At 31.9% G+C, this 133999-nt stretch overlaps 10 protein-coding genes, 1 long non-coding RNA gene and 1 pseudogene across 16 annotated transcripts; 5 read left to right on the top strand and 7 right to left on the bottom strand.

Annotated features, from left to right (window-relative positions):
- Positions 1-3521: 3521 nt before the first annotated feature.
- On the bottom strand, positions 3522-6300 carry LOC106423214 (NAC domain-containing protein 69). Of its 2 annotated transcripts, none has more exons than XM_013864005.3 (6): positions 6069-6300; positions 5731-6002; positions 4680-4814; positions 4285-4608; positions 4040-4195; positions 3522-3948 (listed from the first exon to the last, which is right to left on the bottom strand). In XM_013864005.3, exons 1-6 carry the CDS (start codon positions 6220-6222, stop codon positions 3706-3708), a joined length of 1284 nt encoding a protein of 427 aa, XP_013719459.1. In that variant the 5' UTR covers positions 6223-6300; the 3' UTR covers positions 3522-3705. The 2 variants fall into 2 exon arrangements, with proteins under 2 accessions (XP_013719459.1, XP_048612357.1); XM_048756400.1 differs by having other exon boundaries at positions 6141-6237.
- A 10770-nt stretch (positions 6301-17070) lies between these two features.
- On the bottom strand, positions 17071-18572 carry LOC106423224 (DNA-directed RNA polymerase III subunit rpc31-like). Its single transcript, XM_013864013.3, has 8 exons — positions 18349-18572; positions 18142-18265; positions 17909-18040; positions 17780-17830; positions 17653-17699; positions 17498-17590; positions 17341-17395; positions 17071-17241 (listed from the first exon to the last, which is right to left on the bottom strand). The coding sequence occupies exons 1-8, from the start codon at positions 18439-18441 to the stop codon at positions 17222-17224; spliced, it is 615 nt and encodes a 204-aa protein (XP_013719467.1). The 5' UTR covers positions 18442-18572; the 3' UTR covers positions 17071-17221.
- A 2129-nt stretch (positions 18573-20701) lies between these two features.
- Positions 20702-23127, top strand: LOC125586365 (protein S-acyltransferase 18). The gene is made up of 9 exons (XM_048756402.1): positions 20702-20895; positions 20966-21079; positions 21154-21489; positions 21564-21632; positions 21713-21784; positions 21863-21991; positions 22081-22161; positions 22249-22419; positions 22513-23127. Exons 1-9 carry the CDS (start codon positions 20848-20850, stop codon positions 23020-23022), a joined length of 1530 nt encoding a protein of 509 aa, XP_048612359.1. The 5' UTR covers positions 20702-20847; the 3' UTR covers positions 23023-23127.
- Positions 23128-32136: 9009 nt separating this feature from the next.
- LOC106423230 lies at positions 32137-34336 on the bottom strand. Its single transcript, XR_007322875.1, has 3 exons — positions 34217-34336; positions 32551-32594; positions 32137-32385 (listed from the first exon to the last, which is right to left on the bottom strand). It is a non-coding gene; the product is annotated as an uncharacterized LOC106423230 (long non-coding RNA).
- LOC106412810 (CTP synthase-like) lies at positions 34176-37984 on the top strand. Its single transcript, XM_022719188.2, has 22 exons — positions 34176-34436; positions 34517-34596; positions 34667-34753; positions 34826-34876; positions 34953-35070; positions 35144-35200; positions 35285-35349; positions 35427-35510; positions 35634-35684; positions 35770-35832; positions 35940-35986; positions 36068-36137; positions 36205-36267; positions 36348-36437; positions 36536-36574; positions 36660-36809; positions 36894-36971; positions 37050-37135; positions 37215-37263; positions 37348-37428; positions 37549-37642; positions 37734-37984. The coding sequence occupies exons 1-22, from the start codon at positions 34319-34321 to the stop codon at positions 37781-37783; spliced, it is 1671 nt and encodes a 556-aa protein (XP_022574909.2). The 5' UTR covers positions 34176-34318; the 3' UTR covers positions 37784-37984.
- A 1441-nt stretch (positions 37985-39425) lies between these two features.
- On the bottom strand, positions 39426-42216 carry LOC125586377 (probable galacturonosyltransferase-like 6). Of its 4 annotated transcripts, none has more exons than XM_048756439.1 (2): positions 40770-42216; positions 39426-39482 (listed from the first exon to the last, which is right to left on the bottom strand). In XM_048756439.1, the coding sequence occupies exon 1, from the start codon at positions 41836-41838 to the stop codon at positions 40786-40788; it is 1053 nt and encodes a 350-aa protein (XP_048612396.1). In that variant the 5' UTR covers positions 41839-42216; the 3' UTR covers positions 39426-39482; positions 40770-40785. The 4 variants fall into 4 exon arrangements, with proteins under 4 accessions (XP_048612396.1, XP_048612386.1, XP_048612391.1 ...); XM_048756429.1 differs by having other exon boundaries at positions 39426-39770; XM_048756434.1 differs by having other exon boundaries at positions 39426-39773.
- Positions 42217-47237: 5021 nt separating this feature from the next.
- On the top strand, positions 47238-47780 carry LOC125584299. Its single transcript, XM_048752608.1, has 2 exons — positions 47238-47431; positions 47483-47780. Exons 1-2 carry the CDS (start codon positions 47238-47240, stop codon positions 47778-47780), a joined length of 492 nt encoding a protein of 163 aa, XP_048608565.1.
- A 5140-nt stretch (positions 47781-52920) lies between these two features.
- LOC106398972 (importin subunit alpha-3-like) lies at positions 52921-55589 on the bottom strand. The gene is made up of 10 exons (XM_013839464.3): positions 55329-55589; positions 55040-55139; positions 54861-54952; positions 54661-54792; positions 54400-54585; positions 54162-54325; positions 53996-54074; positions 53792-53920; positions 53590-53717; positions 52921-53507 (listed from the first exon to the last, which is right to left on the bottom strand). The coding sequence occupies exons 1-10, from the start codon at positions 55533-55535 to the stop codon at positions 53129-53131; spliced, it is 1596 nt and encodes a 531-aa protein (XP_013694918.1). The 5' UTR covers positions 55536-55589; the 3' UTR covers positions 52921-53128.
- Positions 55590-115519: 59930 nt separating this feature from the next.
- On the top strand, positions 115520-117372 carry LOC125584300 (annotated as a pseudogene).
- A 1823-nt stretch (positions 117373-119195) lies between these two features.
- On the bottom strand, positions 119196-120216 carry LOC106398979 (uncharacterized protein At2g29880). The gene is made up of 2 exons (XM_048756461.1): positions 119801-120216; positions 119196-119713 (listed from the first exon to the last, which is right to left on the bottom strand). The coding sequence occupies exons 1-2, from the start codon at positions 120182-120184 to the stop codon at positions 119258-119260; spliced, it is 840 nt and encodes a 279-aa protein (XP_048612418.1). The 5' UTR covers positions 120185-120216; the 3' UTR covers positions 119196-119257.
- A 4249-nt stretch (positions 120217-124465) lies between these two features.
- LOC106412831 (L10-interacting MYB domain-containing protein) lies at positions 124466-126261 on the bottom strand. 2 transcript variants are annotated; one of them, XM_048756451.1, is made up of 5 exons: positions 126121-126261; positions 125675-126023; positions 125506-125599; positions 125071-125441; positions 124466-124983 (listed from the first exon to the last, which is right to left on the bottom strand). In XM_048756451.1, the coding sequence occupies exons 2-5, from the start codon at positions 126008-126010 to the stop codon at positions 124528-124530; spliced, it is 1257 nt and encodes a 418-aa protein (XP_048612408.1). In that variant the 5' UTR covers positions 126011-126023; positions 126121-126261; the 3' UTR covers positions 124466-124527. The 2 variants fall into 2 exon arrangements, with proteins under 2 accessions (XP_048612408.1, XP_048612412.1); XM_048756455.1 differs by having other exon boundaries at positions 125675-126018; positions 126121-126257.
- A 2620-nt stretch (positions 126262-128881) lies between these two features.
- On the top strand, positions 128882-129690 carry LOC106423264 (putative pectinesterase/pectinesterase inhibitor 26). Its single transcript, XM_013864049.3, has one exon. It carries the CDS (start codon positions 129047-129049, stop codon positions 129599-129601), a length of 555 nt encoding a protein of 184 aa, XP_013719503.1. The 5' UTR covers positions 128882-129046; the 3' UTR covers positions 129602-129690.
- The last annotated feature ends 4309 nt before the right edge of the window (positions 129691-133999 follow it).

The following is a 133999-nucleotide window of genomic DNA, read 5'->3' on the forward strand; positions in this document are numbered from 1 at the left end:
AGAGAGAGAGAGAGAGAGAGAGAGAGAGAGAGAGAGAGAGAGAGAGAGAGAGAGAGAGAGAGAGAGAGAGAGAGTGTTTCAGAGTTATGTCTGAAAGCTGGAGGTTGTGGATCTAATTCAACCAAACTCCGGATGGGCTTGCGCCTGCCCAAATATTCCTTGCTTGCCAAGGCTCCAACCTGAAAGAAAAGGAAACCCCCAAGTCTCTGCCCAGGTTACGGATGATGATTTAAAGATACATTTTATCCAATGAGAAAAATTGATAAGTTTGTTATAACAGCATCATCAACTTGACAAGAAAAACCAACGAACTGATCAAGCACATAAAGAGAAAAAGAAAAAGACTTAGCTCAAGATCGGGAGAGTGAAACTCGACGGAATTACTATGGTGGAGATCAGTCAGAGATGACAACTCCGGGAGTGATTTACTGTCTTCATCTTTTAGATCTGAAGTTGAGTCATCTATTTTATGTTCTTGTGATAACTTACTCTGTTTTGGGAATCACCATTGTTATGACATTGAAGCTTTATCAAGCAATCGTGGAGTGATGTAGCGGAACCTTTTAAGGTTTGGGAATACTCTTCTCAGTGCTTTTTGTTAGAAGCTCTTTAGGGTTTTGAAATACTATTTCCCGTGCTATAAAGCTCGTTTATAAATCTTTTTCTTATTAAATCATCAAAAACTTAATACAACTCTAAGCAAAAGAAGCCTATTTTTATATGAAAACCAAATAATTTATAAACTATTAAAAATCTAATTAAGATAAATATCGAAATAATAATAAATTAGATAAACATGATATTTAGAATATATCCAAATATTTTCCCTGCAACATTCTATTTAGCCCTCAAATCTAAACCGTGGTCTTCAACTCAAAAACCTTCAATACTTAAAATCTCTACATGAAATCTTATTCTTTTGGGACTCTTCCACATGTAATATTGCTCAAATAAAAGAATATAAATCATACAACCTTTATTTCAGTAAACCATCTTTAGTGTAGTGGTTTACTTAGCAGTGTATTGAGTTAGGGGTTTAGGTTCGATTCATGGTGGCAGCCTATTTTTTCTTATTTTGCTTCTAGCCTTGTGAAAGTCAAGACCGGTGCTGTCTACACGTCTATGTAGCAGTTCTTGTACACTAGATCTAGATTACAAATGCTAATTTCACTTTTAACTTTAGTCACAAGAAAAGACCTGTTAGATATACACAGGTAAAGAAAAATTGAGTTTCACATATAGAAGTTCATACATACACACACACACAAGTATCTTACTATATATTAATTGAGAAGTCAATTTATTGACTTTTGTTTACATGTCAATCATATGTGAACTCTTACAAAATTGTTATAATTTGATTGGTCGATGATTTTTAATTTTTATTTATTTTATTTAGATCTAAAAAGAAAGGTAAGTCTATAACCAATTAATATCACTTGCCAAATAATTTACATACTATTACTAATAATGATTTATGGTAACTAATTGTTTAAATTGTTGAAAGAGAAATAAATTGATCATTTTTTATATTTATAAAATACATAAAATAATAACTAACAAACAGTTTATATAAATCAATATAATGATTTTGTATTCTTATTTAAAAGCATTATATTTTGTATAAATTATCATAATAATTATTAACATCTTCTAAAGTTCAATATTATATGCTTTAATAAATCATTTATAAAAAAAAATTATCAAATTATTTATCCTCGCTTATTGTATATTTTAAATTATTCTAAGAGTTTGTAAGTCATCTATAAGAGCTTATAAATTAATATATAAAATCTTTTTTAAATCTCATCGTACTACCCTACTATATATTAATTGAGAAGTCACTTATGAGATTTTTGTTTATGTGCCGGTCATTTATGAAATCTTAAAAAATTGTTATAAATTGAATGGTCAATAATTTTTAATTTTAATTTTTAATTATTTTAATTAGATTTAAAAGAAAAATATAAGTCTATAAACAGTTGATATCCCTTGGCAAAAATCTACATAATATTACAAATAATTATTTATGGTAACTATTTGTTGAAACTATAGAAAGAATAATAATTTTTGATCAATTTTTTATATATTTGTAAACTACATAAAATAAGAAACAATATTTTTTATTAAAATTGATATAATGATATTATATTCTTATATAAAGCCTTATATTTGTATATTTAATTAGATTTAAAAGACAAAAAATAAGTCTATAAAGAGTTAATATCACTTGGCAAAAATTTACATGATATTACAAATAATTATTTATAGTAACTATTTGTTGAAACTATAGAAAGAATAATAATGTTTGATCAATTTTTATATTTTAAAACTACAGAAAATAAGAAACAATTTTTTATTAAAATTGATATAATTATTTTATATTCTTATATAGAGCCTTATATTTGTATGTAATGTATTATAATAACTACTAATGTCTAATAAAATTCATACAAGCTTTATAAATCATTTATAAAAATTATAAATACATTTATAAAGGGGAAATTGTCAATAATAGCACCTTTTGAGTTTTTGTCTCAAAAATGACACTAGAAGGTGAAAGTGACAAAAATGACATTCATTAAAGGGTAAAATATCTCAAATTCTCTTGGTTTAAAATTAAATAAACAAACAAAAATAAATAAAAACAAATAAAATAAAAATAAAAAAATGAAACAAAGAATTTTTTTTCATAGTTTCAGATTATATGTTTTCAAATTCAAAATTTTTTATAATTTTTTTTTGAAACTTTTTTTTTCGAATTTGTTTTTTATTTTTTTTTTGAAATTTTATTTTTATAATTAAAAAATACTTTTTGAAACTGTTTTTAAGTTTTTATTTTTAATTTTTTAGTATTTATTTTTTAATTCATAAAATTTTAAACCCTAATTCCAAAATCCCACCCCTTAACTCTAAACCCTAAGGTTTAGATTAATTAACTCAAGGGGTATAAATGTATATTTACCTCTTTAATGAAACCTATTTTTGTGACTTTGAGCCTTAAGTGCTAGTTTGAGACAAAAACTTGGTTTGGTGCTATCCTAGTTTTTTTCTCTTTATAAAATTATTTATCTTAGCTTATCATATTTTTTAAATTATGATATGAGGTTATAAAATCTATTTTGAAATTTTATTTTATATTTAATGAAAAATCACTTAATTAATTTTTTTTGTTAATGATTTTCAAATGTCTTTATTTTATGAGTAAGAAAATCAGTTCAAAAACCAGTTTTATCATTATTCAAATGACCTAAATATATTGCACAAAATAATTTATGGTAATTAAATATGTTATTTAGATAATATATATAATGCTTCATAAAGTAATTTTTAGGAATCAAGTATTTCTAAACTATATAAAATATTTCAAAAGTTACAGTATTATATACCGTCAAAACTTAAGTAATTTTATTAAAAACTGAATCATGAATATTATATATAACTAATTTTAGTACAATTATCAAAAAGTATTTATCCTTTTAAAAAAATCATTCTTAGAATAATATTTAACAAAAAACACATAATGACAAAAAACATTTTAATTTGAAAAATAATAATAAATATACTATTACAAAACATTCAAACCCGCAAAATTGCGTGCATCCACCTAGTATATATTATTACACATTCAAAATAAAATAAAATTTCAGAAAAATCCAATTAAAAACGAGTGCTTCGATCCATTTGCTTTGCCTCTCCTTGCAATCAAACTTCATCAGCTGGTTCATTTTCTGAGGCTTCATAAAACCATATGATGTTGCCAATGACAGCCACCAAGAGGATGAGTCCTATGATCATGTTCATGAAATAGATATACGGTGCATTCTTGTGGTTTCTCTGTATTGCTTCCTCTGTAATAAACCAGCCCTTCTTCTCTGTCTTCATTATAGGTGATAATGTCTTGTCCATGGATGCATCATCATTGGCTTTAGACTTACCTTCTTTCACCTGAAAAGTATACAACAACATCATTACCTTTAAAAATTCATCAAATGTTAAAGAAAATAGCCCAAAAATCAACAAATGAGCAGCTCAAGACCTCTTGTTTTGATGGTATGGTGCGTCGTGTGAAACGAGACTCCCGGGCATTTCTATTAATAGAAGTTATTATATCTTTGGAAGAGCCTTTCCTCAACGACAGAATCTCGTCTACACTACCATCGCTATCACCTGGACTTGATGTTCCTCGGTAACTCTGGTCATATTAGAACATAAAGCAGTGAATACAGATTACTCCTATCAATGCTACAATATTGATTAAGAAAAAAAGTCAAATAATTTTACTGTTGCAGATATGGATTCAGCATCGCTATCACTGCAGCTATCATCAACAATGATCCCTGTCAAAGGTCTCTTTGGCCTGTGATTGCTTTGGTTCTCTCGCATTGTGAGTTCTTGATTGCGAAACACATCTTCGAAATTCCCTCCGTTATAATCCAGCAACCCATTCCAATAATCATCACCGTAAGGAGTTTGTGGGTAGTAATTGTTGTCTGTGAAACTCTTATTTGGATTGAACACATCATAAGGAGAGAGATCCACTTGTTGGTTCAGTGGGATTAATAAGTCATACATAGACATACCATCTTCTTGACCTTGCTGCTCAACCTGAACATGTCAAGAAACGGGTTAATGATAGTAATGAATAAATAAAAATCATTGTGAGAAGCTAGATGCACCTCAGGTGATGTGTTAATGAATTTGACAGGATTGGAATCAGACACCATAGAGCTACTTGGTTCATTCGAGCTATTACCATACAAACTGTCTCCGTCATCACCCTTGTACATTACTTGGCATATAACATAGGTCCTCTGACGCAAATAACAAAGTTACACACATATAAGTTCTTTGGAAGCAAGACAAAATTGAATACAAATCACTCAAGACAACTGGGCACAACTTCTGTAACCCTTTAACCATCAAATTGAGCTAAAGATAGCATCCAAAACAAGGGAAATCAGTGTCAAACAAGTAGTCCAGAGACTATAACCAAACTCCATATTTTGTGAAAGAAGGAAAATCCTAGATCACTAGTTGGAAACAATGAAGTAGTTGACAAAAAAGGAAAATAATAAAGTAATATATAAAAATTATAGGTTAATCCACTTATTGTCAATGATAAGTGATAACTCCAAAATTCATATTTACATATATCTATACATATATATATTAAGAAGATCATAACTAGAAGAAAATCAAAGAAAAATGAACCACAATCCCAATTCAACTAATACATAATTAAATCCCAAATTGAGCTTAAGGTGGCATCCAATACAAGAGAAATCACAGCCAAAAACTAGCTTAGAGACAGATGAATCAAATCCCATATTTCATTTTTTTTTTGGATCTGAAACCCATATTTTACTAGTGAAATATTTTTGGACTTGCACAAATAACGAAGTGACATATAAAAAACAATAAATTTAGTTTTTGTCAATTAGTTTTGAGTTGAAAAAACCTCAAATTTAATATATTCATATTAGAAGATCATGACTAAATTAGAAATTCAACTAATACATATAATCTTAAATTGAGGTAGTAGTAACATCACAGGGGAATTAAAGCCTCATCAAAAAGATGAGACAAAAATTGAATCAAAACCGATTTCCACAAAAGAAAGACTACATAAAAATAAAAACTGAAATAAAACAAACGAAAAAATAGTTGAGATAGCAAATCCAACTTTTGGGAGAAACAAATAAATAAAAACTCTTGAGGAAGTGTTACCTGATTAAGAGGCAAGGAAGTGATGTGATACTCGTGCAAGACCCAAGGAGTCCAAACTCCATTAGGAACCCTACCTTCATAGTACACAAGCGTCTTCTTAATACCAATCTCAACACCATTTCCTCTCCTATCCTTGATTTTTCTATCAACACCAGTAGCTTTCCAATACCCAGAAGGTGTAGTTCTCTTCGTTACATTCTTCTTCGCAGACGTGTACTCCTTGGGAGAGAAGAAGTACCATACAAGATCCTTCGATTCGAGCTTCGATAATGCTGCAACCAATGAAGAAATTAATAAATGATCGATGATGAAAGAGGGACTGAGAGAAATGAACTTACAAGGCAAAAACCATGGTTCGTAACGACAGATGTTAACCTCGCTAATGGCATGGTCGACGAGCCATGACTTACCAAGAATCTTGTTCTTGAGGTAATGGTTGATCAGTTCCTCCCCCGTAGGACTAAATCTATATCCCACCAGATTATTCTCCATTTTATGCAACTTGAACTAGTAGTTAAGTGAAGAGAAGAAATAAAGTTTATTTGCTTATTTATACACACATTAAATAATATTTTTGTTAAAATAATAAAATGACACGTTCTTTGTTATACTTATATGTGGGTCTAAACACTTGAAGCAGACAACACAAAGCGCACCAAACTAACAAACGATTCGAGGATAATGTTTTGTATTTTCCTCAACGTTGACAAAAGGAGTATTCCCACATGGATAGACTTGTTTATTGTTTGTTGGTGGAAACTGTAGCAACTTAGAAACTAAGGCGGTCTCTTTTTTTTTCTTTTGCAGCTTAGGAACTAAGGCGGGGTTTCTTTCTTGATCTTTTTTGGAAATATTCATTATGGTGTTATAGTCACCACCATTGACCATGACATAAATACATCTTTACTTTCTTTATGATTTTTGTAAACACTTCATCTTTACTTTCTATTATACGAATTTCTTATAATCGGAACATTCGTATTATTGAAAAAATTCAGTGAATTTAAATTATATTTACTTAATTAAAACTGATTAAAAAATATCTCAAAGATTTTGATATAAATCTTTCAAAATGTTTAGATTTACTAATTAATTATTAATATATTTTGTGATTGATTTATGTGAAAAAGATTTGATATTGATGGTCGTACTCCTAGCTAGATTATGTAATTACAAGCTTATAATAAAGTTGTACTAATCTGGGGTTTTTAATTCACTTTTTAATAAAATTATATTCTAGGCTTATAATAATTTGCTCTTTCCTCTGCAAAAAAATATAATTGATGAGAGATTACATATTTTTTTAAACATAATATTGTAATAATATTTTTTTAGTAAATTATACGCTTATCTAATAAATATGTGTTTATTGAATCTCTTTTTAAGATTATAGAAGAGTTTTCTCATTAAAAATCATTTTTTTCTATGAGAGATTTTTCTAAAGTCTGGCAATGATGATGGTTTAAGGTCAACTCCAACCGCATAGTAAAACGTGAAAATAGTGTGAGATGTGATGTTTCTTTTCTCGAGCCCAAGGGCATGATGTTTCTTCTCTCTAGCCCAAGGGCATATGAAATTGCGTTATGGTATGATTCTCTCAGTGAGTGCCATGTACTCAGCCTCAGTAGTTGAAAGACCCACAACATGCTGAAGAGTATACCTCCAACTAAAAGTGTTATCACCAACCTTGAAGACATAACCAGATATTGACCTTTTTCTGTCAAGATCTGCAGAGTAATCTGAGTCACAAAATTCCTCAATCTCAAACTTCTCAGATTTTGTAAAAGTGAGACAAACATCTGAAGATCCCTTCAGATATCTCAAGATCCATCTAACCGCAACCCAATGACATCTCCCTGGATTTTCCATGAACCTACTGACTAAACCGACCGCATACGCTAAATCCTCATCTTCCTCTTCCTCTTCTGATTCAATTTCTGATTCTGAACTTTTTGAAGCATTTCCACCTTGACCAGTAGAATCCCCACTTCCTTAAGCTTCTCCACCTTGACCGGTAGACTCATGAACTGAAGCACTTGTAGTTGGTCCTTGAATCAGATCAATGCTAAAAGTGACTTTCTTCTTTTTCTTAGAATTAGTCTCTTCCATCTGACCTTGATCTTTATACAGTTTTTCTTCATAAAAGACTACATTCTTGTTTATAGTACATCTTTCCTCTTCCGATAACCACACCCTGTAACCTTTAGTACCATGTGGGTAACCAACGAAGAATCCCTTAACAGCTCTTAGACCTAACTTGTCCTATGTTCTGTGTACATAAGCAACACAACCAAACCGCCTGAGATGACTGTAATCAACCTTTGACCATTGCCACACTTCCTCTGGAATCTGAAATCCCAAAGATGCACTAGGAGACCTGTTTATCAGATAAATCACAGTCGACGCTGCCTCAGCTCAGAACTTCTTCTCCATTCATGTTTTTGCCAACATACGCCTGACCTTATCCAATATTGTCATATTCATCCTCTCAGACACCCCATTCTGTTGCGGAGTATAAACGCAAGTCCTATGTCGTTTAATCCCTAAGTCTTGAAAAAGCTTATCCATCAGATTGTTGCAGAACTCTAATCAATTATCTGTCCTTGGACACTTTATCTTCTTTTTTGTTTCATTTTCCACAAGTACCTTCCACTCGGAAAAATTCCCAAACACTTCATCTTTACTCAATAAGAATATGATCCAGACCTTCCTTGAGTAATCATCAATGAATGTAAGAAAGTATCCACATCCATACAGACTTGGCTCGTTTGAAACCGAGCCCCATAGATCACTGTGAATGTATTCAAGAATACCCTTTGTAATGTGATTGCCCTCTGGAAAGCTTTGCTTGTGGGACTTTCCAAATACACATTCCTCACAGAAATCTAGTGTGTGGACTTTCTTTGAATCTAGATAACCTTCTTTGACCAGAAGATTCATGTTCTTAAGACTCATGTGTCTTAACCTTGAGTGCCATATGTTTGTCAAGTTCACATCAGCTCTGACTACAGATGTTTCTCCCTTCACCACCGATCCCTGTAAATAATACAACCCATTTTGATATTTCCCAGAAATCACCTTCTGACCATTCTTGTAGAAAGTACCTATGAAGTCTTTCTCCTTCATACTTGCAACCACTCTTTTCTAACTGGCCATAAGAGATGAGATTCCTGCTCATGGTTGGCATGTATCTCACATCGGTCAAGATCACCGTAGCTCCTTCTGAGTTTATGATCTTCAGCTTGCCCATACCTTTCACTTCACTGAAGGTATTGTTTCTCATCAATACTTTTCCACCTTCAAACTCCTTGAAATCAAATAAAGCATCTCTATCTAGTGTAATGTAGAATTTACAACCAGAATCCATGACCCACTCACTCTTGTGGTCTTTTTCACTTGTTGTCAAGATCATAGGAAACTCCTTTTCCTAAGCAACATTTGCAGTCTAGATTTAGACCTTGAATCTCTACTCTTTGATCTTCCACTCCACTGACCAAAACTCTTTTTCTCAGGTCTACCCCTGGCCACAACCAAACCTTCTGCGCTAGACTTATCTTTACCAATGAGCCTATTTTTCTTTAGCTTGACTTCCTTGGCATATGCAAAACTGGTTTCTTCATTCAGAATCAGTGTTTCCTTCCCACTACCATATTTAAGTGTGTGAACCAGTGAGTCAAACTAACTTAGGACACTAGAGAGGACCTGAATGGCTTGGTCTTCATCACTCACATAAATGTTCAAACTTACCAAATCGTCTACCAGTTTCTGAAACACATCAAGATTCTCCTCTATGCTTTTGTGCTCTTCAATCTTAAAGCTGGCAAACTTCTGCTTCAGGTAAATCCGGTTAGGTAAGGGTTTAGTTTAATAATCCCTTTCCAAAGCCTTCCAAACTCCTAGAGCTGTTGTCTCCTTCATAACCTTCCGTAAGATCATGTTGCTAGGAGAAGAGAATATAAGATTTTTTGCTCTCTTATCCTTCTCCTTTTTCAGCGGATCAACCGGAGAATTCCTAGCTTCTATGACCTCACCTTCCTTTTCTTTTCCTTTAATAGAACTACTGGATTCTTCTTCTTTAAGAACTAAATCCAAACCCTGAAACTCAAGCCGCATAAGTATTTTAAACTTTCATAATCCAAAGTCTACTTGACCGTCAAACTTCTCCACCTCAAATTTACCTTGAGCTGGTTCCATGACTCAAGACTATCCGCTGCTAAAGCTGAACACCCAGACCAATAAACCCCAACCTCCTTAAACAACTCCAAATTCTGAACCTGAAACCCCGAACCTGGGCAGCCAAGCACCACTAGCAGATCAGAAACTGAAACTGTAATCTTTCTATGTTGAACCTGATGCTCTGATACCACTTGTTGAGAAATTCTTAACCAATTAATCAGTTTATCTCACTTGACTAATTAACCTTAGCACACTTCTAGTTTTGTCTGAGATGTTAAAGACACACAATATTTGGTTACCCAGTTCTCTGTCGGTAGATCTGGGGAGAGGACGGCACTCTCAACGATTCACTAGTATCAAGTGTATATAAGAGCTTCCTACACAACAATATTTGCGTTTCTCTATTCACCTAGAGACAACGTAACAATAAGCTAAAGACTTAAGCTTAATGAACCTGTGTGTATAAGAGATGAAACCCATAGTCCAAAGAAGAAGAAATCGTCTGAGATTCTTGATCGGATCTCCCTTTGCTTCTCCTCAACCTTCTGTAGATGCTCTTTCATTCTCTTCTCTTTTCTCTTGCTTCTTGCCTATCTCCTATCCATTTTAGCCATTGCTTATAAGTGTTTTAATAACTAATTATTATGTTTTAGAGTCTATTTAGTATATTTATAGGATCATGAGTGATTTGGAAGAAAGTGATGATTTTGGAGCATTTTGGAGATAATTGGAGAAAACATTCGATCTGACCATCGAGCAAGACCAATAGTAGACATTCAGAGACAATAATCGATCGACGCACATCCTGTGACATCGATCAACGTCGAAACGCACAGAAGCCCGTTTTGGTCCAAGCCGACTAAGAGCACAAGACTTCACCAATTTACAAGATTACCCCGGAGAAGTTTTAACCTAATATTTATAGCTTGTCAACATGTTAGAGGAAAAGTGTGTTTTCTAGTTTTATTATTTTCACAGCAAAGGTTTTCTAGGATTTTAGTAGAGTTGGAGAGAAGATCCAAAGATATTTTTGATTGGAACTCCATTAATATCTATCTATTTATCTATATAATTTTTATACCTAATTGATGTTATAAATTGCTTAGCCATGTTTGAGTAATTCTATTGTTAGGTTTAGGGTTTAAATATGAGGGATAGCCCCAACTATATATTGCTAAGTTGTGATATTCATCATTAGGATTGTCATTAATGCATGTTTCTAGTTTAGCTAGCTAGAACTTGCCCTAGGAGTTTTAGACTCAAGTCATCACTTGCATTTCACCTTGAATCCGTCATAATTGAGCTAGGATTGCTAGAGTAAGGCGAAAGGTGATCTAGGAAGTCTAGTGAGCATAATTCAACCGGCACGTAAAGCTTGACTAAGAACGCATCGATCAATATTCCTATAGAATAATTGATCGACGGTACAACAAATGAATCGATTGATATTCCTCTAGAATCATCGGTCGACACTTATATATGGTCAATAGACAAACCTAGAAAGCGAACGCCGATCGGTTTGTTTATAAGTGTTTGAGCTCTATAATATCATGCATATAACTTGTTAGACATCTGTAGGATTATAATCCTGATTACCTGAATAGAAACCTTAAGTCTAGCTATTTCATCTAAAGCACCAAAAACCCAATCAAATCAATCGAGCAACTGCCTTGCTCACAAACCTGCTTTTTACATTTAATCATAATCAACCTAGCTTAATCACTCTGATTAGATTTATTATATTTTCTAGATCCTCGTGGATTCGATCCCTAAGTACTACAACTGAACCTCTTATTTGAGAGAGTAATTCACTCCTTAGGGTAATTTGAGTGAGATCACATAACTGGTAGATCGAGATGAATCTCATATTCTCCCAATCTCTTTGTGCCACCAGTCTGAATCTGCTTAACCTTTGGTTCGAAAACACCCTGAAAGGACCAAGACTTGGCCAAATGCGGACTCAAAAAGTTGTGAGAAGCTCATGTGTCAAATAATTGTGAGCTGACTCACCCTAACCAAAACCAATCATACACGAGTTTTACTAACCAGACATGATAACCATGAAACCGAAATACTCAAACACTAATGAGTATGATAAAAATGCATACCCACTAACGGCTTAGCTCTCTGAGGATCTCCTACCGCAAACACACGTGTAGCGGTGGCTAGACGCTTGAGTGGTGATGGAAGTGCCATGTTGCCCTCCTTGGGAAATCTCTGAAGATATGACCCGACTAGTTACAACCATAGCAGTTCCTAGCTGCCTATACTGGTGCTTCTGCCGCGACTGGTGCTGCAACCTGGGCACCTAATGGCCTACTCCAAAAACTCCTACTTTTATGCCGCATCCTTACACAAGTATTACACTTGACGTTTGATTGATACCAAGTCCTCCTCTCTGACCCTGAAGTCCATCATGTCTTAGGCTGAATTACCTTGAGGAACTTAGCTCCTCGGCCATACATGTATCCTTAACGACCTTCTCCACCAGATCCTCTAAGCTTGCGTAAGAGACCATGCTGCATCTGCCGCAAAGTTCCGCATGCATCCCATCTAAGAACTTCATGATCAAATCCTCCTCATCTATAGCACTACCGGAAAACCTGCAGAGTAAGCTAAACTCCAGCCCGTACTTCCTTACTGTCCTAGTACCCTGCCTCAAATGCTCAAAAGCATTCTTCATCTGATGCAAAGCTTCCCTGGGAAAATACTTCTTGTCGAACGTATGGAGAAAATCTTCATATATCAGCTTGCCGCCCATGATGAATCGATCGTACTCCATCCCACCATAATGTTGCATCTCCATGCATATATAGTTTAATGATATTAAGGCAGAGCCATAGTGAGCATGACGCGCTCCTAGGATGCTCTTTGGATAGTATGGGATAATCCTTTGCAGAAACGAATCAAAAGACTCAAGTTTCACAAAAGCAGTGGATCGAATGGTGACACAAGAGGCTGCGGAAAGGTCTCTTGATACTCCTAGGCAATAGATCGGATATTACACACCAAACTAAAGCGCTTAGATGATGGATATTACGCACCAGCAGACTGGATATTACACACTAGACATCACAATCTCGACAAGGCAAGAAGAGAGAAAACAATGGTTTTGAATAAAACATGGGTTACTTTCTTTTCTAGATTTCGAAACATATAAATAGAGAGAAGCCTATATACATGCACATCATCTCGTAAATACAAGAGGAATAAAGACATAAGCTCCTCTTGGAAACACACACACTTGACTAGATTTTTCGAAAATAAAAACATAACATAAAACTTAGAAATATTACATAACATAAGGTCTCCATGTGGACAGACCGAGATCAATCATCTAGGAGGTAAGAGAAGCAACTTGTGGCCTCATTAAAAACCTTGATTTGAAAACCCAGTGGGACAAAACCAATCAAGGAAAAAAAGAGTACACACAAGCTACTTACCTAGATGATGATCAGCTTGAATGTAGAGTAGCTTGCTTGTAGATCAAAGTGTCTATGATGATAGCCACTTTATTTCGGCTCAAACACTCTTCAGTTGTAGGTTCTTCAACAGCTACAAGCTCTCCATGATCATGTTGATGATTCCATTCCTTTGTGCTATCCAGAATAACATCAAAGCACTTGATAGTTTTCAGGCATTGAATCAGTGTATCCTTTCAATCATGAGCAACTGTAGCATCCACTGTACCCCCCCCCCCCCCCCAAATGCTCATCACACTCTGGCGATTGCATTGGGAAAACTGGTGGCGGTGGGGGAGACTGAAAAACTCATGGAACCGACTTAATGGGAACTTGCGGATACTGTTGACCTTGTTGAACTGCAGCCATCTATCGGATGCCCTCCTGGGTAGCTTGCCTAGCTGCCTCCTGGGCAATCTGTTGGACCGCCTCATGCACGGCATGTCTAGCTGCATCATGTACCATCTGCCTCAAGGCATCCTGATCAATCATTGGAGCTGCGGGCTGCGAAACCACGTGCTGCACATGCTCATCTACAGCCTCTCTAGCATCTCTGGCGGTCTGAATACGGTGGCTCTTCTCTTTGACGGCATCTGAAAGGAAAGCAAATAGGTTAACTTCTGCCGAACCCGGATACCAACGCTTAAAGGAGTAATACCGAAAACAAAGGTGTTATTTATTTTTATTTTTAAATACCCAAATCCCCATAAATATTTTGAAAATCATCTAAAACCGATTAAAACTGAGTCCCAACAAATTACCATCCCAGTATTTTGACTCTCGAGAATGGCGTGTTAGTTACAGTAAAATATCAAATTAAACCGAGTTCCCGCGTTTTTCCAAAATAATATAATAAATAATAGTCTCCAGAAATCTCCACTGATATTATAAAAGATGGCTTATATATATTTAACAAATTTCCACATCATTATAAAGTCAACTATAATACAATAAAGTCTTATTCGCAATTATCGTTAATAACATAAAATCGAAAGTATGAAATAGAAAATAAAGAGAATTGTCCAAAAACAAAACCAGTTCGATACAATCATTTATTCTCGTCGGTCTCACTTGGGCCTTGGCAGGCTAAATTCGTTGGGCCAGAAATTGGGTCATTACAGAGATGGTCAACCATCTATTTACAACAATTGTAAAAGCTACACTATAATCAAACAGGAGGACCTATATTTTTGAAATATGCAAAACGAAATGTGAAGGTTTTAAACACGACTGAACCTAGAACAATTTTTTTTAATGAAATATTAAATTTATTGATCAACTCAAAGAATATATGTACAGCTATAAAGAGTTCATAAACTGAAATCTAATGGAACTTTTAGACTATTAAATATGAGCAGCAAACCATCTATTCATCAGTCCATGTAGTCTCGGGTTGGTGGGATACTTGGTAGAAGTGATCTGATCTCGTACTGTCTTGTTGATCACCTTTGCAAGCTGGTCGAATGTTTTACTACTTGTATGGTGCTTTCTTTCATTGCGCTCGCGCCAGATATAGTATACTGTAACTTGCAAAACTAGTCGCAGGAGGATAAAAGTGAGGCGATCGTAGGATCTCGTCATCACGTGAGACTGTGTGGTGTTCCAGCCTGGGTCTGGATCAGCCTCAAACAGGCTACCTACCATCTTCAGCCAAAGTGTGAATGTATAAGGACATGCAAAAATGAGATGGTCTCTAGTCTCATCCGGCTCACCACAGTAGAGACAGTGTTGCGGCTGCCCCATTTGCTTGATCGATGACCCGTAGAGAGTCTATCTCTGATCGCAAGCCAAGTGATGAATGCATAGCGAGGAACCCCTTGAGGGAACCAAAAAATCTTACTCCACTGAACCTTCTCCTTGCGCTGCCTGATTTGATGCCAAGTTTTAGATGAAACAAATTTGGTACCATACTCTCCATTACCCCGCTTCCATAACACTTCATCTCTTCCATCAGTAAGCTTTAACTGGAACGCATGTATCTCAGCCACCAAGCTTTGGATCAGTCTATCACGACAACTGCAGAACTTCCATTCATCATCCCTAAGAACTTCGCAGATTCTCAAATCCTTTTTGATGCCCAGCATCTGTGTGCCAAATTCACCAGTGATCTCAATCAGCCTGCCCTCAGGGAACCACATATCTGACCAGAACCGCATAGTACAACCATCTTTAACGTCCATCCGTAAGAACTCTTTTGCCAAGGACTGAAACCTCAGAAACTTCAGCCATGCCCAAGAACCAAGCCATGTGTCCTTTGCATCCCATAGCGTCTCATCATGCAGTAAGTTCCTCTTTACCCAGATGACCCAAAAAGACTTTGTTTGCGCAAATAAGCGCCAAATAAGTTCCAGCGAGAAAACTGTACTCACCTCCTGGATACGACGAATTCCCAATCCTCCCTCTTCATAAGGAGTACACACATCATCCCACGCAATTTCGGCCTTTGACGTTATGTTTGGTGATCCATTCCAAAGAAAAGCAGAACACATGCTTTCAATCTCATCAATGCAGCTCTGCGGAAGACAGAAAGCTGTGTACCAGAAGTTTGTAGTGCTTGCGATGACTGACTTTATGAAAATTAAACGTCTCGCATAAGATAGGGCCTTACTCGTCCAAGACAGGAGCCGGTTCCTAATCTTTGTTATGAGAGGTTCGTAGTCGGTTCTAGCCATTATTTTAGTGGTGAAAGGGAGACCAAGGTACTTAATAGGTAGAGCAGAGATGGAGAGACCTGAGCCTTTTGTTGCACCCTCAAGGACCGACTTCCCTCGTCCCGCTGCAAAGACTCTGGACTTTGCTATGTTGATTCGCAAGCCCGACATCGCTGCTTGTTGACTCCAATATAGCAACATTCGTAAGAAGAACCTCATGCTGCTTGTTTCCATTTCATGTTGTAAGGAACGCACGAAACATGAAAAGACAAATCAACAACTAGGTAAGTCTAAAAGAACAGCATTAAAGTTCATAATTAATAACATATTTTGTGGTCATCTTTTACCTTGTGAACCCATCCAAAATATCAAAGGAAAATAACTGAATTTAACATATACGATGTCATTTGGTTTGTAGGTTCGGATTCTGATCATTTGTTTCTCCTTTGATTATTAAGATCAGAGTAATGAGAAGTGAGAGACTTGACAATTCCGAAGAATCTGCACCAAAAGACACCTAACCTAACGCGTTTTGTACTGTTGCGGATTGGTTGATGTACTATACAAAACCAAACCAAACCAATTGTTTTATTCGACTAAGGTGAAAGGCAGAGTTGTTTGACGAAAACAAAGGTCCAAAGCAGTAGAGCTCTTTTATTAGGACCTACCTAGAGTCTGTAATTTTTCTGGTTTTTTTAACGACTATTTTAGTTTCTGTTGTGATTTGAAGTGGAAACAAAACTAATCCTTCAACAATTTTTATTGAGGCTGACGATATATTAAAAAGCAACAAAAAAAACTGAAGGAAAGGAACAATTGGTAGATTATACTTCCTCTGTTTTTCAATATAAGTCGTTTTAGAAAAATTTTTTTGTTCCAAATTATATGTCGTTTTTGGTTTTCTATGTAACATTTATTAATAATTAATGTTGTCTGACTAATGATAATATATCTTCTATTTTTCTATTGGTTGAATTATGGTTAAATAAATAATTAATGATGTTTTTGTTTCGAAAATGTAAGAAATAAATGATTTTCTTAATCTACGTGCATAACCTTAAAACGACTTATATTAAAAAACGGAAGGAGTAGTATTATTCTAAGAGGGTTTGAAGGTGATTTGTATGAAGCAATAATTGAGTTTTAACTATCTCTTGTTCTCAAAACTTGATCCTTTTTTGGGAAGACAAATAAGAAGAAGCTTTAAATATATACGTCTTCATCTGTTGACAAGAAAAGAGAGACACAAAGTTAGTTAGAATCATTTCTCTAAGTTTGCAAGTGTATGATCTTCAGAGTGTAAAGATGAGATATATGCTTACTATCGTTATCCTCCGGCTCGTTATAATCGTCGTCATCATCATCAAAGTCTTTATTCTACAAAAAGAAAACATAAAAGAAGAAGAAACTTTAACTAAACTTCAGAGCCAGAAGAGTTGACATCATTTCACCAATTAGTTGCAAAAGAATAAGAAGAACCTGATCATAATCTCCATTTTCAGAATCTTCTCCCTCAGATTCCTCAACTTCTTCATCACCTTCTCCTTCTTCATTCTCTTCCTTGCCTTCAGCCTATAAACCAAAAAAAACGAACAATCAAGGACTTGTTGAACTGTAAACTGTGTTTGTTATACCTTAAGCTTTGCTTCAAGCTTCTCCAAGGCCTCCAACTTCTGCAGATCTACAAAAACAGACATAAACTTTGAGTTTCTTTCTTTATGTGTAAAACATTGTTGAAGCTAATAAAGACAACAAAGTTACCTGCGTCCTGAGTCCATCTTGCTCTCTTCACAGGCCGTTCTCTCCTAGTATCTGAAAAGATTGCAAATGATCAAACAGTAAACTTACAAGAAGAATCTAAACTAAAAAAGAAGAAGATTAGTTTCAAACCTCCAAGAAGTTCTTTTGGGAAGTTATCAGGTCTAAGAACAAGATAGTCATAGAAAGATCCCCGCTCATTAGACTTCTTCTTCTTTGGCTTCAACGTGTCTGAGAACCTCTCAATGTCTAAACTCTCACTCTCTGAATAACCAAAAAAAAAAAAAGACCAAACCTCTTAAGATTACAAACTGCTATCTAATCTAAGAGAGTTGTTTTTTTTTTGTTTTGTAGTAAGAAGATACCTTTCTTTGAAACACCATCGCCTAAGTGGTAAGGCGAACTTTTCCAGAACCTCTCAAAAAAATTGAAGTTCTTAAGTAATTGGGTATCGTCTGAGATTGATTTACGGTCAGGTAAGGTAATGTCCTGCAACAGAAGGTTCAGCCCTTGAATCATAAGATGAAAGGAGAGGAGAGGAGATGAATCAAAGCATAAGGTTTTGAACTTACAGGGAAAATAACAAAAGGTTCTGCCTTTGCATACTCAACGCCAAACCCACCAAACCCACCTCTTCCTCTTCCTCGTCCTCCTCTGTAAGCCATCTACGAGCTATTGTGGCGGTACAACGCGACGGCGATTCGGCACAGCGGCGGCTGGGAGAAGAAACAATTCAGGGGTTCCGTTTATCTTTTTTAGTTAATTTAAGAATTATATTTTACTACGGATTGCACTATAGTCCCTTTACTCTTGTAATGCTTTCTATTTTGGCGATTAATTAAAATGGTTAATAATCACCTTTATTTTATTTTTTTCGACTGAAATTTTATTGAATTATATTTTATGGGGATGATTGGTAAGTGCTGTAGCTTTATATTTTTTGCTGTAGAATTTAATCTGTAGATTTATTTGCTGTAGCTTTTCTTGCTGTAGATTTCTAAAGCACTAATTTTTTGCTCTGGAAATAAAGCTCTTTACAGCCATATTTTGATTTTGCAGAGAATTTTTTGCTGTGATTTTTTTAAGGAAAGCAAAGCTTGATTGGTTGAGATATATAGCTGTAGACTAAATTTTGGCTGTCCAGAGCATCTACAGCCCCAACCAATCATCCCCGTATCAAAATTACAAAGTTGAAGTCATACAGAACTATAGAACGTAAATTATTACACAAGCAGATATGTGAGCCATATGCTGAAAATGTACAAAGAAATAACATTCACGATGCGTTCTTGACCAGAACGTTTTATTCGCTAACGAGTATGTGTATTCGTAGTTGTATATCTTCAAATACCATTTTTCTCCAATACTATACTTCAGCCTTTCTGTATCGTGAGGCGGTTCCTTGATCGTACTAGTAAAACCCATTGGGTCTAATACTAGTCCTGAAAGAATGACTATATGATATCAATTAGTCTCTACCAGTGTCGACCTTTCCATAACTCTGATACAATCCATCAATAACATATTATTCTTCATAACAACAGCCTTGATTCTACATTCCAGTCTTGAAATCTTCATCAAAGAATAATAAAGAGCCTTGATAAGCCAGAATAACGCACCGTCTTCTGCCTCGGTGCCACAAGGCAACATGTGAAAAAGCAGATAAAAGACCAAGGAAAGTGACTTCATTAAGTGTCACCTTGGCTCTCTGCATTTTATCAAATGTTTCATTTTCTCTGTCAGTGTTTCCGTAATGTGCATATCCTGGGATCATTGCACTCCATAATCTATCATCACCATCCTTTCTTTTGTTGAATAAGTGGATGGCCTGAGTAATGGTACTACATGTCGAGTACATCTCAGTTTGACCCAAAAACCATTGCAGCAATAGTGGAACTAGAGTCGCGAATATAATTTGCCGCCGTAATCGTGACCATGTATCATTCACACACCACAACTGCATCATGTAATCCCGAAAGAGCCAAAAGGACTCAACCAAAATTCGAGAACCCGTAGACACAAACTTCATAATCCTTACTAACATTTGGCAAAGTCCGGATCCCACACACCAAAACAGAATCAAACAGAGACGTCTCTTTGACGAAAACAAACACGTTTGGGTTCGGGTTCGGTCGGGTATTTCGGTATAGAGGTGTAGAATCCATTCGGCTATTTTTGTATTTCGAGCCGGGTTCGGATATTTTTAGTTCTGGTTCGGTTATTTCGGATAGGGTTTGGATATTTAGATTTTGAAAAAAAAACAAAATTAAATTTTTATTTCTCAAATTTCTTGTATTTAAAAATATAACTTTCACTTAACTAATTTTTTATTTTTAATATATTAAATGGTTAATAGATTTGGACATAACTTTTTGAAACTACAAAGATATTAATTTAGTTATTGTTTTTAAATTTGGATGTAACTTTTTGTTAATTCTTGAAATAAAAAAATTGACATGTATTTTAGGTGAACAGCAAATCATGTTTTCCGTAATTGTATGTATATCATATGAACTTAAAATATGTGTAGTATAAATATAAATATTTTATATAAAATGAGAGATGTAAACTAGAAATATAAGGTTAGTTATAGGTTATTTTCGGATATTCATTCGGGTTCGGATATTACCCGTTCGGGTTCGGATATCCAATCTTTCCTAAATACATATTCGGATATTCTGTTACTTCGGTTTGGATTTCCTTTCGGATTTTTCGGATCGGGTTCGAATGAGATTTCGGATATCGTGTCTGCCCCTATCCGCTATTGCACTTGGATTATTTGGATTCTACAGAAGCCTAATATCGTTTCAAAACATAAATGGGCCAAACTGAAACAGTCATGTTAAAAGGCCCAATTAACAACAGCCGTCCAATCGCTAAAAGTAAAGATCCGAGCGTTACTTCAAATTTCGAAAACCCGACCGTTGGGTGGTATCATCATGATCATCCTGAGAAGACAAAAACTATTAAATTTAATTAATTATTACAAAAGTCTTTTTGTCTTGTTCATATCTATAAGCTCGTGAAGGTGTGGAGTAGTAAGATCTATTAGCTTGCGGCTAAGATCTACCATGACGAGACGGCGCCATGGCTGGCAAAGACCCTTTCACACATTACAGGTTTAGAGATCAATCAATCTCTTTCTTCTTGATCTATCGAGCTGAATATCTTTTTTGAGCTTTGGTGCAGATCGTAGGAGCTGTTATCTTTAGTGCTCTGGTCGCATCTTTCTATGTCTTCCTCGGCTTCTTCCTCGGGAATCGAATAGCTATCATCACGCTTCTCTCGCTCTTCTCTTTTGTGGTAAGTTAAAAAAAGAAAGTTGTTTTGTTGTAATAGAATCTCGAAAGTGATTGAGGGTTTTTGTTGTTTTGAAGGCGGGTTCGGTTATAGCTCTGTTCGTTAGGTGCACGGCGATTGATCCTACGGATAAGACTAGTGCTAAGAAGAGGAGAAGGGCGAAATCGAAAGGAGTGCTGATGAAGCTGAGAGTGAAGGTAGTTTTGAGCCAAGTCGTTGTGAGGTTCTTCAGGAGGCTAGAGAGGAAGATCTTGAGGAACTTTATAAGACGGACGTATTTGGATCCGTGGAAAAGCAGCGTGCAGCTTGAACCGCTTCTTCCGTTTCCACTTGTCATGAAAGATGACGCTGTTACACCTGACCCTAAAGAGGAGGAAGATGATATCTCTTATTGCTCACTTTGTGATTTAGAGGTAACGTAATGTGTGTGTATATTGACGTTATGTATGTGAGAGGGGCTAATGCTTTATATTGATTGTTCTTCTAGGTTAAACGCAGCAGTAAGCACTGCAGGACATGTAACCGGTGTGTTGAAGGGTTTGATCACCATTGCAGTGTATGTTTCTTTTCTTTTTTTTCTTGATAATACTCTTGTCACCACTGATATATATAAAAGTTCTCTTTTGTGTAAATTAGTGGCTTAACAACTGCGTTGGGAAAAGGAATTACACCACTTTCATACTCCTGATGGTTTTCGTCTTGCTCATGGTGTGTGTGTATTGCCTCTCTCTCTTTTCAACTACTTGACGTTTATGATATTGACTGGCTTTTTTGTTGTTGCAACAGCTAATGATTGAAGGGGGAACAGCTGTTGCCGTATTTGTCAGATGTTTTGTGGACAAGAAAGGGGTCGAAACCGAATTGAAGAGAAGGCTACATGTAGAGTTCCCTAGATGGGTTCTTGCTACAATATCTGTATAGTTTCTTTCTTTATACATGTGCTTCTCTCTCATTAAAGCTAATTCAGCTTCTTTATGCTTATCAAGTTTATATTTTTTTAACAGGTTATGTTGGTTTTGTTAACGGCCTATGGCTCGGCAGCTATGGGACAGCTTTTCCTCTTCCATGTGGTTCTCATAAGAAAGGTTAACTCTTACAGTTTCCTAGCTAGCAGAATGATTCTGTTTGTAGTTTTCTTTCTTTTGACATTTTAGTGCTCAAATACTTGCCAGGGGATGAGAACATATGACTATATATTAGCAATGAGGGAGGAGAATCAGTTTACAGAAGTGGACCCTTTTGATGAATTGGATTCATCTTCAGATGAAAGCTCAGATTTTGATTCACCTGAAAGACCAAGACAAACATTAATCTCCAAGTTCATGTGCAGTAAAACTAATGAGGTGAATATAACCGAAGAGATCATAACTCTTTTGTGCTTCTTTTGTTGGCACATTTTCAAAGATTATATTCTGTGTTTTTTTTTTAATTGGCAGAATCATCAGAAGAGACTATCCATAAAAGTAGAAGGAGATGGGCGTTCACCTTCTTCCACGCTGATCAACAAGAAACCGGGCTTTCATGTAACCATAAACCCATGGAAACTGATCACTCTAAGCAGTGAAAAGGCGCTACAAGCAGCTGAGAAAGCAAGGGAGAGACTGAGGAAGACTAAACCGGTTTCCGAGTCCGGAGAAGATTCACTTAAGCCACTTCCACTAGAGACGAAGTTTGGACTTTTGTTAGATCCAGACAATAACAACAGTGTGTTACAACCATCAATACCTGAAGCAGTTAAACTTCATGTCTCACCAGCGAAGTTCTCTAGCCCACGAAGAAGGTTCTCAGGCTCTTCTTCTACCACTGTACCATCCCCCAAACAAAAATACAGGAGTAACTTTGACTTGAAGCTAACTGAAGTATCTAAGGAGCTTGAAAGTTACATCTCAAGACAAGTTTTGTGTTCTGTGATAAAGCAAGATGGAAGTGAAGCATCACCAAGATGAAGAAAAAAAAAGACAAAGTGTCGTTTCTGGTTGTTGTTGATTACATGTTTTATTGGTTGTCGTTGTTCTCAGTCTCTGGGAAATATTTAAGATCTGATTAAACTATTGCCTCGCCGTGTTCAACATTTATAGAGTGTATATATATGTTTATGAGATGCAAAACAATAATGGTTGTTGAGGAAAATTGGCTAATTGGGCCATATTTAGGAATGAATTTTTTCACTTGTATTTTTGGGTCTATAAATTTGTTCAAAAATACCTCTTTTTTAATACGAAATTAACCCTTTCATTAAACGAATAACATAATTTAACATAATTTACTTAACTTTGAAATACTTGCTTGCGCAAAATTATTTCCGAATTAATTGTTCACTTGCAAAATTAGATTGAAATAGTCAACTGTTAAAATGTAAACAAAAACTTAACGATTTTCGTTCAGTTTTTAACGATTGACTATTTCAAACCCAATTTTGTGTAGTCAATAATTAGTTCGGGAATAAATTTGTGCAAGCAATACTTGAGTATTAAATGTGCTGGTTTGTTCAAATTTTCGGAGAATAAAAATGCACAGATTCATAACAATATATATAAGTGATTTTACTATATTCTTTGTTAATTTTAAGGACATATAATATTTAAATATGTGAAAGCTTATACACATTTATGTTATATATAAGTACTTCAAAAATATCTAATATTACCTGCGCTAGATATAACATCTGTGTATTTCATGTGTGTAAGATCATCGATAGATGGTTTTGGATATCTGTTTTAGATCAATATATGTTGAACATAAGCTACACGATACATATATATTTGTTAATGGATTTTTAATCTAGATTTCTCAGATAAACATTACAAAGATGTTTCCAAAAAGGAATCTTAGAAGGGTATATTTAGTTTCATCCAATTTGATAAATTTTCTTAACTCAAATTTTAAGAAATTGATTGATATTCTATTTGTAAATTCATATGGATCATAATAAAAATATAGTGTTTTGCTCCTCAACTATTTGAAAACAGCACATTTAATATTCAAGTATTGCTTGCGCAAAATTATTCATGAACTAATTGTTGACTATGCAAAATTAGACGTGAAATAATCAACCGTTAAACATTGGACATAAAGCGTTAGTTTTCTGTTTAAACTTTAATGGTTGACTATTTCAAGTCCAATTTTGTATAGTCAATAATTAGTTTGGGAATAATTTTGCGCGAGCAATACTGTATTAAATGTGCTGTTTTCAAATAGTTGGGGAATAGAATACCCATTTTTCCCAAATTAGACCATATTTAGGAATGAATTTTTTTCTTGTACTTTGGATCTATAAATTTGTTCAAATATACCTCTTTTTAATACGAAATTAATCATTTCATTAACACAAATTACATCATTTACTTAACTTTAAAATAGTAATTATATTTTGAAAACATTATCAAAGATGACCCTACCTAAATAACCAATTAATAAAAAAATTAAAATAAAAATTTTGAAAATAGTTTCAAAAAGAATTTTCAGATTTCAAAATAAAATCTTTTTTGGAAAAAATAGAAAATAAAAAATTTCAAATTCAAATATGTATTATTCGAAAATAATAAAAATAAAATTTATTTTTCTAATTTTTTATTATTTTATTATTTTTGTTAGGTTCTTTGAAAGAATTGTTCTTATATTTTCTTATTAACCTTTAGTAAAATAAATAACACTAAAAGTCTAATTGTATCGTTTTCGTCGGTTACTTAGGCTATCTACGATGGTGAATAATTCAACACTTTTATTTTTCTTTTTAACACTCCACATCATCTTCTCTCCCTTCAAACTAATTATTCAACACCCACTTCATTTTCAATCCTTCCAATAATTTTGTTTAATAAAATTCAACACCATACTCCACTATTTTAATTCATATTTTTATCCTTTAAATTTAATAACTACATATTAATAATAATTTTGATTGTAATTAACTTAATAATTTATATTCTTAATAAAATTTAATAAATTTTTCATATTTTAACTAACATTTAAATAAATAAAATAAAATTAATATTATTAAAACAGATAAAATTATGAAACTTCAAATACACATGATACACCCACACAAAACAACAAATAAAAACACATAACTTAAATGATACAATAGAATCAATTTACAAACAGTAAAGCTCTTAAATCACACACATAAAATTTTAAAGATTTTTAATCATGGAACATGGCATATGGCATCATTGATCCATAGTATGAGCGACAATTGGAACAGATGAAGCCATAGGAACATTTAGTAGAAAACCAAAATTTAGTATATTTTAGGGTTGGTTGAAAGATTGACTTTGAAATTGATAATTGTTGGGATTATTATAATTGGAAGGATGATTTGTAGAGTTTTGAGTATTAAAAGTATTATTGTTTTTATCCATTTGACACAAAAGAGAGAATAATAGCAATTTTATAGTTCAAACAAATTTTTTTCCGTGTTCAAATCAAACAAATCAAATGAACCAAGTCTCTATTTATAGAGCATCAAAAATTATGAATTTTCATATATATTTTTCTTTAAAAAAGTTATTTCGTATCGGATAATTGCTCTTAAAAACGAAGATGAAATAAAAATCTATAAAATCTACATAACTAATGATGTGATGACAGATGAGTCAATCCAATCATTTTGTTTTTCAACAAAAAAAAAACATTTCCATAAACCTTTTCCAATTTGTGTGGTTCACAATTGTGCAAGAGAAGTTGGTGGGTTCCAATTTTTGTTCTTTCAACAGGTTCAATTAGTTCAACTGAGTTGAAGCCACGTCATTTTCTTTTGTTTTTCAACAGCTCCAGTGTAGCAATTCAACAGTTAAAATTTGTAGAGAAAATTAGCTCAATATACATAAAAGGGTGGGATACCACACAAATGGGAGAAAATGGTAATGATATGAGAAGAAAATTGAAGGGATATAAGGTATGTAGTGCAAATAGGGGATATTTGGTGTGTAGGGAGTACAAATTCTCAAATTTGTATACAACTACCTTATTGTAAGTAGTCTTAGATGTTAAGGAGTATTGTGACTGCCTGATGTATCTGCTCATTTGGTTACCATTTTGATATCAAAATCAGATGATCCAAATCTCTATTTATAGACCACAAAAAATTATAAATTTTGATATATTGTTTTTTAATAAAAAAATATTATTTGATACATAATAATTGATCTCAAATAATTAGGATTTAATAAAAATGTATAAAATTCTATAAACCAATGATATTGGTGCACATGTGCCAATACAATCCCTTTGGTTTCTTAAAAAAAAAAATTGTCCACTTTCGATCAGATTTTTTTATATGTTGTTTAAATTGAAAAAAATCACTATGATGCGTCTCATACTATGCAGTTTCAACATGTTGAAAAACTTCAACAATTTGAAAAACTTCAACAAGTTGAAAAACTTCAACAAGGAGTAATCCACATCAGATTTTTTGGGTTTTCAACAACTTCATTGTATGTGTTCAACTGTTGAAATTTCTATTCAAAAGGCCCATTGTATATGGTGTATGGAAGAGATAGGAAAGAAGAAGAAAGGAAAAAAGTCATTGAATCAAAAATGGATGAATTAAATGTGACTTTTGTTGACTTAAGTGATCAAATTGATAACCTTTACAAAAGTAGACATTGTCCTTTCATCTAAATAGACCGTGGGCCGTTTCACGTTTATGTAGCAGTTACGGAGTATGGTGACTGCCAGACATATCTGCTCATTTGGTTATCAGTTTGATTTCAGATTTGTTAATCAATTTTTTAGATTTTCGGTTAAAAAGATATAAAAAGCGTTCAGTAAGTCATAAAGTTTAGTTTTATTTTGTTTTAGTTATTTCTTTTACTTTATAGTACGGTCCTAGTAAAAATATTATGAACCAACTAATGTATACTATATAAAATTTGATGCTATAAGCCATTGAGAGCGTCCAAGTATGATTTAAAACCTCCAATCGTAGTATTACAAATCATTATTTAAGTTTACTATTTTTAAAAATGTTAATATTACCAAAAAAAAATTATTTCAAACTAAAATATAAATAAATATCAAATAAGGTCAATTTACAAAAATATAAATACTATATTAAGTTAACATAATGTTTAATATTTTTTGAAAATTAAAAAATAAATAACAAAAAAAATAATTAATTTAAAAATACAAGAATTTGAAGCAAGTATAACTATATAAATCTAAATTTAAACTCATGATTTTCAAAGTTTAGGTTATATACTATTAAAAATATTGAAAATAACATATACTATATATAAGTTGATATTATTTTAAAGCACCAAAAATATACCAAATCGTTTTTTAATTGGTATTTCTAAAAATGTTAATATTACGAACATTATCAACATAAAAAGTTCAGCATAAAAAGTTGACTTTATTTTTCTGTTATGAATATAGATGGCGATGTACAACATGAACTGCGGACCTGGTACTCTAAGGGTTGTAGTGGGGCAGTATTGGGTCGGGCATATCATGTTCCGTAATATTGCAGGCCTCGCAGGTCCTTATATATAGTAAATTGTTAGATTTTTTTAAATGATTTAGCCTACATGATAAGCTAAGAAATAAAATATTGTTTAATAAATTTTCAAAAATATCTTGTGCTTATAAGGCAAGAATCTTTTTTTAGTAAAGCTAAAGGAGAATATCTCTAGTTGACTACCTATCTCATTTTTAGTATTTATATATTAAATACATGAAATTAGGAAGTATATAGAAAATATATTGCAACAACTTTTTGAACTAACAAAATAATCATATGAACCATGTTATAAATATCATATTCTACATTAATAAGATATAGATCATATAAAACATGTTACAAATACCATATGTATATTCAAAAAATTATAAAAAACTATAACCTATAAATACAATATATATCCCGTATATAAAATTTAGAATAAATATTTATAAAATGGTAATATTAAGCTTTACAGTTTCACCTAAAGCTATATAGTTCTTATATATGTGAAATTTATAATATATAGTTTTTTAATAATTTTATATATTAGGCTTTACAGTTTCACCTATCTCATTTTACAGTTTGTATTGACATAATATTGTTTGTTAATTTTTAGTAATTAAACCCCTCAACTAAAGATGAATCGTAAAAAAAACCCTCAACTTTAAATCCTGTGAAATAAACCCTCAACTTTAGTTCCGTTAACATATGTTACCCTCCGTCTAAAAAACCGTGACGGAGGGTGACATATATTAACGGTTTATAAGTTGAGGGTTTATTTCACTAGATTTTTAGTTGAGGGTTTTTTTTACGATTCATCTTTAGTTGAGGGGTTTAATTACTAAAAACCCATAATTTTATAATAGTAGTTATTAGACTTGTATATAATAATAGCCTAGTGATATAACTACTCTATAGTATTTGACTAACTTATTGGGTTGTTTACGAAATGAATAAGATAGTAATGTTTTATTTTATTTAAATCCAAGATTTTGTCTAATCATTAGCTATGTCAGCGAGTTTTTTTTTTAACGCTGGATTGTATTATTAAGTTTTATAATCAAAAAGTTCTAAACAATGAGAATTATCAAAACAAAAAGTAAAAAAGGATACACCAGTAGAGATCCAAAGTAAACTAACAACAAATCTTGCGTATGGATGACTAAAGATTTTCATATAAAAACTCCATATTGCTTTTGGAGAAGCTGAATCTCAAGGGAGATAATCTTCGTATTAATCCAAAAACACCATGCTTCAGAATGAATTGAGAACAATTATCACTCTATTTTTAATACTCCAGTAGGAGCCACTGAGATAAGACAACTCTTTATATTGCTCTATTGATAATAATAGAGTCAAAGAGATTACCGTTCCATATAATTTGATGCTGTTTTGTGAAGTAACCATAGTTTGCAGCAAGAACTCCATCACTGTCACATGAAGAACCATCAACGATTGAAGCCGGTAAGATCCATCGCCACCATCCGCAGTAGATCTGTCAATTACCTTTTCTAAACGGTTCAATTAAACCGAAAATTTTATCTTTCCAAATACATTGGAAGAAGCATACAAAAGAATAATAAAAAACTTTGCCAGATTTAAAACAAATTGGCAATCAAACAAACCAAGTAACGAGAAGTAAATCAAATCAAAGAAAGAGAAGCAGAACGAATCAAACAAGCCGATAACGGAGCTATAGAAGCCTCCTGCCATCGGCTTGAAACTATAAAAAATCTCTCTTTTTTTTCTCTCGACGGCTATGTCAGCAAGTTTAGAGAGGCTTAAATGAGGTGTCACCATTAAATTATAACGGAGTGATTTACATTCAGAGACAGTTTTCATCTTTTTATTACATTCTGAGTCACTTCTTGCTACTGAAATAGTTTCTGTGCCTATAAACCAAACTAGAAACCAAACTTAACCGAACAATTATAAACTAAACTCATTTATTGAACTAAAGTGGTCCCACATTTTTGGAGTTCGTCACTTTCTTTTTTATCCATACCAAACAAATAGCTGGAGACATATGAGCTTCAAACTTGAAATGGTGAAATGAAATTGATGCAAAAGACACGACTGTTTCCGTTATCAGAGAAGTTCCAGTCTGAATACAAGCCGAACCATTACAGTGAAGGATTGGTAATGAACCCCAGTTTTGGAAATATCTCTGTTTTGGAAAGTTGAAAGTTTGAAATCGATTACTAGCAAACATATATACAGATTCGCTGTCAAAACAACATGAAGGCACACAACAGTTGATGCTTTTAGATGAAACCATTGTTGGCGGCCATGAAAATTTTACAGAAACCCTAAAAAAATTTGTGAGGTGGAAGATGAGTAAATTACGGTTTTGCTATTAATGAAAAAATATAAAAAAATGACAAAAATGAAGTTTTGGACATTAGTGGAGAGGATGTTGAATGTACACATATCCTTCACTACTGGACCATGGTTATCTTATTAGTTTGAGTCAGATGAGTTAATTAATACAATTTCATATAAATATGAATAAAAGTATTCAAAACGAATTTCTGAGTATTCATAGTTATCACGTTTTGTAAATAATATGATACGGTTTAGATTTATTTTTCAAGAATTCAAGGTGTTTTATCAATAAAACCACCGGCTCGAATAAAAATCGCCAAATAGATTATTTTACTTCTTAAAATAGTTAGATAATCATAATAGTCAAAAATTACTAATGATGACACTTAATATGAATACATATTCACAAAAATTAGATAATATGTTAGATAATATGTCATGTGTACATATGTGTATATGTACAAAAATTACTTATGTACATGTGTACACTTTACATGTGTACATATAAATACTATTAAAACAGCAGTGTGACCAATTGATAAAAGTAGTGTCCATTGGATTTTATTAAAAAAAAAATTCAACTTTTATATAGTTATATATAATCTATTTAATATAAACCACGATCTTCTATCTAACTACAAGCAGTTACGTTTCTCTTAATTAAAAACAGTTGGGTTTATGTATTTGCCTTTTTTCGTGTATCAAAGGATCGTGATTGATTTCTCCTCAACTCATCCTATTAAACCCATATTATGAAAAACAGCTTCAATTTCAGATATCTCCATAACCTGCGTGCAAAACTGTTTTTTTTTCTTTATAACAAATATCGAGTTGAACCACAATTTCACATTTTCTATTCATTGCCCTCATAGATATTATCTATTGAAAGTCAGAAGGTTTCATTGCAGGATTGCAGGATTGCTTTGCTGAAGTTCGGTGGTGGCGCTGCGACGGTTCGTGAGAAGAAGCGCACCGCTTGCGTCTTTTTTTTTTTTTTTGCACAAAAAAAGTTTTGTTTTTGTTATTGGATGACAAATTAGGTTTGGGCTTTAATCTTTCAAGATGTATTTGATGATATAAGAGCTTCGTTAAAATGTCTAAATGCTTCTACTGCTAAGAGTTTGCATTTAAATTTTTTAATAAAATATATATACGAGAAAACAGGTTTGTATATGTTTTAGCATCATGAGATCATGTATATAAGTTTTTCTTTTTCTTTAATATCAAGATCATGAATATAAAGTTATTTGACATTAGACAACACAAAATATTATGGCTTTATGGTTTTACAAACCATTATATATGTATTTATAAAAATATATTATACTAAAACAACAACATGACCAGTTAATAAAGGTTATGTCCAACTTAAAATTTCAATGATACATACGCTTTAGTATAACTGCATCGAAATCTAATAAATTGATGTAACCACCCCTTAAATTGCCTAATAATCGCCATGAGCCTTGATTTATAACATGTATTTAAAGAAAATTTTGGGCCATGCAGTTTAAATAACATACATGTTTGTTGCATTTCAAATCGAAATTATATGTTTTTTTATAATAGTCAGACAAATTTGGGTCACGGGCCTTGATTTATAATATCCATTTTAAATTGCATGACATATTATAATGTGTAATATTTTTTGTTTGATGTAATATTATTTGTACTATTATGTGTAATAATAATGTTATTATGTTTATATATGAAATCAAATCATGAAACTTCAAATGAAAAACATATAATTTTCATTTATTTAATTACTATTTTATTAATAAAAAATTGTACTATAATTTGTTATTTTTTTAAAAAATAATATCTATTTATTTACGAATAAAATAAAAAAATTAATGTGTGAAATAGCTACGGCACAAGTGTATAGTTATGTAACATCACTAATTCAATACAATTATCAAAATTCTTAGTAATAATTTAAAAATAAAATTCGCACAAATATGATTACATAGAAAAGCACAAATATGCTTATAAAAAAATCCAAATATGGTTACAAAGAAAGACACAAATATAAAAATTACATTTCTACAAAAATATGTAAAACAAAAAATATACCCGCCCTCTGAGAGGGCGGGTCAGAATCTAGTGTATTATTAAAACGATGTACATTTAAATGGTGTTTGTATAACTTTTTTCTTTGTATAAATACATTTGCTTATACACATCTGAAACCCACATCTATAAAACTTAAAAAATCGTGTAGATACTAATTATAGAAATGTGTACACATAAACTTGCAGACTTGTACACATAATTATCAAACATGTACACATAATTTTCAATGTCCACGTGTACATAAATTTCCAAAAGCTTACATGTACAATAGTTCACATATACACCAAATAAGTTTTATAAAACTGTACATTAGTTCACTTGTACACCAAATAAGTTTTATAAAACTCTCAGCTTGGAAATTCATATTCTCTTGCCTCCTTAACTTGTATAGTTGAGTGAAATCGTGTGCAGCAAACATAGCATCTTAAGATGAGAACTCATCTCTGCTGGTTCACCTTCATCTCATCTACACAAGTTAAATAAATTTAGTTCAGAGACATTACCAGTAAAACTTCACAGATTCTAAAAATACTAAATACACATAATTCAAAGATATTATCAGTAAAACCTCCAAAGTCTTGTCTTTCTTCAAATATACGGATATACATATCAATAAACCCTTGAAACTTACTTGAGTTCATCTTCCTAATCTCTGGTAGCTTCCAACTTCCTCAACTACATAACTCGATGAACAACAAGAAGAGGTCAACAAGACAAGGTTATAAATATATATATAAAAAGAGAAGTCAATAAGAAGAGGTCTTTGTGACATCTTACTAGTCATTAAAAATTCGCAATCCGTCTCATTTGTGACCTCAATGAGACCGCCGGTCGGGAACAAGAGTGAAGAGAATAAATATGAAATCTTTTCATGATTGAGTTAAGTAAACGATGACTTTACAATTCTCAAAGACATGAAGCCATATTTGTATCTGATGTTGGAAAGAGAAATAAAGAGAGAGAAATGAACCATAAATTATTATTTTTATTTACTGCAGAAATATTATTTTATTATTTTATTATTTAGTTAAGTTTTAGTTAGATTTCAATTGTTTCATGGGTTGGAAGAAGTGAAACGTGTATTGGGGGAAGAGAAAGTGTGTGAGGAGCATAAACTGCCCTAGAGTGTTATTAAAAGTCAAAAACTGTCTTATAGTGTAATATTTTCATTATAAAGTTTTAACTTAGACGTGTTTTCAATTAATAGTTTGATAAGTTAATAACTCAGTTGACAAAATAAAATAAAATGAAAGTTGTATGCATTCCATAATTTTAAATACAATAGTTTTTCTAAATCCACTCTTTAAAACATTTTTATATCTACACTATTAAGTACAGTGCCATGCCACCTATATTTCGGGATAACATAATTAATTAATATCAACCAAACAATTAATTTAGAAAATATTTCAAAACTAAAAACTAATTAAATCATGTATAATCTCTCTCTTTTATCATTTCCTTTTCAAAACATACCACAAATTTTATTATTCTAAAAATTTATTTAAAGCAATTTCCTAAAAATTACCTACTATAACTTTTTATATAATAATTTATGAGGAAATAATTGTTTTGCAGTTTAGAGTCATTTGATAAACAATAAATTACACACTATCAATAATTTTATTAAAATAATATTGAATTTTTTTAATTAAATTTAAAATGTTTTAAAATGAATATTCAGTACATAAAATTGATATTATAAATATGTGAGAAATACCATAGTATAAAAATTATCTTAACAAACCATCTATTTATGTGTATAAAATCCTTTAACCTTAGCATATCAATAATTTTTTTGATAATTTGTTAGAACAAAATTATCTCAGAAAAATATTTTCAAATATATATTTTTATCATTAAAATTATATATAATTTGAAAACATTAAAAAATATTTGAAAATAATGGAGAACGAAGCTAAATAGACAAATTATACTATTTTGATTCTCATATATGTATATTTATTTAGAACTGTAGATACTTTAAGAAAATAATAATATTAGCAAATTATATATGCTAACATATACTATAGACGAATTATGGAGGGATCGTCGAGTCTTTTTGTTTGACCATGTGTTTGAGTCGGATATGAAAACATTGTTTGGAACTCAAACATTATAATAAAAGAAATTAAAATTATTGGTTTATAATAAAAAAAATTGTAGATTCATGCATATTTTTTTATCAAAGTCGAGTGATTTGTTAAAGAAAAATAAAATACAGGTCAAGCATGCGATTTATCAAAGTATATAACAAACAAAAAAAACAAAAGGGTATGGTAGACGTGGGAACTCACTATTGGTTGTTCCTGGGAGAATAAACATGTGCAAGAGATTTGTATGAGAGAATCCCAAATCCAAGACCATCAGAGAGCATCTTTTCTTTTGGAGGGAGGGGGATGAAGTACGTGTTGGTGACTGGAGGAGTGGTGAGTGGGCTTGGCAAAGGCGTTACAGCCAGTAGTATCGGCGTCGTCCTTGAAGCTTGTGGCCTTCGTGTTACCTCCATCAAAATTGGTTAAAGTTTGATCCTTTTTTTTTGTATTGATCTTATTGGGAATCTTTAGTCTCTGTTTACATTTGAATCATACATACAGATCCGTATTTGAACACTGATGCTGGTACTATGTCCCCTTTTGAGCATGGAGAGGTTTTTGTACTCGACGATGGTGGAGAGGTTTTCTTCTCTTCTTTAAATATTTTTTTTTTTTGTTGTTGCTAAAGAATGGCTCCGTATCTCTTTCAAGGTCGATCTTGATTTGGGGAACTATGAAAGATTTCTTGATGTGACACTAACCAAAGACAACAACATTACCACTGGCAAGATATATCAGGTAGGTACTGATTTTGATGTGGTTGCTGTTTATTTTGGGTTTACCTGATTAACCTTTTCTCTCTTTCACTAGTCTGTTCTTGACAAGGAACGAAAAGGAGACTACTTAGGGAAGACTGTTCAGGTAAAAAGTGAAATCATGTTTTAAATTTTTGTAATTGGCTTACCTTCTTCTTTTTTTCTCTTTTTTTTTCTTAAAGGTTGTTCCACACATTACAGATGCAATCAAGGACTGGATTGAGTCAGTCTCTCTTATTCCAGTGGATGGAAAAGAAGGCCAAGCCGATGTTTGTGTTATTGAGTTGGGAGGCACTGTTGGTAAGAGCTACTTGCGATTCCATTTTACTTATACGGTTTCTAAAGATCCTCCTTACCTGGATATATTGGATAGGTGACATAGAGTCGATGCCTTTTATCGAGGCCTTGAGACAATTGTCATTCTCGGTTGGTAAGCCTGTGAATCCTCCTCCTCCTCTTGGCTTTCTTTAGTTCAGTGGTTCTCTATTTAATTTCTTCTTATTTCGCTTGCTAGGACAAGAAAATTTCTGCCTTATCCATGTGAGCTTGATTCCTGTTCTGGGTGTTGTTGGGGAGCAGGTATACTATTTCCTTACTTAGATTAGTGCTTTAAATGATATGATTAGTCGTGCTGAACTTTGTTTGTGTCCATGTAGAAAACAAAGCCAACACAACACAGTGTCCGAGAACTAAGAGCTTTGGGATTGACTCCTCACTTTTTGGCATGTCGCTCTGCTCAGGTATCACTTACTAAAAACAAAATCAGTTGTAATTTGCATATTTTGGAAAACTATGAGACTTCCTCTCACTCTTACTGCAGAGTCTTTGACATGCCTTTGATTTTTATTTTTCCTTTTCTGCAGCCACTACTGGAAGCTACAAAGGCAAAACTGTCTCAGTTTTGTCATGTGCCGGTACAACTTGGTCCAAAATCTACCTTGTGGATTTACTCAACTGATGCAGTTAAGATTTTATATCACTTGTTGTTGTTATTTGCAGGCTGCTAATATTCTCAATATCCATGATGTTCCAAACATTTGGCATGTTCCTCTCCTTCTCCGAGTAAGTTGGATGCATTTTTTTTCTTTTTTTGGCTCTTCCAAAGACAAGAGTAATGTGTGTTTTGTTGTTGAGTAAATTTTTAATTTGTGCTGCTGCTGCTGCTGCAGAACCAAAACGCTCATCACTCGATTCTCAAACAACTGAATCTAACCAGGTTATAGTCACATTTCTTTTATTGCTTCGATATCACAAGGGAAAACTTTCTGCTGTAACCCACAAAACACATCTATTTCAGCGTTGCAACAGCACCTGATCTTGATAGCTGGACTAAGATGGCTGAGACTTTTGATAACTTGACAGATCATGTGAGTACTATCTGCCTTTTGCTTTTAGAGCCTTTGCCTTTTCTTATTCAAAGAGACTATCTGTCAGGTTAAGATTGCTATGGTTGGAAAGTACATTGGTCTAACGGATTCTTATTTGTCTGTTGTTAAGGTAAACTTGACTTTGGTCTTCTTCTACAGAACTGAATTTGGTTAGCCTTCTTTTCTTTTATATTTTCCTCTTTGGCGCAGGCCCTTCTACATGCATGCATTGCATGTTCATTGAAGCCTCAGATTGAATGGATTGCAGCTTCAGACCTTGAAGACGAAAGTGAAAAATCTGTATATATTTCATTCTTCTTCAATCTTTTGGATCAAGAGTTTTTATATGCCTATACTACCATTGTTTTCCTTCTAAGCATCACTTGTCTCCTTTGCAGACTCCGGAAGCACATGCTGCTGCTTGGAAGATCTTGAAGGTGAAACCTTTTTTTTTGTCACTTGTCTAGTACAATGAGACATCCTTTTCTTACAATATAGTCTTTGTTTTTTCTTACAATGCAGAGTGCAGAATGCGTTCTTGTTCCTGGTGGTTTTGGAGATCGTGGCGTGAGCGGAATGGTTTTAGCAGCAAAATACGCTAGAGAGAACAAAGTTCCTTATCTTGGGATCTGCTTGGGGATGCAAATTGCTGTAATTGAGTTTGCCAGATCTGTAAGAAACTTGATATGTTTCATTTCCCTGCCTAAAACCAATTTTAGCTCCCTTCTTCTTAGTCTCTCTTGACATTGGTTTCAGGTTTTGGGCTTGGAAAGAGCAAATAGCACGGAGTTTGATGCTCAGACACCTGACCCTGTTGTTATATTCATGCCAGAAGTATGTATTGTTCCTAAACAAGACAACCTATCAACGCGCTCAGTTCATTCTCTCAATTCATTTTTTACATTACCACAGGGCTCAAGAACGCATATGGGAAGTACAATGAGACTAGGATCCCGAAGAACCCATTTAGAAAGTCGAGACTCTCTCACTTCTAAACTGTAAGGCATAACTGCATTCATCTTCCTTGTAGTTTTCCGTTCATAGACAACATCTTGTTTTACTCCTGCCATTTACCAGATATGGAGATGTTTGTTATGTAGACGAAAGGCATAGGCACCGTTACGAGGTTGGTCTTTTCGTTAAAGGTGGATCCTTTTAATGCACTATTGATCACAATGATGATGAGGTGTTTTGTATTGTTGGTGTTTAGGTGAATCCAGAAGTATCTCAAGTACTTGAAGAAGCTGGTTTAAGACTTGTGGGCAAAGATGATACAGGGAAACGAATTGAGGTGCAGAAAAATATAAAAAGAAGATCAATAATGCATCATAATCCTTCCTTTTTTTTTGCCTAATCTCTTGTCTTGTGTGGTCGCTCTATCTCTGTAAAATATGTTTTTTTGTTTGAACAGGTGATTGAGCTTCATGATCATCCATTCTATGTTGGAGTTCAGTTTCATCCAGAGTTTAAGTCCAGACCCACTAGACCTTCTCCTCTGTTTCTAGGCAAATCTTTGTTCTCTTTTCAAAATTGACACTTTGTCTCGAATCTCAGACACGCATTTTATCTCTAAAAACTCATTGTCAATGTTTACAGGGTTTATATTGGCTGCGAGGACACTTCTTCAGACCCATTTAAGCAGTTGATCCAACAACCTCTCTTCTTCATCGTCATGATACGTTTTGTAAGTAAAATAAGTTGTCATTTGGTTCTTCTGTCATTACAATAAGCCTCTTATGAAATTAAAGGCAAGAATTGTTCACTGACAAGGTGATAACAATTTTATTTATGTGCAAATTCTCGTTTTTATTTTGAAAGAAGAATAATAAGAAAAAAAGTTTCATTGATTTATTATTATGTTAACATTTATGAGAATTGTTACAATGAAGATTCTACTGTTCTACACATCATTTTATCAACCTTATAAATATTTATGCAATATTGTTCAACATCATGTTAAAGATTTTGTAAGTTTATTTTTCATTAATTACATTAATGATATCTCCTATATATTATTTGAGAAACATTGCAATATTTTTTTGTAGCCACATGTCATCACTAGAATGATTTTTAGAATCTTTAAAGAAATAGGTTGGTCCATCTAAATATATAATAAGTTTTTTATTAAACCACAATAAATACATTGTTAATGTGCTTCATTATTTCCTTAAATAAGATTACGGAATTGCCTAATGTGGCTAAAATATATATGACAATTAATGATTTTGAATAATAAAGATTTGATAAAAGTAAGTGTGTATTATAATTATATTTGTTTAATTTTAAGCTATTAAAATAAATTAAACGATCATAGTAACCATATAATAACAAATAAAAAATAAATTTTTTTATTTATATATTATAATTTGAATTTTTAAAAACGAGTATAAACTACTAAAACTGTTAAAAGTTTTACATTCAAATTTTGTGATCTATGATTTAAAACCTTCGTTATGACATGATACAAATAATTAAAAAATAATATAAGTTGAAAATCTCATTTAATAAATATCAAAAATAAAAGATATATAAATATATGTATCATTTTAAATTAAATTATAAGCCCTATAAAAATACATAAATATCTTAGTTTTGAAATTTACTTTGAACATTTTTTTGATAAAAAAATTTGAAAAAATAATGACAACTTAATTTTTTAAAATATTATAAATTACTTAACCCATTAATCCTACAGTGAAAATTTTGTTATCACTAATTTAGACTTTTTTCTATAACATATACAAATGATAAAAAAAATATGAGCAAAAAGCATCATCTAATAATATTAATATTTAAATATACGATATATATGTTACTATCATTTAAATTTAATTATATATCATATCAAATAGAAAAACTATTTTTTCGATTCATAAAATTTATTTATATGTTTGCACCAATTTAATTATATAAGTAGTAGATAATGACTTTTTAATTATTCAATATATATTTATTATTTCATAATATGCTATAAACATATAATATATAAAATAATTTATATATATAATGTTCATCCCGCGCAGGACGCGGGTCTTAACCTAGTAAATCTTATTTTGTGAAATTCGAACATCAGATCAGACTTTGTGATGTAGGAATATAATTGACCTTTGGTTAATCTCTAAACTAAAAAATGCAAGCTGACAACAATGTTATTTTAAATGCAAATTCTCATTTTATTTTGAAAGAATAATAATAATATTTTTTTCTATTTTATTCTTTTTTGGACCGACATTAGGAGAGGAACATGGCATTGTTGTAAGTTGTAACTGAGGCTACAAGAGGAACATAGGCCATTAACCAAGACATACATGATTTTTTTTAATGAGGGGACACTAATACAAGTATCTGCACAAAATACCAAAAAAATATATAAGGAAAACAAATTAATGATAAGAACAACAGTCTCATCCACATGAATAACCTAATTCTGTTTTTTTCTTTTTCCCCCAACAAAAAATGATCCCACCCCCAAATCTCAATTGTCTCCGGTTTGGCTAAACCAAACCCCATTTTACCCGGTTAAGGGTTTTCATCTTCTACAAACAAAAGCTACCGTCTGATTTTCTACCGAACCGGTAAATATCCGATGAAACCTTCCTCTATTCCCCAGTCTCTTCATATAACACCAAATGGCTGCTTTAAAACTATCAAAAAGTAAATTTCAATTTTCTTTTTAAGACATTACAAAATAAATATTTAATGACCAGATACTTTGAGAAATAAAAAACTATCAAGCGAAATGAATCAGACCCACATGTGATTAGAACATAACCAGCTGGCTCAAGCCAATCAATGGTTAGATTCTAAAAGCCGCTGTCACCTACACTGGGGTCCTAAAAGAATCGGTCCCCTCTGCTTTCTTCGACATTTTTATAAAGAACAAAAGAGAACGTGGGGTCACACACATTTTTGTAGATACCAACACAAGAACAAATAAACCAACTCTTGGAACTCTAATTAGCTGCATTAACAGCGATGGCCAAGAGAAAGTTCTTCACACGTCTCTCTATTTACTCTCTTCTCTTAAACTTAGCATGGTTTATCTAATTAGTAGCTAAACACACCCCTCTTGAAACAAAGATATGACACTAATAAAGCACAAGATTTCTCTTAATACCAGAACCAGTAAACTAAAACCAGGATGAGACTAAACTAAAGATGACTTATCTCTGAGCTAAATGCATCATATGATACTAAGAAAAAAAAGACAAGTTTGAACAATAATGGTCAATATAACTGTGGTTCTGTGTTGGTCTTATCACCAGACCCTAGTAGGAGCCACTCATTTTCCATGTGATGAAAACAACATACCTAGTGGCACAGTGTGAATATCATATATCCACCGACAGAAGAACAGTAGTTTATCACCTAGACAAAACAAGAAAAATTCTAATCTTGCAAACAATCTAGAGCTTCCATGCAAGAATATATGATGATGATGCCATACCCACAAAAGGGTTAAGCTTCACAAGTGTTCAAAATCAACAGAGAAAAAGTTAGTAGCTTTAAGAACTAACTTAAAGTCAGTGACTACTCGTTCAACTACTGATGAACAAACAAAACATAAAAGCAAGTAACAAACTAAACTGATTTTTCTTTAAATAAAAACAGAGTTTGTGCTGAGAATATTACCATGTTGTGTAGCTCGTCAATGCGAGTGTCGATACAGGTCGTAAGGCGTCCATAGAGCATCTAACGGACAAGGACGTTTGGAGTCGAGCCTTAACCACGGCTTGCCACTACCGGACCAATGAAGCAAGCTCACGGGACCAGGATGCAAATCACGACAGCTACCTCTAACATTGTCCCCACCGAGCCCATGCTGGTTCCACCTATGCGGAATGGGAGCCACGTGACCGGCGAAAACAAGCAGAAACGGTGGGAGGGAGCCGAGGTCGTAGATCCTCTCTGTTCTCTGAATCTCCATCCACTTCTCGATACGTCTCGTGTACCCACCTCCTCTCCACCTCTTCAGATCTATCACCATCACTCCTGTGTTGAAGTAACAAGGGCTCCTCCCTCGAAACGTCCCGGAGAACCTCTCCTCCGACCAGAACCCTCCGGTGAAGTACTTAGTGAAATTCGCGTGGCAGTACTCCGGAGCTCCGATAATCCTCGGACCCAGACCCGTTTTCCAGAGCTTGGCGATGTCGTCGACGACGATGAGATCCGAATCCAAGTATATGACCCGGTTAACGCAGTCCTCGAGAAGCTCCGCGAGGTAGTTTCTAGCGTAATTCAACGGCTGCTCGAGGGCTTGCCTCACGGAGGAAGAGATCAAACCACGAACCGTCTCAGGGGCAAAGTAGTAAACTTTGAATCTCAGTTCTTGAAAAGTCGATCTCACCAGCGACTCTAAGTTCGTCTCTGAGACGATGAAGTGGAAGAAGACGTTCTCGGGGCACAGCGAGTGCTGGAGGATGGAATTGACGGCTGCGATTGAGCCGCGTAGGTATACGACGTCGAGTGTGATCGCCACGTGGACTAACGAAGGGTTGCAGACGTTGGAATCTGCCGCGGAGGAGAGACATTCCTCGGCGTTGCGGAAGGCCGGGGATTTTCTGAAGGATGAGATTAAACTCCGATCCGGATGCGACGACCGGATCGCCGCCGCGGGAGGAAACGACTGAAGGGATGGAGATAAGATGATCACTGCCATCGCGGCGGAGAAAAATGCAGAGAATCTCGTGATCCAAAGCATTTCAATAAACGCTTATTAAGATCCGAAACGCAAATTCGATTTCTTCAATGCGGTAATTTATAGTGTGAAAGAGCTTTTGTTCCTCGGAGAAGAAGGTGGAGAGGCGCAGGATAAGAAATTAGAGAAGCACCCTGCGACGCACAGTGCACTCTAAACCTTTCTTTCTCTCCCTGCTCGGAGCTCTGCAGGCACAAGAAGAGAAGATGAAAGAGAGAGAGAGAATGAATCGTTGATTTAGTTATTTAATTTTTAAATTTCTTCTATATAAACGAGAGAGTGTGAGAAGTGAATGCATTTTTACATATTTAATTATTTGTATTTATTGCATCAGTATTTGTAATTACTCGTATTTGATTATTTATGTCAAGTGGGATATTTCTTAATACTAAAGAAGAAGAAGAAGAAAAAACAAAATAAATTTGTGTTTAGTGTAACGATTAAAGACACAGCTGTCATTGTCTGTTTTTGCAATTATTACAACAATCTGATCAATGTTTTTTTCCTGGATTATATTATGAAAAACATCTAACGATGTAAATGTAATCCCAATTATAAACTTTACCAGTTACTAGTGGTAGTTAGGTTTTTGGTTTAGAGATTACACATGGTTATGTTTTGCTTTTGCATATAAAAAAAAAAAACTATAACAAGATTAATCGACTGAATTGTTCATAATAAAATATTCAGAAGTTATTGATGTTTTTTTTTGACCAAGGGTTATGTTATTAATTAGTGCAGATATAGTATTTAAATTTTTTGGGTGATTCTACAAGAATGTACTCCTTAAATATACCGGCTATGTTCAATGCTATTTTTCTAGTTATTCATATACTGTAAATGGAATTTAAAGAAGCAATACTACATTAGAGCAAAAGGTAAATTTACCAGTTTACAAAAAAAAAAAAAAAAAGAGGTAAATTTACCAACCAAAGAGAAGGATGGAAAAGTATAATCAAAACATCTTGACAAAAAACACAAAATCACTTACGATTCCATAAATTATTTTACATTTATGTACACAAATTAAAAAAAATATTTGATTTGTAGTATATTTTTAAATAAAAGCATCATATTGCCTAACATTATTTCAAACAACAAAAGAAAAATTAATAAAAAAATTAATAAATTTTGCATTAAAATAAAATAATATTTATTCTATAACAAAAAAAATTATGTTACCATGACATTTGGTATCAAACGAAGAAGAACATATATCAGAATTTGCAACTTATATTATTCAGTAATCTCATAATTGTTCTTGAAAACAATTTTAATTATTTATTTATTTAATGGTAAACATTCACAGATTCATGTAAACTCTGTAAACTAAAGTAGCAACTATGCATCGATATTTACGACAAAAAAACATTTGTTTTTTAGCATTGTGTGTCAAACGATCCGTTTTGATGTTTTCTGTCCTAGGTACATACAGTTCATATCTGAGTCGGTGAAGTTTTTCTCAAAAGCTTAATGTCTTCTATGTAGATTTGCCGTTCGTAATAAAAGTAAAATACCTTATTTATTTTTTGCCGTTCGAAAACAATTTAATACTCATATAAATACGTTGTCGTTTAGTCTGTCAGAACGGACACGACCAATGCGAATCTTAAAGTTTTACCTTTGCTACGTAAAATCTAACACGTACGTTAACGTACCCTTAAGAGAAGAAGCTTTTATGTTCTTTTTTTATCGATCTTTAAATATATTTTGTTGGTCTTTGAAGCACATGGTGACAGTCCGTACGGTCTACGCTTAGGCCCATTACAATTCAAACCAAGCTGGCTTCCACGACCATCACTCGGTTCCTGACTCGGATTCTCACCCAGTTTCCGTCCTCGTGGGTCCCGAAAACGGAAACCCGGACCCGACTCATTTTCATTTCACTCAAGAATGAGATTAAGATGGAGATATATGAAATTTTGATCCATATCCAGAAGAACTATTCAAGTGCTATTGTTATGATGAAATCATGAAAGCTTCAGACCAGTTCTTTTATGCAACGGGAAAATAATATCAATGTTAGCTTTTTAGTGCGTAAACTTATACAAAAATGATATCATAAACTAAAGTAGTAATCAACCCCCCACCCCTTCCCTTCCTTTCCATAACTCACGTGTGAATATTTCACGAGTTTTGGTAGATAATTAAGTTTATTCAGTTTTTGACGGTGGGACTATTCGTCTCGTTGTTGGTAATTGTTGTCGTTGAGCACAATAAAAACAGACAAGAGCTCTCACTTAACTTAACGCATCATCATTTTTCCTGAGATCAAACATAACTCCTGAATTATTTCATCACCTATCAAAGGTGGATCTAGAGAATACAAAAAAAGAAAAAAAAACTGGTGATTTATAATTATATAAAGAGTTATTCTTGGGTTCATCCACAGGACAGTGGCGGACCCAGCTTCAAATTTTAGGGAGGGGTCAGAAATTGGGCTTTGGTCCATGTCTAAAGTATATTAAAGAAAAATAGTCATAAAATGGTGACAAGGAGATTCGAACCTCAGAAAAGATGGATCATTAGAGAAAGAAAATAACCAACCGAGCTGCCAAATCAATTTGGTTTATGGCTAAAAAGCCAACACTATATATTTAACCTGTTGCATCTGACACACTATTCCCTAACGTAGGTCCGCATGTGCCCTAGACTGAACCTTTAGGTTCACCAACCAATATAAAATTGTCATTTTAGATCTAATATCTTTTAATTAAGGAAACTAAATAACTTGGCAAATTATATTATCTTTTTAAAATAAAATTTAAAAATAAATAAAAATAATATATAAAAAACGAATTAAAAAAAAATAATGTTGTCAACAAAACACTAAACCCTAAACTCTAATACTAAACCCTAAACTCAAATCCTAAACCCTGAACCCTTGGGTAAACCCTAAATCCTTGGGTAAACCTTAAACCCTTGGAAAAACACTAAACATGTTACAAAACACTAAACCCTTAACTCTAATCCTAAACCCTTGGGAAAACCCTAAACCCTTGGGTAAACCCTAAACCTTTGGAAAAACACTAAACATTTGTATAAATTCTAAATTATAAATCTTAAACACTAAACTCTAAATCTTAAAAACAAATATTTTTTTAAATAATCTTTTTTAGAACTATTGTTATTTTGTTATAAATCCATTGTATGGATATGTGGATTGCCATTAACCATCAAGGAGTTTTACATCCAACCCGACTATCCGGTCCGTCTACACCCGTCTCCAGTCCGTCTACATTCGTCCAAGACTAGTCAAGATGAAAACTCATTCAACCGGAACATTTATGAGCTTTGACCAAGTCTGTATCTTTGTAATGAATGTAGTCAATATGTATTAAATGTGTAGATTCTCTCCTTTGCTGTAAACCCTTGTATGAACATCCACTATATATTGATAGTGAGAGCTAATGAGAAAGACATAACTTTCACAGCAACACTTCTCATATTTCTAACACGTTATCAGCACGATTGTGCTCTCCACCTGAGAAAGCTCTCTCCGCCGGCGTTCCCCTTTCCAGCCAGCTCCTCCGGTGCTCAGCCTTTGCTCCACCGGCGCTCAGCCTTCTCTCCACCAGGCCACCTCTCTCTCTCCGCCGGAAAACTCCTCTCTCTCTCAAATTCCGGCCAACTCTCAGCCTCTCTCTCACGGTGGTCCTCTCAGATTCTTGTGGTGAAAAAGGTAAACAAATCAAAACCTTGAAATCTAAAGAACACCATTATATCTGAAAGAAATCTATGATCTATATGAATCCATAACTTATAAACAATCTATGGATTTAAAATATTAATCTTTTTTCTATGATCCATATGATCCATATGAAACTTGATTCTAAAATTATTTTGAATCCATAAAACTTACAATTCTCTAAAGGTTCTATGTTTCTCTAAAAACTTATAAACTTATTAAAATACCTAAAGATCTATATGAATCTTGTTTATAAGAACTTATGAATCATAAAATTATTAGAGAAAGCTTAAACCTTTTGATTCAATCTTTTTGTTTGGCCATTTTACCAGATGTGATAAACATAAGTGTATAATCTGGCCAAAACAAAACTCCATCAAATCCTTGCTGTGACATTTTCAGCCAGATCCCCTAAAAATCAGTCAACCCATCAATAAATCGAAATTAAATTCATTCATTGCATATCCTTGACTGTTAATATTTGTTTTGTAACTGTCAAAGTTTTAAAAACCTTTTATGATTTTTATAAATGCATAATCGATTTTATAAATGCTTGTTTGATTTTATTAAATGCATATCTTTGACTGAAAATTATTTCTAAAGTTTTATAAACCATAGTCTTGTTTTAAAATTGATATGTCATAAGGTAGAATAAAATCTGTTTGAAATCATTTGATCATATTGTTGTTAATTAAACCAACCATGAACCGATTTTATCTCATACTGAATTTTGATCACATAGTTTGCTAGTTAAAATAAAACTTGATCTAGTTTCATCCTTGAACCTTATTCTGTGATTAAATTATGTACTGATCATTTGCATACCTGATAGCATCATTTAGTAAATCATTAGATCGAACTTGAATCATCCATGAACCGACCTTTGCATGCATCCAACTATCATATTGTTAAAACTGGACATAGGTATCACATAATTGAAACCAAACATACATGTTCGCATAGCTTTAGCAATGATGATACTAGTGCGTCTGAAGTGGTTCATGTTGTTTGCATTTAAATGATTCACACTGTTTGCATATAGTTAGACAAAATAGATTTCCATTTAAAATTTAGTACATTTGCTTTATTCGAAATTATAAACCAAGTTTTAACCGATTTTGAAAATCTACTTTGGTTTACAAATATCTTGAACATTATAAAATTTATTTGTCTTGTCCATGATGCATTTTAATCCGTCCATATTGATTGACAAATTTTTTATCTTAATGCATATAAAATATTTTCTGAAAATAAAATGCATAATAAACCATCATTAAATAAATCACCAATCTCCATGGCATATAAATTCAAATTCTGAATTATATCATAAATCTCATAAAGATTGTCTAAATCCATTGCTTAGATCTAAACATACATTTAGCTATTTCTTGATCCATGCATCTCATTTAAACAAAATGATGATTGATCTTTATTCAAATTCTAAAGGGCTTTAACCAACCCAAAATTGAATTATAAGGATCAATAGATGCAATGACCAATTGATTATATTCATACCAGAAATGCTTAAAGCAAATAGATTATGTGATTCGGGGAAAGTCTTATTAAAATCACAAATCATATGCATCAAAGCTTCTATTGCTTGCATAAAATTTCTGAAAGCTTGAACTTGCTTGTTAAATAATCAGATGTTGAGAGGAATGTTTGAACCATCAGATTACCCTGCCTTAAATCTCATTGGAGATAATTACCTAGAATGGATAACACTCGTGTTGCCCTAAGTTCCAGAGGACTTGGAAATTGCCTCAATGAGTGCCTTAATATTGGTATCCTTGAAAGTGAAATGCATAGAGCTATAACGATTATTCGTTATCATCTCACTGAGGAGCTAAGAGACCTATACCTCCATGTTGAGGACCCTTGTGCCCTTTGGCTACAGTTAAGGCAAAGGTTCAAACCGGTATTACTGTAAAAGGCAAACGATCAATGGAAAACTTTCAGATTCACGGATTTTAAATCTGTGGATGAGTATAATTCTGTCCTGATGGATATAGTTGACGGTCTTATACTATGTGATGAAATAATAACAAATGAGGACTTAATATATAAGACCTACTCCACCTTCCATCCAGAGGATGTGCAGCTGATTAACAAGGCTAAGAAATTCACCATCTATAAGGACCTCTTGTCATATCTTTTGGCTTCCGAACAGAGAAAACAGAAAATCATTCTTGTCACCATCGACAAAGCTGATAAGCTTCTGAAAAGAATCCGTGAGCTAAGAGACCACATGGCATAAAGCCAAATAATCTGGTTAAAGACCAGATGGCACAAGCATTTATAAAATCGTTCTCTTAGCTCACGGATTCTTTTCAGAAGCTTATCAGCTTTGTCGATGGTGACAAGAATGATTTTCTGTTTTCTCTGTTCGGAAGCCAAAAGATATGACAAGAGGTCCTCATAGATGGTGAATTTCTTAGCCTTGTTAATCAGCTGCACATCCTCTGGATGGAAGGTGGAGTAGGTCTTATATATTAAGTCCTCATTTGTTATTATTTCATCACATAGTATAAGACCGTCAACTATATCCATCAGGGCAGAATTATACTCATCCACAAATTTAAAATCCGTGAACCTGATAGTTTTCCATTGATCGTTAGCCTTTTACAGTAATACCGGTTTGAACCTTTGCCTTAACTGTAGCCAAAGGGCACAAGGGTCCTCAACATGGAGGTATAGGTCTCTTAGCTCCTCAGTGAGATGATAATGAATAATCGTTATAGCTCTATGCATTTCACTTTCAAGGATACCAATATTAAGGCACTCATTGAGGCAATTTCCAAGTCCTCTGGAACTTAGGGCAACACGAGTGTTCTTTATCCATTCTAGGTAATTATCTCCAGCGAGATTTAAGGCAGGGTAATCTGATGGTTCAAACATTCCTCTCAACATCTGATTATTTAACAAGCAAGTTCAAGCTTTCAGAAATTTTATGAAAGCAATAGAAGCTTTGATGCATATGATTTGTGATTTTAATAAGACTTTTCCCGAATCACATAATCTATTTGCTTTAAGCATTTCTGGTATGAGTAATCAATTGGTCATTGCATCTATTGATCCTTATAATTCAATTTTGGGTTGGTTAAAGCCCTTTAGAATTTGAATAAAGATCAATCATCATTTTGTTTAAATGAGATGCATGGATCAAGAAATAGCTGAATGTATATTTAGATCTAAGCAATGGATTTAGACAATCTTTATGAGATTCATGATATAATTCAGAATTTGAATTTATATGCCAAGGAGATTGGTGATTTATTTAATGATGGTTTATTATGCATTTTATTTTCAGAAAATATTTTATATGCATTAAGATAAAAAATTTGTCAATCAATATGGATGGATTAAAATGCATCATGGACAAGACAAATAAATTTTATAATGTTCAAGATATTTGTAAACCAAAGTAGATTTTCAAAATCGGTTAAAACTTGGTTTATAATTTCGAATAAAGCAAATGTACTAAATTTTAAATGGAAATCGATTTTGTCTAACTATATGCAAACAGTGTGAATCATTTAAATGCAAACAACATGAACCACTTCAGACACACTAGTATCATCATTGCTAAAGCTATGCGAACATGTATGTTTGGTTTCAATTATGTGTTACCTATGTCCAGTTTTAACAATATGATAGTTGGATGCATGCAAAGGTCGGTTCATGGATGATTCAAGTTCGATCTAATGATTTACTAAATGATGCTATCAGGTATGCAAATGATCAGTACATAATTTAATCACAGAATCAGGTTCAAGGATGAAACTCGATCAAGTTTTATTTTAACTAGCAAACTATGTGATCAAAATTCAGTATGAGATAAAATCGGTTTATAGTTGGTTTAATTAACAACAATATGATCAAATGATTTCAAACAGATTTTATTATACCTTATGACATATCAATTTTAAAACAAGACCATGGTCTATAAAACTTTAGAAATAATTTTCAGTCAAAGATATGCATTTAATAAAATCAAACAAGCATTTATAAAATCGATTATGCATTTATAAAAATCATAAAAGGTTTTTAAAACTTTGACAGTTACAAAACAAATATTAAAAGTCAAGGATATGCAATGAATGAATTTATTTTCGATTTATTGATGGGTTGACTGATTTTTTGGGGATCTGACCGAAAATGGCACAGCAAGGATTTGATGGAGTTTTGTTTTGGCCAGATTATACACTTATGTTTATCACATCTGGTAAAATGGCCAAACAAAAGGATTGAATCAAAAGGTTTAAGCTTTCTCTAATAATTTTATGATTCATAAGTTTTTATAAACAAGATTCATATAGATCTTTAGGTATTTTAATAAGTTTATAAGTTCTTAGAGAAACATAGAACCTTTAGAGAATTTTAAGTTTTATGGATTCAAAATAATTTTAGAATCAAGTTTCATATGGATCATAGAAACAAGATTAATATTTTAAATCCATAGATTGTTTATAAGTTATGGATTCATATAGATCCTAGATTTCTTTCAGATATAATGGTGTTCTTTAGATTTCAAGGTTTTGATTTGTTTACCTTTTTCACCACAAGAATCTGAGAGGACCACCGTGAGAGAGAGGCTGAGAGTTGGCCGGAATTTGAGAGAGAGAGGAGTTTTCCGGCGGAGAGAGAGAGGCGGCCTGGTGGAGAGAAGGCTGAGCGCCGGTGGAGCAAAGGCTGAGCACCGGAGGAGCTGGCTGGAAAGGGGAACGCCGGCGGAGAGAGCTTTCTCAGGTGGAGAGCACAATCGTGCTGATAACGTCTATACTAGAGTGCACTCAAAGATCAGATTGGCTCAAATGGAAAGAAGCCATAAACGTGGAGTTAGAATCATTTAAGAAAAGGAATGTCTTTGGATCGATTATCCGGACACCTTATAATGTTAAACTAGTGGGATATAAGTGGGTATTTGTGAGGAAGAGAAATGAACATGGTGAAATTGTAAGATACAAAGCACGGCTTGTAGCACAAGGATTCTCACAAATACCAGACATTGATTATGAGGAGACATACTCTCCTGTGGTGGATACTACATTTCGATTTTTAATAAGTCTGGCCATCAAAGAAAATTTGGATATGTGGTTAATGGATGTTGTAACCGCATACCTTTATGGTCCACTGGATAACGAAATATATATGAGATTACCAGAGGGTATTGAGCTTAAAGCTAATAAAGGTTCTCGAGAAGAACACTGCATAAGGCTGAACAAATCCTTATATGGATTTAAGCAAAGTGGTCGAATGTGGTATAACCGCTTAAGCGAATACCTTGCCAAAGTTGGCTATAAGAACGACCCTATCAGTCCATGTATCTTTATAAAGAAGTTTGCAAACAAAGGATTTGTTATCATAGCAGTGTATGTTGATGATTTGAACATCATTGGAACCCCTGGGGAAATCGCCCAAACAGTTGAATATTTCAAGAAAGAGTTTGAAATGAAAGACCTAGGTAAAACCAAAGTCTGTTTGGGGTTACAACTTGAGTACATAAAAGGAGGAATCCTTGTGCATCAAAAGGCATATACAGAAAAGGTACTCAAGAGATTTAACATGGACCATGCTCACCCATTGACCAGCCCAATGGTCGTGAGGTCCCTTGGAGTGGACACTGACCCATTCCGTCCTAAGGAGGATGATGAGAATGTCCTGGGTCCTGAAGTGCCTTACCTCAGTGCCATAGGAGCGTTACTATATTTGGCTAGCCACACTAGACCAGATATATGTTTTGCCGTGAACCTCCTAGCCCGTTTTAGTTCATGTCCGACCCAAAGGCACTGGAATGGAATTAAACATATCCTACGTTACCTTCAAGGAACTAAGGATTTGGGTCTATTTTATACCAATGAAACCAAAGATGGTTTGGTAGGCTTTGCAGATGCAGGCTACTTATCTGATCCACACCATGGTCGGTCCCAAACCGGTTATGTGTTTACTTATGGTGGTACTGCAATATCATGGCGTTCCATGAAACAAACTATAGCAGCCACATCATCTAATCACTCAGAAATCTTAGCCATGCATGAGGCAAGTCGTGAGTGTGTATGGTTGAGGTCTATGACTCAACACATCCGATCAGATAGTGGAATGGTCGAGGACAATGGTCCGACCATCATATATGAGGATAATGCAGCCTGCATTGCTCAACTCAAAGATGGGTATATCAAAGGTGACCTAACCAAACATGTACTACCCAAGTTCTTCTTCACACATGAGTTGCAGAAAGCCAAGGAGGTCAGCGTCACTCAAATCCGGTCAAGTGGGAACTCAGCCGACCTCTTCACCAAGTCACTTCCCACCAGCACATTCAGGAAGCTCCCGCAGCAGATTGGCATGCGAAGACTCAAGGACCTTCAGTGATGTCTAAATCAGGGGGAGTAATGTGTGTTGTACTCTTTTTCCTTTCCTTGGTTTCTCTTTTTACCACACTGGGTTTTGGGTTTTCCGAGAGAGGTTTTAATGAGGCAACGTTAGCACATTACAAGCCCGATATGGTTATGGCATCCAAGGGGGAGTGTTATAAATCCATTGTATGGATATGTGGATTGCCATTAACCATCAAGGAGGTTTACATTCGACCCGACTATCCAGTCCGTCTACACCCGTCTCCGTTCCGTCTACATTCGTCCAAGACTAGTCAAGATGAAGACTCATTCAACCGGAACATTTATGAGCTTTGACCAAGTCTGTATCTTTGTAATGAATGTAATCAATATGTATTAAATGTGTAGATTCTCTCATTTGCTGTAAACCCTTGTATGAATCTCCAGTATATATTGATAGTGAGAACTAATGAGAAAGACATAACTTTCACAGCAACACTTCTCATATTTCTAACATATTTTTATTTATTTAATCTTTTATTTTTATTTTAAAAGCATAATATAATTTGACAAATTATTTTGTTTTCTTAATTAAAAGATAGTATATCTAAAATGACAACTGGTTGGTGAACCTTTAGATTTATCCTAAGAAGTGAACCCAAGAAAAAATCATCATATTTAGAAAGCTTTTCTTTCATTTCCTATGTTGGTCCCAAAAAGATGTCTTCCTATTTTTCTTTTAAGACCTCATCATCAATATCAACTTTAGAATGTGATTCTCTTTAAATTTACAGCTTGTGGGGAATGATGATAAACACACAAGGAATCTTGGTGAAGAACCAAATTGAAACTCTTTTCTTAGACCATGTGAAAACTGTCTCTTATCAATCAAATCTATTGTGGATAAACTCTAAAGTCGAAGACACTAACTAAACTACTAACACATATGGTAATAATTTTCTTTGATTCCAAAAAAGCAAAGAAACTACGACCATGATTACGGTTTACTAAAATCATGTTCATGGTTTCGGTGCAAACATCCTAATATAAGACTGATAAACAGAAGCAAACAAATGAACTTTAATTTCCACTCTGATATAGAGATCAGATCCGTTATTGAAAAACACACCAAACATAATTGTTTCACAAACTTCAAAAGACAAAAAAGATACTACCCGTACAGTGTTTCTTCATATCCACGAGTTGTGAGGAGTGTGCATGATGCAGAGAAAAGACTAAGAGAACTTCTTTTACTTCACGTTATCACCGTTCACATAAAGTTGAACTGACCAGGAGCAGCAGCAACGTTAGCGCTTCCGAACTGGAAACCGGCTTGAGGAGCGTGGTTTTCATCGTTACATCCTTCTTCATCATCGTCTTCAGTCCAAAACGTTTCGAGGATTTTCACCGCCTTTTGGTATATATCGTTGTTGTCGTGGCTCTGAAGATTCTCAATCTTCTCAAGCCCTTCAGCTTCATCTATCATTGAAGCATAAGGGTTATCCTCTCCGGTATGACCTAGGCTCTTCACTGCTTCTCCAACCACCAGAATGTTCTCCAACGCTTCTAAACAAACCGTCAAGATTCTCGGATCCGGGCAGGTTAGAAGATCGCACAGTGGTTTGATACAGCCTTGGCTCACCAGAAACCTGAGAGAGAAGAAAAGACATGCTTTTTTAGAAAATTATCTTTGGTTGTTGTTAAGGAAACATTAGGCTTTTTATAGTTTACTTGATTTGATCATGAGTGCCACCAGAAGTAGCATTTGAGATCCCCCAAGCAGCTTCTTTTTTCACTTCGAACTCTGCGTTATGGAGCACCCCAACAAGAGACTGAATGATACCTGCTTCAATCACTCCCTGCACGCACGCACATTCGGGTAACCAGACACGCATTTAAAGCCACATGTTGTTATTATATAAACAAAACTCACTTGTATCTGTTGAGAACACCCAGCTGTAATGTTGGAGATGGTCCAGCAAGCTTCCTTCTTGATACTCTTCTTGTAAGGGTTTGTAAGAAGGTGCAATAGACGAGGAAGCACTTGATGGTCGAGAACCGTCTGTTGTGATAGAGTAAGTTAAGACATTCTTTTTTTTTCCCTGAAAACTAAACTGTGAATTGTATATATATGCACCTGAGTCTGTGTATCATCGCCAGTAACAATGTTTCCGATGGTGCGAAGAGCAGGAATCAGCACTGCCGGCGCCGAATGACTAACAAAAGTAAGTGTAAGAGTTAAGCATTCAGATAATAATGTAACCATTAATGTTTAATTTATCACATATCAATTATATACTCACGCTAAGAGGTCGATGAGGCGAGGGATAACGCCAGCATCGATAACAGCCTGTATCTTGTCGTTTGAGCTGTCCGAGAGGTACGACAGAGCCCAGCAAGCATCTGTGAGAATTTCTTCATCTGTTGATTGCACAAGCTTCTTAAGAACTGGTAAAGCTGGGCTTGTCTGCTCAAACAAAAACAAATGTTAGAATATCTTTACTGGGGGGACTCCAAAAAATCTCAAGTCTTGAATGGAACCTGTTCAAAAGAAGGCTGAGGCTTCCCTCGGCAGAAGTTTGACAAAGTCCAAGTAGCATTCCTAAGCATTGAGAGCTTTGTCTGCTCAGTGAACTGAGACAGAAGAGGCAACATGGCACCTAGACTCAAGACAAGATCACGGCATTTTGGGGAGTCTCCAGCAACATTTCCCAGCGCCCAAACAGCCTATATTTTCAAAAGACAAGTTAGAATGGTAAAATCTCACCTCGTCCTAAGGTCTAAAAGAGTTAAATTTGGAACCTGTTCGCGGACTTCCTCATTAGGGGAGGTGAGAAGATGGATGAATATGGGGATAGCACCACTCTCAATGATGACATTAGTGTTCTCTGATGTCCCTGAAGCAATGTTGGTGAGGGCCCAAGCCGCCTCAAACTAAAACAGCAAAAAACAAAAAGTTAACAAACAGATGAATAATAATCAATGCAAGTGCGTCTCTTCACCTGAAGTTTGGGAAAATCATCCCTCGAAAGAAACGTCACAACGCGAGGAACAACACCAGATCCTACAACATCATTGATAGGAGGGTTTTGCTCTACAACAAAAAAAAGAAAGATCACAAATAAGTCTCTTTAACCAAAACACTGATTTGTTAAGGTTAATAAAGATGAAAACCACAAACCAAGAGAAAGCAGTTTCCTGAGGAGAGTAGTCGTCTCGAGTTGTAAGTTGGCATCCTCTGACCATATCCCAGCAACCATCTCCGGTAGATTCTCTATCAACTGCATTCACAAATCACACCTTATACTTTCTTATCCACATCTCATCTCATCTAATCTATCTCCGGTTTACTCCGGTTATGATCTCATCATACTATTTCACTCTAACAACACATAAAACATCGCAGGAAACTTTGAATCTAATAACGAAATCGGATCTCAAATTAGATATTAATATGATCTGATTGATACCTTCTTGGCAGAAGGAAGATCAACCTGTCCGGATTGAGGAGCGGCGGAGATCCCCTCGCGTCTCTTCTTCTGGAGATTCTCTTCCCTCTTGTTCTTCCTGATCTCAACCATGTGATCCTCTCGCCTCCGCCGTCCCTCCTCCGCATCGACGGCAACCTTGTACCGGTTACGTCGGACCTCAGTCTTCGCGCTAGGCCTCAGAGACATGGTTCGATTTGAAAATAGGAAGACGGAAGAGATGGTGAGTGTGTTGAGGGTTTTGGAGTTTTGATGCGACTGTATATATACACCAGCGCCTACACTCAGGAGCCACGATTTCTTGTTCTCCCAATACTGCCCCTATGTTTTACTCTTAATTACCAAACCGCCACGCTCTTTTGTTTTCTGTTTTTGAATTTTGAATCGTAACGTCTCTCTCTCTGCTCTCCTAGGTATTACACCGATTAGTTTAGTATTTTATGGATTCGCCTATATTTTTTCCCTTTTTCTTCGCCAAGCGAATATTTTAGTTCAAATGGCTTCTGAAGCCCAAGTATATTGATATGTAGCCCCATCTGGGCTCAGATTTAGCCCAAGGGAACCAGGACTAAAGAAATATTTTATTTTAATTTATTTAAAATGTTATTAACAATTTTACATGTAAGCTTCAGTTAGGCACGAAGCTTCTTAAATCCTTAATTAAATTTTTATATTATCAATATAGTATAATTTTATGATGAGTTTTTTGTATTAAAAAAGTAATTTAAATATTTTTAACCATTTAAATTCTGATTTTATATATATATATATATATTCATTGTATTTACATCGCCACTTGATTGGGGGGGGGGGGGGGGGGGGGGGTTATGGTTTAGGGTTTAGGGGTTCCAACCCACTAGACAAAGAAGCAGGGGGATAGTGTATGAAAGGTTCGCGCGTAAGTTAAGCGCTAGTTGGATCGCAATCCTGAACCTAGCTAGTTATTAAAAATCGAAGATTAAGTGAGAAATACGCGAAATCTAGTTTTTATATATTTTTAATTATAAATATATTAATATATGTGAAACTTAAACGATTAAACAACATAGGCCAGTGGAACATAAAGCATTTTTGCGTCAAGAGATATGGGGTCCGATCCTACTCTAATGCAGCTTTTCTCTATTTCTCCACGGAAAATGTTATATAATATCATATACACGATAGTTTTAATTGGCTTACCCTCAACCAAACATTCTAAACTTTTTAAACCAAAAAAAAATACTTTCTGAATCAAAACAAAACCTAATTAACTTTTTTAAGGAGATGATGGGTAAGGGCTGTAGCTTTATATTTTTTGCTATAGAATTTAATATGTAGATTTATTTGCTGTAGCTTTCATTATTGTAGCTTTCTAAATCACTAATTTTTTTCTCTGAAAATAAAGCTCTCTAAATCATTGTTGTTTGATGTTTTAATTTAATAAAAACTATAAAATAAAAAAATTATTTTATTATAGTATTATAATTGTTTTTTGCATATGTTGTTTGAGATTTGTTTATAATTAAAACTCATTTTCACACATAAGTTCAAGTTAATATTTGTATTTTATAGGTGTGGTGCATAGATGAGAAAAAATACTATACATAAACATTTAAACTGAACAAAATCTGAAATAAAAAATGAAAAGTAAAAAGAAAAGAAAGTTAAATAAAATAATCGAATCACTAACAACATTATAGTGTATGAAAGGTTTGCGCGTAAGTTAAGCGCTAGTTGGATCGCAATCCTGAACCTAGCTAGTTATTAAAAATCGAAGATTAAGTGAGAAATACGCGAAATCTAGTTTTTATATATTTTTAATTATAAATATATTAATATATGTGAAACTTAAACGATTAAACAACATAGGCCAGTGGAACATGAAGCATTTTTGCGTCAAGAGATATGGGGTCCGATCCTACTCTAATGCAGCTTTTCTCTATTTCTCCACGGAAAATGTTATATAATATCATATACACGATACTTTTAATTGGTTTACCCTCAACCAAACATTCTAAACTTTTTAAACCAAAAAAAAATACTTTCTGAATCAATACAAAACCTAATTAACTTTTTTAAGAAGAAGATTGGTAAGGGCTGTAGCTTTATATTTTTTGCTATAGAATTTAATATGTAGATTTATTTGCTGTAGCTTTCATTATTGTAAATTTCTAAATCACTAATTTTTTTCTCTGAAAATAAAGCTCTCTAAATCATTGTTGTTTGATGTTTTAATTTAATAAAAACTATAAAATAAAAAATTATTTTATTATAGTATTATAATTGTTTTTTGCATATGTTGTTTGAGATTTATTTATAATTAAAACTCATTTTCATACATAAGTTCAAGTTAATATTTGTATTTTATAGGTATGGTGCATAGATGAGAAAAAATACTATACATAAACATTTAAACTGAACAAAATCTGAAATAAGAAATGAAAAGTAAAAAGAAAAGAAAGTTAAATAAAATAACCGAATCACTGACAACATTATACATATTCTTATGTACTAATTTAATGTTTTATTAAATAAATCTTTAAATTTTTATTTTGCTAGAATTTTTTAAAAAAGGAAAACATTCTATTTTATAAATCTTCATTTTATTTACAATTAAAAAATAAAAAATAATATTAAATACTCTTTTACAATTTTGTTTAAGATTTTAGAAAAGTTAAATTATTGTCATATAACCTATTAAAATTTTCATCTCTTTATAATTTCAGAAAACAAATATTGCTATCAAATAATTATTTTTAGTTATAAATAAATATTTTCAAAATTGCTATTTTTACGAATCGTATCAATACTAATTTTACACTTCTTTTGCTAATTATATAATTTTTAGTATCATGTTCATCATCAAACACTCTCTTAAAAATAATATCAAATAAAATTTTTACAATTCTATTTTGGTTAGAACCTAAAAATATTATACAAATTTCTTTTGTTTAGGATTTTTTTTTTATAAAAAAAAAGGAAAACCACTATCAAATATTCTTTTACAGTTTGTAGGATTTTAGAAAAGGAAATTAATATTACATAATGTTTTACAATTGTATTTTTTCTAGGATTTAAAAAAAAAATTCTATCAAATAACTATTTCCAGTTAATATTAAATATTTTTAAAAGTTACAATTTTCAAAATTCGTTTTTACAATTTTTCTTGTTAATCGAATAATTGTTACTATCATGTTTATCATTAAATTTTGAAGTAAAAATTACTGTTAAATAAAATTTTACAATCGCTCTAGTCATGATTTAAAAGAAAAGGAAAAAATCTTAATTGGTTAAGATTAGAAAATAAAATTCTTTTAGAAATCTCCTTTATTTAATATTGTAAGAAAATAAGAAGTTATTTTCACATAATGAAAGTTTTTATTGACACATACACAATCTATTTTTTTAATTGGCACATATCACAATCATATTACAATTCGTTTTTGTTTAACATTTTTTTCTTAAAAGTTAATGTTTAGCTTTTATAATTCTCTATCTTTAATATCTTTTAAAACAAACATTATAATAAAATATAATAATAACAATAGTAACAATAATAATAATAATAATAGTAAAATTAATAATAATAAGACTATTAAATAATATTTATAATTAATTTTTAAGAAATTTTATTTTATTATTTTAGTATATATATTTTGATTATGATATAGTTTAACAAATATCACATTTATAAATATATCACTACCATGTGTCACAATCGTGTTAATTAGCAGTTTTGAAGAACCAAACTCAATATAATTTTTTTTTTTTTGCAAAAGCTCAATATAATCTTTTATAATTATATTTTCATTAAAAGTTTAGAAAATAAAATTTATATTAAATAAATTGTTTGTGTATGGTTTGTTTTTTCGTTGATGCCAAAATCTTCCAAATGTACATGTACGTTTGGGAATACGAGTATGGTCTCACATTAGAGAAGAGGCCTCTCATGGAAAGGTAACTTCACTAAATTACGTTAAATAGAACCCTTTTTTATTTTTATGAATGTTTAAAGTGTTTTATAGAATTATCGTTCATAAATATTCTCATCTTAATGTCTATTACAGATGAAACCTCCTTGCTCTTTCACTCAATATCTCACAGACCGCATCCACAAGGGTGGCACTATAGTTGTCGAGGTACATATAAAATGTTCTCTCAGTTTTCGTTGCTATCAACTTTGAATGAAGCGGTACATTGACTGTTTTAATCACTTTGCAGGCTATAGCTAAGTGTTATTCGAAAGCGATTGCGAATATTATCAGTAATCGGGTACGGTGCCAACAACAACTGAGGTTTTCAAGAAAACTGTCACTTTTGATCCAAAGAAACTCATAGGAGTCACTGTGATTGATGTTGTTAGAGCTAATACTTTTGTGGTCTGCACTCATATATATTTCACTTTTCTTATGAATTATGAATGTTCACTTCTTTGTTAGCGTCTATAACTTGGTTAATGTGAAGGGCTAACTAGGTTATCTTCTTCTTCTTCTTCTTCTTCTTTTTCTTCTTCTTCTTCTTCTTCTATGCCTTCATGGCTTATAACAGGCAGAAGTATTGAGCTTTGATCCTATAGAAGTGATTTTCCAGTTGTTGGAGGACACATAGGAGTACGCGGGATGAAACTGCATACAAGCAATGCTGCCAGTGGTCAGGAGCGAAGCTAGGATTTATTACAACTGGGTGCAAAATAACACATAAAAGCAGTATGGGGGGCATTGAACTCCGGTTTATAAGAAACTATGGGTGCATCATTACCAAATTAGCCACCTATCTCCTATTTGTCTAAGGTAAAAAATTAAATATTTTAAATAGACTGGGTGCACATGCACCTTTAGTCATCAACCTAGCTAGCTTCGCCCTTGTCTAGGGGTGTTCAATCCGGATATCGGTTCGGTTTCGGTTCGGTTTTTTCGGTTTTCGGTATTTCGGTTAGTAAAATATAACTACCATTCTAAATCTATATTTACTTCGGTTCGGTTCGGTTTATATACCGTCGGTTTTCGGTTTATTCAGTTTTATACCAAAAAACATAATTATTTTGTTTGAAATCATATTATATAAATTTTAGAGTCATATTGTCAACACAATCATTTATTAAAAATATATTACATGTTCAAATAGATGAACAAAAAAGTAAAAATACTTCTACCATCAAATAAAATAATCAATTCTATAACTAAAATCAAAGCTTGAAATTTTGAAAATAAAAATATGAAACAAAACAGAAACATAAAAGAAAAGTTTTTCCACTCTTCCATATTTAGTGTTCATTAAAGTCATGTTTTTTCAATTGAAAATTTTCCATTAATTATTGTCCATCAAATTTATAATCTTCATATTAATTAAGTGAAGACTAAAATAAATCAAAAAGATCAAAAAAAGACTTAGAAAATAAGATGTATGAATTGCGATGTATTGTTATTTAGTTATAGTTCAGTGTTTTACAAATAAAGGTTTTTTATTACTATAAAATTATGGTAATAGTTATTAACACAAATTTAACTTATGTAACAAATAGATTTTCATGTATTGTTTTAAAATAGATACATATTTACATGTTTCTACTTTTAATCGGTTTTGTTCGGTTTATTCGGTTTAATCGGTTATATACCAAACCATATCCAAATCCTATGGTTTTTATAAAATTATATCCATTCGGTTTATATGGTATATACCAAAACCAAACCATATTGTCTATTTCGGTTCGGTTCGGTTTGGTACGGTTTGGTACGGTTCGGTACGGTTCGGTTTTACCATATTGAACAGCTCTACCCCTGCCAATGGTGGAGACAGTGCTTTAGCATAGAGGTCACTTGACCTATGTGGATTTTTAGTAACAAAAAATTTTACTTGTATTTTGGAAAAAAAAAACTGAAAAATTATCATTAACTTAATTCATTGACCCAAGTAATATATATTTATAGGGAAATTGACCCCTCTAAATGATTCGGTTGGCTCCGCCACTGCAGTTTCAGTTCTAAAATATATATATATATATAAAAATATAAAGTTGATTTTTTCCCTTCTTCTGACAAGTGGCTGAGGGTTTTTGCGACACATGTCATCCATGTATTTTTTTACATTTTAGGTTCTTCTTTTGTTAGATTATTGTAATTTGGTCAAATACTTTCTAATTGTGCTACCTAATCCTTTTCGCAATAACTATTATCTTATGAAGTTTTGATAATCTATTTTATTATTTACTAAAATTCAGTATGAATAAATAAATAAATAAAATTATAGAAATAAATTTTACATATTTAATTTATTCATAACTAAAAATAACATATTTTTGTTATTTTATTATTTGTTTACAATTTTCTATTATTTAATTTACCAATTATATATTTATTTAACTATTAAAAATATAAAATGACCAAACTAATAAAAAGAAATTAGAGTGCAATACATAATCTAAACATAAAACTTTCACAATCACAAAGAAAAAGCAAAATACCATATTAATATTAACTCAATAAAAATTTGGAGCTGAAAAAAGATCAACAAAGAAGACTAACATATCTCATCTTACCATAAAATGTATTGGTTAGAGTAAGCAGATGCCAGAAAAAGGTAAAAAGATAGAATATAAGATAAAACAATCCCCGGAACACAAAGGATCGCGATCAAGCACCAGCGCAAAAACCAAAAAAGCGGGTCAGAGAAAGAATATTCATCAGAAGAACAAAGTCACCACAAAACAAAAAGACGCATGTCTAAAACACCAGAAGCACAACCACCAGCTAATAGATAAGAAGCACCTCACAAACTAAACAAGTACATACTAGACACCCATGACAGCGAAGAACCACAAAACTCTGAATAGAAGAAACCAAAGCTCTGCACACCTACACCAAGGGATGCATGAGAAGAATATAAACAACCTTAGTGTGGGAAAACGAAAGCCAACCATCGAGAAACCAAAGCTTAAGCTTGAGACCATAAACAACCTTCCAAGCGCACAAAACATACACAAAGAAAAACACTATCCAAACTGGAGTAGCAAATATGGCGAAAGGGAGAGCCACCAGAGACGTGATCAACGATGAAAGGTGCAACGAGATGAGAGAACAAAGAGATAAGAGACAGAATGAAATCAATGAACCGTGGAGCCAACCTCGAGCTATGAAAAAAGAACATAGAAGTCAGATCACCAAAAACCAGATCTTGAAAACCAAGACGAGCAGAGACTATCTATGGCAAACCAGCGACAAAGAAAACAACATCAATGACAACTAAACTCTGACCCAACCCAACGAGATGTAGTTTCTAACCTTAGCCAAAATCGAAAGAAAAAACTATCAATATTGACCAAAATAACATACAACACCGTAAGAAACAACCACACAACCTAGAACTAATATGCCTGATCGATAACAAATACCAGATAATCTCACAGAAAAAAAAAGAAGGTGATGAAAACAAGAGCACGGAGGTGAGTCTTTTCCCAATGATGGTGAGAAGCATTGCACACCGGAGAAGTAAACGAAATACATAAATGGTGACAGTTCAAAGTCAAAATATAGGAGAAAGTGCAAAAAACATCTAAAAAGAGTAATGTTCAAAAATGTGAAAAACTAAAATACAATTTTGACGCTGTTAATCTTAGAATCAACAAATTTTTAAAGACAAAGTTATTAAAATTCAATATTTTTTACATCAAAAACTTATTTCACCACTAATAAGTAGTATTATACATACAACAACACATTATTAAAAAGACAAACATATAATATATTAACTTACTAACTACTACATAACATTATAAAACATCAAATAATGATATTCACAATAAATACTGACCACATAATCACATTATCCAAAAATCATTTTTAAAAACAATAAATCAATATTCTGCGCGAAGCGCGGACACTCTCATAATTTCTTATATAATTCAGTTCTGTTAACTGAGATGATTGTTCTCCTTAAATATCTTCACAGAAATATTTTTTGAAAAACCTACTTTACATTTTTACTCGATGACTAATTCCTCTTCGTCTTTAACAAATTTATTCAAAAAATTATTTTTTATTACACTAAATAGTACATATCACAAAGAAATCTAACGAATCTAAAAGAAAAGTTTCATATATTTCGTCTTCGCATCCATCAATGTTGACCAAATTGTCCTATATCTTGGCTGCTTTTGTTTTGCAGTTGTCTTTCACAGAATCAATAAAAAACCTTGGAGAGTAGTCTTGTCACCTTAAATGTTATAAATTGTTTTGGTAGGCATTTTACAACCAAGAACTAGGTCTGGGATTTATTATCTGAGATCCGGATTCGATATGAGATCCGCTCCGAAAATAGGATATTCGGGGTCCCCGGATCCGAATCCGGATATCTTAATTTTTAGGTCCGGATTCAGATCTATATTTTTAAAACACATTAAATTTTAAAATTTCATTAATATTTATATTTGATATATTAGTATTTATACATGAATTAATCTTATAATATTATATTTTAGTTTTTACAACATTATATACATATATAAATATATTTATAAATATTTAATTTATGTATTATATTAAAAAAGTTAGTATTTTTTTCAAAAAAATATTATTTTTAATTATTTTTACGGATCTGGATCTGGATATCCGCGACTAATAGAATATCGGGATGGATATCCAAAATCCGGAGATCTGAAAACCATGAATCTGGATCCGGATATTAAATTCACGGATCCGAATCCGACGGATCCGGATCCGGGTATCCTGAATTTCTCGGATATCCGGATCCGTTCCAGGCCTACCAAGAACCATAGCTCAGTTGGTAGAAATATTTATTCTTACACACCCTTATAAAACTTCAGACCCGGGTTTGAGTGTCATTTTGCACCTTGTTTTTTTTATTACGGGCCAAAGGCCCAACATATTTTTTTTGTTTTGTTTGGATCTATATGTTTTCTGGATTTGACATATTGTAATTTAGTTATTGTTATTGTCATTGTTTTTATTTGGGTTTCTAAACCCAAATTTGAATAATTTGTCTTTCTAAACCCAAATTTAAATATTTAGTTATTGTCATTGTTTTTATTTGTGTTTTTAAATAAGAAAAAGAAATCTGAAAATCTGATATTGTATATAATCACTAATTTAATAATATTTTATTTTAAATAAATATTTAAATTAAATAATTAATTTAATATGTGACACCGGTTAAAAAAGTTGCTAATGTCAACTTCATGCACTTCAGTTATCTTATCAACCAATAGCAAGTATTTGGTTAAACCGTTTGGTTTAAGGCAGACCTTCAATCCTAAAGTCTTTTCAAAAATTTCGCTCCAAGTACTTGTCTTCCAAGAGAAACATAAGAGATATTATTGTCATTTCTGAGTAACTTTACCAATAAGCCAACAACAGCAACATGAAACATCTACCAATAACTCATCGTTAAAACCAAAGTGTTCTGGTCATTGGTGGAGATGGTTATTGCGGTTGGGCTACTGCTCTCCACGTGTCTAAGAAGAACTACGAAGTTACCATCTCAGTCAAAATGTGACAAAAAGGAGCAAAGATCCGAGTAACAAACATTACCAACCGGCTTTAGTTCAGATCATAGTAAGAAAAGCTAATGTGAAGTCAAATGCGCAATATGAACAACATCAATTAATTTCAGATCATTGTAAAGAAAACTAAATGGTTATGCTGGAAACACGAGAATGGGCCATCATCAAAGACACAGTTCCTCCATGAACACACAAATTTCTATGATTCCTCCTGTTGGACAAAAATTAATAACCAAGCATAGCAAAATAAAACAAACAGCAATATGAACAACATCAATTAAAGAACTTCAAGCAAAAATCATAACACGTCAAAGAGATTTATTTTTTTGTTTGCCGGAAATCACCTTAGCGTAGAATGTTTAATTGAATGAGGTATCATGAGTGGGATCACTTTAATAAGAAACATATTTAAAATAGATAATTATTAAATATAATATAATATAAAATTTTATTTTCATAAAATGTAATCTTTTATTCTGCTGAAATTTAAATAAAATCTAAGTGAAATTGTTAAACCAAATAAGAACTACCAAAATATATTTGTAGTTTAGTAAAATTAAAATTGAAAATTTGATGTAAAAAAGGGAAAAACCGAAAAATCATTATGATTTATGACTTAAACGGCTGTCATGATTCCTGATACTAATCTTTTAATCACTACTAGATCTTTTGTCTATGCGTAATCTATTATTATTAGTTTTGTTTTTATAGTTGGAAAATTTTACCTTCTTTTGCAACAACAAAAAAAAAAATTACATTCTTTCTGACATTTAATTTAGCTGCATGCACATTCATGTACATGTCCATTTTATTTACTACACTGAACATTTAAATAAAACTACTTGGCAGCCATGAATCAAGCAAGGTTCTCTGCTTAATTCAAAAAGAGAGAGGGCATGATACATTTAAAACCATAAACTGCGACTTAAATACTCAGAGGTGAGCTAAAGCTTAGTAGCTTGGAAGTTCTGGATCTCTCCACGAACTCTCTATATGCCATATTGTGCTAAGGTCATCGGCTGGGTTCTCTCTCATGTAAAATGTTTAGTCATAGAGTTTATAACGTTCTAGGTTTGTGATCTAACGTTGCATGATTGAAGATAAACAATTAAAACTACATTTTTAATTCCGCTCCTAATTTCTTTGAGGTAAATCTATCTGTTTCTTGACATTAAAAAAAAATCCATCACCATCCTTATTCACCTCACTCTAAAAATAAGTAAAAGTAAGTCGTGTTGGTTCCATTCAAGAATATATAGATTCAAGTGTTTGATTTAATAAAATCACAAATCTTGCCAAAATCAATAAAATCAAGCATGCAAGTTTAAACATAGAACATATCCACTAATCAAATCGTGAATTAAAAACAGTCTATGATGCATCCACTGAAGTCAAATTATGAAATTCAGATAATAGATTATTTGGAGAGTCAATTTGAATCAAATAAATTCATATACTAGTTTGAAAGAATAATAAACCATGCTCTAACAATAGTAAAACAATCCATGGGTTCAAAGCAAAGATAGCGTAAAACATCCCTTATCCAGTAAACTAAAATCATTACGTAGCATAGAACAAAATTCACTTTAAAATCATTCATTGTTTAGGTTGGTTAAAACAAACACTATATGGCCTTCTCAAACTACATACAATCCAAACATTTACAAAGTAAGTTTAGAAAATGTATTATCCACACACATACCAGTTATAGATATGAAATAAGTGAACCTTTTATTGGGTATAGTTTAAGACATACATATATTTTTTCAAAATAATTAATTTACCACACTAACTATTACAAAAAGTTTTAAAAGTCAGAAGTATAGATGGTATTATCCGCGACCATACCAAAAAAAAAATCAAAGATCACATTCAGACATAACAAAAAAGGGCCAGTAGTGGTTTAGGCAACAAACCAATTACAAGAACTGTGTCTAATGAGAACATGCCATATCTAATTCTATAATCTTACGAAGTCTTTAAAAGATATATAAAGCATTTTTAATCAACAAAACTAACACCTAAATTCAGATTTTCCATATTAAACAGAAAAAACAGCAATAAATACTTTCTTCTTGGAAGGTTACATATGAGTAAGATAATAGACAAGACCAGGTGCAAAATATTAAGAGATTACAACTGAAATTACCTCAAGCTACAATGCACAATATGTAGTGGAAAATGACCCTTAATTTAACAATCATTTATACAGTTTCTTGAAACATTTGCCTTCAGAGTAAACAAAGCTGAATTTTATACATTAATATCTCTCCTAGAGAGTCAAGAACTTCTAAGTTTAACCACTATTATAACAAATATACGGTTTTTGAAACCAAATAAAATTTTAGGCAAAAAATATAGCCTACCTAAGAACCTAGAAGATTAGAGCACATATGATGCATTATGCATACCTACAAAAGAGATGACAACATTGGAGTTCAGCTGCTAATTCTTACCATTTTCTTACATCAATCATAGATATAGTATTAAAAGAACATAATAGAGAAATCAAGAAAGATCTATTGCACATGCTAAATAAATACACCAATGGTTTATAAGATTTCCAAAACCATCAACTCTATACGACTAAAAGATAAAAACTAGTAACACAACCAAATCTATTTTTTGCTCAGTGTACATTAAAAACTCATGTAAATAGCACTTAGATAATATATACCAATAATCAAAAGTATATATAAACTATGACGTAGAATGACATAATTTCTCAGACATACAAATTTAGCTATAAGATTGCAAACACATGATACATGATGCATAATTTGAGGACATGCATATGATGAATGCAGAACTGTAAAGACATGATGCAGAATGCAAACATCAGAATGCAGAACTGTAAGGAAATGAAACAGAATCCAGAACTGTAAATACATGATGCAGAATGAAAACATCAGAATGCATAGTGCAGAATCCATAACTGTAAAGACATAATGCATAATCCAGAACTGTAAAGACATGGTGTAGAATGCAGAACAGTAAAGACATGATGCATAATGCAAATATCATAATGCAGAGTGCAGAATCCAGAACTGTAAAGACATGATGCAGAATGCAAAATGTAGGATACTCATACAACGACCAAAATTAAATTATAAAATTACAGGAATGTGATCATATGTGATCACGAAGGGTTAGTTGATAACACAAATAAAAAGTTCTCAAACATATAAACTACATAAGTTTCACATAATTTCAAATATACATCTCTACGTGAGACTCAACTAATTCAAAGAGATGTACTACCTGTCACAGAAGCCTGCTACACTTGCAATCTCCTCAGACCTCCTAATGAACAAACCTGAAAAAAAAATCAAATTAATTAGTTTTTAGACTGGATAATTAAAGAATTTTTAACCATTTGGTCGTGTTATTCCCATCCAAATGGTTCTCGCGGTTCACATTTTGTTTATCTAAGCCGCATTCTAAAATCAAACTCATGGGTAGGTTTTTATACCATTCTACAAGTCTTTGAAACCCATGTGTAGTCTTTGACTTGAGACTTTCTTAAACTGTTGGTTTGTTATACTCGTCGTTTGTTATTCCCATCCAAAGTAAACGGACATGTCTTATATGTCTTTGTCTAAAGAGTTGTATGTAAGCCGTGGGTGTTTTTAACTGACATGCCTTATACATCTTTGTCGAAGACTTTTAAGCCGTGGGTCTTCTTTTAACTGACATGCCTTGTACGTCTTTGTCTAAAGACTTATGTGTAAGCCGTGGGCAGTGAAATAAGGATCTGTTGTTTTTGATATGAAGTCTTTGTCTAGACTCTTGTAAGTCATGGGTAGTAAAGACTTTTAAGCCGTGGGTCTATTAACATGACATGTCTTATGTCTTTGTCTAAAGACTTGTAAGCTGTGGGTAACCGACATGTCTTGTCTATGTAAGCCATGGGTAGTAGTAAAATAAGGATCTGTTTTTGATTTCTCAAGTCTTTTGTCTCAAAGACTTTCTTAAACCCTTGATCGTTATATTCCCATTCCATCCAAAGAGATTTCTCTAAGCCGTGGGTAAGTAAATTAAGGATCAGTTTTTGATTTTAGTCTTTTGTCTTATAGACTTTCTTAAGCATTGGTCGTTGTAATCCATTCCATTCAAATAATCAAAAACATGATCTTCTCAAGCCGTGGGTAAGTAAAATAAGGATCTGTTTTTGATTTTAGTCTTTTGTCTTAAAGACTTTCTTAACCATTGATCGTTATAATAATCACAAACAGATCTTTCTTAAGCCGTGGGTAAGTAAAAAAATAAGAATCTGTTTTTGATTTTAGTCTTTTGTCTTAAAGACTTTCTTAACCATTGGTTGTTGTAATACATTCCATCCAAATAATCAAAAACAGATCTTTCTTAAGCCGTGGGTTATTAAAGTCTCTTCTTGTCTTAAAAGACTTTTTTAAGCCGTGGGTAATAAGTTTCCTTTAGGGGCAGCAAATGGACAATCAAGCCGTGGGTGCAAGTCAAACAAGAATCTGTTTTTGATTTCTCTTGTCTCGTCTTAAAGACTTTCTTAACCATTGGTCAGTATAATAATCAAAAACAGATCCTTAATTTTTAAGCCGTGGGTTAGTAAAGTCTCTTCTTGTCTTAAAAGACTTTTTAAGCCGTGGGTAATAAGTTTCCTTTAGGGGCAGCTAAGGGACAATCAAGCCGTGGGTATAAGTCAAACAAGGATCTGTTTTTGATTTCTCAAGTCTCTTGTCTTAAAGACTTTCTTAACCATTGGTCAGTATAATAATCAAAAACAGATCCTTAATTTTTAAGCCGTGGGTTAGTAAAGTATCTTCTTGTCTTAAAAGACTTTTTAAGCCGTGGGTAATAAGTTTCCTTTAGGGGCAGTTAAGGGACAATCAAGCCGTGGGTGTAAGTCAAACAAGGATCTGTTTTTGATTTCTCAAGTCTCTTGTCTTAAAGACTTTCTTAACCATTGGTGGGTATAACAATCAAAAACAGATCCTTAATTCTTAAGCCGTGGGTTAGTAAAGTATCTTCTTGTCTTAAAAGACTTTTTTAAGCCGTGGGTAATAAGTTTCCTTTAGGGGCAGCAAAGGGACAATCAAGCCGTGGGTGTAATTCAAACAAGGATCTGTTTTTGATTTCTCAAGTCTCTTGTCTTAAAGACTTTCTTAACCATCGGTCATTATAATAATCAAAAACAGACCCTTCTTAAGCCGTGGGTAAGAAAAAAAAATAAGAATCTGTTTTTGATTTTAGTCCTTTGTCTTAAAGACATTGGTTGTTGTAATCCATTCCATCCAAATAATCAAAAACAGATCCTTAATTCTTAAGCTGTGGGTTAGTAAAGCCTCTTCTTGTCTTAAAAGACTTTTTTAAGCCGTGGGTAATAAGTTTCCTTTAGGGGCAGCAAAGAGACAATCAAGCCGTGGGTGTAATTCAAACAAGGATCTGTTTTTGATTTCTCAAGTCTCTTGTCTTAAAGACTTTCTTAACCATTGGTCGGTATAATAATCAAAAACAGATCCTTCTTAAGCCGTGGGTTAGTAAAGTCTATTCTTGTCTTAAAAGACTTTTTTAAGCCGTGGGTAATAAGTCACCTCTAGGGGCAGCAAAGGGACAATCAAGCCGTGGGTGTAAGTCAAATAAGGATCTGTTTTTGATTTCTCAAGTCTCTTGTCTTAAAGACTTTCTTAACCATCGGTCAGTATAATAATCAAAAACAGATCCTTCTTAAGCTGTGGGTAAGAAAAAAAATAAGAATCTGTTTTTGATTTTTAATCCTTTGTCTTAAAGACATTGGTTGTTGTAATCCATTCCATCCAAATAATCAAAAACAGATCCTTCTTAAGCCGTGGGTTAGTAAAGTATCTTCTTGTCTTAAAAGACTTTTTTAAGCCGTGGGTAATAAGTCACCTCTAGGGGCAGCAAAGGGACAATCAAGCCGTGGGTGTAATTCAAACAAGGATCTGTTTTTGATTTCTCAAGTCTCTTGTCTTAAAGACTTTCTTAACCATTGGTCGATATAATAATCAAAAACAAATCCTTCTTAAGCCGTGGGTTAGTAAAGTCTATTCTTGTCTTAAAAGACTTTTTTAAGCCGTGGGTAATAAGTCACCTCTAGGGGCAGCAAAGGGACAATCAAGCCGTGGGTGTAAGTCAAATAAGGATCTGTTTTTGATTTCTCAAGTCTCTTGTTTTAAAGACTTTCTTAACCATTGGTCAGTATAATAATCAAAAACAGATCCTTAATTCTTAAGCCGTGGGTTAGTAAAGTCTCTTCTTGTCTTAAAAGACTTTTTTAAGCCGTGGGTAATAAGTCTTCTCTAGGGGCAGCAAAGGGACAATCAAGCCGTGGGTGTAAGTCAAATAAGGATCTGTTTTTGATTTCTCAAGTCTCTTGTCTTAAAGACTTTCTTAACCATTGGTCAGTATAATAATCAAAAACAGATCCTTAATTCTTAAGCCGTGGGTTAGTAAAGTCTCTTCTTGTCTTAAAAGACTTTTTTAAGCCGTGGGTAATAAGTCTTCTCTAGGGGCAGCAAAGGGACAATCAAGCCGTGGGTGTAAGTCAAATAAGGATCTGTTTTTGATTTCTCAAGTTTCTTGTCTTAAAGACTTTCTTAACCATCGGTCAGTATAATAATCAAAAACAGATCCTTCTTAAGCCGTGGGTAAGAAAAAAAATAAGAATCTGTTTTTGATTTTTAGTCCTTTGTCTTAAAGACATTGGTTGTTATAATCCATTCCATCCAAATAATCAAAAACAGATCCTTAATTCTTAAGCCGTGGGTTAGTAAAGCCTCTTCTTGTCTTAAAAGACTTTTTTAAGCCGTGGGTAATAAGTCTTCTCTAGGGGCAGCAAAGGGACAATCAAGCCGTGGGTGTAAGTCAAATAAGGATCTGTTTTTGATTTCTCAAGTCTCTTGTCTTAAAGACTTTCTTAACCATTGGTCAGTATAATAATCAAAAACAGATCCTTAATTCTTAAGCCGTGGGTTAGTAAAGTCTCTTCTTGTCTTAAAAGACTTTTTTAAGCCGTGGGTAATAAGTCTTCTCTAGGGGCAGCAAAGGGACAATCAAGCCGTGGGTGTAAGTCAAATAAGGATCTGTTTTTGATTTCTCAAGTTTCTTGTCTTAAAGACTTTCTTAACCATCGGTCAGTATAATAATCAAAAACAGATCCTTCTTAAGCCGTGGGTAAGAAAAAAAATAAGAATCTGTTTTTGATTTTTAGTCCTTTGTCTTAAAGACATTGGTTGTTATAATCCATTCCATCCAAATAATCAAAAACAGATCCTTAATTCTTAAGCCGTGGGTTAGTAAAGTCTCTTCTTGTCTTAAAAGATTTTTTTAAGCCGTGGGTGTAAGTCAAACAAGGATCTGTTTTTGATTTCTCAAGTCTCTTGTCTTAACGACTTTCTTAACCATTGGTCAGTATCATAATCAAAAACAGATCCTTAATTCTTAAGCCGTGGGTTAGTAAAGTATCTTCTTGTCTTAAAAGACTTTTTAAGCCGTGGGTAATAAGTTTACTTTAGGGACAGAAAAGGGACAATCAAGCCGTGGGTGTAAGTCAAACAAGGATCTGTTTTTGATTTCTCAAGTCTCTTGTCTTAAAGACTTTGTTAACCATTGGTGGGTATAATAATCAAAAACAGATCCTTCTTAAGCCGTGGGTTAGTAAAGTCTCTTCTTCTCTTAAAAGACTTTTTTAAGCCGTGGGTAATAAGTGTCCTTTAGGGGCAGCTAAGGGACAATCAAGCCGTGGGTGTAAGTCAAACAAGGATCTGTTTTTGATTTCTCAAGTTTCTTGTCTTAAAGACTTTCTTAACCATTGGTCAGTATAATAATCAAAAACAGATCCTTAATCTTAAGCCGTGGGTTAGTAAAGTATCTTCTTGTCTTAAAAGACTTTTTAAGCCGTAGGTAATAAGTTTCCTTTAGGGGCAGCTAAGGGACAATCAAGCTGTGGGTGTAAGTCGAACAAGGATCTGTTTTTGATTTCTCAAGTCTCTTGTCTTAAAGACTTTCTTAACCATAGGTCGGTATAATAATCAAAAACAGATCCTTCTTAAGCCGTGGGTTAGTAAAGTCTATTCTTGTCTTAAAAGACTTTTTTAAGCCGTGGGTAATAAGTCACCTCTAGGGGCAGCAAAGGGACAATCAAGCCGTGGGTGTAAGTCAAATAAGGATCTGTTTTTGATTTCTCAAGTCTCTTGTCTTAAAGAATTTCTTAACCATCGGTCAGTATAATAATCAAAAACAGATCCTTCTTAAGCCGTGGGTAAGAAAAAAAATAAGAATCTGTTTTTGATTTTTAGTCCTTTGTCTTAAAGACATTGGTTGTTGTAATCCATTCCATCCAAATAATCAAAAACATATCCTTAATTCTTAAGCCGTGGGTTAGTAAAGTATCTTCTTGTCTTAAAAGACTTTTTTAAGCCGTGGGTAATAAGTCACCTCTAGGGGCAGCAAAGGGACAATCAAGCCGTGGGTGTAAGTCAAATAAGGATCTGTTTTTGATTTCTCAAGTCTCTTGTCTTAAAGACTTTCTTAACCATCGGTCAGTATAATAATCAAAAACAGATCCTTCTTAAGCCGTGGGTAAGAAAAAAAATAAGAATCTGTTTTTGATTTTTAATCCTTTGTCTTAAATACATTGGTTGTTGTAATCCATTCCATCCAAATAATCAAAAACAGATCCTTAATTCTTAAGCCGTGGGTTAGTAAAGCCTCTTCTTGTCTTAAAAGACTTTTTTAAGCCGTGGGTAATAAGTTTCATTTAGGGGCAGCAAAGGGACAATGTTCCCAAGATAAGAATCTTACAGAACACTATTAGATTAGTGTTTGTCTAAGATCTTTTTGGGGGTTTTGAAGTGGAAAACCAAAACATCTTAGGGTTTTGAAAAAAAAAACAAATTAAAAGGCTTTTTGAAATATTCTTGTTGTTGAATTCAAAATCATCTCAAAACTGATGGGGAATCTGTAGAGCATAGAAAGAGTAATTTACCTTAATGACAGGTTTCACACGGAGTCACTGAATGCTGCTATAAGAACCCATTGCATGTTGTTCCGCCTTTCAGCTCTTCCATCTCTCTCGTCACACCGTTTCTTCTCGTGTGAGGCTATAACTGAAACAGTAGTAAGATACACCATAACCACAAATTATGAACCCTAAAATATAACTACAAAAGGAATAATGGTGCAAGCTTAGAAACTATAGCATAAACTCTTTACCATTATTGTCTAACTAACGACAGGACTTGTGAGACATAATAATACAAGAATAAGAATTTGAGAGGTTAAACAAACAAAACTCGTACATCAAGGAGAAAACAGAAAGCTAATGAAAAGAGTAAAACATGGTTTTTTTCTATCGATTCTTACAGAGTTTAGTACCAAAAACTAAACAAATCAGGATCCAATCTGTATAAAACAAGACGATCAATCGAACTATAGACATCAATCGAACAAGAAAGATTCACAAGACATAGAGCGAGAAACCCCAAACCAATCGGGAAAAGAGAACGAAACCCTAAATCAAAATTGCAATCAAACTATAAAGGAACAAGACAATCAATCGAACTATAAAGGAACAAGACAATCAATCGAACAAGAAACCCTAACAAAGAGCGAGAAACCCCAAACAGATCTGAATCTAAAGAGAACGAAACCCTAAATCAAAATTGCGATCGAAGATCCTCAAAGACATTCATGATTTACAGAGACAGAGAGAGAGAGATCCAAACACTTACTATTTTAAAGAATTGGATCCGTTTCTGCAATATTTGGAAGAGTCGAAAAACACCTACAAAAGTAGAGCGTTCTTCAAAGATTTTTTTTTTCTGATTTGGGGAAAAATGTTCTCCCCTCTCTCTCAAATATAATAACAGCTTTTTTAATTATTAACACTGGTATGCCATTTCTTTTTTAAAATATTTTTAATTATTTTCGCCACCTGTAAATTCAACTAATGAGAAACAAGACGTTTTAAACCAATCAGAAATACTGACCAAATTTAAGGCCCATCATATTATAATTATCACTGTCTTTGTTCAAACCCCTTATTCTTTCCTTTTCTGGTTTCGTTGGGGCTAAAAACGAGAGTATAACATTTGTTCGTCCCATTCGCTTTGAAATTAGAAAATCTCAGTGCTTTTTTCTTCTTCAATTTTAAAAACTATAATTATTTAATTTAGTATATAATTAAGATACAATCTATATATTCTAAAAATTATAATTTAGATCAATAATTTAATTATATTTTTCTGCAAAGGCATTCAAATTAACAAACATAAACATACAAAGTATGATTTTACATTATATTTGAATATATTCTTAATTTAAATTATATTGCAAGTTATTTTTAATTGATAGTATATTGCAAGTCATTCTAAATTTAAATTATAATTTAAATCATTTTTAATTTAATTTCTTACTGAAGTTTTCATCAACAAAATAATTATTTTCACAATATAAACATTTTGTATATATATTGGTCATCCAAAACATATAAAACAATTGTTAAACCAAATCACAAAATACATGATATAAATTTATAAATAGAAACATATGTTATAAAAATATGTTATAAATTATATATTATAACCCATTTGATTATTTAAAGTAATCAATGAGATATATAACATTTTTAAAAATCTTAATAATTTATAAGGATAATAATAAATGTATTTTAACTTAAATTTATGTTTTATTTTATTATAGAAAAATCTATTGAAAAAAATCTAAAAACAATTACTAAAAATTTGAAATGTTTTTATAAAATTACTCATTAATTAAATTCGTAATTAATGATATAATAATATTATTATAAATTATTGCTAAGGTAAATTTTATTATAAAACAAAAAATTAGATGCTATTCTTTCTAAATTTTATTTTATTTTATTTTTAAAAATGCTTTCAAAAAAATAAATAAATAAAATATCATTCATCGTTAAAAGGGATTAAAATTCATAAACTATGTAATATTTTTATAAAAATAATAAAATTGTTAACATATATTAAACTCTTATATCCAGACTATATATTATTTTTAAACTTTTATTTATTTTTAAACTCACAATAAAATATTATCTAAACATTATTATACACAAAATATCATAATATCTTACTAAAATTTAGTTCTTGTGTTATTTACAAAATATGCTGTTAGAAAACTTTGAAATTTTAATAATTCATTACAAAATTAATTATGAATATTTCAACTATAATTTAAAGTTTATTTTTAATTATAACAAAAAGTTCGAATTTTTTTAAAAATTTTACATTAGATTTCAATATCTTATAAAATATTTCATTGATTTAGTAAAACAAAATCCAAATTCATATATTCTTCCACACTCAAAATAGTTTTGTAATTTTTTCAAAATGGTCTTGACCAATTTTATAATTTCGAAAATAAATATTTTAAACTTAAAATAATAATATTCCAAATTTTGCTTAAGATAAAATCATAGATGCAAAAGTATAACTTTTTTGAAATTCAACATGAAAAAATGTTTTTAAAAGAAAAAAATGGTGCAATATTTTATAACCTTAATTTGGTAACAAAAAATCAGAATACTTAATACCATAGCATCTGATAAATATCCTATATCAACAAATTTTACTAAAATAATATGTCTCCATAATATACATATATATATATATATATCCATATATGTAGAATACAACTTTATGATTATAATTTATAATAATTGCGTAATCGATATTATATAGCATCTTAAATAAATATCTCTTTTAAAAAATATATTTTGACAAAAAAAATATTCTAAACTAATAAAATTTTAAAATGGAGTGTATGCAAACTGTAGAAATTGAAAAAAGAAACATATTTTGCAAGAGATGCTTTATTTGATTTTTTTAGATAATCAATTCATTGTGCATAATTCAAAAAATATAGTAGTACATAATTTCATATAAAATATTATTATATATTAAAAAAAATCAATTAAAAACGTACACAATAATATGATAGAGTTAACAATAAATAAAACTAAAATGTAAATTATATATTTAAACATTCATTATAATATATTTAAGTTATACATTAGTAAAATGAAAAAATACCCGCACATCTATGCGGATCGAACTCTAATGTCTTTTTTATGATTACTAGTGGTATTCCGGCGCGTAGCGCCGAGTTCATATGTTTTATCCTTTAATATTTTTTTTAATTGTTTTTTATATATCCATTTGTTTTGTTTTGAAGTTGATAGGTCAAAGAGGAATATTATAAATGGTTTTCATCGATTAATATATTAAAAATAGAATACATAATTGATAGTTGTACCAAATCAAATATAGTTAAGCTTAAAAAATACAGTAAAATTGATGGTCCAAAAGGAAATATGTAAACGAATGTGTTTGTTTTGTAATTATTTTGTTTGAATAAAGATAATAAATCCGTTCATCCTCTTAATGTAATAACAATCTTTGTGGGCTTTGTCTATTTCATAGATGTGGTAATTTGTAGGAACTTCATTATAGACGTATAAATTAAATACTTTATCTTCAAACTGATATTGAATCTAGTAACTGAACTATTACTCATGGTCTAGCATTGTTCTTAGCGACAGTGATCTCGCCCCGACTCCCATGCACGAATCTAACCTAGGCTTCAAGGCGTTGCCGGAGCTTACTCTGAGGCAGCGGCCGATAAGGCTTACTCTGACTGTCAAGCTGTCGCTTACGATCAGTTTGAAGTTGCATTTCAAGCGGTAGAGCCTGGATTGCTGACCTTGCGGTTCTACCGGTTGAGACCTCTTTCGTCAAAATGTTTATTGTATTATTTTCTGTTGGGTTTAAATATTACTATATATTTGGATTAATAATATTCAGTCATCAGATTTATCTCTCTTAAATAAATAACAGTTAAAATTACATAAATACATTACTATCTATATTATTTAAAACTTTTGTTATGACATGATACAAATAATTAAAAAATAATATAAGTTGAAAGTCTCATTTAATAAGTATCAAAAATAAAAGATATATAAATATATGTATCATTTTAAATTAAACTATATGCCATATAAGAATACATAAATATCTTAATTTTGAAATTTACTTTGAACATTTTTTGATAAAAAAATTTGAAAAAATATTGACAACTTAATTTTTTAAAATATTATAAATTACTTAAACAATTAATCCCACAGTGAAAATTTTGTTATCACTAATTTAGATTTTTTTCTATAACAGATACAAATGATATAAAAAATATGAGCAAAAAACATCATCTAATAAATATTAATATTAAAATATACCATATATATGTTACTATCATTTAAATTTAATTATATATCATATCAAATAGAAAAAATATTTTTTCGATTTATAAAATTTATTTACATGTTTGCACCAATTTAGTTATATAAGTAGTAGATAATGACTTTTTAATTATTCAATATATATTTATTATTTCATAATATGTTATAAACATATAATATATAAAATATATATATAATGTTCATCTCGCGCAAGGCGCAGATCTTAACTTAGTTTCATGTTATTTTATTCCACCAGCTGATGTATTGAAATTATGTACCTGAATGTTCCCTTTTTAATAAGAAAATTAAAATATAGTTGAGTAATTATGTAATAGTATCATATACCCAAATAATTATATTTTTATTAAATTATATTTTTTTTTAAAATATCTTTCCTTCTTTTTTAAGTGTGAGTTATAATTTGATTGTAGTTAAATTTGGGTTGAACTGTTGTATTTGATATTTGAGTGGATGTGGCTGTATTTTAAAATTATAAATTAACTTTTTTGAATTAAAACTTCATGAATTGTTCGTGAAAAGTAAAGGCTAATTTTTAATAATAAAAATAGGATCACCTAAAGGTTCATAAAAAAAAAAAAAAGTAATTGGCCGAACGGCTCAGGTATCACTTTGTTCTTATAGTTATATATACTAGGGGTTTTCCGGGCTACGCCCGGATTTTCTTATATAAATTTTAGTTTAATATAATATATTTTGCATATTTATCATTAGCATGAAAAAGCTAATAATATTGAAAATATATACTATATTACTTAAAATTTATATGTAGTTGATTTATTTTTAAAATAATTAAAAATTGTGAATTATTGTTTTTATAATTTTTATTAATGCTTTAGATGTACTTTTAAAATAATTTTATTTTCCTATTGTGATATTTTTTATTGTTTGGAACTAATTGGCTCAATTAAATTAAATATTTTTATTGGTCTGAGAAATATTTTTGTATATAGACTCTAATTTTACTTGTCGTCACTGTTTTGTTGTGAAGAGGAAAAATGATTTAAAACATAATAGATACTAAAATTAAATTTTTGAAATTTTTGTATGATGTTTTAATTTTTGATTTTCAGTACAAATAATAATAATTTATTTGAAAATAATTTATCTTCATTTTAAAGTTGTAATTTTATTTTTATTCTTCATCTTTTCTATTTTGCATTTTACCATATTGTGGAAGAAAAATATAGTCTTGATGGATTTAGCTAAATGGCTTATTGTTTAACAATTTGGATTATGTATATTTTTTAATTATTTCATTTGTTTGTTGTTGATTTGCTAAATTGTTTTTTTGTTTATGAGAAAACTCATAAGTAGTTTTATTTGTGCAGTACATAGTAGTTGTTCGATTGTGAATTATATTCTTAACATATGAAAGTAAAAATGGGCTTCAAATGAAATAGACGAATTTAGTCATTTACTTATAATAATAATAATGGTTGTATCTTTTAGTAATCTACTAATCTTGTTTGGGTGGCAGAATATTGTAAATTTAATTGTTTGTAAAACAGTGAGGTAACAGTCGAGTACTTATGGATGAGCGAGCCACTTATTGGTAACTACCTCATAACATTGAGTTTATAGCTTTGTTATATATTTTATGTATAATTTTATTCTATAGATGTCTCATACAATAAGTTATTATATCTGTGAGACGTACTGAAAACACACATAAACATGCTAACATTAAACCAAAATCTTTATTCGTGTACTTTTGGGTGTTTCCAGTGACATGGGAATGTAGACAAATGAAGGAAAAGTTACAGAAAAATTGCAGGAACATATTCGATGTTTGCTAACATTTGAAGCCATTAACATAATGGCATTAAGAAAGATGTTTGCTAACATTTGAAGCCATTAACTTAATGGCATTAAGAAAGATGTTTTGTAAATGCATATTGTTCTTCTCGTGAAAAAGCTTGTCAACACAAACCTCTGAATCTGTAGAGATACATAGTGAAATAAAATAACAACAGTAGTTTGTCTCAAACATTTGCAGGATGTGTCAGACACTCGTTATTACCTTTTTGCCAACATAAAAAAAATATTTATAATAATACATTTTGTTTGCTAATAACTTAACATATTTTTTTATAATTTCATTTATTATATCTTAAAAATACTTTTTATAAAACATAGACAAACTGACTTTAGAATTCTTTGAATTTAAAAACCTTATTTATCAAATTCAGAAATAATTTAATTATTAAATAATTCTAATAACATCTAGAGCATAGGTTCATGATTCTTTTAGTTAAACAAAACATATATATTTAAAAACTAAGTGGGTCAGATGACCCCTATCTTTGCTGTGGCTCTGAACATGTACATAATAGGTCTTTAAAATGTATGTAGCATGTAGTCGGTGGCTTTTTGGCCCTTGGATTGACAACGAATTGCCGCTTCCAATTAATAATTTATGAAAAAATCTCATAATGTATATCTCGAAGTGCTGTCTTGTAGTTTTCCGAGCACCCCTTAGCTTTATCATTGTTCTCCTCCCAGCCTAGCAAATCCAAATTCTCTTCCTTAATGGTTTTTCTTGTCACAATCAAATGCTCTTGATTGCAATGGCTATAACCATCAGCATAAGCAAAATTGTCTCTTGAATATTCTTCCACATCTTTGTTTGTCTTGGGGTCATTACAAAGCTCAGAATCACTAAACCTTACTTTTGTCTACTAAGGACTTAATTTTTATTCCTTTGTCTGCTTATATCAAATCTTCTTACTAACATTTGTTTGAGTTTGAGCTACATTTCACAGAATCTTTCTCACCGAGTAAGAACTTCTAGACCGACACGTCTTGATCGACACATATGTCCTTCACGACATGATAAGTGTTCTCCTTGCAACAAACGACAATGTCACGTAAGTTACATGCCTTTTCATTCTTGTCCATATAAAATACCAGATCAACTGTCTCAGCAGAACCACTGTTAGTATTGATATGATGAACTCGTAGCTTCTTTCCAGCCTCATTAGAATCTCCAGAAGAATGGTTCCCGAAAATCTCTTTGCAGCTCTCTACCGCATGATTACTGTCTGAAAGTTGAAAGCCCCTAGATCCAAAAACATGCATAAACTAATCCCCATCAAACACAGCTTTAAATATAAAAAGCAGAAAACAGCTAAAGATTCAACTACTAAAGTTATTTGAAAGATAATTTTGCTTACCTGTTCTCATCCTTGTAAGAGAGTAAATTATGCATAAAGAGAAATCAATACACCAGAGCTATATCTTCAAGCACCACCCAGAAAACCAATCTACATGTCCAAGAGAAAAAATATATATATCAAATAGGTTCACAAAAAAAGAAAGGGTGAACAAAAAAGAAGAGAACGCAGTAACGTAATCAATCAATTCTTTTGCGAAGTCATAGAAAGAAGAAAAGAGACAAAAAGATAAAGCTTTAAACTTTATTTGCAAAGATTTTGATAAAAAAACAAATCAATGTGTCGCAATTTTTCAGAATAATATCAATAAAGATAGAAATTTGCAGGGCAGAAGAATCTAGAACTTACAGAATCCCAAAGGAAAACTGTCAAGGGTTAATGGTTTCTGCAGTTTCGGAAAAGTTTGTTTACTCCGTGAAGTTTGTTTGTTTTAGAGAGATACAATTACGCAGATGCGAAACGATGAGATGTGGCGAAGAATCCCTAGATAGTGCATATATAGCTGAATGAAACTACCGATGAAGGTAAGGAAGATGAATGGATGAGAAAGTAGTGGCCTGTTTTGAATGACATCATTAATATCAATTACTTAATCACCTGAAAGGGGAATAGAAGCTGAACGTTGGCTGTTTTGCATTGGTCTCTGACGGATTCGAGCCTACACTGAACATCTGCTAATGGGCCATATAATGATACGAACTAAATATCAAATTTTTCTGATGTGTCAATTTGATTGGTACTGAATATTTGGCTGATGTGGACACTCTTACCATTGAGTATATTGTGCTTTTAGTATTGATCAAAATACAACATATCCAAAAAAATCTAAATTTTTATTATATGATTAATGTAATTGTACAATCTATTTTAATAAAAAATAATTAACAAAAATGATAGAATATATACATATTGTTAAGAAATCTTTATTATATAAAATCATTAACTGTCATATATATCTTAATCACATTAGGTAATTCCGTAAGTTTTATTTAAGGAAAGAATATATAATAATTTCAATTTGATAAATGAATAGTACATAATGAACATACTATATAATATAACATTACTAGCAATTTAATTTTGGACTAACATAATTCTCAATTGATTCTTAAGCCACCACGTAAGCAAAATTAACATTCCAATTACGTGACAACTCATCAGAACACTTTTTAATTAGTATAAATTACAGGTTATAACTTTTTAAATGTTTCTCTATTAATATATAGGGGATTAGTACCATAATCTCAAATCTACTCCGGTTGGCAAATGAACAAAAAAATCACGGACAAACATTGTATACCGCAACTTCATAATAAATTTGCATGACATAACTTTCAACGAAATAGTTGTTTTAGTAAATTTGGAGAAAAAACTTTGAAAACATGTCGCAAGAAAACGTTTAATAAAAGTTTGATCTAGACAAGTCTGTAGATAGTGCAGCGTATTAGCGACATAAAGGTATAGTTTTATATGCGCAATTTCTTCCTGAATGTTATACCTTAAAACAAAACAAAAATATTCGTGTGATAATTAATTAGATTCATAGCATCATATTATGACAAGTTTAATAGGCAGTAATATATAGAGAATTGATACGAATCCAAACCACTAGATTGCCTAAAAAGTCACACGAATTTAAGAATTGATATATTTATTACCAAACATATAATAACTTTGAGTCTGGCTTCTTTAGATTGATTTATAAGCCTTTAAAACAAATTTATAAATTTTAATACATTAATCTATTATAAAATTAATTTATACATCTTAAATTAATAATTTTAAACACTACTTACAACTTATTATAACTTCAAAATATTAAATTATTTGATATTTGGCAATAGTGATATAAAAAGATTTGTTTATATCGTCTTTGTCAAATATAAAATAATTTAAAGTTTCTAAATTATATTAAGTCTTGAGTAATATCGAGGATAATTCATTCATAAAGTCAATCTTTCTATTTAGAGTAGGACACACTTTTTCAAATTTTCATGATTTTCGTCATCCGACTCATGCATTATTTTGGAGTGGAGGGGGGAAATATGAACCGGATGACAAAAATCATGAAAATAGGAAAAAGTGTGTCCTACTCTAAATAGAAAGATGAGATTTTTGCAAAATTGACCTACAACTTAAAGTCAAACACAAAAGTAACCTCCTTTTTTTTTGAAAATTGGTTTTGCCCTATTCACCCCACAAGTTCATATAATTTACGAAAATGCCATCAATTTTTTTTTTTTTTTCAAAAATGACATTTTTACTCTCTCACCCTCATCATCTTCAAGTAATTACAAGTTTGCCATTGTCATCAATACCACAACCACCATGAACAACCAATTTGAAGCTCTTAATGCTCCCAAAATCGATTTACCCTTCTTCTTTTTCCATTCTTGTGAACTAAACACAACATATCTCTCACTTTCTCTCCACAATGAGCTAAAAAAACCCAAGATTTTGATTCTAAAATTTTTATGGTTCATAGAGTCATAGAAGCTAACGATTATGGGTGGGTGACTTCCGTTTGTGATTCTGTGTGCTTGGAGAAGCCTTATGTATGCTAAGGAACTTATCTCACCAATTTAAAGTATGACATCGAGTTTTTTTCCAGATCTGTTCGTCAGACGACTTACTTGGGAAGTCGTCTGGCTGTAGACGACTTACCTTTCAGTCGTCTGGCTGTAGTCGACTTACCTGGAAATCGTCTGGTCAACGTAGAGGTTATTTTTGCAATTGACTTTGAAATCTGTAACCTGAGACGACTGAAAGTTAAGTCGTCTACTATTGTTTGGTTTCAAAAAAAATTCCAAAGAACCTAGACGACTTACATTTCAGTCGTCATAGGTTAGTTTTGTATTTGACTGGATAATTTCAGAAGTTTGACTTCCCCAGACGACTTACATTTCAGTCGTCTGGCGAAAATTAAAATAATAATATTTTTTTTAAAGTAAACGACTTACAATTAAGTAGTCATAGGTTAGTTTTGCAATTGAAAAAAAAAACTTCAAGATTTCTATACCAGACGACTATAATTAAGTCGTCCAGACGACTTCCAGATCTGTAAGTCCTCCAGGATTTTTATCCAGATCTGAAAAAACCGGATTATTCAAAAACGTTCAAATGGCTTAAAAAACAGAAAAAATGAGTGGAAGATTAGATAAATCTACCTTTACAGAAACACACAAAAATACATATCTAAAAATAATAGATCTACCTTTAAATTAGTGGAAGATGAGTACCAAATAATTAAAAACCTGCAAAAAAAAAATAGATTAGTAACAAGACATGAGACAAAATTGAAAAATTCATATACAAGTTTGGTGTTATTGTTAGAGTGGGTTTGGAGAGTTTTAGTTTGGGGGAAAAAGTAAGAATTTTATACAAACAAGAAGTTAAAATTACCAAATGAAGAAAAATCAGACATAAGAACTTACCAAAAACGCTCAGAGAAAAAAAAAAAAAAACAAAAAAAAAAATCCAGACGACTTCCTAGAAGTCCAGACGACTTCCTGGAAGTCCAGAAACTTCCTGGAAGTCCAGACGACTTCCTGGAAGTCCAGACGACTTCCTGGAAGTCCAGACGACTTCCTGGAAGTCCAGACGACTTCCTGGAAGTCGAGACGACTTCCTGGAAGTCGAGACGACTTTGTCAGAAGACTTCAAGAAGTCCAGACGACTTCCAGACGACTAACAGGTAAGTCGTCCAGAAGTTTTCCAGATCTGAAAAACCTGCACATCAAATCCAGATCTGAAAAACCTGCATATCCAAAAACGTTCAAATGACTTAAAAATAGAGAAAATGAGTGGAAGACTAGATAAATCTACATTTATAGAACACACACAAAAATACATATATAAAATTAATAGATCTACCTCTAAATTAGTGGAAGATGAGTACCATTTGATTAAAAACTTGCAAAAGAGATAGATTAGTAAGAAAATACATGAGACAAAACTGAAAAATTCATATAAAGTTTGGTGTTTTCAAGTCAAAGAGATTAGAGAGAGGTTGGAGAGTTTTAGAATGATGAACATTACATTTTTGTTGCAGCCATTTGAGAGGAGGAGAGAGAATGTGTAAATTTTTCTTTATATAGGGAGACAAAAAATCCATTAGATTAAATATTTTTGGCTCAGACGACTTCCTGGACGACTTACATTCAGTCGTCTGGTGAAGAAATTAAAACAGACGACTTACATGTAAGTCGTCCAGAAGAGTTTAATATTTTTAGCGGGAAATTAAATATTTTTAGCGGGAAACTAAAATAGAAGACTTCCAGACGACTTACAAGTAAGTCGTCTGGACGACTGAAATATACGTCGTCCGGGAAAAATTATTCAACAGACGACGTGAAATATAAGTCGTCCACACCCTAAACATAACCCCTAAAGTAATTATCTAATAAACACTTCCATAAAACCAAATCAAACTTGAAAAGTGTTTACTATACACAGAAATAAACACATATAGGTGAAAACTAATTTTTGAAAAAAACATTTAGTTTTCCAAAATCTAACCCTAACAATACATACAATACTACAACATATGTTTGCCAAACTCCTAAAACAAAGTATTCATGATTCACTACTTCCACTCATCTATCTTCAAAACAAATCAATTTTATCATATCTTAATTTATATCAGTTTAAAACTGTTTATAATTACTTGATTTTTATTTTTTACGCATCAAAATATTTTTTTACAAGATTTATAAATTATTTTTAAAATAAATGGTACCAGACGACTTACACTTCAGTCGTCCAGACGACTTCCAACATCTCAGACGACTCAGACGATTTACTGGGGCTATATTCGTAAAATAGCTTCTGTTTTTTTGTTTGGTCACAAGGGGCTAAGCTGTAATTTCACTAGGCTTTTAGGTTAGTTTTGCATTTGATTCAAGTTTGGGTATAGATTTGGAATTAAAATCAAGTTGTGGGTTAGTTTTGGCAAAAACCCCTAGAAAGATTGACTTCATGGATGAATTATCCTCGACACTACTTAAGACTAATATACTTAGAAACTTTAATTATTTGATATTTACAATGACGATATAAACAAACAATTTTTTTATATCACTATTACCAAATATCAAATAATTTAATATTTTAAAGTTATAATAAGTTGTAAGTAGTGTTGAAAATTATTAATTTAAGATATATAAATTAATTTTATAATAGATTAATGTATTAAAATTTATAAATTTGTTTTAAAGGCTTATAAATCAATCTAAAACAATGTATAAATGATAATTAATAATTTAATAATATTTAATGACTTTTAGTGATAAAACCCCTCAACTATTTTTGAATCGTAAAAAAACCCTCAACAAAGTTTTCAACATTATGAACCCTCAACTTATAAACCGTTAACATATGTCACCCTCCGTCACGGTTTTTAGACGGAGAGTAACATATGTTAACGGAATTAAAGTTGAAGGTTTATTTCACATGATTTTAGTGTGTTTTTTTTTTTTTACGATTCATCTTTAGTTGAGGGGTTTAATTACTAAAAACCCTAAAAATTAAAATCCTTACTATTTCTCACATGATACCATGATCTCCGCATGTTCTTAAAACAGTTATCTTTTCATATAAGAGAGTTTACTCAACGAAGCTATAAATTCATCTCTAATGCATTTTCCTAAATTATTTGAAATGGTTCCACTGATTCTCTTTTTCTGAAAGTCTGATGAAATTTCAGTTTAACATAGATCGATAAATTCTGAGCTCTAACGATCGTATCAACACTCCGGAGTCTACAATTCTATTATCTTGGTAAACAGTTGCATAACAATAGTCTTTGTGAGATTTTGTTTCACTCAAGAAGAAAAGAAAAACGAAATTTCTGTTGCAAAGCTTCCTACGAAGTTGACAAATGAAAATTAAATTTCTTGTCAGTAAGACTCAAAACACTCGAACTCTTTATGACTCAAATGTCTAACGCTTCTCTCATTTAACATTCTACCAAATGTTTTCAGGCCCTCAAATGCGTTCAAGTTCCTCCACAGAAACAGTGTCAACTATTAAAGGTGTGTATTTCTATGCTGATCAAAATTATAATCAGTGGTCCTCTTACAATTACAGTGTCTTATGAACTAAGGTTCATTGCATCAGAGGTCAAGATCAAATTGCAAGTTTACTTGGTCAATGATAAGGAGATACAACCATACAAGGTATTTACGTTTTCTTTGTTCTCTTTTTCTTTTCTCAAATGTTTTAAGACATTTTCATTTTTTTTTCTTTTATAGATCTTTTATTTTCCTTGTTTTCTTTAAACCAATTTATCTTCCTTTGTTGTTTGTTAAGGATAGACTACGCAATGCCTATCACAGTTCACAATAACACTAAAGACCATCAAAAGGCACATGTTATGTACTTTTCTGCAGTAAAAAGTATTATGTTCGGGTGTTAAAAAAAGGGTATTATGTTTCGAAAATGGACTAATTTGGTTTTCAATTTGCTGAACATGATTATTTTTGTGTGGTGGTGGTAATTCAAGTAAATAAAGTAAGAAGTTCACCTGGCACACACATACAAGACCGAGGTCAATTTGAGACTTGAGTGGTAGAGAACGAGAAGGACTCATGTCTATACTTTTATATCAAGACCTAACTCGGTGGGTCTTTCTTATTTTATTAGTGATATTATTTTGGATTAACATACATTTGTAGCTTTTTCATAGACAAAAACTTAGATAAACATAGCATTGAAAATGAATTTGGAAACTAAAATGCAAGATGAAAAACATCCCTTATATATTAATTGAGGAAACATTTGAAAAAATGTAACCTCAATTTTGTATTAATTAAAAGAGACCCCAATGCATAGGTGGCATTCAATTAGGTAGTCAATTACTTTCAATTGAAAAATAAGTAGGTCCACATTCGATTTTTATATGTTGTTAGATACATAAGTGGTCAAACTATAAGATATAATGATATGATATGATATTTCTTTCCTTAAATAAAACCTACGGAATTACCATAAATGACTAATATATATATGACAATAATGAGTTTAATGATAAAGATTTGATAACAATGTATATCTCCTCCATCATTTTTTGTTTAATTTTATATTATTAAAATAAATTAAACAATCAAATTAGCTATAAAAATAAAATTTAGATTTTTTCGTATATGTTATATTTTGAAATTTTAAAAACGACATAAATGACTAAAACTATTAAAATATTATGTTAAAAATTAATGATCAATGGTTTAACTTTTTATTATAAGAAGATACACATGATTTTAAAACCATATGAGTAAAAAATATCATTTAATAAAAATAAATAAATAAATATATATATATATATATATATATATATTAAACACTATATACCATAAGATTACATAAATATTTTAATATTAAAACTTTCAATGAATTTCAAGAACATTTATAAATTATAAACTTATTAAAGATTTCAGATTGAAAATTTTGTTATCGATGATTTAAATATTTTTTTATAAAACGATATGAACGATCATAGAACCGTATGATTATAAATTCTTATTTAATAAATAACTATACAAAATATACTATTCTTAGAAAAATAGGTTGGTCCATCTTAACTTATATTACACTTTTATTAAACTAACTATCGAATTGATAAATAACGTACCAAAAATGTTTTGCACTTTCCTTAAATAAAAGCTACAAAATTACCTAATATGATTAACGTATATGTGAAAATTAATTATAATGAATAATAATATTTGATAACAATTTTTGTATCTTAGTTCTTTTTTTTAATTTTATATTATTAAAATATATTTAAAAATCACATTAAATATATAATAAAAATATTTATAATTTTTCTTATATGTTATTTTTGAATTTTTCAAAACGTCTATAAATTATTAGAAATTTAAAGATCCCACTCTGAAAATTTTGTGATCAATAGATTATTTTTTTGTCATAATAAGTTACAAATGATCATAAATTGTATTAATATGAACTTTTATTTAATATTATAAGAAGATACACATTTTTTAAAACCATATGAGTAAAAAATATCATTTAATAATAAAACATATATATTTATATATATATATATAGATTATACTATATACCATAAAATTACATAAATATTTTAATATTAAAACTTTCAATGAATTTTCAAAAACATTTATAAATATAAACTTATTAAAGATTTCACATTGAAAATTTTGTTATCGATGATTTAAATATTCAGTTATAAAATGATATGAATGATCATAGAACTGTATGATTATAAATTCTCATTTAATAAATGACTATATAAGATATACTATTCTTAGAAAAATAGGTTGGTCCATCTTGACTTACATTATATTTTTTATTAAACTAACTATCGAATTGATAAATAATCTACCAAATTTTTTTTGCACTTTCCTTAATTAGAAGCTACGAAATTACCTAATATGATTAACGTATATATGAAAATTAATTATTATGAATAATAAATATTTGATAACAATTTTGGTATCTTAGTTCTTTTTTTTAATTTTATTATTGAAAGATATTAAAAAATCACATTAAATATATAATAAAAACATTTATATTTTTTCTTATATGTTATATTTGAATTTTTCAAAACGTCTATATATTATTAGAAATTTGAATATTCCCACTCTGAAAATTTGTGATCAATAGATATTTTTTTGTTATAATAAGTTACAAATGATCATAAAATATAACGCATATGAATTTTTATTTAATAAATATTCAAACTAAATAAATATATATATATATATATATAAACACTAATGATTTAAAGCAACAAGATTGGCTGATCAACACAATCTTTACCCGACCTTACAGTGGATTCTCTTATTGATCTCATTGCGAAGATGGAATTCGCCGGCGCTTCGGGCTTTGGTGGACCAAGGAGTGAAATTAATAGAAAGTATACCATTGAGTAGAACTCGAATGGCAGACAAAGATGGATGGTATTTCACAAATAATGGAAAATACACGGTTAAATCTGGATATCAAATTGAAAGGATATACCCAGATAAGGAAAGATCACCATTAGTGTTTGGACCCACAGTGGATATTTTGAAGGCATATTGTTGGAAAATACGGTTGCCAACCAAAGATTAAGCATTTTCTATGGCAATTGGTGACAGGGTGTATAGCAGTCAAGAAGAATCTGCATAAGCGAGGGATACCCGGAGATATCGTTTGTGCAAGATGTGGAGCTGAGGAGGAATCGATCAACCATGTATTCTTCGAATGTCCTCCTGCACTTCAGACATGGGCTTTTCAAAGATTCCAACAAGTCCAGCTATGTTTCCAACAAGTTCTCTCTTTGTGAACATGGATCATCTCTTTGGAGAATTGTTCCACAGATGGAAGATCATCAGTTTGCATGGATACTATGGTATATATGGAAAGGAAGAAATAATAAAGTCTTTAGTAATCTGGATGTGGATCCGTTGGATACCCTTAAACTGGCAGAAACAGAATCAAAACTCTGGGCTGAGGCACAAATACTGACTGACCACAAGAGGATTCCACAGGTAGAGGCTATGATTCTTCCGGCAATTCCAGGAAGATGGTGTTTACGGATGGTTCCTGGAAAGAGAATGAGATTTTCAGGTCAAGGATGGTACAGTACTCTAGAAGGATTTGCGGGTTTGATGGGTGCAAGGAATGTTCGGGCTTCTCTTACTCCTCTTCATGCGGAGATGGAAGCTTTATTATGGGCAATGGAATGTATGAAAAACTTACGACAATTCATGTTACGTTTGCAACGGATGTTCTCAATTGTGAAGATGGTTCAGAACCAGAAGAATGGCCAGCATTTGCAAGTTATTTGGAAGATATAAACAGCCTGAAAGATTTTTCAGTTTTTTCCGAGTAGAGATTATCTATGTACCAAGAACGCAGAACAAGAAGGCGGATAGCTTAGCCCGCAGTGCTAGAAGGAGGAAACGTCTTTTGTAGTTCACATGGATCAAGATCTCCCAGTTTGGTTCACAGAGTCAATATGAGTTGTAAAATTGATGACAAAAAAAAAAAAAAAAAAAAAAAAAAAAGATTGGCTGATCAATTAGTCGTCCATTTGAAATCTTTCAAAAGTATGTGAAAGACTAAAGTCAAAGTAAATATGGATTAGAATAGTAGTTATATTTTACTAACCAAATACCGAAAAAAACCGAACCGAAAGAAACAAAACCCGATATCCGAGTTGAACATCCGTAATCCAAATGAAGCCAAACTATTGTTTCATTCTCCAAAATATAATAAAAATAATAACTTAATCCCGCGCAAGGCGCGGGTCTTATCCTAGTAAATATATAAGAGAGAAAAGACGTCAGTTATCTAAAAAGTAAAGTTAATATTTTAAAATTTTACTTCTGCCATATATATGTTTTCCCTCAGTTTTCATATTTATTGAGGTTAAGTGATCAATATGTTACATACATTTTGGATCCATATTGGATGTTTATAAGATATAAACTTTTTTTTGAAGTATACGACTAATAAATCTGAAAAGAACATTTATTTTCGTTGTAAATTATATATTTGTTACATAATTTAATAATATATATATATATATATATATATATGTCCGTGCATGGCACTGGGAGGTAATACTAGTAATTTATAAACTGGACGAAAGATGTCAAATATGAAAATCCAAAAAAAAATTTTGTCGACATATGAAAATCTTATTAGTCTTAAAAAAGCGTTATAGATCCTTTAGATGACTAAAAACCCATAAAAGTTAATTTAATATGAGGTCCAAATAAAATTTAATTAGATCTTTTTTTTAATTAGACATTTTTTTTTCTTACTCCCTCGATCCCGACAGTGACATCTTTTCTACCGTTGGTCCTAGTGCCAGACATGTGGGTATGCATAACACTGGTATGAAGTCTACAAATTTGTGAGGCCCATAATTTTAAAAAATCAATTAAAAGTTTTTTTTTTGTTCTTTTTTATTTTCTTATTAAAAATATTAATACATTAAATTAAAAGTTTTTATGTAAGAAAAACTAGCATATTAATTAATGTAACATTTAAATGTATAAATATGTAAATACAATTGGTTATGTTTTTATGAAATGTAAATATTATAATAAATAAAATTTATTTAATTATTTAATGTATATTATTATATTTAAAATAATTGTTTTTGTATTAGGTCTCTAAAATCTCAGTACCGGCACTGGCGGATCCCGAGATATTCACTGATCCTCTACGGCGTAGTGTTTATGCCATCACCCGATTCACCACTACATACAGATTTATCTCCTCCAGCAACTTCATATTGATTTTTATATTCCGTTTGTTTTTTCATCTTTAAAACTTTTTTATTTATTTTGTCTGTATCAGTTTTAATGGTGAAAGTCATGCATTTGACGCTTTTCTCAGGTTAAATGTTTGAATTGACGTTTGTACACCTTTCTTTCGTGGATTGATCATTATATCCTTGATCCAACAAACCATATAGCATAATCTAAACAATACTAAATAAGTCAAACTACCATGCGCGTATATTTCCAACGCATGGCGCGTCAAGAAAACGCAAGCTGACAACATAGAGTAATTTTGGGTTTGATCCAAGAGCCACTACTCCGGCTACACTGAACTGGCACTCAGACGGCTACATGGCTCACGAATCCTCACGCGCAGGACCATGTTGGGCAGGAAACTATATGCTTGATGGGATGAAGTTGGCCACTGGACTCGCCGTCTCCGCAGAACAGGGAAGTGAAGAAGGCTCGCTAGAGCTACTCGTACGTGGCAAGTGTGTTAAAAAAAAACGGGACACATGTCCCTAGTGTTGTTAACCCGACCCAACTTACCAAATGGATCCAGTTGTTCAGAATTGCGTTTCGCGCAACACGTGCGACTGGTCTGCACTTAGCAAATTGAAAAAAAAATTGAAGATTAACCGGAGATTTATTTTATATAGTTTTACTATATATATAATATTATTTGTATGGAGAAAATAAAGATATGGCATAGTCTAGCGGGTTTGAGTAAGCGTATATGCTTTAAGAGGCCATGGGTTCGACGTATGCCGCAGTTTGTTTGGCTAATTTATTCCTTCTTACTTTAATGAACATGAAAATAATGTTGTCATTTTAGGTCAGAAACCTTAATTCTTCGTATCTGACTTTTACGTGATTCTTGGCCGTTTTGATCTAGAACTTAGCACATGATTTTAAGCTTCTAACTTAGGAAAAGGTTGATTTTTGGTATGAAATCTGATTTCTTGGATGATTTAGTGCAAAACACCACGGTTCCTTGCCGATTAGCGTTTAAACGTCTAGTAAACGTCCAAATCGGCTGTGTTTTAGAAACTTGTGTTGATAAGATCTGTTTCAATCTTTATGATCTTTGAACATGTCAGTATTAAAAATGATTAGACTTGTGTTTATTGTTTTGTCATTTTGTAATTGATGGTTAAGGTAGCTAAGCTTAATTACTATGTACAATGACATTACATGGCATCATGAGTAAGCATTGACTTGGATCTAGACTGAAGATCATGAAGACTACTATATATATATATATTCTGCAGACGTGTGTGGTACGCAAACCAAAATGTAATGTGGACAAAGAAACATCTTGTTGGGTAGACTCCAATTAAACATAACATTCTATTAGTAAATGGCAATTATTAAATTTTCATAACCATAGACATCCAAGATCCCATGTTGACGTCCAAATACTAAAAATAGTAAGTACATTGTAATAGCATTTCCCCCTTTTGATATTATACCTTTCACTTAATAGAGAATCAAACTGTACAGACGATCACTATGAGATGGTCTTATTAACCGTTGGAACGTTTTCTCCCGATTGTGCTCGTTGTTCCAAGTTTTGAACTTCACCTGAAGATTGCAAACATCGGTTTGGATTTAGGCCAGATGAAGAACCAACTGAAAACACTTCACCAACACCAATATGAAGGCTTAGACGAACCATTCATTAAAAAGAAGAAAAAAGAAGGATAGACGAACCAATCAAATTTTGTCAGATCACCATCAAATTATCATTATAGCGACCAAATCAATAACACATTCCTTTTCATGCAACTGAAACTCGCCAGAGTATATAACTTTAGAGAGAAATAAACCGAGTGCTTTTAACTTTCTAGGAATGAAAGCATAACAATTTAGCATATTTTCTCAAGCATATTTCATATTGTTCTAATTACCAAGACATGTTACTCTTACATTAGGCTGGGCAAATAAACTGAACCCGATAATCCGAACCGAATCCGATCCGATAAAAATGAATCTGAATCGATCTGAACCGATCCGAACCCGACGTAAATACCGAATGGATCTTGTTTTGTGGTATTTGTCGGGTTATGGGTATTATCCGAACCGAACCCGAATCTAAATGGATATCCGATAGAACCCGAAACATTCAAAACCTCGAAAAGATCTTGTACCAAACATGATCTCAATTCCTAATATGTATCCAAAATACACTAAGAAATATTGAACATTTAAAATACTTATCTATTACATGAAGGTTGGTGGTTCTATTACATAAATGTTGGTGGTTCTATTACATGAAGGTTGATGGTTGAAGATAGCCGTTGAATCTTGAAGTATTTAGATTTAGATTTTGTTTTCAATAAACAATGTTTCTCATTTCATGATAAATTGGTTTTTATTTTATGCTTTTATTTATTTGGTTTTGTTTTTATCAGTAAATATTTTTACTTTTCGTTTGATTTTGAATGATCATGGTTGATGTTTCTTATTTCTGAATCGATTTTACTCAAGTTTTGGTTACAAAATAGGTACAAATCAGGTATTTTAAAACTGAAGAACCGTTTTTACTCATTTTTTGGTTATAAATAGATAAAAATCAGGTACTTTTAAACCGAAAAACCGATTGGGACCTGAACCCGAAAGTATATTGGGTTGTGCCGGTTCTTTGAAGATTTATTAATCCCGACCCGAACCCGATAGAACCCGAACCGGTTCCAAACCGAACTTTCATATAATCCGAGTGGGACTGATTTTGATAAACCCGAAAAACCGAAACCCGATTGGATAAAACCGAAACCCGATTGGGACTCCGAATGCCCATGCCTATTCACCGTCGTATTATATTTTTATGTGAAAGTAGGACGCTTGGATCTGAAATTTCTCTTACAAAAATTATTCATCTTAGAAAATTCTATTTTATGACTTTAACATTTTTGATATTTTTGCCTTTTTCTGAAAGAAAATGATAAAAAAGGCACTGGCAAGATAATTTTATTTAAAAATAATAATTTACTTGCAACTAACTACGAAAAAATCTTTTTTAGAATTCAATATTATAGCATATACAACTATGAACCAAAGCAAATGGGAGGTGGAATAAGAAGGTAATAGGCTAACAGCGACCTCTAGAAACGAAGTGGGGAGCATTGAAATAAAAATAGTAGTAAGCACAAATCAAAAGGGATGATAAAAGGCATAGGGGGTGATTGGTAGTTGCTGTAGGTGCTGTCCACAGCCCTATTTATTTGTACAACATCAAATTCAGAGCAATCAAGCTTTAAATTTTTTTTGAAACCACAGCTCTTAAAATAACTTACAGCTGTACAAGTGCTCTGCAGAGCCAAATATCTAAAGCAAATTTTTAGTGCTTCCATAAAATTCTACAGCAATAAAATCTAAAGCCAAAGCAAAAAATTTACAGATTTTTTCTACAGCAAAATTTTTAAAGTTACAGCCATTACCAATCAGACCCATAATCACCACAGTGAAGAGATTTAACCTTTTGCATCTTTTAGAAATTTTATATCTCTTTTAAATAAAACAAAATTTATAGACACAAATACATACATCCCTTCACATTCATAAATCGATCTGTTGGACCATATTTGACTGGAGAGAAAAGTAGGTTTAAAAGGTAAGTTTCAACAATAACTCCCACCATTAGATTTGTTAATACAAGCATCTTCTTATAAAAAATCTCTATCATGGTTGGCTGAGAAATATAATGGTGATGTGGTGCTACAGGATAAGACATGCGCCTTGCGCAAGGTGAATTTATATGAAAATTATTTAAGAAATATCGTATGGAAACTAAAATTTATATTCTTGATCGAATTAATATTTTTAGCCCTTAAACATTTTTTTAATTTTTTTTGTTAATTACATAATTTTTTACTCATGAGCTGATCTCATTTCTTAAAATCTTTTAGGTCAAAAAATCACTTATCGTATAAGAACCTAACGGTTAGGCCGAAGAATCTCCGTCCTACTATTAAGTTAAAATGAAACTATGCCAGCTCGGTTTTATATCATGATTTAGCAATTTTAAAGTTAAATATGGTTATGAGAAGTTTACGTTCACGTGCCAATCCTATCTATCTTCAATAGTTTTCTCATTTTATATCTTTTTTTTATTTTGGTTATTGCTCGATATAAATATTGATTTTTGAGTTTATTCTCATTTCGTTATTTGTTTTGGCCTGAAATTTAGAAAATGTTTAAGATTTAAAATTATTAAACAGATACATACTTAAGTTAAAATCTGCGATTTGTGCAGAATAAATATTTTATATTTACAGATTGTTCTCAGTTGGTGAAGATGGTTTCGGAACCAGAAGAATGGCCAGCATTTGCAAGTTATTTGGCAGATATTAAGTCCCTGAAAGAGGTTTTCACACGTTTGGAGATTATCTATGTACCAAGGACGCAAAATTCAAGAGCGGATGGCCTAGCATGCAGTGTCAGGAAACAACCGTCGTTTGTCGTTCACATGGATCAAAATCTACTAGAGTGGTTCACAGAGTCAGTATGAGTCTGTAGTTGATGACAAAAAAAAAATAATAATAAAATAATAATTATATATTAAATAACTAAGAAATCAGTTATTATTATGTAATAAATTGGCGTGCGCATATAAATCAAACGACCGCTCTTGTTTATAATCAATATTTTCTATCATATATGATATATAATTAAATTTAAATGATATTAACATAGATATATAATATTCCTTTAATATGGATATTTATTAAATGAGGTTTCTACTCATATGATTTTATGATTATTTTTAAATTTGTGTAACAAAATTTTATACCCATGATTTTTTTAATGTGAAATGTTTAGTGGTTTCAATAATTTATAATCATTTAAGAAAACAATGAAGATTTCAAAATTAAAATATTAGTGTTTCAATATATGTTCAACTCTGATATCAAAATATAAATATGTACTAGGTCGGTGCCTGCGGTTTCGCAGATTTGAATGTTTTGTAATAATATATTTATTATAATTTTTCAAATTAAAATATGTTTTATCATTATGTGTGTTTTGTTAAATATTTATTCTAAGAATAATTGTTTAAAAAAACATAAATATGACTATTTTAAATATTTTTTGATATTTTGTATTGATAATTGTACTAAAACTAGTTATGTACAATATTCATGATTCAGTTTTAAATAAAATTACTTAAGTTTTGAAGGTATATAATATTGAAACTTTTGAAATATTTTATATAGTTTAGAAATACCTGATTGCTAAAAATGATTTTATGAAGCATTATATATATTATATAAATCACATATTTAATTACCATAAATTATTTTGTGCAATATATTTAGGTCGTTTGGATGCTGATAAAACTATTTCTAGAACTAATTTTCGTACTCATACAATAAATAAAAAATAAAAATCCATTAACAAGTCAAATTATAATATTTTTTCTCAAACTCTATATATGATCGTCACCTAAGAAAAAATAAATTAAGTGTTTTATCATTTAATATAAAATGAAATTTAAAAATATATTTTATAAAATAATTTATAACCTTGTATAAGTAAATTAAAACCTCTTATCATATTTTAAAACATATTATAAGACAAGATAAATAAAATTATAAATGTATTTATGTTTTTATAAATGATTTATAAAGCATGTATGAATTTTAAATGATATTAATAGTTATTATCGACAATCAATTTATAACAGTTTTTATAAGATTTCATAAATGATCGACACATAACCAAAAATATCTTAAATTACTTTTCAGTTAATATATAGCAGGATATATATAGCTTTGATTTTAAACTCTTATAGATAACTTACAAACTCTTATAATAATTTAGAATATACAATAACCCAAGATAAATAATTTGATAAACGTTTTTATAGATGATTTATAAAACATATAATATGAACTTTAGAAGATTTTAATAGTTATTATGATAATTTATATAAACTATAAAGCTTTTAAATAAGAATATAAAATTATTATAATTATTTATATAAACGGTTTGCCGTTTATTATTTTATGTATTTTTTAAATATATAAATGATCAATTTATTTCTCTTTCTGTAATTTGAACAATTAGTTACCATAAATTATTATTTATAATATTATGTAAATTATTTGGCAAGTGAAATTAATTGGTTATATACTTACTTTTTCTTATTAGATCTAATTAAAATAAGTAAAAATTAAAAATTACTGACCATTCAAATTATAACAATTTTGTAAGAGTTCTCCTATGATCGACACGTAAGCAAAAAATCACTAAAGTGACTTCTCAATTAATATATAGTAGGATTTTCATATAATGTATAGTTTAATTTAAACGATATGAAATATATATATATATATATATATATATATACATATATATATATATTAACATAAACACCTATTAAATTAAAATTATTTTTTCATGTGATTTTATAATCATTGTATTTTATTATTAAAAAACTTAAGCCTTGATCACAAAAGTTTATGTGAGACTTTTAACATGTTTAGTAATTTATACTTGTTTTGAAAAATTCAAAATACAACATATCCAAAAAAATCTAAATTTTTATTATATGATTAATGTAATTGTACAATTTATTTTAATAAAAAATAATTAACAAAAATGATAGAATATATACATATTGTTAAGAAATCTTTATTATATAAAATCATTAAGTGTCATATATATCTTAATCACATTAGGTAATTCCGTAAGTTTTATTTAAGGAAAGAATATATAATATTTTCAATTTGATAAATGAATAGTACATAATGAACATACTATATAATATAACATTACTAGCAATTTAATTTTGGACTAACATAATTCTCAATTGATTCTTAAGCCACCACGTAAGCAAAATTAACATTCCAATTACGTGACAACTCATCAGAACACTTTTTAATTAATATAAATTACAGGTTATAACTTTTTAAATATTTCTCTATTAATATATAGGGGATTAGTACCATAATCTCAAATCTACTCCGGTTGTCAAATGAACAAAAAAATCACGGACAAACATTGTATACCGCAACTTCATAATAAATTTGCATGACATAACTTTCAACGAAATAGTTGTTTTAGTAAATTTGGAGAAAAAACTTTGAAAACATGTCGCAAGAAAACATTTAATAAAAGTTTGATCTAGAAAAGTCTACAGATAGTGCAGCGTATTAGCGACATAAATGTATAGTTTTTTATGCGCAATTTCTTCCTGAATGTTATACCTTAAAACAAAACAAAAATATTCGTGTGATAATTAATTAGATTCATAGCATCATATTATGACAAGTTTAATAGGCAGTAATATATAGAGAATTGATACGAATCCAAACCACTAGATTGCCTAAAAAGTCACACGAATATATATTAAATAACTAAAAAATCAATATTTATTACTTATATAATTAAATTGATGCGAACATATAAATAAATTTTATAATTCGAAAAAATATTTTTTCTATTTGATATGATATATAATTAAATTGAAATGATAGTAACATAATATATTAATTTACTAGCTACTACTACGTAACATAATAAAACATCAAATAATGATATTCACAATAAATACTAATCACATAATCACATCATCCAAAAATCATATTTAAGAACAATAAATCAATATTCTGCGTGAAGCGCGGACATCCTCCTAGTTTCTTATATAATTTAGTTCTGTTAACTGAGATGATTGTTCTCCTTAAATATCTTCACACAAATATTTTTTTAAAACCTACTTTACATTTTTACTCGATGACTAATTCCTCTTCGTCTTTAACAAATTTATTCAAAAAATTATTTTTTATTACACTAAATAGTACATATCACAAAGAAATCTAACGAATCTAAAAGAAAAGTTACACTAAATTGTCCTATATCTTGGCTGCTTTTGTTTTGCAGTTGTCTTTCACAGAATCAATAAAAAACCTTGGAGAGTAGTCTTGTCAGCTTAAATGTTATAAATTGTTTTGGTAGGCATTTTACAACCAAGAACTACGCCTGAGATTTATTATCCGAGATACGGATTCGATCCGAGATCCGCTCCAAGATCCGCTCCGAATCCGCTCCAAAAATAGGATATCCGGGGTACCCGGATCCGAATCCGGATTTCTTAATTCTTAGGTCTGGATTCGGATCCGTATTTTTAAAATACATTAAATTTTTAAATTTCATTAATATTTATACATGAATTAATATTATAATATTATATTTTAGTTTTTACAATATTATAGACATATATAAATATATTTATAAATATTTAATTTATGTATTATATTAAAAAATTAGTATTTTTTTAAAAAAATATTTTTAATTACTTTTACGGATCCGGATCCGGATATCCGCGAGAAATAGAATATCGGGACGGATATCTGAAATCTGGATATCCGAAAACCATGAATCCGGATCCGGATATTAAATTTACGGATCCGAAGGATCCGGATCCGGATACCTTGAATTTCCCGGATATCCGGATCCGTCCTAGGCCTACCAAGAACCATAGCTCAGTTGGTAGAAATATTTATTCTTACACACCCTTATAAAACTTCAGACCCGGGTTTGAGTGACATTTTCCACCTTGTTTTTTTTTATTACGGGCCAAAGGCCCAACATATTTTTTTGTTTTGTTTGGATCTATATGTTTTCTCGATTTGACATATTGTAATTTAGTTATTGTCATTGTTTTTATTTGGGTTTCTAAACCCAAATTTGAATAATTTGTCTTTCTAAACCCAAATTTAAACATTTAGTTATTGTCATTGTTTTTATTTGTGTTTTTAAATAAGAAAAAGAAATCTGAAAATCTGATATTGTATATAATCACTAATTTAATAATATTTTATTTTAAATAAATATTTAAATTAAATAATTAATTTAATATGTGACACCGGTTAAAAAAGTTGCTAGATCCACCGCTGGTGCATCAAATGTCAACTTCATGCACTTCGGTTATCTTACCAACCAATAGCAAGTATTTGGTTAAACCGTTTGGTTTAAGGCAGACCTTCAATCCTAAAGTCTTTTCAAAAATTTCGCTCCAAGTACTTGTCTTCCAAGAGAAACATAAGAGATATTATTGTCATTTCTGAGTAACTTTACCAATAAGCCAACAACAGCAACATGAAACATCTACCAATAACTCATCGTTAAAACCAAAGTGTTCTGGTCATTGGTGGAGATGGTTATTGCGGTTGGGCTACTGCTCTCCACGTGTCTAAAAAGAACTACGAAGTTACCATCTCAGTCAAAATGTGGCAAAAAGGAGCAAAGATCCGACTAACAAACTTTACCAACCGGCTTTAGTTCAGATCATAGTAAGGAAAGCTAATGTGAAGTCAAATGCAATATGAACAACATCAATTAATTTCAGATCATTGTAAAGAAAACTAAATGGTTATGCTGGAAACACGAATGGGCCATCACCAAAGACACAGTTCCTCCATGAACACAAAAATTTCTATGATTCCTCCTGTTGGGCAAAAATTAATTACCAAACATAGCAAAATAAAACAAACAGCAATATGAACAACATCAATTATAGAACTTCAAGCAAAAATCATAACACGTCAAAGAGATTTATTTTTTTGTTTGCCGGAAATCACCTTAGCGTAGAATGTTTAATTGAATGAGGTATATCATGAGTGGGATCACTTTAATAAGAAATATATTTAAATAGATAATTATTAAATATAATATAATATAAAAATTTATTTTCATAAAATGTAATCTTTTATACTACTGAAATTTAAATAAAATCTAAGTGAAATTGTTAAACCAAATTAAGAACTACCAAAATATATTTGTAGTTTAGTAAAATTAAAATTGATAATTTGATGTAAAAAAGGGAAATCCGAAAAATCATTATGATTTATGACTTAAACGGCTGTCATGAATAGAATGGAATACTCATTCCATCAATTCCAAAAATAAATAGAGAAAATACAAAGAGAATCATTCCATAACAAATTTGATCATGAATTAATGAAATGAATTCCATTCCATTTTTTGTTGTATTTCATTTCTACCATTCCATTTATTTTAAATTCTACAAATTTCATATTTGTTTACCAGTTACATCTTTGTCTATGCGTAATCTTTTTTTTTGTCAAGTCTATGCGTAATCTATTATAATTAGTTTTGTTTTTATAGTTGGAAAATTTTACCTTGCTTTGCAACAACAAAAAAAAAATTACATTCTTTCAGACATTTAATTTAGCTGCATGCACATTCATGTACATATCCATTTTATTTACTACACTGAACATTTAAATAAAACTACTTGGCAGCCATGAATCAAGCAAGGTTCTCTGCTTAATTCACAAAGAGAGAGGGCATAATACATTTAAAACCATAAACTGCAACTTAAATACTCACAGGTGAGCTAAAGCTTAGTAGCTTGGAAGTTCTGGATCTCTCCACGAACTCTCTATATGCCGTATTGTGCTAAGGTCATCGGCTGGGTTCTCTCTCATGTAAAATGTGTAGTCATAGAGTTTATAACGTTCTAGATTTGTGATCTAACGTTGCATGATTGAAGATAAACATTAAAACTACATTTTTAATTCTTTGAGGTGAATCTATCCGTTTCTTGACATTAAAAAAAAAAATCCATCACCGTCCTTATTCACCTCACTCTAAAAATAAGTAAAAGTAAGTCATGTTGGTTCCATTCAAGAATATATAGATTCAAGTGTTTGATTTAATAAAATCACAAATGATGCCAAAATCAATAAAATCATGCATGCAAGTTTAAACATAGAACATATCCACTAATCAAATCGTGAATTAAAAACAGTCTATGATGCAACCACTGAAGTCAAATTATGAAATTCAGATAATAGATTATTTGGAGTCAATTTGAATCAAACAAATTTATATACTAGTTTGAAAGAATAATAAACCATGCTCTAACAATAGTAAAACAATCCATGGGTTCAAAGCAAAGATAGCGTAAAACATCCCCTATCCAGTAAACTCAAATCATTACGTAGCATATATAGAACAAAAATCACTTTAAAATCATTCATTGTTTAGGTTGGTTAAAACAAACACTATATGGCCTTCTCAAACTACATACAATCCAAACATTTACAAAGTAACTTTAGAAAAGGTATTATCCACACACATACCAGTTATAGATATAACATAAGTGAACCTTTTATTGGGTATAGTTTAAGACAGACATATATTCCTTCAAAATAATTAATTTACCACACTAACTATTACAAAAAGTTTAAAAAGTCAGAAGTATAGATAGTATTATCCGCGACCATACCAAAAAAAAAAAAAAATCAAAGATCACATTCAAACATAACAAAAAAGGGCCCTAGTGGTTTAGGCAACAAACCAATTACAAGAACTGTGTCTAATGAGAACATGCCATATCTAATTCTATAATCTTACGAAGTCTTTAAAAGATATATAAAGCATTTTTAATCAACAAAACTAACACCTAAATTCAGATTTTCCATATTAAACAGAAAAAACAGCAATAAATACTTTCTTCTTGGAAGGTTACATATGAGTAAGATAATAGACAAGACCAGGTGAAAAATATTAAGAGATTACAACTGAAATTACCTCAAGCTACAATGCACAATATGTAGTGGAAAATGGCCCTTAATTTAACAATCATTTATACAGTTTCTTGAAACATTTGCCTTCAGAGTAAACGAAGCTGAATTTTATACATAAATATCTCTCCTAGAGAGTCAAGAACTTCTAAGTTTAACCACTATTATAGCAAATATACGGTTTTTGAAACCAAATAAAATTTTAGGCATAGAATATAGCCTACCTAAAAACCTAGAAGATTAGAGCACATATGATGCATACCTACAAAAGATATGACAACATTGGAGTTCAGCTGCTAATTCTTACCCTTTTCTTACATCAATCATAGATATAGTATTAAAAGAACATAATAGAGAAATCAAGAAAGATCTATTGCACATACTAAATAAATACACCAATGGTTTAAAAGATTTCCAAAACCATCAACTCTATACGACTAAAAGATAAAAGCTAGTAACACAACCAAATCTATTTTTTGCTCAGTGTACATTAAAAACTCATGTAAATAGCACTTAGATAATATATAACAATAACCAAAAGTATATATAAATTATGACGTAGAATGACATAATTTCTCAGACATACACATTTAGCTATAAGATTGCAAACATGATGCATAATTTGAGGACATGCATATGCTGAATGCAGAATTGTAAAGACATGATGCAGAATGCAAAACTGTAAGGAAATGATACAGAATCCAGAACTGTAAATACAAGATGCAGAATGCAAATATCAGAATGCAGAGTGCAGAATCCATAACTGTAAAGACATAATGCATAATCCATAACTGTAAAGACATGGTGTAGAATGCAGAACAGTAAAGACATGATGCATAATGCAAATATCAGAATGCAGAGTGCAGAATCCAGAACTGTAAAGACATGATGCAAAATGCAAAATGTAGGATACTCATACAACGACCAAAATTAAATTATAAAATTACAGATATGTGATCATATGTGATCACGAAGGGTTAGTGGATGACACAAACAAAAAGTTTCTCAGACATATAAACTACATAAGTTTCACATAATTTCAAAAATACATCTCTACGTGAGACTCAACTAATTCAAAGAAATGTACTACCTGTCACAGAAGTCTGCTACACTTGCAATCTCCTCAGACCTCCTAAAGCACAAACCTGAAAAAAAAATCAAATTAATTAGTTTTTAGACTGGATATTTAAAGAATTTTTAACCACTTGGTCGTGTTATTCCCATCCAAATGGTTCTCGCGGTTCACATTTTGTTTATCTAAACCGCATTCTAAAATCAACTCATGGGTAGGTTTTTATACCATTCTACAAGTCTTTGAAACCCATGTGTAGTCTTTGACTTGAGACTTTCTTAAACTGTTGGTTTGTTATACTCGTGGTTTGTTATTCCCATCCAAAGTAAACTGACATGTCTTATATGTCTTTGTCTAAAGAGTTGTATGTAAGCCGTAGGTGTTTTTAACTGACATGCCTTATACATCTTTGTCTAAGACTTTTAAGCCGTGGGTCTTCTTTTAACTGACATGCCTTGTACGTCTTTGTCTAAAGACTTATGTGTAAGCCGTGGGCAGTGAAATAAGGATCTGTTGTTTTTGATATGAAGTCTTTGTCTAGACTCTTGTAAGTCATGGGTAGTAAAGACTTTTAAGCCGTGGGTCTATTAACATGACATGTCTTATGTCTTTGTCTAAAGACTTGTAAGCTGTGGGTAACCGACATGTCTTGTCTATGTAAGCCAAGGGTAGTAGTAAAATAAGGATCTGTTTTTGATTTCTCAAGTCTTTTGTCTCAAAGACTTTCTTAAACGCTTGATCGTTATACTCCCATTCCATCCAAAGAGATTTCTCTAAGCCGTGGGTAAGTAAATTAAGGATCAGTTTTTGATTTTAGTCTTTTGTCTTAAAGACTTTCTTAACCATTGGTCGTTGTAATCCATTACATTCAAATAATCAAAAACATGATCTTCTCAAGCCGTGGGTAAGTAAAATAAGGATCTGTTTTTGATTTTAGTCTTTTGTCTTAAAGACTTACTTAACCATTGATCGTTATAATAATCACAAACAGATCTTTCTTAAGCCGTGGGTAAGTAAAAAAATAAGAATCTGTTTTTGATTTTAGTCTTTTGTCTTAAGGACTTTCTTAACCATTGGTTGTTGTAATACATTCCATCCAAATAATCAAAAACAGATCCTTCTTAAGACGTGGGTTATTAAAGTCTCTTCTTGTCTTAAAAGACTTTTTTTAAGCCGTGGGTAATAAGTTTCCTTTAGGGGCAGCAAATGGACAATCAAGCCGTGGGTGCAAGTCAAACAAGAATCTGTTTTTGATTTCTCATGTCTCTTGTCTTAAAGACTTTCTTAACCATTGGTCAGTATAATAATCAAAAACAGATCCTTAATTTTTAAGCCGTGGGTTAATAAAGTCTCTTCTTGTCTTAAAAGACTTTTTAAGCCGTGGGTAATAAGTTTCCTTTAGGGGCAGCTAAGGGACAATCAAGCCGTGGGTGTAAGTCAAACAAGGATCTGTTTTTGATTTCTCAAGTCTCTTGTCTTAAAGACTTTCTTAACCATTGGTCAGTATAATAATCAAAAACAGATCCGTAATTCTTAAGCCGTGGGTTAGTAAAGTCTCTTCTTGTCTTAAAAGACTTTTTAAGCCGTGGGTAATAAGTTTACTTTAGGGACAGCAAAGGGACAATCAAGCCGTGGGTGTAAGTCAAACAAGGATCTGTTTTTGATTTCTCAAGTCTCTTGTCTTAAAGAATTTCTTAACCATTGGTCAGTATAATAATCAAAAACAGATCCGTAATTCTTAAGCCGTGGGTTAGTAAAGTCTCTTCTTGTCTTAAAAGACTTTTTAAGCCGTGGGTAATAAGTTTACTTTAGGGACAGCAAAGGGACAATCAAGCCGTGGGTGTAAGTCAAACAAGGATCTGTTTTTGATTTCTCAAGGCTCTTGTCTTAAAGACTTTCTTAACCATTGGTCAGTATAATAATCAAAAACAGATCCTTAATTCTTAAGCCGTGGGTTAGTAAAGTCTCTTCTTGTCTTAAAAGACTTTTTAAGCCGTGGGTAATAAGTTTACTTTAGGGATAACAAAGGGACAATCAAGCCGTGGGTGTAAGTCAAGCAAGGATCTTTTTTTGATTTCTCAAGTCTCTTGTCTTAAAGACTTTCTTAACCACTGGTGGGTTTAATAATCAAAAACAGATCCTTCTTAAGCCGTGGGTTAGTGAAGTCTCTTCTTGTCTTAAAAGACTTTTTTAAGCCGTGGGTGTAAGTCAAACAAGGATCTGTTTTTGATTTCTCAAGTCTCTTGTCTTAACGACTTTCTTAACCATTGGTCAGTATCATAATCAAAAACAGATCCTTAATTCTTAAGCCGTGGGTTAGTAAAGTATCTTCTTTTCTTAAAAGACTTTTTAAGCCGTGGGTAATAAGTTTACTTTAGGGATAACAAAGGGACAATCAAGCCGTGGGTGTAAGTCAAGCAAGGATCTTTTTTTGATTTCTCAAGTCTCTTGTCTTAAAGACTTTCTTAACCACTGGTGGGTTTAATAATCAAAAACAGATCCTTCTTAAGCCGTGGGTTAGTGAAGTCTCTTCTTGTCTTAAAAGATTTTTTTAAGCCGTGGGTGTAAGTCAAACAAGGATCTGTTTTTGATTTCTCAAGTCTCTTGTCTTAACGACTTTCTTAACCATTGGTCAGTATCATAATCAAAAACAGATCCTTAATTCTTAAGCCGTGGGTTAGTAAAGTATCTTCTTGTCTTAAAAGACTTTTTAAGCCGTGGGTAATAAGTTTACTTTAGGGACAGAAAAGGGACAATCAAGCCGTGGGTGTAAGTCAAACAAGGATCTGTTTTTGATTTCTCAAGTCTCTTGTCTTAAAGACTTTGTTAACCATTGGTGGGTATAATAATCAAAAACAGATCCTTCTTAAGCCGTGGGTTAGTAAAGTCTCTTCTTCTCTTAAAAGACTTTTTTAAGCCGTGGGTAATAAGTGTCCTTTAGGGGCAGCTAAGGGACAATCAAGCCGTGGGTGTAAGTCAAACAAGGATCTGTTTTTGATTTCTCAAGTTTCTTGTCTTAAAGACTTTCTTAACCATTGGTCAGTATAATAATCAAAAACAGATCCTTAATCTTAAGCCGTGGGTTAGTAAAGTATCTTCTTGTCTTAAAAGACTTTTTAAGCCGTAGGTAATAAGTTTCCTTTAGGGGCAGCTAAGGGACAATCAAGCTGTGGGTGTAAGTCGAACAAGGATCTGTTTTTGATTTCTCAAGTCTCTTGTCTTAAAGACTTTCTTAACCATAGGTCGGTATAATAATCAAAAACAGATCCTTCTTAAGCCGTGGGTTAGTAAAGTCTATTCTTGTCTTAAAAGACTTTTTTAAGCCGTGGGTAATAAGTCACCTCTAGGGGCAGCAAAGGGACAATCAAGCCGTGGGTGTAAGTCAAATAAGGATCTGTTTTTGATTTCTCAAGTCTCTTGTCTTAAAGAATTTCTTAACCATCGGTCAGTATAATAATCAAAAACAGATCCTTCTTAAGCCGTGGGTAAGAAAAAAATAAGAATCTGTTTTTGATTTTTAGTCCTTTGTCTTAAAGACATTGGTTGTTGTAATCCATTCCATCCAAATAATCAAAAACATATCCTTAATTCTTAAGCCGTGGGTTAGTAAAGTATCTTCTTGTCTTAAAAGACTTTTTTAAGCCGTGGGTAATAAGTCACCTCTAGGGGCAGCAAAGGGACAATCAAGCCGTGGGTGTAAGTCAAATAAGGATCTGTTTTTGATTTCTCAAGTCTCTTGTCTTAAAGACTTTCTTAACCATCGGTCAGTATAATAATCAAAAACAGATCCTTCTTAAGCCGTGGGTAAGAAAAAAAATAAGAATCTGTTTTTGATTTTTAATCCTTTGTCTTAAATACATTGGTTGTTGTAATCCATTCCATCCAAATAATCAAAAACAGATCCTTAATTCTTAAGCCGTGGGTTAGTAAAGCCTCTTCTTGTCTTAAAAGACTTTTTTAAGCCGTGGGTAATAAGTTTCATTTAGGGGCAGCAAAGGGACAATGTTCCCAAGATAAGAATCTTACAGAACACTATTAGATTAGTGTTTGTCTAAGATCTTTTTGGGGGTTTTGAAGTGGAAAACCAAAACATCTTAGGGTTTTGAAAAAAAAAACAAATTAAAAGGCTTTTTGAAATATTCTTGTTGTTGAATTCAAAATCATCTCAAAACTGATGGGGAATCTGTAGAGCATAGAAAGAGTAATTTACCTTAATGACAGGTTTCACACGGAGTCACTGAATGCTGCTATAAGAACCCATTGCATGTTGTTCCGCCTTTCAGCTCTTCCATCTCTCTCGTCACACCGTTTCTTCTCGTGTGAGGCTATAACTGAAACAGTAGTAAGATACACCATAACCACAAATTATGAACCCTAAAATATAACTACAAAAGGAATAATGGTGCAAGCTTAGAAACTATAGCATAAACTCTTTACCATTATTGTCTAACTAACGACAGGACTTGTGAGACATAATAATACAAGAATAAGAATTTGAGAGGTTAAACAAACAAAACTAGTACATCAAGGAGAAAACAGAAAGCTAATGAAAAGAGTAAAACATGGTTTTTTTCTATCGATTCTTACAGAGTTTAGTACCAAAAACTAAACAAATCAGGATCCAATCTGTATAAAACAAGACGATCAATCGAACAAGAAAGATTCACAAGAAACCCTAACATAGAGCGAGCGAGAAACCCCAAACCAATCGGGATCTGAATCTAAAGAGAACGAAACCCTAAATCAAAATTGCGATCGAACTATAAAGGAACAAGACAATCAATCGAACTATAAAAGAACAAGACAATCAATCGAACAAGAAAGATTCACAAGAAACCCTAACAAAGAGCGAGAAACCCCAAACCAATCGGGATCTGAATCTAAAGAGAACGAAACCCTAAATCAAAATTGCGATCGAAGATCCTCAAAGACATTCATGATTTACAGAGAGAGAGAGAGAGAGAGAGAGAGAGAGAGAGATCCAAACACTTACTATGTTAATGAATTGGATCCGTTTCTGCGATGTTTGGAAGAGTCGAAGGTTGCGCGTTCTTCAAATATTTTTATTTTTCGGATTTGGGGAAAAAATGTTGTCCCCTCTCTCTCATATATAATAGCAGCTTTTTGAATTATTAACAGTGGTATGCCATTTCTTTTTTTTTAATATTTTTAATTATTTTCGCCACCTGTAAATTCATCTAATGAGAAAAAGACGTTTACTGACCAAACTTAAGGCCCATCGTATTATAATTATCACTGTCTTTGTTTAAACCCCTTCTTCTTTCCTTTTCTGGTTTCGTTGGGGCTAAAAACGAGAGTATAACATTTGTTCGGCCCATTCGCTTTGAAATTAGAAAATCTCAGTGCTTTTTTCTTCTTTAATTTTAAAAACTATAATTATTTAATTTAGTATATAATTAAGATACAATCTATATATTCTAAAAAATTATAATTTAGATCAAGAATTTAATTATATTTTTCTGCAAAGGCATTCAAATTAACAAACATAAACATACAAAGTATGATTTTACATTATATTTGAATCCATTCTTAATTTAAATTATATTGCAAGTTATTTTTAATTGAAATTATATTGCAAGTCATTCTAAATTTAAATTATATTTGAAATCATTTTTAATTTAATTTCTTACTAAAGTTTGCAGCAACAAAATAATTTTTTTCACAGTATAAATATTTTGTATAGATATTGGTCATCCAAAACATATAAAACAACTGTTAAACAAAATCACAAAACACATGATATAAATTTATAAGTAGAAACATATGTTATAAAAATATGTTATAAGTTATATATTATAACTTATTTGATTATTTACAGTAATCAATGAGATATATAACATTTTTAAAAATCTTAATAATTTATAAGGATAATAATAAATGTATTTTAACTTAAATTTATGTTTTATTTTTATTATAGAAAAATCTAAAAACAATTACTAAAAAGTTGAAATGTTCTTATAAAATAACTCATTAATTAAATTCGTAATTAATGATATAATAATATTATTATAAATTATTGTTAAGGTAAATTTTATTATAAAACAAAAAATTAGATGCTATTCTTTCTAAATTTTATTTTATTTTATTTTAAGGTGCTTTCACATAAGTACATAACTAAATAAATGAAATATCATTCATCGTTAAAAGGGATTAAAATTCATAAACTATGTAATATTTTTATAAAAAAAAATTTGTTAACATATTTTAAATTTTATATCCGGACTATATATTATTTTTAAACTTTATTTATTTTTAAAACCACAATAAAATATTATCTAAACATTATTATATACAAAATATAATAATATATTACTAAAATTTAGTTCTTGTGTTGTTTTAAAAATATGCTGTTAGAAAACTTTGAAATTTTAAAAATTGATTACAATATTAATTATGAATATTTTAACTATAATTAAAGTTTATTTTTAATTATAACAAAAAAATTCAGAAAATGTTTAAAATTTCACCTTTCAATATTTTATAAAATATTTCATTGATTTAGTAAAAAACAAATCCAACTTCATATATTCTTCCACACTCAAAATAGTTTGCAGTTTTTCAAAATGGTCTTGAATAATTTAATAATTTTGAAAATTAATATTTTAAACCTAAAATAATAATATTCTAAATTTTGCATAAGATAAAATCATAGATGCTAAAGTATAACTTTTTTGAAACGTAACATGAAAAAAATTGTTTTTAAAAGAAAAAATGGTGCAATATTTTGAAACCTTAATTTAGTAACAAAAAAATCAGAATACTTAATACCATAGCATCTGATAAATATCCTATATCAATAAATTTTACTAAAATAATATGTCTTTGTAATATATATATATATATATATATATATATATCCATAATATGTTGAATACAACTTTATGATTATAATTTATAATAATTGCATAATTGATATTCTATAGCATCTTAAATAAATATCTACTTTAAAAAGTATTATTTTGACAAAAATAAAAATAAAAAATATTCTAAACTAATAAAATTTTAAAATGGAGTGTATGCAAACTGTATAAATTGAAAAAAAAAACATATTTTGAAAAAGATGCTGTATTTGTTTATTTTAGATTGTCAATTTATTGTGCAAAATTCAAAAAATATAGTAGTGCATAATTTCATATAAAATATTATTATATATTAAAAATATCAATTAAAAACATACACAATAATATGATAGAGTTAAAAATATATAATACTAAAATGTAAATTATATAGTTAAACATTCATTCTAATATATCAAAGTTATACATTAGTAAAATGAAAAAATACTCGCACATCTATGCGGTTCGAACTCTAATGTCTTTTTATGATTCTATGCATTATATGGTGTAATTAAGTACAAGATATATACATTAGGAACAAAATCACAAAAATATAAATTATCACATATATGCTTCCTAAAACTGGATTTGTTCCACATATTTTTATTTTTCATAGTTTCACATTAATAAATAATAATATATATGTTGATATTCTACCAATTAAAATTATACATATGTTTAATATAAAATTCTAACTGCTCATACTAATGTTACAAATTAATTTTAATATTCATATTTATATTTTTTCTTCTAGATTATATTTCTTTCGCTAAACTAGCTGCTAAGAATGAAGAAATTTATGCAGTTAATCTCTATGTTTTTCTTTATCTTCATACTACTTGCCGGCCCAGGTAATTTACCATGATATTAAGTTATATGTATGTAACCAAATCTGCTAATGTTTATATATATGTATATATATATGTATATTTTGATTCTTTTGTTTGAGATAATATATATATATATATATATATATATATATATATATAAATGTATATTTTGATTCTTTTGTTTGAGATAATACAATATTTTTCATGCATAGACTAAGTAAGAAACGTTTGATAAAAAAAACTAGGTACGAAACTTTAATTGAATGATTTTTTTAATAATTGTTTTTATAGCGTCATCTCATACTTTGCAAATTATATTCGTGCTTGACAAGAAGTATTCGATAGAATATTGAAAACCCATAGATTTATATGAAATCCGTAATATATAAGAAAAATGTCATTATAAAATTGAATACCTTTTTGTTCTACTTAGATAACATTAACTGAGATTATTGGGATGAACACATGAATTTTGGTTATAAAATGATTTAAGTTTCACATAAATATTAAGCGCTGGAAGTAACTGAAATATAATTGTTGCAATTATGAAGTTTTTTTTTTGTAGTTCTTGATTACATTAATGATCATTAATTTGAATTCTTATCTAATAATATTTTTATAGGTATGAACATGGTTCAAGGACAAGAAATGTGCGAAGCAAAGAGCATAAATTTCAAGGGAATGTAGTGGAGGAATTGCAAACAAGTATGTATAAACGAAAGTTTTCCTGATGGTCATTGCAAGGGATTTATCCGCAAATGCGTTTGCAGGAAACCTTGCTTTTTTAACTAAAATTTATTTAACGGGTTAAATTAAAACTAGTAACTAGATTCACTATTAATTTGATTTAATAAAAGAGTCATGTACTGGAACCTTAACTCTAAGATATGATTATTTGCCTTAATCCGTATCGCATATATATTTATTTTTGTCAGTTACAAATACATAAATTAAAGTAATAAATCAATATAAATAAATAAAAAAACATTTCTGACATCTTCTTAATTTCCTTTCATTATTACAAGTATGTCACTCCTATATTATGGTAAAAAAATTTATTTTAAACCAACAAACCTAAACATTCCTTTTTTTCAGTATTTCATACATTCTATATTTAATATAACTGACGATTCCAAATTAAGAATGAAAATATTTTTTACGAATATTTACTCATATATTGGGATACTAAATCATAAAATATTTATATCGTCAAGCATTACTATTAATCAACCCAAATGATCATTTTGTTTTCAGTTATAACACACAATTCTATAGCAATATAAAACTATTATCATCATCATTAAAATATTTTTTTGCTTTTTCCAAATAAAAACCCAGTTCATATACACACACACGCATTTATATATATATATATATATATATATATATATATATATATATATATATATATATAATCTAAACCTTTTTATTTGGAATATGTCATATAATATATATAAACATTTCCTTAATGATTCCATAAAATATGATATTCTTTTCATCTTTTGTTGCGGAAGATGAAATATCTTAATATTCAATATTGCACCATCAGATAATGGGATTATTGTAACCTAAACCATAAATCTTACATAACAAAAAAAAATTATATAGAATGATTGGCTTGACTGTATATGTAGCAGTTTAGTTGTAATTTAGTTTGCAAAGAGATCATGATCATAGCTGAGAGGTATATGGGATCATGACTCTACCTCTCAGCTATGATCATGATCTCTTCAAAAGGTAGGTTTTAAGAGGAGCTTGTTAACGATGGTTAGCCGGGGGCTTCTTCGTTAAATTTTGCTCTTTATGTGTAAAGCTTTAACTTGTTATGTTTGTAAGCGCCAAGTCATTCTCTATGGATCCACTGTTGTTTTATGATTGGGACAAAACTTTTATAGCTTTAAGTTTGGTTATAGTTTAGTTTAGTCTTTAGTAAAATTCTGTCTTACGCCAGCTTTGATTCCGGGAATATACCTTCTTTCCGCTGGCTATGTATTCGTCTTTGTACCTTTGATGTCTCAATAAAATATTTTGGTTGACTAAAAAAGTCATAGTAAACTATACCAATGTGATAGTGAAAATCAAACAAAATTACATGCATTACCTCCTCTTTTATTTATAGGCTAATTCAATGGCCCAAATTCAACCCATTAACTAATGGTTAGTACTAGAAGATTTGACAAGTACCATTAGTTTGAGATAGGCTCTTTGTGTACCAAACTAAACACATGCAAAGACCAAATAGTTGCATAAAATATTAATTAAATTAATTTAAACAAATAATAATGATCAAACATAACACATCTCAATAAATATTCAATATAAAAAAAACACCGTAGCGGGGATATTTACCAAGTTTTAATGTAAATATGTAAGCGTCTGCCAGGCACGAAGCTTTTTAAATCCTTGATTAAAAGTTTATTACCAATATAGTATAATTTTGTGATGAATTTATGTACTAAGAAAACAATTTAAATATTTTTAACCATTTAAATTCTAAGTTTCAATTTTTAATATATATATATGTATATATCCATTGTATCACATGAAAAAAACTAAAGTAATAAATTTCAAGCAAATATTATATTAAGAGCAATAAACACATTTAATAGAATACCTTCTACATTTAAATGAAATTAGTCTTTTGGTGATGGATGAATGTAATGATTCCTTATCACGTCAGCTTTGGTTGTGTGATGTAGGTAGTAGACGAGTGAAGATGCATATGGTTGATCACATAACAACACAACATAGAGATTGTTCTGAATATATCCTTTTTAACTGATAATCTATGGTTAAATGAATTTATTGGCATTTGGGTTCCTTGACAAAAACTTATTGTAACATCCCGAATTGTAATATATATAGAAAGCTTAAGAGAATTGATTTGGCAATCTACCTATGTCATCAAAGTTGATTTACATTTTTCGTCACACATCTGCTTAGAACTCCAGAGTTAAGCTTGCTTGGGGGATTAGTGAAAGGATGGGTGACCTATCGGAAAATAATTCGCAATACCGTGCGAGTGAGGTCAAAACAAGGGAAAATGTCAGGTGGTGATTGCATGGTCAGTAGACAATGATTTCGAGCATTCGGAAAAATTAACGGACCGACCGTTAGAATGGGATGGATCCACAGGCCGAGAGAGCGGGCGTGGATGGTCCATTAGCCGTGGGTGGCTGGAGCGTTACAAGTGGTATCAGAGCCAGGTTAGCCATATCAGTTCTGATCCGAGAGGCGTCTTGAGACTTATCGTGGGGCGCAACGAGAACGTTGCGTTCTTTGAGAGGGGAGTGAATTGTAATATCCCGAGTTGTGATATATAGAAAGCTTAAGAGAATTGATCTTGTTACCTACCTATGTCACCAAAGTTGACTTACCTTTTCCGTCACACATTCGTTTAGAACTCCAGAGTTAAGTGTGTTTGGGCTAAAGTGGTGAAAGGATGGATGATATATTAGAAAGTGATTCGCGATACTGTGCGAGTGAGATCAAAACACGGGAAAAAATTGGGTGGTGATTGCAGAGTCAATAGACAATGATTTGAACCATCTGAAAAATTAATGGACCGACCGTTAGAACGGAATGAGCCCCATAGGCCGAGAGAGCGGACGTGAGTGGCCATTAGCCGTGGACGGTCGGAGCGTTACACTTACCTTGAACAAAAGACTTTACAAGGATGACTCTTATTCGGCCATTTCTCCAGTGACAAAGAAGTATTTACAAGTCTTTAATCGATGGACCACTGTCAACTAGTCATGCATCTAAAAATGTTCCTTACTCATTACTCTTCATTTTTGCCTACAACCCCTTCACCAAACCAGCCCAACCTTGTACTGCCTCTGCCTCATTTATCAAGTGGAGCAAACACGCAAGGCAATATAGCCTTATCAAGGATTCCACAGAAAAGTAGGCAACATTTTTTGAGTTAGAACAAGAAAAGTGTAATACAATTTTTGAATCTTCACTGCTCAGTCGAGTATTTATTTATGAAACTCTATAGAAAGTACGCTAGAGTAGTCTATTATAATCTATTATATAATAGGAGAGTTTCTCTCCTCCTGATGCGACACGTCAGCGGTCTGTGGGTCCCGCTTTTTAAAAGTGTGAAAAAATGTCAAATATGTGGTTCGAACCCGGGTTATTGAGATATAAGCACCCATAATTATACCACTGCACTAAAGGATACTTTGTACACTTATGGCCGAAACTAATATATATTATAAATGTCAGAAACTAATATAACATTGTGGACCCCACCTCTTCTTTTTTTAAAAAAAAATTGATGGGTAACGAATGTACTTCGACAAAAAGTGGGCTTTCGACTTATTGATTTTCTGTTTATTAGGCTTTGTATCTGCCCAAAGTGGTGATACGGACAAAGCTAAGAAGATTAGGGAAGCCGTCATCTTCACCATCTCCTTCGTCGCTTGCGATTCCCCTTCCAGCAATCAACTATTATGGTCGATCTTTAAGGCTCTACGCATGTTTTGCGCCTACCAAACGCTTAGTTTCTCCTCTAACGCCTTCAGAGCTCTCATATCTATAGAATCTCTCGAGGTAAAAGCTCCATCTTGTCTCAAACTTTTCTTTCTCAGTTTTCCGATCGCTTCACTTTCTCACATCCGTCACGAAAATGACTTATCCAGCTGCTTCAGCCGCTTCAGCCGCCGTTCCCTACTCCACCTTCAACTATCTCCACCTTGGAAGGTCCACTCAGTCCATTGTTGGTCGGCTCATCCGATTCTAGGATTCCAGGAACATTAACAAGAATGGAGAGTTTATGGGCATCACCATTCTCCTCCTTGATGAACTGGTGATGATTGTTTCTAACTTATTTTTTATCGCTTTAACTCTGCTTTGCTTATTCTTTGTTCATATATGAAACGTGTCTTCATCTTTTTGTTTTGGTTTTGTCTATGAGTTTTTTTATGAACAACTAATGATTTTTCTCTGTTTTTCTTACATGATTCTGTGATCTACGGTTTCATCCCTGCAATCTCCAAACAAAACAAGAAAACTGAATGAATTATGTTTTAGCAACCGAATCTAAAAGAAATAAAAGACATCTTACTTAACAAATTAAAACCTTTTCTTTTGCAGATTCCGACGATGAGGAAGCACCCGAGGACTAACGACAATGGAATGATGCGGACGAAGCCTAACTGATGTAAGTAAACTCCTCTTCAATAACGCATCACACTATTATCGCTCCCCAATCTCACAAACTTAAGCTCTAATCATGCCAGGGATCCCACATGTGATGCTGTCCCGACGACGGAGAAAAAAAAAAGAAAGATAACTTAACGTTTTTTTTATTTTCAGTTTTTAAGTTTAAATCATGTTTTAGACATAGAGTCCAACATAATTTGAGCACAAACATTTTAAACCCACAATTACTTTTTCATAATGTAAAAACGTCAACCTTCGTTTATGTTTTGTTAAACTATTTTAATCTTTATGTTTTGTTAAACTATTTCACACAGGGGGCAGATCTCCTTAGAAGGGGAGCCACTCGCCACGATGCTTCCAGTTTCACCATTCTTGAAACTCTTATGAACCACAAAGCCAATATAAGAGCTCTGTTTCAATCCAACAGCTGGATTTTATCACAGACCACCGCTAAGCCTGAAGAGGGAAGAGAAGTGGAGTGCTGTGTCTTGGAAGATGGTTACTTGGAGTTTACAAGATGAAGATGGAACCCGTGACAAAGAAGACGAGGAGAAGTGTTACTTGGAATATCCTAACGTTGAGGATGTAGACAATGTGTGATCTTAGCGATGAAGATTAGTGTAGCTTTAATATATGCTACTACGGTTCTTGAGTTCCCTAACAAGTACTAGCAAACAATGTGTATTTTGAAAAAATAAAATAATTTTGTAATGCAAGTAGTTTGAAACTTTGAGTATTTACTCAAACAACGAATATATACAGAGTTGATAACTTGATATGGACCCCCAAATAAGTTGGTGCTGCGCTGTCCTAATATATGTCTTTTTAATTTCATATACCTGACGTAAGCTTCTTCATCTTCTTCTCTTCCCCTTTCCGTTGTTCCATGCTTTCTGTTTCATGTTTAGGCCTTTTTTACATTCTCTATATTTTACCTTAATTATACTTTTTGAATTTTCCTTTCGTTTTGGGAGATGTCTCTAACTTGAGTTAATCGTCAAAAGCTAGGATCAATTTTGTTGTCTTACTTCCGATAAATTTTATTCTTTAGTTTGCACAAATCTTAAGCAACACCAACATCCCGTAAATCATACCGCCCCACCGATATCCAAAGTAACCAGCCCCGCGCTTGCGCGGGGTCTCAGCACCTAGTATAAGAAAATGAAGCTCTGTTTATCTTTCAAAACTTGTGCATTTTTTACAGCTAATAATGGTGTTAAGTTACATGAGGCCGGAGTTTCCTTAACAACCACTTCTTGCGTAATTTCACATTTAGTGCCAAGAAAGTCTTGGCCTTGAGGTCATCTTCAAGCAGATCACAAGCATCTAATATAAGCTCCTCATCCATGTCTGGTAACGCTTGGATAGCCTCAACCGCGTCTTCTATTCCCATGGCTTTGGTTTCATCAACTCGAGGCTTCTTCAGCTTTACAGGGCTTGTACCATTTTGATGATCTCTTTTGTTCTTGGGTTCACAGAAAAGAGAGTTGATGTCTTGTTCCTCACCGGAACTAGACAAATCGGTTGTACCCTCGTGGAACTCGGCTTCGGGATCAAACCAGTCCGTAGCTACAAAGCAGTCGTCAGTTTCCTCGGAATCTCCACAGACCACACACAAATCTTTGTAGTATGGAATGGGTCGAGTCATGAATTGCCTTGCATCTCTATGAGCCTGTAGTTGTTTTCAGACAAGAACACACACTTTGAGAAAGAGAAACAAAACAGTAAAGCTTTAGATGAGAGCAATCAAGAGCACCACCTTTATATAGTCTTGCCAGACATTATCATCAGCTGTAACCATATGACGCTCATCATCCCAACCAAACCCATCTGATCGAAGAAGACTCTTGATCGCATTATACTGCCTTCTCAGAGTCTTGTACCGGTTCTTCAAGACATCCACAGTAAAGCTAGAGTCGAACTTGGCGTTGAAGAGTTTAACCATATCAGTCCAGGCTTGTTTCCTAAAAGCACCTTCAATCTGGTTTCCACTTCTCGCTTGCTCCAACATGAGACCGATGAAATAGCGGTCCATTGGAGGATGCCAAGTAGTCCTGCACCGTGAGATGCCGCTTCCTTTTGCTGATTCACATAGTCTGTTGTCATCTCCCTCAGTAATATTCTCTGGAGCTGAAACACACATAGAAGACTAAGAATCCAACAGGCCTCAAGCATATACAGTTAAAGTTTGTACCTTTATGCTCAGACATTCCATCAGAGTAAATCAAACACAGATCTTTATAAAAAGGAATCGACTTAGATAACATTAACTGAGATTATTGGGATGAACACATGAATTTTGGTTATAAAATGATTTAAGTTTCACATAAATATTAAGCGCTGGAAGTAACTGAAATATAATTGTTGCAATTATGAAGTTTTTTTTTTGTAGTTCTTGATTACATTAATGATCATTAATTTGAATTCTTATCTAATAATATTTTTATAGGTATGAACATGGTTCAAGGACAAGAAATGTGCGAAGCAAAGAGCATAAATTTCAAGGGAATGTAGTGGAGGAATTGCAAACAAGTATGTATAAACGAAAGTTTTCCTGATGGTCATTGCAAGGGATTTATCCGCAAATGCGTTTGCAGGAAACCTTGCTTTTTTAACTAAAATTTATTTAACGGGTTAAATTAAAACTAGTAACTAGATTCACTATTAATTTGATTTAATAAAAGAGTCATGTACTGGAACCTTAACTCTAAGATATGATTATTTGCCTTAATCCGTATCGCATATATATTTATTTTTGTCAGTTACAAATATATAAATTAAAGTAATAAATCAATATAAATAAATAAAAAAACATTTCTGACATCTTCTTAATTTCCTTTCATTATTACAAGTATGTCACTCCTATATTATGGTAAAAAAATTTATTTTAAACCAACAAACCTAAACATTCCTTTTTTTCAGTATTTCATACATTCTATATTTAATATAACTGACGATTCCAAATTAAGAATGAAAATATTTTTTACGAATATTTACTCATATATTGGGATACTAAATCATAAAATATTTATATCGTCAAGCATTACTATTAATCAACCCAAATGATCATTTTGTTTTCAGTTATAACACACAATTCTATAGCAATATAAAACTATTATCATCATCATTAAAATATTTTTTTGCTTTTTCCAAATAAAAACCCAGTTCATATACACACACACGCATTTATATATATATATATATATATATATATATATATATATATATATATATATATATATCTAAACCTTTTTATTTGGAATATGTCATATAATATATATATAAACATTTCCTTAATGATTCCATAAAATATGATATTCTTTTCATCTTTTGTTGCGGAAGATGAAATATCTTAATATTCAATATTGCACCATCAGATAATGGGATTATTGTAACCTAAACCATAAATCTTACATAACAAAAAAAATTATATAGAATGATTGGCTTGACTGTATATGTAGCAGTTTAGTTGTAATTTAGTTTGCAAAGAGATCATGATCATAGCTGAGAGGTATATGGGATCATGACTCTACCTCTCAGCTATGATCATGATCTCTTCAAAAGGTAGGTTTTAAGAGGAGCTTGTTAACGATGGTTAGCCGGGGGCTTCTTCGTTAAATTTTGCTCTTTATGTGTAAAGCTTTAACTTGTTATGTTTGTAAGCGCCAAGTCATTCTCTATGGATCCACTGTTGTTTTATGATTGGGACAAAACTTTTATAGCTTTAAGTTTGGTTATAGTTTAGTTTAGTCTTTAGTAAAATTCTGTCTTACGCCAGCTTTGATTCCGGGAATATACCTTCTTTCCGCTGGCTATGTATTCGTCTTTGTACCTTTGATGTCTCAATAAAATATTTTGGTTGACTAAAAAAGTCATAGTAAACTATACCAATGTGATAGTGAAAATCAAACAAAATTACATGCATTACCTCCTCTTTTATTTATAGGCTAATTCAATGGCCCAAATTCAACCCATTAACTAATGGTTAGTACTAGAAGATTTGACAAGTACCATTAGTTTGAGATAGGCTCTTTGTGTACCAAACTAAACACATGCAAAGACCAAATAGTTGCATAAAATATTAATTAAATTAATTTAAACAAATAATAATGATCAAACATAACACATCTCAATAAATATTCAATATAAAAAAAACACCGTAGCGGGGATATTTACCAAGTTTTAATGTAAATATGTAAGCGTCTGCCAGGCACGAAGCTTTTTAAATCCTTGATTAAAAGTTTATTACCAATATAGTATAATTTTGTGATGAATTTATGTACTAAGAAAACAATTTAAATATTTTTAACCATTTAAATTCTAAGTTTCAATTTTTAATATATATATATATGTATATATCCATTGTATCACATGAAAAAAACTAAAGTAATAAATTTCAAGCAAATATTATATTAAGAGCAATAAACACATTTAATAGAATACCTTCTACATTTAAATGAAATTAGTCTTTTGGTGATGGATGAATGTAATGATTCCTTATCACGTCAGCTTTGGTTGTGTGATGTAGGTAGTAGACGAGTGAAGATGCATATGGTTGATCACATAACAACACAACATAGAGATTGTTCTGAATATATCCTTTTTAACTGATAATCTATGGTTAAATGAATTTATTGGCATTTGGGTTCCTTGACAAAAACTTATTGTAACATCCCGAATTGTAATATATATAGAAAGCTTAAGAGAATTGATTTGGCAATCTACCTATGTCATCAAAGTTGATTTACATTTTTCGTCACACATCTGCTTAGAACTCCAGAGTTAAGCTTGCTTGGGGGATTAGTGAAAGGATGGGTGACCTATCGGAAAATAATTCGCAATACCGTGCGAGTGAGGTCAAAACAAGGGAAAATGTCAGGTGGTGATTGCATGGTCAGTAGACAATGATTTCGAGCATTCGGAAAAATTAACGGACCGACCGTTAGAATGGGATGGATCCACAGGCCGAGAGAGCGGGCGTGGATGGTCCATTAGCCGTGGGTGGCTGGAGCGTTACAAGTGGTATCAGAGCCAGGTTAGCCATATCAGTTCTGATCCGAGAGGCGTCTTGAGACTTATCGTGGGGCGCAACGAGAACGTTGCGTTCTTTGAGAGGGGAGTGAATTGTAATATCCCGAGTTGTGATATATAGAAAGCTTAAGAGAATTGATCTTGTTACCTACCTATGTCACCAAAGTTGACTTACCTTTTCCGTCACACATTTGTTTAGAACTCCAGAGTTAAGTGTGTTTGGGCTAAAGTGGTGAAAGGATGGATGATATATTAGAAAGTGATTCGCGATACTGTGCGAGTGAGATCAAAACACGGGAAAAAATTGGGTGGTGATTGCAGAGTCAATAGACAATGATTTGAACCATCTGAAAAATTAATGGACCGACCGTTAGAACGGAATGAGCCCCATAGGCCGAGAGAGCGGACGTGAGTGGCCATTAGCCGTGGACGGTCGGAGCGTTACACTTACCTTGAACAAAAGACTTTACAAGGATGACTCTTATTCGGCCATTTCTCCAGTGACAAAGAAGTATTTACAAGTCTTTAATCGATGGACCACTGTCAACTAGTCATGCATCTAAAAATGTTCCTTACTCATTACTCTTCATTTTTGCCTACAACCCCTTCACCAAACCAGCCCAACCTTGTACTGCCTCTGCCTCATTTATCAAGTGGAGCAAACACGCAAGGCAATATAGCCTTATCAAGGATTCCACAGAAAAGTAGGCAACATTTTTTGAGTTAGAACAAGAAAAGTGTAATACAATTTTTGAATCTTCACTGCTCAGTCGAGTATTTATTTATGAAACTCTATAGAAAGTACGCTAGAGTAGTCTATTATAATCTATTATATAATAGGAGAGTTTCTCTCCTCCTGATGCGACACGTCAGCGGTCTGTGGGTCCCGCTTTTTAAAAGTGTGAAAAAATGTCAAATATGTGGTTCGAACCCGGGTTATTGAGATATAAGCACCCATAATTATACCACTGCACTAAAGGATACTTTGTACACTTATGGCCGAAACTAATATATATTATAAATGTCAGAAACTAATATAACATTGTGGACCCCACCTCTTCTTTTTTTAAAAAAAAATTGATGGGTAACGAATGTACTTCGACAAAAAGTGGGCTTTCGACTTATTGATTTTCTGTTTATTAGGCTTTGTATCTGCCCAAAGTGGTGATACGGACAAAGCTAAGAAGATTAGGGAAGCCGTCATCTTCACCATCTCCTTCGTCGCTTGCGATTCCCCTTCCAGCAATCAACTATTATGGTCGATCTTTAAGGCTCTACGCATGTTTTGCGCCTACCAAACGCTTAAGCAACACCAACATCCCGTAAATCATACCGCCCCACCGATATCCAAAGTAACCAGCCCCGCGCTTGCGCGGGGTCTCAGCACCTAGTATAAGAAAATGAAGCTCTGTTTATCTTTCAAAACTTGTGCATTTTTTACAGCTAATAATGGTGTTAAGTTACATGAGGCCGGAGTTTCCTTAACAACCACTTCTTGCGTAATTTCACATTTAGTGCCAAGAAAGTCTTGGCCTTGAGGTCATCTTCAAGCAGATCACAAGCATCTAATATAAGCTCCTCATCCATGTCTGGTAACGCTTGGATAGCCTCAACCGCGTCTTCTATTCCCATGGCTTTGGTTTCATCAACTCGAGGCTTCTTCAGCTTTACAGGGCTTGTACCATTTTGATGATCTCTTTTGTTCTTGGGTTCACAGAAAAGAGAGTTGATGTCTTGTTCCTCACCGGAACTAGACAAATCGGTTGTACCCTCGTGGAACTCGGCTTCGGGATCAAACCAGTCCGTAGCTACAAAGCAGTCGTCAGTTTCCTCGGAATCTCCACAGACCACACACAAATCTTTGTAGTATGGAATGGGTCGAGTCATGAATTGCCTTGCATCTCTATGAGCCTGTAGTTGTTTTCAGACAAGAACACACACTTTGAGAAAGAGAAACAAAACAGTAAAGCTTTAGATGAGAGCAATCAAGAGCACCACCTTTATATAGTCTTGCCAGACATTATCATCAGCTGTAACCATATGACGCTCATCATCCCAACCAAACCCATCTGATCGAAGAAGACTCTTGATCGCATTATACTGCCTTCTCAGAGTCTTGTACCGGTTCTTCAAGACATCCACAGTAAAGCTAGAGTCGAACTTGGCGTTGAAGAGTTTAACCATATCAGTCCAGGCTTGTTTCCTAAAAGCACCTTCAATCTGGTTTCCACTTCTCGCTTGCTCCAACATGAGACCGATGAAATAGCGGTCCATTGGAGGATGCCAAGTAGTCCTGCACCGTGAGATGCCGCTTCCTTTTGCTGATTCACATAGTCTGTTGTCATCTCCCTCAGTAATATTCTCTGGAGCTGAAACACACATAGAAGACTAAGAATCCAACAGGCCTCAAGCATATACAGTTAAAGTTTGTACCTTTATGCTCAGACATTCCATCAGAGTAAATCAAACACAGATCTTTATAAAAAGGAATCGACTTTATTCGAAAAGATCTTGAATGAGGATGACCCTTGAAGAAAAACAAGTCCTGTCAAAGTTGGGTGTGAAAAGAACAAACGCTATTATCAGCAAACGCAAAACGCACCTTGAGATAAACATCCCAAACGCAATTATCAGCAACCACCATCTGCGTCCTCTCATCCCAGCTAAACCCATCTTCTCTCAAGAGACTCTTCACAGATCTAAACAAGTTCCTCAACGTCTTGTGCCTGTTTTTCAAAACGTCTTTCCCGTAAGGAAACTTGAACCTCGCGGTGAAGGCAGAAGACATGAGCTTCCACGCGCGTTTGCTGAATAAGTGATCGTCGAATCGGTTCCCTCTCTTCACCTGCTCCAGCATAAGCTCGATGAAGTACTGATCCATCTCTGGCGTCCACACCGTTCTTAGTCGCTCGTTATCGCTTTCACCAGGCGTGCTCATTTCGGCGCCTGTGCTAAGAGAATCACAAATTAAATTCGAAAATTTAATAACTTGGCAGACGCGTAATCGAGATATTTTGATTCAGCTACAGAGCAGAGATCGTCGCTTACAGAGAACTCCGGCGGAGAGAGAGAGAGATCGGTGAGCTTTTAGGGATAAGGTTATCCGGGCAAAGGATTGTTCTCTTCGTGGCTGAGGTTATTCTTTTATCTGCAACCAATTCAGAAACCTTAATGGGTTTATATCTTTTTATTGGCCTTTATATATATATATATGCTTATTTGACCCAAAATACTATACGGGCCTACACGTTACGAACTCGTTTCTATCCGTGTGTATTTTTGGGGATAAATGTTATTCCTATCATCCACAATTAGTTAAGCCATTATTCGTTTGTACATATAAAAGATGTCGGGATAGACACTCGAATATCCGTTCGGGTTTGAATCGGATATTTCAGATGTTTGGGTATTTCTACACTTTGGATCGGATCGGATTTGCGTATTTTTAGTTCAAATTAAGGTATTTCAGATATAACCAAAAAAATAATTATTTTTTTTGAATTATTGATAAAAGAATTAAAACCACATAATTTTTGCAAAAACCAAAACTGTTCATTCTCTTGCTTTCGTGACGTAACACGATCGAAAATAACAAAAAAGCTCCATGGATGAAAACTACTCCTCCGTATGAAGAACAACAAGATGGTTCAAGATAGCTCTGGTTGTTACAAACGTTTATGGTAGTTGTCGTTGATGAAGGCAACAACTAATGTCTCCGAGGAACCTTATATGGATTGTGAGAAGAACAATATTTTGGGAAAAAAGATCTTAGGGAGAGAAAATGAGAGATGGAAAATGCAGATGGTGCCTTAATCTTTTACGTTTAAGAAGGAGATACATATTTATATATATATATATATATATATATATGTGCACCTGTTTAAGTTAGGAAAAATAGTGATTTGGTATTAATTTTATATAATATTAATTAAACCAAAATTGGTTAAAAAAACTAGTTATTACATACTGGAACTGGATGAAAGATGTAGATTTAGGTTAAAGTATACATCTAGAGGTGTCGTGAAACTCAATAAAAAAGGAGATTAGTGCGTTTGAAATCAACAAGACTTTCAGTATAGTGGATTTGCCTCCTGGAAAGAAAGCCATTGGGAATATGTGGGTTTACAAAATCAAGTATAACGTAGATGGGACAATGGAAATACCTAAATTATAACTTGTGGCATTGGCTAACAAACAGGTTCAAGGCAGGATTTTAAGGAAAATTTTGATCATGTCACCAAAATGACAAAAAAATCATTGTTTATTGAGAATATAGCAGGGAGAGGCTGGACCGTGCATCAGATGGATGTACACAATACCTTCTTGCATCGACATCTTCGAGAAGAGGTCTATATGAGGCTTCCACAAGGTTTTCAACACTCAGATCCGAACAAAGTATGTAGATTCCATAAGGCTATATAAGGTTATGGCATGCACCTAGGTGCTGGTTCGTTAAGCTCACGGATGCACTTCAACGTTTTGGTTTCCAGCATATTACTTGTTGTTTGTCTTCTCAAAAGAAAATGTATGATTTTCTCATGTGGGAATGCCATGAATGTTTTGACCACATTTACAGAGCACTTGGGGAGATGCTTTCATATGAAAGACTTAGAAAAACCAAAATACTTCTTAGGTATACATGTTCGATGTAGAGAGGAAGATTGCATGCTTACGCAACGTAAGTATACATTGGATATTATTTCAGATGTTGGTTTACTTGGTTCGAAGCAGGTTGTGACTCCTATGGAATTGCATGACAAGTTGGCATTAGATTTGAGTCCGTTTTTACATGATATTGTGAAATACAGGAGGTTGGTTGTTCGCTTGATTTACTTGTCAATTATGCAAAGGATAAATCTTATTTGGTGCATATCTAATCACAATTTATGTAAATACCACGAGATGTGAAGTGAAAAACTGCTTTAAGGGCTGTAAGGTATCTGAAAGGAACGGCTGGACAGGGTATGATGTTGGGATCTCAAGTTGATATGAGCTTATCAGTCTCCTGTGACGCAAACTGGCCAGCATGTCCTACTACTAGAAGGTCGTTGAGTGTGTATGTGGCACTTGTTGGTGATTCGCCGGTTTCCTAGAAGACCAAGAAGCATAGAGTTGTATCTCACTCGTCAACGGAGTCTGAATACAGGTCCATGGCACAAACAGTAAGAGAGATAATGTGGCTTCGAAGACTGTTACTTAACTTGGGAGCTCCACAACAAAACTGGTTGAGTTGTTCTTTGATAGTAAGTATGCGATACACATAGCTGCTAATCTGGTGTTCCATGAATGGACCAAGCACATAGAATCTTATTGTCATCAAGTGCGGAAAGTGATTCAAGAAAGATTGCTGGAAACTGTTCATGTTCGAACAAATGAGCAATTGGTGGATGTCTTGACAAAGGCGCTTGGGAAAGTGCAATTTGAAACTTTATTGTTCAAGTTGTGAGTAAGAAACTTCTATATTCCCAACTTGAGGGAAAATATTGGAGATAATGATGTGAATATTTAGAGATATGTATAAGGTTACGAGATATTGATGTAATTAGTTGGTAAGGTTATCCTAACCAAGAAGTCAGTTAAGGCTTATGTTTAAATACTCTGTATTATGATGAATAAAGTTTGTAATTCTACAAATTTACATCCTACAATAAGATCAAAAGTAATTTAAGAAGTAAGAACATAAAATAATTTAAGAAGTAAGAACATAAAAAGTAAATCTACTGTACATTTTTAATCCCCTTCCAAAATTTGACTTCAAACGTCCGTTGACCTTCTTTCTTGTATCCGAACCCAAAATAAGAAACATGGTTGCATGGCAAAAACCTAAAAATAGACTAGAGGAAGCAAAACACCTCTTAAATATAGAATAATCCAAAATACCTTTTAAAGCTCTTTAAATATCCAGAATCCGTTTTGATTGTTCTTGTTAATACTTACGAAAAGAGAGAAAATAAGAAAAACATCTCAAAAAAAGATGAAAATGGTCGAAAGGATCTTTCTCCTTTTCCTCTCCATCGTCGTCACGGTTGTCATCGCCGGAAAAGCTCCACCACCAACATTCACCGAGACTGGCAAAGCCTTGGCAGAAAAACTATGCGAAAAATCTGAAGACAAAGCGTTTTGCGTTTCGAGCCTAACCTCGCGTCACGAAGCAGAAACCGCAACCGCACCAAAACTAGGCGTGATTGCGTTAAGTGTTGCGTCTACAAACGCTTCAGACACGTCTCTCTACATCAAATCGAAATTAAAACAGAAGAACCTCGAGCCCGCGTTGGAAGACACGTTAGATGATTGTTCTAAGAATTACTTAGACGCAGTCGCACAGCTAGATGATTCACTCGCCGCTTTGCTGGCAAATGCGTACATCGATGTTGATATTTGGCTTAATACGGCGATTAGCGACGGAGAGGCTTGTGAAGACGCTTTGAGTGAACGTGCTGGTAATGACGCTGAGCTTGCTCGTAGGAACACTAACTTCTTGAAGCTTTGCAAGGACGCTCTTCTCATCAACACTATTTTAACTCCATAAGTTTATTGTTACGACTAATTAATTACTTTGTATTTGTTTGTCGTAATTTTCTATAAATTGCTTTTAGAAAAAAAAATCTATAAATTGGTCCAATATGTGGAGGTAAGCTAATGATATGTGATATACTTGTTTTGGAAATTTTTTGAATGAGCATACTGGAGTATATATAGTACATACAATAGATATGCATTTTCCCATATAATATAACTTTCTCTATTAATAATAGAAATCCCAATTAATGTTAAATATTGTGTTTTTTTTCATTATAAAAATGAGCTTAATTTTAAAAAGTTTTCAAATTGTAAAATGATGTGTATATCTATCATTTTGTGTCTTTTCTTTATAATGTCAAAAGCTATGTTTTTCATTATAAACTATTGTGTTTCTTAACTATAAAAAATATTAATTAGTTTTAAAAGTTTTCAGATTATGAAATAATGTGTGATTCTATAATGTATATAGGATATGAAATTAGTTTGACATAATTATATGTCTTTTTAATATGTAACTATTGGAAAAGATTGTGAAAATGTTATGATGTGTCTTTTCATCATTAAAATGTTATCTTTCATCCAAAAATATGTTTTTAATGTTAAAATTTCATTAATTTTAAAAGACTGAACAGAAAATATTCATGTTAAAATTACAATGAATTTTAAAAGACTGAAAATATTTAAGAATACTCTCATCATCTTAAGATTAATAATGCATATTTTATTTTTTTTATAAAATATATTAATTTTAAAGAGTCATTTCTTTTCATTATAAAAGTTATATCAGTTTTAAAGATGTTCTCATATTGTAAATGTACTATCTAAAAATAAGTAACTCAACTAAAAAAATTGTGATTATTCATATAGATCTTTGAAAACTATAAATAGTCATAAGTATCACATTGTAATATTTCATAATTTATTAAAATGGTGAAGAAGAAAAATTGTGTGCAGTTACGCTTATAAATGTTTACGAGTTCAAATGAAACATTGTTAGCAAAGGGTAGTAGGTAGGATAATTTGTATTTTTTATAGCAAAAATTCCTAAATAAAATAATAAAGTTGTTCTTAATTTTTTTTCTACTAGATGAAAAAGTGTGTGTTTTTCTTCTTACGTTGCATGGACACATGGTCCATGTTATATATTTTTTGGTGTAAGTCCATGTTATATATACTCAAACACTCTGATTAGAAATAAAGTTTAAGACAAGAGTCACAAGACATATTAGTAAATATGTCAATATATCTGTTAAACGTTGTTACCTATGATAATTTAAGTGCATCGTTGATTTTTCTGGTTGATTCTCTTAAGCGCAACCATCCAGATTTCTATTCAAGAGTTTCCTTTCCACATTCTCTAGCTTTGTTTCTAAGAAATACTGTTGGGTTTCTGTTCTTTTGCCGATATATGTTTTCCAATCCACAAAGCAACTTCGTGATTTCTAAAAATTGATGAGAGTATTCTAAGGTTGTCTTAACATCATAAAAGTTGCATAGCTTTTTAAGAAATTATATTTTAATTCATTTTTATATTTATTTTGAATACATTTTAAAATAATTTTTAAAATACTAAAATAATCTGATAGTACTTTTTTGGGTGATTTCATTATTTTTATAATATTATATATTTACTAAATTAAATATATTAGTAATTGCATCTTTTAGGTCTAAAACTTTTTTGTTGGTTAAACCCAAAATTTCACTTAAACATAAAATAGTTCATGCCAAAAACTATTTATCATACATAATATACTTTTTAGCAGGTGATAATTTAAGTAAAACAGAGAACGAAGTGTCGAGGTATGTATACAAGGCCAGGCCTCAATAAAGGCACATAAAGCATGTACCTGGGGGCGTATAGATATATATATTTAAAGGGTCAATAATAACATAAGCATGTACCTGGGGGCGTATAGATATATATATTTAAAGGGTCAATAATAACATAAACTTTACAGTAGTTCTACTGGTTAGAGTGCTTGTATGCGCACAAGAGGTGCAGAGTTCGAATTACTATACTGCATTTTTAGCCATTTTTTCTGATTTTTAAAGATAATGGGCCAAAAAAATTATATTTGCTTCTGGGTTAAAATTTCTCATGCCCGGCCCTGTATGTATACATTCAAGCACTAATTCTTACCAAAAGAGACCTAACCATTAAATATATATGAATAATATTAATTTAAAAATGTTTAGAGATGTGTTTTTTATCTTAAAGTTGCATTTGCTCTGAAGCGGTTGTCAAAATATTTAAAGGTGTGTCCTTTCATTCTAAAAGTTACATAAATTTTAAGGAGTTATATTTTGTCTAAGGATTTTTATGTTTATTCTTAAAATTGCAGAGATTTTTAAGAGGTTGTAAAGATGTCTAAAGATGTATCTATTCTTTCTAAAAGTTATATATATTTTAATTAGTTATTTCTACATTTTGTATTTATTTTATATACATTTTAAAGAATCTTAAAATTTCTTACAAATATTCAGGTAATCCGGTTTGATGGGTAATTTAACTATTTTTATAATGTTATATATTTACAAAATTAAATACTCCTTTATGTTTTTCGAATTATACTTTATGGTTTATAATATCATGTTTTCATGCACGTTTTTTTTTCTGATTTGGTTTTGTTTATTCAGGTTTCAGATAAAATGCTTGGACATGTTTAGACAATTAAACAAAGGAAAAATATTTTTCGATATGAACATTTTGGTTTATGCATGAAATTGATATATCTACTATTTATTAATTGAATCTCTGATTACACTAAATAGGGAAGGATTGTTGGATATTTAATTGAATTTCTGAAATCACTTATGAACTACTACAATTATAGGGATAATTAATTGCACTGTTGGTGATTGCATCTTCTGAACCATTGAAATCTTTGGTCATGAAACATTGTAGTTGTTCATAATTTTAGATTTTCACTACAGGAAATGTGGGTATTAATAGCGTCAGACTATAACGTTTATAACAATTCTGTTATTATATACCAACACTTGCTTTCTTAATAGCGTTTGTCAATTTAAAACACTATATTTGTTATCACGAGAAAAAAAAAATTAGCCACGTTAATTTGCTAAGTGTAGGCGTCTTAACATTCTTTTTTTTTTAACATCAGCGCCTTAACATTCTAGATCCAAAATTAAGTGCTACTGTAAATGTAAACTATCTCTAATTTTAGTCAAAATACTTAATAATACAAAATATTTTAGTTTTTATTTTTTTTATTCTTTTTCTTTCTTTTATGTTTCTTCTCCATGCAAAGAAATCAGAGCAGTCTCAGATTCAGTCCGCTTGACTTCCTCAAATTCTCAGATTCATCTCTAGTCACCCTCGATTGAAGCTTCATCACCACACTCTTTTTGACACCGTCGCTTATTAGATGTCCCACATCGGACACATACGTGATCCGCCATCACTATATTAATGATGGGTCTAACTCATACATATTGTGAGAAATCATATGTTGGGTTTTCACCATGGGAACGAATACCATATTAGTGATGAGCCTAACTCATACCAAAAGGTAGTTCAAAACTGGAGGATTTCCCATACACATACATATTGCTCAAGGATCACGTATGAGTCCGATGTGGGACATCTAATATCGCTCGTTACCACCACCACCACCAGCACGTCACCACCATCGCCATATCTCTCATCCGCCATCTCTCTCTCTCTGATTTTGTTTTGATTTTACAAGAAAGAAGATGAATTGGTGTTACCATACTCAATTCTCCTTCCTCAAGCTTCCCCATTTCTTCACACCAAGGCCAGCCCTTAACCTTTGTGTGTGATTGGTCGCCAATAAACAAAAGTTTGACACTTTCAAATTTTTTTCCGTGTTTTAGAGCTTTGTTTGCTTGTGTAGAATCTGTGTTACATGTCTGTTTAGGTTTTAGAAGAATTATTAATCTGTTTTTGATTCTGTTAAGTTTAAGACAATTTCAAAATTAATGTGAGCTGTTTAGGATTTGAGTTTCGATTTGATCAGTTTTTGATAGTGTAAACAGGGAGCTGGGTGAAGTTGAGTACTTGGTGCTTGACGAAGCTGACCAGATGCTTGCTGTTGGGTTTGAGGAGGCTGTGGAGTCTATTCTTGAGAATCTTCCGCATAAGCGACAGAGCATGCTTTTCTCTGCGACTATGCCTACTTGGGTGAAGAAGCTGGCGAGGAAGTACCTTGACAATCCCTTGAATATTGATCCGGTAAAAGCTTAGCTTCATTGTTATTTAGGTTGGACTCAGATGCCTAAGTCAATTTACTGGATTGGTAGGTTGGATAACAAGATGAGAATCTCGCGGAAGGGATCAAACTCTATGCAATCTCAGCCGCATCCACATCAAAACGCACTATTCTAAGCGACCTTATAACGGTATGATATAATCCGCAAATCTCAA

The sequence above is a fragment of the Brassica napus genome, chromosome A2, assembly GCF_020379485.1.
Source record: "Brassica napus cultivar Da-Ae chromosome A2, Da-Ae, whole genome shotgun sequence".
Taxonomy (NCBI): domain Eukaryota; kingdom Viridiplantae; phylum Streptophyta; class Magnoliopsida; order Brassicales; family Brassicaceae; genus Brassica; species Brassica napus.

Excerpts from the sequence above, each read along its gene's own strand:
- LOC106423214 (XM_013864005.3), bottom strand. The coding sequence starts at position 6,222 with ATGGAGAATAATCTGGTGGGATATAGATTTAGTCCTACGGGGGAGGAA. Across the intron at positions 4,815-5,730 it reads CTTCCTTGCCTCTTAATCAG|AGGACCTATGTTATATGCCA; the intron begins GTAACACTTCCT and ends TATTTGCGTCAG. Across the intron at positions 3,949-4,039 it reads CCATACCATCAAAACAAGAG|GTGAAAGAAGGTAAGTCTAA; the intron begins GTCTTGAGCTGC and ends TATACTTTTCAG.
- LOC106423224 (XM_013864013.3), bottom strand. The coding sequence starts at position 18,441 with ATGGCTTACAGAGGAGGACGAGGAAGAGGAAGAGGTGGGTTTGGTGGG. Across the intron at positions 17,591-17,652 it reads AGCTTGAAGCAAAGCTTAAG|GCTGAAGGCAAGGAAGAGAA; the intron begins GTATAACAAACA and ends TTTGGTTTATAG. Across the intron at positions 17,396-17,497 it reads AAAATGGAGATTATGATCAG|AATAAAGACTTTGATGATGA; the intron begins GTTCTTCTTATT and ends TTCTTTTTGTAG.
- LOC125586365 (XM_048756402.1), top strand. The coding sequence starts at position 20,848 with ATGACGAGACGGCGCCATGGCTGGCAAAGACCCTTTCACACATTACAG. Across the intron at positions 21,490-21,563 it reads GCTCACTTTGTGATTTAGAG|GTTAAACGCAGCAGTAAGCA; the intron begins GTAACGTAATGT and ends TTGTTCTTCTAG. Across the intron at positions 22,420-22,512 it reads TGTGCAGTAAAACTAATGAG|AATCATCAGAAGAGACTATC; the intron begins GTGAATATAACC and ends TTTAATTGGCAG.
- LOC106412810 (XM_022719188.2), top strand. The coding sequence starts at position 34,319 with ATGAAGTACGTGTTGGTGACTGGAGGAGTGGTGAGTGGGCTTGGCAAA. Across the intron at positions 35,987-36,067 it reads AAACAACTGAATCTAACCAG|CGTTGCAACAGCACCTGATC; the intron begins GTTATAGTCACA and ends CATCTATTTCAG. Across the intron at positions 37,136-37,214 it reads GACTCTCTCACTTCTAAACT|ATATGGAGATGTTTGTTATG; the intron begins GTAAGGCATAAC and ends GCCATTTACCAG.
- LOC125586377 (XM_048756439.1), bottom strand. The coding sequence starts at position 41,838 with ATGCTTTGGATCACGAGATTCTCTGCATTTTTCTCCGCCGCGATGGCA.
- LOC125584299 (XM_048752608.1), top strand. The coding sequence starts at position 47,238 with ATGGATAACACTCGTGTTGCCCTAAGTTCCAGAGGACTTGGAAATTGC. Across the intron at positions 47,432-47,482 it reads TGGCTACAGTTAAGGCAAAG|ATTCACGGATTTTAAATCTG; the intron begins GTTCAAACCGGT and ends GAAAACTTTCAG.
- LOC106398972 (XM_013839464.3), bottom strand. The coding sequence starts at position 55,535 with ATGTCTCTGAGGCCTAGCGCGAAGACTGAGGTCCGACGTAACCGGTAC. Across the intron at positions 55,140-55,328 it reads ATCTTCCTTCTGCCAAGAAG|TTGATAGAGAATCTACCGGA; the intron begins GTATCAATCAGA and ends TTGTGAATGCAG. Across the intron at positions 54,953-55,039 it reads CAGGAAACTGCTTTCTCTTG|AGCAAAACCCTCCTATCAAT; the intron begins GTTTGTGGTTTT and ends TTTTTGTTGTAG.
- LOC106398979 (XM_048756461.1), bottom strand. The coding sequence starts at position 120,184 with ATGTGTGTTTCAGCTCCAGAGAATATTACTGAGGGAGATGACAACAGA. Across the intron at positions 119,714-119,800 it reads TCTGGCAAGACTATATAAAG|GCTCATAGAGATGCAAGGCA; the intron begins GTGGTGCTCTTG and ends AAACAACTACAG.
- LOC106412831 (XM_048756451.1), bottom strand. The coding sequence starts at position 126,010 with ATGAGCACGCCTGGTGAAAGCGATAACGAGCGACTAAGAACGGTGTGG. Across the intron at positions 125,600-125,674 it reads TTTGGGATGTTTATCTCAAG|GGTCATCCTCATTCAAGATC; the intron begins GTGCGTTTTGCG and ends TTTTTCTTCAAG. Across the intron at positions 124,984-125,070 it reads TCTGGCAAGACTATATAAAG|GCTCATAGAGATGCAAGGCA; the intron begins GTGGTGCTCTTG and ends AAACAACTACAG.
- LOC106423264 (XM_013864049.3), top strand. The coding sequence starts at position 129,047 with ATGAAAATGGTCGAAAGGATCTTTCTCCTTTTCCTCTCCATCGTCGTC.